Raw genomic sequence first — 112,586 nt, forward strand, 5'->3', positions numbered from 1 at the left:
CAGACGGACAGACAGACAAACACACACACACACACACACACACACCAAGGAAAACAACCAAATGGAATCTGGCACTCTCCAAAGCTAACCTCAACATAGCAAGTGGTTTACTAATAGACCTACACGCCTTAGCCCATAAAAACATGTTATTTAGCTTGCCACTACTGGCTCTTTCAAATAGTTTTGGTTTCTCCAGGTGCCAATGTATGACGCTTTTGGTAAATCCTAATCTCAGGATGCCAAAATAAATCCATCTGCTTTAAAAATCTTTGCGTAATTTGTGCCTTTAATCATCATGCTGATCTACCATGACCTTTACAGAGCAACATATCAGAAGAATGCGATTGAGTTGTAGCGGCGTCCCAGCCAGTCAACAAGGTGAAAAGTCTTACTCAAATACACCGTTTATTCATTTTAGAGACAAAAAAAAGCATTTCCTCAAGTTCATCATTCAATACATCTAAAATGTAGGTGTTATCCAAAAATATGTGTCAGCCAAGGATTTAAGTTACGATAGTTAATACCAGAGTTGGGACAGTGGAAAGAAGATTTTCCCAATTGGATCAATAAAGAATCGCATTATTATTATAATTTCAGAATTTTGGAAGTCCTCTACACACCGCAGGCCACTAAAGCTGCTGACAGTTGGTTCCTGTCTTCGCTGACACCTCTGTGACCTTTGACCCTGCCTACAGAGCATCAGTCTTCATAACCTCCTCTCCTCTCCTTTATCCATCACACACTTCCCTCCATGAGCTTCCCCCCCACCCCCCTCCCTTTCATTTATCTCACACACACACACACACACACACACACACACACACACACACAGCTCCATAAGGATCCATAAGGCTTGTGTCAGCAACACCTATCAGCTGCTGAGAAGGATGTGCGGCACTGAAAGAGTATTTTAAGTGAGAGGGAGTCTCTGTGTGTGTGTGTGTGTGTGTGTGTGTGTGTGTTTGTGTGTGTGTGTGTGTGTGCATGTGTGTTAATGTGTGTGCATCTATGTGACTGGAGTGTGTGTGTCTGTGTGTGTGCGTACTCATGTATGCATGTATGTGTTCATATGTGTTTTCATGTACATGTATGCGCTTGTACATGTGCCTGTGTGTGTTTGTGTGTGTGTGTGTGTGTGTGTGTGTGGGATTCACGTGTGTGTGCAGCCGGGAGTGAAGCGGTGAAATCCGCTCTTACATAAAGCGGGGTAGCAGCCGCTCCTGGAGAGACTCCCCACCTTGTAGAGCTGAGTTTTATGGCTGGACTTACATTGCTTCTTCCTGCAGTCATTAAACTAAAACCCTCGTCTCGGGGGAACAATGAACGGTGAGGGGAACGCGCAGAAAAAGACACGGTGACGGACGCGTAGTGCCGACACGGAGCCGTCTGAAATTACACTCGCGTCCGTCGGGGGGGTTTTTAAGGCTCTGCTGACATTTGTGTTTTACAGAGCCGGGAAGTGTAAAGATTGCCCGCTCCGATCTCCCGCGCTGAGCTCATTCCAGTGCCTCATTTTTAAAGAGAGGGGGAAAAAAATAATTACGCAGAGGGTAATTGCGACTTCAGAGTTGCAAGTAGCAAGTGAATAATTTCTTTTGGGCCTGGGCTGAAGACTAAGTGGAGTGTGGTAATTTCCCCTTTGGCAAAGGGGGATGAAGTTTTTCTTTTTAAGTAACTGATGTATCCGAGGTCTGATGCATTTAACAGGGGAAAAGGGGAGAACAAGAAAGGGGAATACCTCCCCAAAAAGGAACATTTCTCTGAAACATCGCTATGAAATTAAAGTACTGTACATACGATCTGTCCGAGTTTTCTTTCACTTTCACTCTCTCTGTCTCCCCTCTCTCTTTCTGTCTCACTTTCTCCTCTTTCTCAAATTCAAATGGACTTTACTGGCATGAAATACAAAGGTACGTATTGCCAAAGCAATAAATACAAATGAAAATGATAATGACAGTACTAACAATGAAAGTGAAATCAGAATCAAATTTCTCTCTGCACACATTCATTCATGGTGTGAAAGATGTCAGAGTGAAAATTGATAAGCGTCCACAAGCACAAAGCCACTGTCAATTCCACAGAGAAGCAATTGGCTGAATGATTGGCCCGGTGACAGCTTCTGGGTTCTGGGTGTGTTTTCCATCTCCCAGCACACAAATACACTCTTGTTTCCACTGGATTCACTCGCATACACAGAAGCATGCGCGTGCACAAACACACACACACACACACACACATGCAGACAAAAGCACACACACTAAAAAAAATTAAGTTTGATATTAAGTTTTGTATTCTTTGCACACATGTACATGCACACCTGCACACACACACACAGTACATATGTAAATGAATGCATATGCACACACTTGCTTGGGCACACACACACACACACACACTCTCTCTCACTCTCACTGTTGTTTCCATTAACTGCTGTCACATACACAGATGAACAGACACACACACACACACACACACACACACACCGTTGTTTCCACTGGCCCCAATCACCTCATTTTCATTCTCTAATTCTCTCTAGCTGGAGCCGCTGGTTCTGGCAGGAGGAGAGCCCAGTTATTCTGACCGCAGCGGCTTTAGCTTAGCCAGGGGCCAAATGGGACACACTCAACAGCATCCAGCATCCAAACCAACACATACTGTATACACTGACGTCCCCACGAAAAATGCTGCAGCACACCCTGGGGCCTTGGATAGATATCTGCCTAAATGCCTGCAAAATTAGGCGTGACACAGAATGAAAGGCAGAAAGAAATGATAGAGAAACAGGCTGACTGGCAGAACAGCTTGGATCGAGAAAAGCAGATTCAGACTGAGTGTGACTCATATGGCAGGCTAAACGTGTAGAAGACAGTGACTACGAACCTGTTAGAAACACCCAATAGTTTATCGGCAATAAGTGCGGTAATATAAGCCCTCTCGGCAAAGTCTAGACATGTAATAACGGGATCGAGGAGAATCTAATATTGGGCTGCTTTCACTTTACGATCCAAAACAGACAGAGAATAAAACTCCTCACTCTGTCTCTGTCCCCCATCCACACACACACACACACACACACACACACATTTCAGATCATCTCCATCCACTTCACATCCATTCAAAGCCATCAGCAGCTGCCAGTCCTTCAGGATCTATCCGACACGCATCAGTCAGAACAGCTTTGTCTCGCCAAGCGTATTTCAACACGTTGTAACGCAGCCCAATGAGTGTGTGTGTGGGTGTGTGTGTGAGCAAATGTGCTCACACACACACCCACACACACACACACACCACCCCGGGACACAGATTGAATGGGTATAATATGAAAAATGAGGAGACACAGTGTGAAACCTAATCGGACTGCGTCGTTTTCCGAGTCTAGCGCTGTAGCAAATCAACACCGGGGCTTTTCTTGGCATCGTGACAGATGTGAAGCCTGAGCCCGGCTTTTCCTAAGTTTGTGTTGGACTCCGTTTTTTACGTCTCATGCCTCATAAGGGGGTCTGGAAGCGGTGTGGGGGGGGGGTGGACTGAAGGATAGGCGATGAAAGTTGTGGCTAAAGAAGATGAGTTGAGGTCTTACACTGTAAAGCTTATGGCCGCTGTAATGAATACAGATCGGACCAGGGAGCTTGGAGAGTTGTTGGAGGAAACCAATGTCCTTGGATGGGGCTACAAAGGAGTCTCTGTCTGCCGCTGTCAGATTGAAGAGTTTTGTTTCAAATGAGATATCCACCATTTGGAAAAACCCTTTCAAAATGGCTGAGAGCAAAAAATGAAAACTAACTACTAAACTATGGTTCTAGTACTTTGTTGACTTCAGTTCTTGTTTGACAAAATGCAAACACATTCACAGATGGGATCATCAATATTTTACAAATATTGAGTGATGCACTTCAGGCATTTTTTTCAGAATAGATATATAGCGTTTTGGAAAATAGTTTTTCAGTTGCTCCAGTGATAAATAGGCTGTGTCTAACTAAAAAGATGAGAGGGATAGGAGAATGTGGCATGCTGAGATCCATTTCCCCCAACTGCTGGGACTATTTCAAAGAGATCTTTGTGAACGTACAATGCCCAGCTTTTTGACAGGTTGCGCATATTTGGGCCGCCTTCAGACTCCCATGGGCCTTTCTGCACTATAGTTTGCTGCAGATGCAGCCGCTGCCGTGACCGCTGAACTCAGCCGACCTCTCAGCGAGCGTATCTCTGCCCTACCTGACCGCCTGTCAACACCTCTCCACAGATACGTCAATAGATCGTCAGGGAATTCAAAGGGCCCAAGGTTATCAATACATGGTGACAGCTGCTAGAGAATAGAGAGATCAGTGTAAAGATATCCATGTGTTCAGCCATAAGGGCGCTCGTTTAAATAGATTAAAAAAAACATATTCTAGATGCCATTGTACAAGAATTTCAAAGAATCTGATGAAAAACAAGTCAAAAATGTATTTATATAGCATTCATACTGATTGAAATTAATTCATGCCTTCCGTATGCGACAACTGGAAAGAAACAATCTAACCTGCTGTTGTAGTATTGAGATTATTTTTTCATAAATCACAGCTTTGGCTTGGATTTGGTTGTAAACTCAACATTTGTGCAGAAGAAGATTTTATAAATGACGCTCAGGGGCTTATAACCTTTTCATAATTTCCTCTTTTTGTCACTCTACCTTTCTTTCTCACTCTGTCATACTCATCTCACTTTCTCTTACACTGATTCTATCTTTCCTTTCTCCTCCACTGTTCTTACCCTTTTTCTCTTTATCCCTCTTTGCTCTCCCAGTTTCTTAAAGTTTAATTGTGGTTCTCAATGCGCTTCCTCATGAGCATGAGCATGCTACGCTCTGTGTGTGCATTTGTATGAGAGAGAGAGTGTGTGTGTATGAGTGTCTGCATGTGTGTGTGCATGCGCGCGCGTGTGTGTGGGTGTGTGTGCGCACGTGTGTGTGAGATGACGGTGAATGAGGAGGCCTCAGGGTCCTGCTAGCCGTTCAGAGGTCGGAAAGTAGGCCCCTGTTTCTGGAAAATATTCGGTATCCATTTCAGAAAGGAGGGCAGGGGTGAGCAGAGTGAGAGGAGAGAAGGAACAGGAGTGCACAAGTGCCACTGTTAAGTACCAAAGGCCAATATTATATATATAGTAACATATCTTGTACAGTATACATAGTAAAAGTATTATATACATACTATAATATATAATATTACACTGATAGTTACTCTAGAAGCCCCCCCTTCATGCATTCATCCTGCATTAGTACTGCAGATATTTGTCTTAAATGTAATGGGAGTAAAATCAAATTAGAATATTATAAAACAAAATGTCTCTCAACCAGCGAGTTAGCATGACATTCCTTCTAACAGTCCTGTGACAGCTGGAATGAGAGCATGATTTGATTTTGAGCAATTCTTCTTGGGGATGGAGCCAACATGCAGCAGCAGTTCAGCAAGCATGAAGTACAAGGCAAGACTTTCACATTTAATTCATCTGTAATAGCTAAAAAAAAAATGCTAAGGAAACAATGACTGGAGGACTGGAGAGAAGGAAGGGGGAATGAAAGATGGAAGAGTCATCCCAAATCCAACTGCAAACAAAAACAAGCTATGAAGAAAATAATTTATTTGAGCTGCTAAGTGATGGAAGTGATTTGGGAAAATTAAATGTTCACATTCCTGGAGCAAAGCTCATTCACACAAATTCTGAAAAGCTCTCTGCCCTAAAAAGCCACAGAGAAGTTCCTGCAAAGTATCGTCTGCACAACAGAAGTACTGTTGGTAAGCCCTGACCTTTGACCTTTACAACACAGAAAGTTACGGCTGTTGCCCGTAACTTTCTGCAGAGCAGCTCTGTTAGGCCCAATTCACCATTTAAATACTTTGATCCGCATGTCCAAAAGTCCAAGGTTTGGAAAAGGACCGTTTCTAATGTGATACTCCATCGATCCTCCTAGGGAACTTCTCTTTTTGCTCGCCCCCCCTCCAGAAAGGTCAGAGGTCAGGCTCAGCTACAGAACAGCTAGTAGGGATTCAGTGTCTTGCTCAAGGACACTTCAGCAGGGCGGATGAAGGGCTGAACACAGGTCCTCCAGTTAAAAGTCTCCCTACTCATTACTCCAGGTAGGTCCGTCTGCTTTTTAAGACACGAAAGCTGAAATATTTGTTCTACTGATTCCTCCAACTGAGTCAATGCATTCTTGGGGAGAGAAACGCTCCAGTGGGCCTCGGTGAAGCTTATTTAGGCCAGTGAACAAAGCTACAATATAAATCCTTTAGAAAGAGGAGAGTGGAGAATATTTGTGTGAGAATGACTCACTATCAAGAGCCCGGGTGCTTCTTAGGAGGCCCAGAGGCCCAGAACCTGAGACTAATGCATCTCTTCCTCTGAACCCCTAGACACACACACACACACACACACACACAGTCATGTTGAGTCTATCGTGTCAATCACCATGACAGTGCCTGAATAAGTTTCCAACTACGCCCTGAGCTAAGTCATGCAAACGCCAGGAAAAAACTGTATATGCGTATGTGTGTGTGTGTGTGTGTGTGTCCTCATAGGCTATATGAGTCACCTGGTCTCCAGAGGGCGAGGAACAGAGAACAATTCACAAAAGGAGTGAACTTGTAGATGCGCTGCAGTGGTGAGCGTGAGTTAAATTCAAAGATGAGATGTGACCATTTTGAAAAAACTGACCTCTGCTGTTACAAAATGATTGCTGGCATGAAAGTAAAGCACGTTATGGGGTCACTGACTGTTGAAGTTAGGAGTGATCTTGAGACATTTGCTCACAAAATAGTTCTGTTTAAGTTATAATTATCTATGTTGTGTGTACAGTGGAACTTCTGTATCATTGCAAAATTAAGCAAAGAAAATGGAGATTATTCGAGGAATTCTATTCCAAAACGCTAGATATCCATTTCGGAAAAAAATCCTTAACTAACTAACTTACTGTAACTTCAAGTTCATTATTCAATAGCTTTAAAACATAGAAGAGCACTGTCTGTTTGTCAATCAAGGACTCAAGTTACATACAATCTTTTAAAATTTACCAATATTTGTTTTAATTTTGTACCATTCTTTTCTAAGAGTAGATGTCTTTTTTTTTTTAGCTGACTTCATCACATCACAAGTCCCCCAGATAACCTATGCAGGCTACCATCTGAGGTGCTATATGCAGTAACTTTACAGTCTACGTCCCACTGCAGACTGCAGAATATTCAAATCTATCCCAAAGTCTGGTGTCTCTCTGCATTCCTGCCTGGCCCCGGTCTTATCAGGACTTTCTGGCCAGTAGGTGAGGCAGCCTGTCTGCTCCATCCATCTGCCTCATCAGAGACCCTCTGATACTGGGGAGGAGAGGGGGAGGAGGGGAGGAATTGAGGGGAGAAGGAGACGGACAGAGGGAGGAGGGAAATGATTAAGGGCGAGATGGAGGGAAGTGGCAGTCACACAGACAGGAAACAGAGTCTTTTCTTATCGTCTTATCAAGGCCGGGTCCAGCCTTGGGGACTGGATCAAAGAGATGCACCTTGCTTTCATTCGTTACATTGGTCCCTGCTTTGCCTCGGCTCTTTCATTGAAACTAGTCATTAGCTTTTTCCTTAGTTCTCCTTCCTCTCTCCCAAGGAAGGAGCAGCAATCTTACCCTTGCTTCCTCTTTTAAGGAGGTCTGATGAGGATTGAGTTTATCCTCTTGGTGCAGCTCCCCTGTCCTGCACATTAACCCACCTCAGTGTCACTTCAATCCTTCTTGCCAATAGAATAAATACAATACAATTTCCAACATTCAGGTAATCGATGGTGTTAATTTCTACACCCGGGCCTGCATGCAAATGTGTCAGACAGCCCAAGAAAGCACAGGATCCCTAGATCTCCATAGGCCAAACATCAGCGACTTACACAAGCCTCCCCTACTTGCTCCCTGACCTGTGACCTCTCCAATAGACCATGTTTTGAAAAACAATACCACATATTTTGGCTGTAATGCGTCAAAGCCCGATGACAGTGTCCTTCCCCTGCCTGACTCTGCTGGGGAGGTCAGTGGTTCTGGGAAGAAAAATCTAGCTGGGAGTGTGGATGGTGGACGGGGGGTAGAAAGGGGGGAACGTGGGGAAATAGGGGCTGACAGAGTTTTGGACACACACACACACACACACACACACACACACAGACGTAGGCCTTTGCATGCAAGTGCATACATTCGCGTGTATATCCAAACACATGCATACACCTTGTTCTGACTTATAACAACGCACAAGAAATGAGTCTATACAGTAACATGACCCATCTGACTTCTGCATGATGAGAGCCATGTAAGGACATGCAGCTGGTCTATACGCTGTGTATGTGTGAATTTGTGTGTGTGTGGTTGCGTGTGTGTGAATGTTTATATGTGTGTCTCTCTCATGCACATGGATGTGTGAGCACGCAAAGAGGTGGTCACATTAGGATTTACTGGAACTTTTCACAGAAGAGGCAGGGGAAAATGAGCCACCTGCTAGTCCAATTTACACAGACTTCAGTCCCAAATACACAGTGCCTGGCTGAGCAGAAAGCAGCCTTTATTAAGTGGCTAACGCCAGTAAACTACTCAAGTGTCTGTTTTGACCCAGATTGAGGCAGAGCAGCGCGCCGCTCACTGACAGTCAGGTAAAAACATTACTGCTGCGAAAAACCACCAGTCGGCATTCTTTCTCTCACTTCCTCGTCCCTGGCTTTCTCTCTTTTTCTTCTCCATTCTTTCCCTCATTATCCCATCTTTCTCCCTCTCACTTCTCTCTCTCCTCATCTCTCTTTCGCACACTCCCCATCTGTCTGTCTCTTATGCAACTGTGAGGGCAGGCTGACACAGTGAGGTTGCCAAGTCCAGTTTAGCGCTTAGTGTTTCTCTGCCAAAGCCGGGCCTGCCTGCAGAGAGCGAGAGAGGGGGTTTTATCTGCCAACACATGGCAACCCTGAGGCGAATCTTCAGGATGGAGTCAAAAGCGATGAGACAAAAAAGAGGCAGGAGGGATGCCAGGGGTTTTTAACTGGTTATTACAAATGCATTCAGTTCTCTCCTTGTACTTACATTTCGACATTTCGGGCATTTTGCTGACGCTCTTATCCAGAGCTACAATGAGTCCTGCAGTGAAATAAGCTTTAATTCCTAGATCGACAAACTTACAAGCAACCAATGGTGTGAAGTGAAAGGGTTTGAGCCATAGTGCCCTGAAGATATTCCTGTAACCGGAGAACGATCACGTAAGAGATAAATGCAAGGACAAGAAATAAAATAAACTAAGGAGAGCAGCAGAAGTGATGGATTTTTTTTAGAGCAATTAGAGCGAGTAGAGAAGAGGGAATATGACTCAGTGGGGAGAAGGTGAACTACTTCTGTCTCAGGTAGATATATCTCAAGAGGGCGTGAAAGAGGTTACTCATTAATCAGCTCCTTTGAAAGCAATGGAAAAGTAAATGACGATTGATATGCCATCGGCTACCAGGTTATCAAGTCTGACTCCAGCTTGAGAAGAGGCAGATCCTGACCTGAAGAACTTGAGTCATCGTGATAAAGAGCTGCATTCTTAATAAACTCATAGTATATGACATTTACCCCCATCTACATTAATTCACACACACACACACACAAACTTGTATCATGATAAAGCGCCGTGGCCTTAAAAGTCGTATGTTATATGGCGTTTACCCTAATGCACATTAATTTACACCCACATACACAGAATGGTGTCATAAGAGTGATATTTTTCAGAGAATGAGAGAGAGACAAGCGACTAATTACATGGCTAAAATCAAATGGCGCCTTACTAGACTCACTATACAGTATGTGTTCTGTATCTGTATCTGTATTTGTTGAATACTGAACACAATGTTTGGCTATTGTGTTTGCCTAAAACACAGAAGAATAAATCTTTAAACCTCTAATGTATTGGGTGAAAGGAGAAAGCGCTAGACAGGCAGACAGACAGACAGACAGACAGACAGACAGACAGACAGAGACGAAGAGTGCTGGAGGAGCGCCCTGTCTCTACATGCACGGCTGGTGGAAAAATGTCTCTCTTAATGGATCCCAGCTTTCTACAGCACTTAGAACAGCCAAGACCAGCCAAGGGAATAAAATATGGCATCATTATTATACTGCAATTATCAATTATGCTCTCTCTCTCTCTCTCTCTCACTGTCTCTCTCTTTCTCTCTCACTCACACACACACACACACACACACACACACACACACAAGTGAGCACACATGCACACACACAGATGCATGCACGTACGCACACAATCTCATACACACACACACACACAATTCTCTCTCAAACCCCTACATGCATATATACATGCACAAGCACGGAAGATTACTAATTACACACACACACACACACACACACACACACACACACACACACACACACACACACACACACACTGACGACAGGCGGATATGGGCCTTGTAGATTAGTGTTAGCAGCCCCATCCTTTATGTCACTAATGGAAAGAGACGCCAAACGCTCCCTTTTTCTCTTTCCAATGAGATTCAGCCGGACGATAAAAAAACCCCAGACAAAGACAGGGATAAGGCGATAAATCACAGACGGTCTGTTTTTTTAACATCTCTTCCCCCGGTCATGCAAAGGCACACAGTGAACGTCAGATTGAATCTATCAGGTGTGGGGTGCTTTCTGGAGGAAAAGGCCGCCGGTCGATCTGCTGCGTCTCGCTCCGTATCTGCTAGGCTCATCTATCTTTCCAAACATCTCCGCTCTATGTAGGCTGCACGTAGCTTTCCCATTACTCACATGTCAGCCTACGGCCTCTCGCTATGTAAATCCCATACTGGAAAAAATATGGAAAATGGAAATCTTTATTGTATACCTATATGTGTTCAGGTATTGCATATTGAGCACAGTTTTAGCCAATTTTAAGTGAATAACAGGTGACAAAACAACAAGAGCAATAATCTATATTGAAGATATCTGTAAATCGGTATTGAATATTGAATGCGCTGTTGGCCTGTAATAAGTGAATAACAAAGTAAAACAAATTTAATTGAATCTATAACCAATATTTCAATCAGTAACAACAATGTCTATCAGCCAAATCAAATGAGAGTCAAGACAAGAGCTGGAGCAAGAAGTCCTGCATCTTTTTAAAAAACACAGCCAGCTTTGGACCATTTAGACTACTGCTTCACTTGATAAATCACCCAAAACAACCCGAGCTTTTGTGAATAACGATAAGGCACTAAAGTTCCCCCCGAAAGGCCTTTTCTTGGTATTGTTGCAGTCTTTAGCAGCTGGGACGCAGCCAGCCATCTTCTTATCAGCACTTAACTGAGGAGGGCGAGCTGAAAACCTGTCCTGAGGGCCAAGCTTTCAGCGCTAAGCCGCAGGCTGCGGTCCAAAGCTATTAGCTTAGCGCTGCACTTTAAACAGGGATGTAATGGAGGGAAAACCCACCTGAACTCAGCTTACCCACCTTTTTATTTGCAAAATTCAATTTACCCACCTTTTCAGGCTGACATGAGCCTTAACGGTCTAAATTCATAGAGGGTAAGTAGCATCAAACTGGAGATATGGTCTTTTAAGATGAAAAAGCGACTGGATCAGCGACTGGATCTAGTCATTGTCACCCTCATATTTGACCTATCTTTTCATTTACCGCCTCATCACTGACTTTAAGCAAATTATGGTGCCCCAGCTTTCCATAATAGCTTAGTATGCTAAGCCTATTATCGCCATAGACTAGCTAAGCTCACTACTTGCTATTAGCTCTGTTTCATGTGACTGTATTTGCGTCAATGAGTCTCCATAATGTAATTCAAGATTCTTTGATTCTTTTGAAACACACTGAATTTGCCTTGTGTATGAATTTGCCTTGTGTATGAATTTGCCTTGTGTATGAAATGTGCTATATAAATAAAGTTTGCCTTGCCTTGCCTTGATTCTGCGATTCTGCTTTCTGTGTGAGTTGAGGCTCAAGGCTTATACACTCATAGATTCCCATCCAAACAGTATAATTTGAGATCTTCAGTGCACCAAATCTCAACATCTAGGCTATTTTGTATTTTTGCTAGCCTGCCATGTGCCATGTGTCCTTTGACCTATTTGGTTGCCCCCGCTGTCAGCAGATTGTAAAATGGTACAAATCAGCAACATTGTACTGCTAACAGGCATAAAGACAGACTAGTATCATCGTTAGCGAGTTAGCTGTACCCGACAAGTACCTGAACGTTGTCCTGTGTGAATCTGTAGTAAAGCTCAGTGAATCTGAGTTCCTGCACAAAGGGCCGATCTGTGGCGTGAGCTGAAGTGTCTGTGTTTATACAGGACCAGCCTCTGTACCACCAACACAGCTTTTACAGCTGGCCTGTGTGGACTTGACTGATGGACGGTGCCATATGTCCTGAGTGTGTGTATGTGTGTGTTTGAGTGTGTGTGCGCATGTTTTTGCATGTGTGCATATGTGTGTGCGTGTGTCAGACTGTTCAAATCAACGAACCATAAACTAGCTACCACTTTGACCCCTTGTGACCCCACATAACCCCCCACCCTCACCCCCACCCCCCAACACACACACACACACACACACACACACACACACAAATACACACACATCCAGTCTTATAACTATAATGGTTATTATCAGTACAGGCAGGAGCCAAAACTGTCATGACTAATGCAATAAAGAGTACTGGAAAACACCTTATCAGTAACATTGAAACAATTTATATTCACTTTGAAAGCTTCATCTACAGTTTACTACCCACGCATGGCATACATCAGCTACAAATTCTTCATCTTCATCTATGTGTATGTGTGTGTGTGTGTGTGTGTGTCTGTCTGTGTATGTCACCCCGCTCTCATTCTTTCTTCTCTCCTCTCCCCATATCATAACATCTAATAAGTACTTTCTCAGTGTTTTTCTTCTCAGGTAATAGTTTGGGCCTATATGCACATTACGATCTGCGTGTGTGTGTGTATGTGTGTGTGTGTGTGCCTGCCTCTCAGTCTGTCTATGTATATGTGCCTGTGCGTGCGTGTGCTCACTCTTCCTAGTATTTTTATCACTGGAAACTCCACCGTTTTTCCTGCACAATTAGCCGGCGAGCGGCTTCCCCTTCACTATCTGCTGGTGTGTAATTTAGAGGAAGCAGCAGCAGCAGCAAGGCCACGCAGGGCCTCATTAACATCAACCTCACCGAGCCACAATCACACCCTGCACACACAGCAGGCCGCAGACAAACTGGCAATCACACACACACACATACACACACACACACACACATACACACAGATACATATTCACACTCATTTCTGCACATGCATGCTCAGACTCATAACCATGGAAGGCAGGTGAGTGCACAAAATGAACATATGTATGAAAACGCACACATATTTATGCATATGGGGTACACACAAATGCATGCACATTCACGTACACACATGCCTCACTAGCATCAACTAAAGAGCTTTGTGTCGCAAAGCCAAGACGACTGAAGTAGGGCTGACAGATATTGACAAAAAAATCAAATTGTGATTATTTGACAGAAAATTGCAATTGCTATTTAAACTGCGATTCTTATCATCACATATTTTCCTTGTCATACATTTTTTAGAACTTTAAGAAAAGTGATTTTGTTAAAGGATAAGGCTGGTGTTTTTTAATGCATTTCTTACCATCAACAAATCCTATGAAAATAACAAAATCAGCAATGAATTTGTTTTGCCAACAAGTCTCGTCCGTGTAGCCGGTGCCCAATGCAGCCTCATGTCCCAGCAGCCATAGAACTCCATTGTATTAAAAAAACGATTAAAAACACGTCAAAGAGCCATGCCGTTGCTCTGGGCAACATATTTCATCATCGCGATGCACCGGGCCAGCCGACTTTTTCCTCAGACAACTTAATAAGCCGGCTGTAAACACTTTGCTATCTCAGGAAAGTAGTTCCGTAGCACCGAAAATAGTCCCCGGCGTAATGAAGAATTTGTTCCCATTTGAATTTGATTTGGTAATAACTACAACAGTCTGACTTTTCGTGGTAACAGTTAGCGATTTTTAAAATTGAAACTATGTCTTTGTGAGCTGTATTTCAAGGTTTTTAGCTTACAATTGGAGCCAATGACTTCCGGGTTGACGGCTAAAAACGGTACGTGGGAAGTCAGAAAGTAACGGGAGTAGAGCAAATGCATTGTTGATTTTGTTATTTTCATAGGATTTGTTGACAGTAAGCAATGCATTAAAAAACACCAGCCTTATCCTTTAAAAAAAAACATAGAGGTCAGTGTGCAGGATTTACTGTGTTTGAGTATGATGAAAGTATTTCTTCAATATTGTACTTGATTCATGGACCAAAGATGACCTGCAGCTTGTTTAGAAATCCATTTTGGACGCTCCTCTCTCAATTAATTGCAGCCTCTGCAATTTGGAAATTGCAGAAGTTCATATTGTAATTTAAATTTGTTTTCGATTAATTGCTCAGCTCTAGACTGAAGCACACAAACACACACACACATACACATCACTTCATCTCTCAGTGTATCGCAGCCACTCACCGCAGCCCTCTGGAAGGCTCCTTTAGTGTAGGTGCCTCCTCCTCGGTAGGTGATGGCTGGGATCTCCTGGTTGAACAGGGAACACTTGTGCTGGTGGGACTTGGGCGCCGACACATGGTCCACCCTCGTCACCACGTGGGTCTTGGACGAGAAGGTGACCAGCGCCACCCGCGTGTCCTCCGGCGCCACGGGGAAGTCGGACAGCAGCTTGCGCACGAACCTCAGCTCGCTCAGGAAGTTGTTGGCTCCCACGCTGGACGACTCGTCCACCAGGAAGACCAGGTCCAAGCGAGAGCTCTTCTCGCGGAGCTCGCGCACGTTTCGCTTAAACGCCTGGCCCAGGCGCTCCACCTTGCTCTCGGCGCTCTCCGACAGGTTGCTCGCCGAGGCTGACGAGGTGAGGGCCGCCGTTTGCCTCGACCGGAAGGACTGGGGTTGGGACTGTTGGAGAGGCGGCCAGGCTGCGGTCCATATGTTCAGGAAGCACAAGAGCAAGAGGCAAGAAGTCCATGATGGGGTCATAGAGTACCTTGGAGAAGACATACTGATCTGAGGGCAGTCTGCACAACACCGGCTCTGGGGGAGAGTTCGTAAAAAGACTGAGCAGATCTTCTTCTCAAGAGAAATTAAAATACTGATAGCGATGATAAATAAGTCCTACGCTTCTGTCAGTGTCCAGGAACATAGCAGACAGCAGCAATTCAGTGCAGAGTTCCTCAAAAGCATCGCTGGATGAAGATGGGGATTCTTCTCTTTTATCCAAATGTGTCTCTGTCCATCTGTGGATCTGCTTCTCTCTTCCCCCCCTCTCTCTCTCCACTGGACCCGTCTGGAAAAATGTTCTGGCTGAGCTCGTAAGGTGTCTGTCTGCCTGCCTTTTCCACTATCTAAATCTGTGTTTCTGGCTTTCTCCTTGTCTGTGAAAATGATTCGTTTTAGGCTCTTTCAGAGTCTGTATGTCCTCTCTCTCCTGCTGCCTACCTGTCTGTCTGTCAGTCAACCTTTCAGTCTGTGTGTCAGGTCCACAAGCTGAGGCTAAAACTCAAACCTCCTCGCTCCTCTTCAGTCCCAGTCTGCTGCCCTTCAGGCTCCTGTTTGCCTGTGTGACGCTCCTGCCTGCACCGTCAGCCAAGCTCCGAATGCCTGTTCCCCTCTTCTCCCCAAGTCATTTAAAAAAAAAAAAAAAAGGAAGAGGAGGGAGGAAAAAAGTTCTGAGTGAGAACCAGAGAGAGAGAGAGAGAGAGAGAGAGAGAGAGAGGGAAGAGGTGGAGTGGGACAGTGAGAGCGAGAGGAGAGAATGAGAGAGAGAGAGAGAGAGAGAGAGACGCTGAGGGGGAAAAAAAGGGGGCAGTCCAGTCATGTCCGTGAAGTCATTTTTTTCCCTACTTCTCTCCTCCTCCTCTCCTCTCTCTCTTCTCTATCTCACCCCCCCCCCTCTCTCTCTCTCTCTCTCCCCCCCCTCCCCCCTGTCTCTCTCTATCTCTACGTCTCTCGTCCTGAGAGTGGAGTGAGGTTCGGTGTCAGAGGAGCGCCTCGCCTGTCAACTTGTCAACATTCCCAAAGAAAACATCAGCAACAGGCGCTCTGATCAACTCCATATGTCCGTCACACACACACACACACACACACACACACATACACACGCACCATGCGCAGAACAAGATAACAGCAGAGCCATCCAACACAGAGAATGAGATAGGGGGTGAGAGAGAGCGAAAGGGGGGAGGTGGGACAGGGACAGGAGGACAAAAACAGAGAGAGGGGGCGGGGGTGAGAAAGAGACGAGACAAGGGGTTTAGATGAAAAAAACCAGGGAGGGACAGATTAAAGAAAAAGAACGGGTGTCACGATGTATAAGACAGACGCGGCGATGATGAGTACATGGCACGATGCAGAGCGGTTTGGCGTTTGAGTTAGGAGGGACTGAAATCTCCTTCTGCGCCGTCCTTCAGAGTTAGGAAGCAGTTAAGTCTGCTGTGGATACGTGCTTCGTCAAATCATCACTCTTTTAGTAGCTATCACTTCCTCTCCCTCCTCCTGCTCCCCTCTCTCTCCATGCGTCTTGTTCAGGGAATTGAAACAGGAGGGAGGCAGTGCCCTTCTTACTCTCTCTCTCTCTCTCCTGATTTCTCTATTTCTTCCTGCACCACAGGGATTCACACACTCTCTTTCACTCTGCTCCTGTTCATCTACCTCTCTCTATCTCTTCTCTCGCCTATTTCCTCCCTTCCAGTCTCTCTCTTTCTCTCTCTCTCTGTCTCTCTCTGCTGTCGTGTTTTCCTTCGGTGATTTTATCTGTAACCAAAACAAAGGCAGTCGGTGTTACAGAGGCACGCTGCGCCTATTAAAACTAAAGGCCCTAGATTTACAGCGTAGGACTGGCTTCACAAGGAGCTGGAAACGCTCATGAAGAAGAGAGAGTGCCTGTGATACAGAGAGAGAGAGAGAGAGAGAGAGAGAGAGGGAGACGAGTAAGACAGACAAGGAAGAGAAAGAGAGGGAGGAAGGGAGAGGTAGAGAGTCAGAGAGAGAGGGAGAGAAAGGGAAAGGCAAAGGGAGGTGGCGAAAGAGGAGGAAGAATTAGAAGCAGAGAGTGTCAATTCCACTGGTGCAGAAAGAAATAGAGAAATAATGAGGGAGACAGAGAGAGAGAGAGAGAGAGAGAGAGAGAGAGTGAGAGAAGAGTGACACAGAGGTACATGGGGGCCAGAATTAGCAAATAAAAGAAGTAGAGAGTGTGAATCCCAGTGATTAAAAAAGAGAGAGGGAGAGGAGAGAGAAAGAGAGAGAAGGTCAAATATTGAGAGAGCAAAAATAGAGAGAAAGCGGCAGAAATGATGAAAAAAAATCAAGTTGAGTTGAGAGAGGGTGAGTGTGCGTGTGTGTGTGTGCGGGTGTGTGTGTGTGTGTGTGCGGGTGTGTGTGTGTGCGGGTGTCGAGGAAAAGCTTTCCACCAGAGCCGTCCAGTGCAGCCAGTCTTATACTATTAGCCACAATGACACGCGGCTCAGGCACACAGAGTGTTTATTAGGCTATATAAGCCAGGCCCTCTCTCTCTCTCTCTCTCCTTCGCTCCTTCTCTCCTTCTCTCTCTCTCTCATTTAACGGCACTGGAAACTTCTGCGCCGAGAAGTGGGAATAGAAAGTAGCGTCATACTGGCCAGATAACTGGATGGGAGAGAGACTGAGACACAAACACAGACACAGAGACACAAGAGAAACACAGAGGGACGGAGTAAGACACACACACACTCACACACACACAAACAGAAACACAGAGCCACACACACAGATGCAGACGCACATACTGTACACGCCACAGAAAGGGTGATGAGCACAGCTGTGACTTCCTGCTTTTTGGCACTGGAGACCCTTCACCAGACTCTGGGGGGGTCCCAAGGGAGAGAGAGGGGGAGGAGGGAGGGGGGGTCAGGAGGGGGGAGGGGGGGGGGTATGAGTCGGTTACACGGAATATTTGCCGTGGAAAATCAGTGAAGCAGGATGGTTTGTATGTACAGCGCCGGGGCCTCCAAGACTCACAGCCACGCATACTGAACACGGGGCAAAGGATGTGTGCAAGAAAGCAGGCAGAGTCCCACATAATAGATGGACACACACATTTGAGACCACACACACACACACACACACACACACACATGCACGCATACACAAACACAAACATACAAAGAAATATTGGATAGAATTGCAGAGAGATGAATGCACGCAAACACACAGGTACATAAAAAGAAATACCAGATCGTGAATTTGGATACAAAAATCTGTGTAGGTTACATGCACTCACACACTCACACACACATTTGCAAGCACACAAATACACACACACACACACACACACACACACACACTCCCGCTAGGTCCTGAGAATAGTTTTTCTTGAGGTTAGCATTCTGAGGATGCTGATGCTATGCCTTGGCATCTTGGGGCAAACCTCTGGACACACACACACACACACACACACACACACACACTCCTGACCAAAAATACTAACTGGCCATTGGCAGAGGCTAAAATGCTTGACAGAGACACTGCAATGAAAACAGTTTAGCAACAAAAAGTCTTGACCCGCTACACACAGATGTCACTAAATGCCCAACAAGGGAATAACATTGGAAATTAACTTGTGCTGTGAACATACACAGAGCAATGGATGATGCAGCTGATGCGGTATGAATGTTATCTGTGCTTGTCCCCATCCAAATAAACCAATAAAGTGGGGAAAGTAACACAGCTTTGAGACACGAAGATAGGCACACACACACACACACACACACACACACAAGCTCTTGCAAGAACACTAGGTCACACACTGAGCCCCAGCTGGTAACACGCTCACTTCCTGTTTCTATCAACAATAAATTATTTCCTCCCTCCTGCTCTTCCTCCCTCCCTCTTCTTCTTATCTTTCTTATTCTGTGAGACCAGAAAAAAGACTTGGAGGTCTGCTACAGTATAAACAGTACAATCTCTCTCTCTCTCTCTCTCTCTCACACACACACACACACACACACACACACACACACACACACACACACACACTGTTCTCTCACCTGTCTGGTTATCTCCAGGCTGCTGCAGCAGATGCTACCTGTGACAACACATTCCTCACATTTCTGCCTAAAGGATGAAACGCACACCTCGGCTTCTCCAAAACATTCCTGCACTGCTTAGTTTAATCCAAAATCAGCTTTTTCCCCCCTTCTCCTTCTGCAAAGAAAATGCAGCAAGGCTAGAAATGTACAGAGAATATTTCAAACCTGTGACAGCATGAATTGCATTTTTCCCTAATCTGTTATCACTCTACATCTACCCCAGTTTGAATTTGATCAATTTTCTCACTTGTAATTTGAATAATAACACTCCCTTAGGCCTACATTTTATAACTATCAATTCTTAAATATCAGTCATGGTCACGAAAATGATATTATCCCTGCATATGCATGAAAGTTGACGAAAAACACTGTCAATTTTGCCAGTTCCTCAAATGAGGAGAAGCTAATCCCAACTGCTAGCAACTTTGTTAAACCGTCTTCGCTCCTTTACACGGTTAATTTCGATGGACAGTTAGGGAAATGCTTTCTAATTGTATTCAAGGCTAATGTCATCATTTGGGAGTGTGTTACAACAACAGATTAACCACCAGAGACGGAGAACAACGAAAGCTTTTAACACTTTTAACACTTTAACAAGCTCGTCAACGTTCAGTCTAATTGGTTAATTTAGCAGCGCCAAGCTAACTCGAGCCTTACAAAGCCTGTTTAATTGTCAGCAGCTGAATGAGAAACACACAGTGAGCTATGAACGAGCAACCACACCCTTCTGTTCATCTTGTCCATGTCACAAATCCGTACAAAATGACAATAAAAAGCCTACTTAACTCTTAATTCTTCCTTCTCCCTGCTAGCTTGGCCCATGTCTCTTACTGCAGTTATGTTACACCGCCCTCTACAGGCTGCTGGATGTTAATACACTTCAAATGAGCAAAGGATGCTTTGACTCGGTTTGGCCGCTAGGTGGAGCAGCAATATAGTACTGTAAGCCTGTGTGAAAATTTATATGAAGAGGATTTATGAATTGACTCCAAAGAAGTTTAAAAAAAAAAGAAAAAGAAAAACAATCACTGCTCCAGTAAAAAATAACTGAAAAGAAAATCAGGTTTCTTGATGAATTTCTTCTTCATGCTCCCTGAATAATATTTCACACAGCCTGATGTTCAGCTGAGGGAGAGGTGTGTGTGTGTGTGTGTGTGTGTGTGTGTGTGTGTGTGTGTGTGTGTGTGTGTGTGAGAGAGAGAGAGAGAGAGAGAGAGAGAGATCACGTGCACGCAATTAAGTGTGTGTCCTCTAATAGGGAAGTAAGACTGAGTGTATATGTATATAGTAAGAGGAACAGCCTCACACCAGACATCAGGTTTTTGCCCTGCTGGGTCCTTTTATACATCAAGTCAGCAGCTGTCAAAGCACTATTTTGTAAGAGTCAGTCAGATCTCTGCATGTCTGCGGCTTTGGTTCCATTTCCTGACGCATTTCTGTCCTCTAAGCAGTTGGTTATCTCGATGTGGAGGAGGTTTGCGTGCACAGATTGCAGATAGTAGGGGTGTGAATGTGTATGCGTGTACGTGTACAAGTTTCCATAAGCAGCATGCAGATGTGTATGAATTTATGTTTGTGTGTTTCTGTGTGTGTGTGTGTGTGCCAGAAAGCTGTGTGCGATGGCAATGGTAAAACGAATGCTCTTATGTGTAGCTGTGACTATTTATAGCCCAGGCTCCAGTCACGCGTACGTATGCAGCATAAATATTTTATACACCCAACCAGCCCGTAAGAAAGTGACGTCCTTGCGGTAGAAAATCCAACACACACACACACACACACACACACACACACACACACAGATATGACGTCCTTCACTGAACACAATCTCTATCTGTGTCATCACATGCCCACCAGGGTTTGGGGTTTGATCTCCACTGGGACCGCCCGTCTGTATTCATGGTGCTGTAAGGTGCTTTGGATAAAAGTGTCCAATAAATTTTACCAACTTTACACATCAGAAATAATATCAAATACACCTCTACTCCCAAGTAATAAACATACATTTCTGCTCATACTATACAAGCAGCATCATGTCACCAGAAACTATATAGAGCACTGTGCTTTAATGTAATCCAGAGAGATTCAATCAATGATCTCCATTCTCTGTAATTGCCCTTTGTCAAACAATTAATCATTCATCCATCAAGCACAAGCTAACCTGAAACCTGCTTTAACATGTAAATGTAGAGAAAATATTTGCATTAGTGATAGACGCTACACTTCAAACCTACATTTGAGCAGGAACGGTTGACTGACACACACATTCACGCCTGGGAGCTTCGTACACAGCAGTATATGAAGCATATACAGTCCTCTGCTGCTCAGTTCTTGGGCGATTGTGCGTTCACACACACACACACACACAGACACACACACACACAGATACTGACAGAGTATGATGGAGATTGAAGGGAAGCGTCATCGTGGGAAACGTCCACAAGGAAGAGCAGTGTCACATTCTACACCTTCATTGGAGCGATAGGTCATACAGCACACACACACACACACATACACAAAGGGTCAGACACACACACACAAATGCACATACACACAAATACATACTGGCAGTCAATATAGACGTATACCTATACACCTAACAATGTAATATCAACACCATTCACAGTCTGCCAACCTCTGCCTGGACTAACTGTGAAGTCTCGTCAGATGGTTCATCATACATACATGAAGACACACACACACACACACACACACACACACACACCAAAAGCAATGCTCCTCTGAATGCACAAATATGGTGCACATATAGAGTATTCACACACAATGAAGCTTCACAACTAAGTTCAAACCAGCTTCAATGCACCTCCATTTTCCTCTCTCTCTATCACTATCTTTCTTTATCTCTCTCTCTCTCTCTCTCTCCCTCTCTCTCTCTCTCTCTCTCTCATGTAAAACAATTTGCCAGTTTGCTGACACATCCTCGGGCAAATGAGTCAGTGACAGAAGACAAAGCCAGAGACAGCAGAAAAGATTAAAGGAGGGAGAGAGAGAGAGAAAGGAGATGGGAGAGAGGAAGGAATGAGGGGATCGAGTCAGTGAGGATTGAGAGATGATGAGAGGAGGCAGGAGAAAGAGAGAGAGAGAGAGAGAGAGAGGATGAAATGCAGTACGAGAGAGAGAGAGAAAAAGAGAAAGGAGAGGTAGGAGAGGTGGTAGGAAGGAAGGAATGAACAATAAGAACAGAGAGAGGTGGAGAGAGAGTAAAGGGGGAGATGGGGGAGGGAGGCAGGAGGGAAAGAGGTAGAGAGAGAGAGGGAGAGAGTAAGATGAGATGAGGTCCCGTCTCGAGGCAGTGAGAACTGGATTCAGCCAGACTTCCATGAAAACAGCCTCGTGAGGGAAGGGGAGGAGGGAAACGAACATGAGAAACACACATGTATAGACGCACACACACACACACACACACACACACTCTCTCTCTCTCTCTCTCACTCGATTCACAAACACGGTGCATATGGATACGGTGCATGGCGTGCCCCCTCATGTGAGAACACACGCATGTACACACAAACACAGGCAGGCTGGAGTTTTTGGACGGTGTATGTCTCATCACATGAAAGAGGAAGCAAGTGGTTTTAGTTCAGCGCTTCAGGTTCTGTGTTGCTCCACCACAGACACTTCCTCTGTTGTAGCAAGCCAAATAGGTTTGATCATGAATTTACCAAATGTGAATCATAAACCATTCATTGTAGTCAAGGGCTGGCTGCAGGTAGTTTGGATAGGACACAAACTATAGGCAAATCTAATCTAACTGTAGGTCAGCACAGTGTTACATTGGTGCTATAGGGCTTGAAATTCATGTGGAGTATTTCATCTTTTTTCTTTTTTCTTTTTACTAAAAAGGAATGTTTACATAGTCATTTATATGCATTATACATGATATACATGAGGATTTTGCAATGTGCGTACCCACAGTTATATCTGTTTTTTACCTGGAATATCTGGAATAAAGTTGTGTTTCTTCTTCTTTCTGTGTTATTGAACAGGTTACAGTAGGTTTTCATCTGATAGCAGCAGTATGATCTACTTTATTGCTTGTTCCATGGTGACAGATTGGCTGCCCTACTGTGATGGGGATATTGATTTTGAAAGTCAACAGTGATATTACGGATCTGGGTAAACAACGAGCCGGATGAGAAACGTGTCATGTTGACTGTGGTGCAGCTTGGAGGCGCAGCTCTGTGTCAGACCAGCAGTGATAAGAGGATCCACAGACAAGCACAGACTGGCCTACATTTTCACAGACTGACAGACAGACAGACAGGCTCAGGGAAATCAACAGATCAACATGCATAATTAAGTTCTAATATTTATTTACAGAAGCAGGTTGACTCAGAGCACGTTCTTGTTTATAGCAACAAACTTATAAATACATGTGAAGTGAATGTCCCAAGCAAGCAAACAAATAAACAAGTACACACAAAAACAACAACACTGACAACAACAACAACAACACAACAGTGAAAACAACAATAACATCATAAACAGCAACAATTACATCATCAACAACAGCGACAACACAAACAACAATGTAACCCTAAAAACCATCATCAACAACACCAATAACAGCAGTAATAACAACAATAACAACAACATAAACAATAACCCTAACCCTAAAATATAATTAACAGCAGCAATAATAACAACACCAACAACAGCAACACTAGTTGTTGATGTCAGTGGAGGAACAGAACGCACAGCAAACTCCTATGGCAACAATCTGTGACTCTTAATCCATTATGACTTAACTTCATGTCAGTGACATCATCATTTGTTTTTTTAATGGAATTTCCCAGACAGAAAAAACAGATTCTGAAAACCAAAGTCTGTACTTCTTCGCTTTATGGACATACTGTATGCATAGCTTTCCATGGCCATTTCATTTGTTTTTATGAATTATGGATGTCATCTTTGAAGCTAAGAAATGAAGAGCTTCATTCCAAAATCAGATATGTATAATTAGAAAAATAAAGACACCATTTCTTACATAATTAAAACAGATTATGGCAAATTTATTGAGATATTGAAGGATGAAGCTCAGAAGATGCTCCTTTCCCCAAAATGGATGTATTGTACAGCATTTTGGATGTGAAATCTTCAACTCTTATCTATGACCATAGCATAACTTCCCCCAAACATTTTCACCTGTTTATAGATGACAGATTCTCTCTTTTGTTTATAAAGTCAGTTACGGAGGTGGATGGGGTTTGTTTTGATCGGGATCGGACTGGTTTTTGAACACATTGTCCCCGGGACTCATATGTTTCTGGCTGCACGGTAAACACATGGCTCAAATTACCATCTCCACTCCAACGCGCCCACGCCCCTTTAACACGCCCCCTGTCTCCACTTCTAACCCCTCACTCTCTTTCTTCTTCTTCCTCTTCTTCTCATGTCTCCCCCCCCCCTCCCCCCAGCTGTAAATACACACATTGCTCTCTTTCTCGCCGGGGTCGCAAACTTCTTCACTTCTTTGCAAATATTTTTCCCCCTGACCTTTTTTTCCCACCTCTCCGCACTCCTCTCTCTTCTCACACCTCTATCTCTCTCTCTCTCTCTCTCCCCTCTCCCCTACCTCTGTTGTGCAACATACCTTCTGAGCTACCCCCTCTTATGTTCCTGTAAATAAAGTGTTTATAGATGTAGGGGTATGAATAAACAGTGCGTCACACTACTGACCCGACTGCCTCAGAGTGAACACGTGCTCTGTATCCCTCTGGGCCGTGGAAGACATGGAGACTTCTAGGAACACAATGGGCGGGAACATATTCGCATCAACATCACCTCCCTGCTCCTTATTTGGTGCTGATATATAAAGAAAATAATCCAATTCTGTCATCATTCTTGCCATCTAAAAACATGCTAAATAAAACATCATATAGCATTTTGTCTACATCATAAAACCTATATCTACACCAGGACAAATTATTCAATGCTTTTAATTATAGTGGTTGAAAAACATCTATCCAAAGCAGTGGTTCTCAACGTGGGGTCCGGGGACCACCAGGGGACCTTGAGGGGGTTCCAGGGGGTCCCCAGTAAATTGATGAATAGTTAAACTTCACCATTATTTCATTTACAAGAAGTTAACACAATTAGAGAATGTAGAAGAATGACTGCTTTGATCATAGTTTCACTGTTATCTCTACAATACAGATAGTCATGGGAATCTGGACAAAATCATATCTAACAATAAAAATATTCTCAGATTTGGGTAACCCTAACCCTAACCCTAGAGACAAAATGGCCCAAATTTGTACTAAATTAGGGGTCCTTGATATGAAAAAGTTTGAGAATCACTGATCCAAACTGTCATGCTAAAAGAAAAATAATGTTTTGAATGTTTTATTTCCTTTTTCTGTACTCACACATTTCAATCAGGATGGCTGGAGACGTTTAGCAGTTGTCAGGTCAGCACCATACAGAGAAGCTATTTGCATGCTTAGTATTAAATAACGTTTCACCGCGTTCCCTCTGATTGACGGACATGTATGGAAACATTTTTCTGGTTCAATGACGTAACGGATACGCCTCCTCTTGCTCCTCCTCCTCCTCCTCGCCACCGCCTCCTCCCCTAGACACCATGCGTGAGTCCTGAGTGGAGCTGGATTTGACCTGCACTCCTGGTTTCTCAACTAATGCTAATGCAGGGCCTGGTCCTGGAACGCCTTTGTTCGCCTGCTGTCAGTCAGATGTAATCAAATTACAGACGAGATCACCTTTCACGGTTTATCTTTGTGTGCAAACCTGCAGCTGCTTGTCCAGAAACTGAATAGACTCACACAGAACTGAATTTACTTTTACCACAACAAACCATAATCAGTGACTTGCAGGAGGCTGAGATGCACACATCCTGAGAAATGTAATGAAAAGTGAATGTAAAGAAATGTAAGAGAAGACAACACCACAGACTCAGATGTGGAAAGAGATGCAAAATCACCCTCGAAAAAACCAAGCATGCCACCCAGGCCAGAGATAGTGAACCTTATTCAGACACATCCATTAACAGTTTCACCCCTCAGCAGTCTCACCCCATTAAAACCACCACAGTCTAACAATAGCTCCGGCCCTTTCATCAGCCTAATGCTGTAATGACGGATGAGAGACACTGCATTGATGAAAGATGTGAGTACTTAACAACTGTATGCATGGACTTGTCTTGTGATCTCCAAAATGAAATCAAAGACTCCATTAATTGCCCATCGAATTCCTTTCTCACTCTTTCTGTCCTAATTCAATTCATTTTCATCAAATTGAACGCAATCAATTCTAACAGAATGGGTGAAAGACATTAGACATTCAAAACACCAATCCATACCAAGACTATCACATTAAGAATAAACAGGACTGGATGGGATATGACAGTTGATCATTTTAATTTGAAAAATTGAATACAAATTTGTTTGTATTTCAAAGGGCAGAATGCTGAGGAAGACAAATCAGCAGGCAAATGCATATCTCAGATCAGTAGAGTTAATAGCCATAGGCGATCTGTAAGCCATACACATAATACTGTGGAATATGATACATTCAGTCAGATACACTTTTAAAGCCGACGTGTCATTTTTAACACTTCAGCGTGACTAATGTGGGACAAACACTCATTTGTGTTCGAGGCAATGCACGTTAAAAGAACGCATACTGTTGTCTCACAATATGTTGTTATTAACACATGCTGACCCAAAAAGCAACACAACTAGACACACCGACACGCTGAAAATGACACGTCCCGTTTGAGAGCGTAAGCGCAGAGCAGATTAGCTTGGATTAGAGAGGCGACCTGTCCTGGTTCTGGCCCATTTCCAGGTTCGGCCTCATTTTGTAACACTCATCAATCAAGGCACGGTTTAATAAGGGGGGACGGCAGGGATATAAAGGTTTTTCCTCTCAGGTTTCTTCTAAAAGAATGCAGTGGAGTGTCATTACTGGTTCTGCAGGAGACAGATATCCTCTTTCATCTCTTTTCTAATTGGCCCCTGGCTGCATCTGACCACAGAAAGATACGGACAGCTCAGGGCCATGAAAAATGTTCTTAATCCGAGATTTCATCATATGATCATACAGATCGTACAGCTAATCTTTACACAAGCAAGAAACGCTGTCACTAAAGGAAGCTAAGTGGTTTCCTTTCAAGTCTTATTTTACTTATAACCAAGAGCAGATCTGACTATGTAAGTTGGTCTTGTGTTAGCTGTTAGTAAGTCATTTTTAAACAACAGGTACATTTCGATGTCTATAGCTAGATTGACCACAGTCTCTTAATAAGTCTGCCTTCATGCAACTGGTCCCTATAATTCTTGCCCATTTTGAAACACTCAAATGTGAATAAATGCAACTTTAGTTAGAGGCTCCTGATGGGAAATCAGCACACTTAATCTCAGCACAACTAATGCTTGCAGAGTGAATTCATTTTAGCCCAGACTTGGTTTGTTAAAAAAAATAAAATAAATAACATACTGCTTTTATTCTTACCATATTTTATCCTTACCGAGCTTTTCACTTAATATTCAGTACAGCATGAATTCTTTTTAAAACCTTTTTAAATAAAAGCATGGATAATGTTTATTCATTTAGAGCTCGGCCCGGCTCACCGCCGGAGTAAACCACCCATAGGTGTTGTGTTCTGTGGGCCGGTGTGTCTCTGTGGTCTGACTGCCTGGCACCACAGCCATTACCTCTGTGTTTGCATGTTATTGTTCCAATTTTCCAGCCACTGAGCAGCAAACAACCTGAAACAGCAGGGTTACTCATTAACAGCCCTTATCTGGAGAATCTCCTTGCCTTTCACTACCCGTTCTGTCACCTGCCAAGGAGGCTCAGTGGGAGTGTGTGTGTGTGTGTGTGTGTGTGTGCGTGGACGTATGCTTGTGTGTGTGTATGCATATGTCAGATTACTACATCAGCATGCGTGGTGTAAAGGTGAAACGTGTGTGTAAAGTGGGGATGGGGGGCTGCAGAGGTGTGTGTGTCGCCTCTGCTGTCTTGTAAGTGTGTGTTTGTGCGTTTACATATCAGGGCTGACAGAGTGGAAATGTTTGTGTAAGTGTGTGTGTGTGTAGGTGTGCTGGGGGGGGTATATGTGTGTGTATGCATACATCAGATTTTCGCATTTCGATTTTTGCATATTCCATCTGTTGTATGAAAACCTCATAACTCCAATTATGGTGATTTAAATATTTTAACCTCAGTTGAAGTATTAGATGCTCCTCTATGAGTTGAGGAAAATTCTTCGACCCTCTGGCTTATGAAACCCTTTTAAAAACACAATTGGATAAACTCAAAAATGCATTGTAGTCAAGCTAAAAACAAAACTGATTAACTTAGTTCCCAAAAAGTTGACATTATTGGAAATACAAGGTTTTCATCCAACAGTGACAATCTGTTTCTCACTTGAAGTGCAGATGGAATGTGTGTGGTAAGTGGAGATTGCTGATATCTTGCATGCACAAGTACGTATGTAAGTGTGTATCTTTGTGCATTTACATCTCAGAGTCTGTGTGTGTATGTGCATGTATGTTTATGTCTGTGCATGCATACTACACACACGCATGCGTAGGTGCATGTTCCTATCAGACTGAAGTCCCAGGCTCAGCTTTACCACAGTGATAAACTCCCAGTAACAGCTGACTCAGGACATGCCGCTGAAGTTCACACTCAGGACACTCAGTTACCGCCTTGCCACTCCTCCCAAAATCACTTCCCTGTCTTTTCTTCACCGCAGTTTTTGTTTCTCACACCGTTCTCACAACCCATCACCCTTGACTCATTACCCCTCCCATTCAAATATGTGAATTATCTTAACATTGTCTTCAGATTTGAGTCTTTTTTTTTTTAGTCTACATCCCCAGCATTCTCCTTTACCCAGTGTATCAGTAGATAGCAGAGAGGCTCCATTGGGATTCAATATTAGAATATGTGTTTGAATTTGTCACGAGTTTGAAGAATCAATAAAGAGATATTAGTTGAGTGATCTTTTGGCACTGCCTTCCCTTTCCTTCTCTCCTTGTCAGTGTCTCCAGGGTTTTAACACCCACCCACAGGCTTTATCTCTTTGCTCAAATGGTCCAGTAAGCAGATCAAACACACACACACACACACACACACATACAGAGACACACACACCTCTCAGGTAGCCACCGATCCATCTAAACCCAAGCCGCTCATTGATGGGAATACCTGTGCCCTCTGTAAATACTGGCCCTACTTTAAGCTGTTAAGTGCTTGCAGGCCACATGATGAGTAAAGCCAATGGAATATTACCGTCTACTGCCTTAATAGAAATGAGCATGAGCGAGGGAGATTTGTTAATGGGATTGAAACGTGAATATTCCCAAACACAACCAGAAGGGCAAGAGATACAGACGAGTCATCTGGGTACTTGCAGGGTAAAAGTAACTCGCAACAATTCTACTAGTTAACATCATGACAGGCTCAGAAAAATACAAAATTACTGTTTAGATTTGAATGGCAATCTTAAAAGACATGGTTTAGGGAGCTGTATTCCCCACCAGAGTGTTTTTTCCTTGTGTTTGGTTTTCTTTTTTTATCCCCAAGCCCTACTTATCCATGTTCATCTAATGGTAAAATGGTCAATTTCCCAAAGCCATTAGTCATTATTTTATCAGAGCACTTGGTCCTGTAGAGCTCAAGCTGTAGATGTGATTAGAAAGAATCTAATCAAGGGAACAATGCTAGATTAAAGCCATTTAGATTCAATCAATGAGTGAGGAAGCTGGACTCAGACGCCCCCGCCCCCCTCAGGTTTTCATCATCCGAGACCAACCAAAACTATCAACACTATCAGCACCAAAACAATAAGCGTCATTGTGTTTGATCAGTGGAACATGCTGAGAATTTCCTGACATTGCATCAAGAGAAGAACATCCATTTTCCTCGCTTCCATGATATTTTATTAAAATAAAGAAGCATTTGAGATATAACGGTTAGAAAGAAAGAGATATAACTGATAGAAAGAAGCTCCAGGGCTGCATGACATGATGTTCTGCTGTAAACAGAGGGTAGAACTGGATTGGGCAGAACGTAGTAGGGTTCAAATGATATGGGGTGATAAGGCCAATACCGATACTGATATCTTTAGATTGAAGTCAATGATGGCCCAGATTTTATGCCGATATTCCAAACCATTTTCATGCCAAAAAATGTACAAATAGTTTGTGTTTCCCACATCGTTTTATTCTTGTCAGGGTGGAAGCGTCTGAAACAGCATTTACACCATCATAGGACACTAAAACTTTCCATTGAAACCCTGACTAATGAAACTCTTAAGGCAGGGTGATTAAATGGCAGGGGAAAACTTTCGGATACATTACTGCCTTTAAATGAAGAATTAATCTCCCAATAAACATAATTGAACTATTAAACAAACAGGGAGGAATCTCCATCATATCAGCAGTCGGACCACATGACTGGCTGATATCTGATATTTAATTAAAGGCCAATATTGGCCCAATATATCACACTGAAATATTGCTCTAGTCCAAGAACCCTCTACAATGGAGTGTGTAAACATTTGACTCAATAGATATCATTGCATGCAAAGTCTCAGAACATAATTAGATGAATGAAATTATAGACCCAAACATGGCTGACATTCGCTTCGTCTTATAGGGTATAGATTGGTTCTCACTATTACCATCAATGTTAAAAATCTTTCTGTCTATAAAAAAGTGATTTAATCAAGGGTCATAAAATGCTAACCGGCTAACCAAGGCTAACAGTAATTTCTGTGCTGTTAGCATTTTGTGACCCTCGTTCAAATCACTTTTTTTATAGTCGTGCAGTTGTCTGACAACAGAAACATAAAGATATGTCAATGACAACACCTGTGTTGTGTTACACGCTATGCTGAAACACAAAATAAGTGATCACAGACAGAGGCGGAGGAGACAGAAAGTTGGCTTTTTAACATTGCTGGCAACAATGAGAACCGATCTATACCCTGCAGAAGTATGTCAGCCATGTTGGTGAAAAGGGTCTATTGAGCAGGGCACATCTTTGACACCAGTTATGAACAGAAACGGAAAGGTCACAGGTTTGATCCCTGCATCGACTAAATTCCCTGTTGAATCATCGCTGAGCAAGACACCGAACCCCTACTTGCTCACTCATTGAAAGCTGTTCTGGATAATAAGTGTGTCAGCAAAATGCCGAAAACTGTACATGCATGAACTCGGGCTGAAACTGACCCACTGACCTGTTTCCCGGTGGTCATGCATGTGCACTGTGCATGAGGCGCAGCACCACAGAGCGTTTCGCCCTTCCTGCACCACTGAGTTGGTGCACTTGGAGTCATTTTCACACAGCCGAACTAAACCTTAGTCCGCTGTGATGAATTGCACTGTATTGTTTTAGGAAGGAGTGAACAGGAGTAATCTGGGTCAGAGGCGGCGGAGGTTCGGCTCGACCCTGCAGCGCAAGAAATGTCACTTGTGTCCGGAGCCTTTGTGCAGTCAGAGTGTGATGAGGTGATTCAGGTGACCTTGTCGTTCTGTCCACTCAGCAGAGCGCGGTGCTGCCTAGCTGCTTTCACAGATTATTAGCAGAGGTTACGTAACTGCTGCCTTTTGTTCTGCGCTGGCTATCATGAGTCAACAGTTGTTCAGGAAGGGCCGGGGTCTCTTTAGTGAATCTGGTACTTCCTATAAAATCATGGGAGTAAGTAGGGCCAGGTCCCTCCTCCATGCCCGCTTGCAAGCATCTGTCCTGCCCAAGTGTCCTTGAGCAAGACACTGAATATTCCTAGTCAGATCAATAAATTATCAAGAATGGATTGGTTTGTCTACTGTACAATTTGGAACATGAACAACAAAGTTAGACTAAATATCAGTGTGCGTTCAGTGCGTCATTCCTTTGACCTTTTAAAGAGAGGCGCTCTAGTTCAGCACAATCAGTCACGTCCAGTACAGCAGAGAGTTAAAGCCTCAACACTCTGAAGCAAGCAGCCACCTGCTCCCACACACTAACACCCAGAAACTGACAGTTTTGATCGATAAACCCATGGAGATAGCACACAAGTGCATGAATACACATCTGTCTTTACAATGTTGTTGTATCAAGTGTCATTATCCTAAGTACAGTACGTCTATTTAGTGTCTGGTCCTATTGTGATAAAGTCAAAATTCATACCTATTCCTCATCTAGGAGAAGAAGAAACATTACAGCACAACAGTATTACAACTTATAGATATACAGAGTACAAATTCAGAAAATCAAGATGAATACATTACATACAGACTGCATGATATAAAAATGGATGCACCTTTTTATAATTCTGTGCCATTGTGTGTATGTTTGTAGACTCCTTCTCGTTTTGTGCGGTAATCAGGAAATAATTTACCCTCCTTCATATCTTATTATGCCATTATCAACTGGAGGGAAATACACTTTGACCCTAGTGCCAGTTAGGGAAGTCAGAAGGGTATTATTTAAATAAGCAGACCACATACACCACATACACACACTGGTGTGTGTGTGTGCGTGCAAACACACACGCACAGACACCAGGGAGATAATGAAGGATACAAGGAGCAGCCTCCACTCCTCCACACCCAACCAGCAGTGAGCAGACATTTGCATTCAGACAGTGTAGAGCAGCGGCAAGGTCATGATGCCAGATAGATAGAAGACTCTCATTCTCACATTAAACTCGCAGAAATGCCACGGCTACTGTTTTCACTTTCTGGCCAAGCAACAAAGGCAAAAATTACAATATTTTTTGAAAATGTATGATATTAAAAGTTCATTTTTTTGTGTTTCTATATAGGGTTAGGGTTAGGCATGTGCTCTTAAATGAAGTTGGTTAAGGGTTAGACAAATGCTATCCGGTGTGTTCTTGTATCTTGTATTCAGTGTGTTCAGTGTGCTATTCAGTGTCTTTTTTAAGTTGGACTTTATGACAAGCCCTGGTTTTGCAGCTTGGTAAGACAACACCAGCCAACCAGCAGCACAACTTCTGTCAACAGCATGTGTGTGTTAACATCTGAGACACCATATAGACTGGGTAGTCGACTGCAGGCAGTGAACATCACAGCTGCAGAGTGGCACTCATGCAGCAGCAGCAGCACACATTTCATTTCTGGCTGAAAGGGCTAAAATTAGACTCAGGCTGCCGCTGGCTACACCTAGAATAATAAGTGTGAACAAGTGACAGTGTGTTTCAATGTGTGTGTGTGTGTGTGTGTGTGTGAGAGAGAGAGCGAGAGAGAGAGAGACGTTAAAGGATAGAGGAAGGGGGAGAAAGAGGGAGAGACAGAGTAAACAGAAGGAGGAAGGATGGCGAGGCAGCCTGCCACAATCTGAGACATTTGAGGCTTGTTTTTCCCCATAAAAATGCCCTATTTGGAAAGAGTAAGAGGGAGGATATGTGGAAGGTGTACAGTGCAGCAGGAGGGATTTTGTGGAACAGCTGATGGCTGGAAAAAAAAAAAGGGGGGGAGGGTCTTGGAAAAGGCTGAAGGAGGAAAACAAGAGGAGAGGAGAGGAGAAGTGGGTGGGGGGTGGCAGAGAGGGGCGGTGCTACTGTACTCAAATGAAGGAGAACATATATATTTACTCAGATGCAACCTCTCCTCTCCAAGTTAAACCCAGTTCGGGTGTTTGTAAGATCTAAACGGTTTTTTTCTCAAAAGACTTGTGTTTCCCGTCTGCTGAAGCATCTTGCGGCGGAGCGCAGAGGATGCTCTTGTCTCTCCAACTCACACCTGGAACGAGGAAACAGTGAGAGCATTTTTTTTCAAAAGTCAAAAAAAGAAAAGAAAGGACAGTTATTTCCTTGTATTGACTTTGCAGTATATCTGTGGAATATGCGACTCTCGCTCGATAACTGGACTTGATCGGTCCGCGTTTTTGACAGCGACCTCTGCCACCTGTGACTCGTACAAGAGACGATTTGTTTCTCGTCTGCACTTTGTCAAATTAGACAGTTCTTGTCGGGTTCTTGTCATATTGTTACTACCTGCGACGTGGGAGACATTCATTGTTTTGATATCTTATTACAGCGTCGCAGCCGCAGACTTTGCACTGTGAAGTGAACACAGAACACTCATATTTCTTACAACGCTGAACAGGGTTGAAAGTTTACAACAGACTGCACTTTTTTTTTGTTTTTCCCATATATATATTGCGTTGTAGTTTTTGTGTCGTTTTTCTTCTTTTCAATTTTTGCATCAGTGAAACCTCCAGTGGTCGCGGGTTACTGATAACGCAAACTACAATTAACTTCTTTGTTATCAGATAACTGCAGCACGTTGGACTGAACGTGTGTGCGCTCGCCTTGAGACGCGCATTGAGACGTTTGAGGACAGACTGAGGACAGAGCCCGCGGCGAGACAAGCGGACAGCCGGCATCAGGTGCTGTGTGGGTGGCAACAAAAAAAATCAGAAAAGAAAAACACCACATCAAAAGCCGGGTAGCCCTATAGCCTATAGTCCAGCCATCAAAATGACGGACGGTCCAAGACAACGGGGCAGCGCGTCGGGCTCTGCCGGGGATGCTGCCGCCGAGTCCGGGAAGGATTCCGGAGGCGGAGTGGCGCTCAAGAAGGAGATCGGCCTCGTAAGCGCCTGCGGCATTATTGTTGGTAAGTGTCTTTTATTATCATTTATAGGAGCGCCGATACCTACCATATGGTAGATGTCTTTGAGACCTATTAACCGGTTACTCTCCCTCACCCCTCCCGCTGCTCAGTGCACCGCTAATTGCCTGTTAATGCGTGCGTGTGCGTCTTGATGTGCGTGCGCGTGTGTACCTGGTGTGCAGGGATGGGAGAGAAAGAGTGGGAAGTGTGTAGCCTATAGGTGTGTGTGTGTGTGTGTGTGTGTGTGTGTGTGTGTGTGTGTGTGAGAGAGAGAGAGAGAGAGAGAGAGAGAGAGAGAGAGAGAGAGAGAGGAGACAGTGTGTGTAGTGCCATTTACAAAAAGCACCTGTTTGCAGTGTGCAGGTTATTTTTTACACTCAGTTCCTAGCAGAATAAGAACTGCACCTGGATCAGATCCCACCATTCAGCTGCAGCAGATGGGGAATATAAAGTTTATGATGAATATGTGGGTGATCAAAGATAAGGAGTCTGTATTCTAACACACTATAATTGCTATAACCTGCAGTCATATGCCACACCAGCACACCAAACAGCAGTTAAATAGACAGCAGTTGCTCAATATGTAGCTTGTACACGCTCACGGCACACATCAATGCATCTGTGTGTCTAATTTGGGATATCACACATTAAGGGATGATAATAATAGCACATACTGACTTGCTGTGTTGAAAAGTAGGGTGGCACAAAGGTGTGTGTTGTCGCAAACTAGATAAACAGATGCAATGCAAACTAACAGGGTAGAGACTGGTTGGTTTGTAACAGTAGTCCTTAAACTGAAGCCAGCTTTTCCTCACAGCAGTCCCATGCTTTCTCCCCCTGCTGTAGTCGTTAATCAGTAAAAGCTTTCATCATGTCTTTGTAGCCGGGCCAATAATGATGATGTCGTCACACTCAAGTCATCTTTGATGCTTAAAGGATTAGCCCATTCAGAACAATTTGTAGCCTCACATGACGTAGGGTTATTGAGATGGCAACCTGGCAACACGTGGACAGTCACAACTTGGCCTGGAGCTCCTGTGGACATTTCAGTATCAGAGTCAGAAATCACTTATTTGCCAAGTCTGCTAAATGTACAGCGATAGGTCTTGGTGACTTTGATGGAGAGGTACTGTATATTATATAGGTTAGTATATAGTAGCACAGAGATAAAGGCAAGGGTAAACCAAGCTAAGCTCAATTTACCCGCCCTTTTATTGGTAGAATAACGTTTTCCTACCGTTTCAAGCCAATATAGATCCTCATTTTCTGAAGTGACAGCAAATATCATGTCAGACTAACAAATATACAAAATAGACATTTAGATTTGGTTCACTGGTGATCTAAATATGCCTCATTTAGACTGGTAATTATAAGCAAGGGATCATGACGTAGAGTTATTCAGACGGCAACCTGGAAACACATGGCACATGGCATAGTTACATTTCTAATGTTCTAATGTTGTTTTATATATTCTTACGCAATCAATGTTTTTATCTCTTTTAAATGTATATTTAACCTAGTTTAACAATATACTTTTTAAAACTTATGTAAATGCCAAGTATTTCAGATAGTCTACTCCTTCTGCAATTTGTGTATAACAACAAACAAACAACAAACATTTCAGAATCAGAACTAATTTACTTGCCAAGTCTGCTAAATGTATAAGAATAGGTCTTGTTAACTTTGATGAAGAGATATATCGACAACTGACACAGTAACACAGTATTTACTGACACACATGGCACTGGGACATCAGGACATTGCAGTCAGTGCAAGAAGACAGTGCTGGAGATACAATAAAAAGTGTAGGCTACTATTCATATCACACTACTTATATAGAAAATGCATTCTTTACACTATATTACCTATAACGTCAAATAAGAAACAATCATTTACTAACAAACTTGCAGCACTGTCACTGTTGTTCCCATGCAATTACACAAGTTTATTATTTTAATGAGGCCTAAATCATAGTCTCCATCCAAGACTAATTACAATCAGTTAACTTAAAACATGGAAATCTCACGTTGCCCTAATGAGCTTATCTGCATAATAGGGTTAAACAACTCAAATACAGTGGCAGAGGTCAGTTAAGGACACTGAGAGTGGGCTTTTCCATTTAACCCAAACGATGAGCAAATAGAGACAACACCAGAAGATGATAGATATAAAGTCTGAGCCATGTCGATCGATATACGAACACACACACACACGGGTGAAATATGGGATAGATTGTCCAGGTGGGTCCAGAGTGAATGTGTGGTCTTCGTGTTGACCTTGACAGGATGGAGGGAGGGGATGACTCACTCATATGTTTCCATGGTAACAGGAGGAAAGGAGTATGTGTGTGTGTGTGTTTTCCCAAGGGTTTTGCTACAAGAGAGAGAGAAGCTGGGAACGAGAGAGCAAGAAAGAGAGGAACAGCCTTGGCACATAAATGTTACAGAGAACTTGAAGACTTTGTTCTTTCTTCCTCTGTGGGTGAGAGTCTGAGAAAGCTGAAGACGAGAGGTTCCGTTTACAGCTTGCTCCTTAAACCCTTTTCCCTTGAGGTTGCACTGAAAAGGTCTAATTGCTGCACTGTTGCACAGTAGAAATAGAGATGTAGGCCGGGGAAAACCAACCTGACCTCAATTTACCCGCCTTTTTATTGGTAGAGTAAGAGGTAACACTTCACTTTACGATGGCCTTATTCCAGTGTATTAACCTATGGAAAAGTACACATTATTACTGGGTAGGTACTTGATGAAACTGTGTTGTTACATTGTTGTAAGTACATTACGTATTAGGGAGATTTTCATCAAGTACCTACACAGTAATACTGTGTACTTACAGTACTTTTCCATAGGTTAATACACAGGTTAATACACTGGAATAAGGCATTGTAAAGTGTTACTGAATAACGTTTTCCCACCTTTTCAAGCCAATATAAATCTTCTTGCTCTGAATTGATCACAAATATCTTGACAGACTAACAAATATAAAAATAGACGTTTAGATTTGGTTCACTGATGATATAAATATGTCTGATTTATATTAGAAACTATGAGATAGGAATCATTGTGTACCCTGCCAGCGTGTTTTCCCACGCAGCCCCATCTCTGAGTGTATCTATGCACCCACATTTCTCATTTCATTGACCCACTGCCCATGCATAGATTGCTTAGACAGCCGTTCATGCAGAAACAGGCTGCCAGTGCTAAGCCGGTCGTGCCATCTCAAGGGATCTTTATGGCCATCCAGAGTCCATGCAGCTCTGCGTGGTCTCCAGACTGTTCGTCCTTGGCCAAGTCACTCATTCACACTCGCTCAGCTCACATTGTCTCCTGTCATGTGCGGCCGAGACGTGAGGTCAGGTGACTCGACTCAGCCTGGGCCTTTGTTCTGAACATGCCCCGCCGAGTTTCCTTGAATCGGGCCCGAGCGCACGAGTACATCACAAAGTTTTATGGGCTATGGTACAGTACAGCCGGTCAGATACCATTTACACACACACACACACACACACTCTCACACACACGCACGCACACACACACATATATATATACACGTACACGTACAGCCAGGAATTGGGATTAGAAGTGAACTTTTGGCCACTTGGAAGAAGGCCCCGCCCTGATAATGCTGTTTTATTAGCTTGCCCGGCTTAGTGATGTCTGAGCTGGGCTCCGCTCCATGTCTTTTCAGATGGAATTGCTGCATAGACCGTGTGCAAATCCAAACCGCCTCCTTAATTAAGAAGGATATCAAGCTTGATTTTATTCGATTTCAGTGGCTCTATGTCATTTGAAACAGAATTACTCCATAGACTCCAAATACTTAATTGACTTGAATATTGATGAACCTGGACTCAAGTCAATATCCTGTACTTTTTTGTGCTTTCCTTGACCCCTATTTCTACATGGTCACCTGCATGGAAGCCCATAGATACACAAAGTCCAGGATTTATGCGGTATTAAGCAGTGTTGCAATAATCTGTCTTTATATCTGTTAGCATTACAACATTGTAATGCTTGTCTGTTGACAGCAGAGGCAAACAAATATCTGAATGTTTTGCTAACATCCTGACAGGCAAAAATACAACATAGATGCTTTTATTTTACATTTTTTAATTTTACCAACAATCTAAAAGTACTAGGTTTTGATTGGACTGTGTGTGTGTGTGTGTGAGAGAGAGAGAGAGAGATAGAGAGAGAGAGATAGACCAACCAAAAGAGAATGAAGGTTCTGTCTGTAGTGAATTGTTTCAGTCTGTAGTAATTACTTAGTAATTACACACACAAACGTGCATACACACACATACACGTGCACATGCACATGCACACACGCACATGCACATACAGAAGCACGCGGGCCTGTGGGTTCTGGAAGGACCTGGCTGGAGGCCAAGCAGCAGGTTGCCTCAGCTTGGAGGCTGTTTGAACAGGGATTTAACACTAGGAGGAAGTGGAAGGGCTAATCTAACCGGGCTTTATACACGATGATTACGGTTATATCATAATGCTGCACACATATACACAAACACACACATACACACTCCTGCTAATATTCTTAGTCTGCGGGTGTGTGGTGTCACTGTTTGGTTTAGAACAGTGGCCTCCAATCATGTGTCATGGAGGCCAAAGAGTAAGTCGGTTTTCATTCCAGCCAAATTCTACACCAGCTCGTTTCTCTAATTAGTTCCCTCTCTCTGGCTGAAGTTGTGCTGCTGTAGTGTTTGCATTCTCCAGGCCTCCATGGCACATGACTGGACTCCACTGGTTTAGGAGATTCAAGGCGATCGACTGGACACTGATTGGTCTGTTAGCACCTGTCTGTATGGGTTCAGTATCTCTTATAGGCATTACAAAATGTCTTTACATAGAGTGTAGTGGAACTAGGGCTGCATTGTTAACTCTGAAATGACAATCCCTATTATTTTGATAGAAATTCTGATCATACTTATTAATCACAAGTATTAGTCTTGATGATTTGAGGAACAAAATGATTTCCCTGCACTTTTGGCACCTTATATCAACATCTTTACTATTTTCAACAGCAGCAGGCGTTCTAAGTTAAATGAAATGTTTCAGTATGCCAGTGATTATTAATTGTGGCATGTAAAATCATAATACATGATTATACCCTCCAACCCTAACCCTTATTTGTGTAGCCTAAGGTGGAGCCTCAGTCCGTTGCTGTCAAACAACATCAAAGAGGAACAGAAATCTGCTCAGAGCACATGTCTGAGACCAAGCCTCTTCCTTTGTAAAACAACAATCTAGCAACAATACATGGGACATCAAAATATCCTGCTGTAGGAGGCCCAAGGCCTGCAGAGAAATGTAAAAAGAGAAACATTTCCTCCGGAAGAATGACATGAGACGTGTGGGCAGGTCTGATTTTGACTCCCGGAGCCTCTAGAGATAGTTCTGAGTTTGTATCCGCTGTTTGTCAAGGTCAGGACCAAGACTCAGCCGGTCCATCTGAACCGTAGAGAGGGAGGGAGCCAGTCGTTTGGCAACAGCAATTGTTAGAAAGGGATGTTCCCTCCTGGCCTGGCTGGAGCCAAAGGGAAGTAAAAGGACAGCAAGAACAGGAAACCTGCAGATTCCACATTACTCAGCATGTCTCACACACTCACACGCATGCATTTGTGCATTTGCTTAAGTGCCCGCTCTCAGATGCATACAAGTACAATAAAGTACAGTACAGTAAAATGAGTTATTCAAACCAGTCAAAACCAGTATGTTAGCTTTACTCACCACTGCAGTAGTACTGAACTTTTTTCTATTGCCTAAGCCACAGAGAAAAGTGCTGAATCAAAGCGTGACTTCTGTTTCATAGGTCGAAGGTCATACACCAAGGACCCCCGCCGCCATAAAGATGTCAGCAGTCAGAAAAGGAATTGTTTGTTTATCATCTTTTTACCTTTTACCCGCAATCAGAGTTACATAAGCGAGAGGTCGACCCCACCGCTCCACACATGATGCTTATGGAACATTTTACAGCTTGTGGTCGCGCAAATTTGCATGTCCCCCAAACTCCCCGTGCTTTCAAGTGAACACATGTTTCTACACGTCAAGATTTCGCATTAGAGTTTTCCTAAAGTTGACTGATCTGAGATAGGAGACATTTTTGGCACAGCAACGGTTTTCGGTACATGTTTCATCACAGGAATGCTGCAAGAGAATAGGATTGCGTATCTGTATGTGAGAATATTATTATTATATGTTGACACACTATGCAATAAGCTTCATATGTTGCTGCTCTGGCTTACATGGATTGTGGACAGAACTAGATGTAAAATAGTTGAGTGGGTTTTTATGCTCATTGCCTTTATTAGTAAAGTTATAGTAGATAAATAACTATACAGACTCCACACCTCTTTTAACTTTCAAGGCAGAATGCGACAGTATCATTCATACCTTTGACTTTTGTACTGTAAAAAGCCACTCAGCCTATCATCCAGTCAGCCCGCTGTGATTCAAAACATTCAACCTTTGACCCCGACACCTTATTGCTGGCTGGCCCGGGTTCAAGCACAGTGTCAGCACAGTGTCAGCTCAGTAGGCGGAATCTGACTGGAGGCTCCTGACCTCTGACCTCGGCTTTGTCAGAACCTCATTGGACGAGAGTGAACCTGTCATTGGAGTCAGTTCGGAGGCCCGGGCGGCTTCTTTTCATGTCAGACCTGAGCCTCATCGCCCTGTTTCTCTCTCTCTCTCTCTCTGTAAACTGCCTTACAGTCTGATGCTTATGGAGTCTGTCAGGACATTATTCACCTCCCTGCCTCTTCCTCTCATCCCTCCTCCCACTCTGCACTCTTTCACCCCGGTCTCCCTCTTGCTCCATCTCCTCATACTCTGTGCTAAGTCAGCAGATTACAGGCGGCCGTTCTGTCTGACGGGCCGGCTGCTTCATCACTGCTCAAACTACGCTCTCTCTCTCTCTCTCTCTCTCCGTGACCCCATTCATTTTCCTGTTCAGTTTGTCTTTTCCTGTTCATTTTGTCTGTCTGCCTGTAGTGTGTGTAGTGGAAGTATCTGCAGCAGTATCTACCAGTGAACACTGACAGCAGTCAGCTTATTTTTACTGTATTAACTAAAAAAAGTAGTAAGCTAGTAGTAATTACACAGTGTACCATCAGAGGTGGAAAGTAACTAAGTATATTTACTCAAGTACTCAATACTCAACACTTTACTTGAGTATTTCCATTTTGTGAGACTTTACACTTTTACTTCACTACATTTCAAAGGGAAATATTGTACTTTTTACTCCACTACATTTGTCTGACGGCTGTATTTACTGATAAGCTCATAAAATATGTTGCATTGTAAGAGTTTAAACTCCCCAAGAGTATATGGAGCAGTTAGACCAACAACATTACTTCTTACAGGGTAATGCATCAATAATTTAACACTCTGAAAAGAATGAGGACTTTTACTTTTTTACATTTTACTGCTAATACTTCTATACTTTTACTTAGACTTTTTCCCTTATGGTATTGCTATACTTTTACTTAATTAAGGGATTTGAGTACTTTTTCCACCACTGTGTACCATAGGGTTTACAGACGCCCCGAAACCCCCCAAACACTCACACACACACTTCCTACCTTTCATTACAATATTGATATCAACATTTCTCTCAGTTAATGTTGTTGCACCGGTGTCACGTTAATAACCGCTTCCCCTGAAACCTCTCCCTCCCTCCCTCCCTTTCCCCCCACCAGGTAACATCATTGGTTCGGGTATCTTCGTCAGCCCAAAGGGAGTGATGGAGAACGCCAGCTCCGTGGGTCTGGCCCTGATCGTCTGGATCATCACGGGCGTCATCACCGCCATCGGGGCGCTGTGCTACGCCGAGCTGGGCGTCACCATCCCCAAGTCAGGAGGAGACTACTCCTACGTCAAGGACATCTTCGGAGGACTGGCAGGGTAAGCGTGCAGTAGAACAGACAGAGGCTCATACTGGTGAACAAACTGTCTAGTGTCAGTTTCAGAATCACATTCAATCACCAGGTGTATTCACATGTGTTTAAATATACTATTTGCCTTGGCGATTCAGTTCATTTAACAGACACAGAGCAAAGGATATTGATATATTTAGACTTAATGTACTATGTAAGAGAGAGGAGGTTTTAAGCAACGTATACAGTAAACAGAAAAGTACAAGGCTGCATGGTTTTTGGGAGCGGGTGTTCTGTTTATGGTTGATATTTATGAGGTCTTTCAGAAAAGGTGTGCTGATCTGGGATCTGTTTTCACTGCAAAAAATGTTTAAGAAAAATATGATTTTAAGGCAAAACACAAGTTGCAAATTAGAGTTCTACTCCAAAATGCTATATATTTATTATGGGGGGGGGGGGGGGGGGGGGGGGATTATTACCTGAAGTTCATCATTCAATATTAATGCTCATATGCTATGAGTCTTTTTGTAAAAAGCAGGTATCACTTTTTTCAAATGGTGGATCTCATTTTGGAATGAAACCTAACATTTTTTGCAGTGTTGACTCTCAGTTTCAGAGAGGACTGTTAAACCCCCAGGCATCACATCTACTGTCTTTTCCATGACCCAGTTTCCCAGAGAGGGGGGCCTCCCCAACAATTAAAGTTAATTTGACATGGGTTTAGGTGAGCATACCAACATGTCTAGATTCCTCCGTTTATCCTCTTGGATGAGCCTTCCGATATAGGTCAGGCAACTTGATCCAAAGCAGGGGGTCTTTAGCTGTAGCTTGGTCAAGTGCAGAAGGCAGACTTAGGAAAACAAAATTAAGCAAATACACTCACATATGCACACGTACACGCGCGCACACACACACAAAGTGGATTTACAATCACTCAAAATGACTTATACAAATGCCATACCGAATGACACACAGCTCTGGGATTTTCTTTCTCAGCCCTATCACCCAGTTTAGACTTAACTTTCCTCGAGATATTAGCCCAAGATTTGTCTTCTCCCCTTAAATGGTAATGGTTAGGTTTAAGGGGACTGTGCTTACAATAAAGGCTTGGGAACCATCCCAGGGTATATGAATGTCCTAGCAAAACAATATCGTTTGTTAGAGTTGATTTCACACACACTGTGCTTTTGCCCAGACTGTAAACATAGATTAGACCATTGTTTTTACAACTATCATGAGGATACATATTATCAAGATATTTTGGGAGAGGAATTCAACCAGACAAAACAGCCAGTGATTGTTTTTTGTCCCTTTGTAGCTATCAATACACTTCAATGAACTTTTACCTCGAGAAGCTTTGTAGTTCATTGCCTCAGATGCTTGGTTTGAAGTGTTGGGGCCATACTGTTTCCCTGTGCCCTCTGTCTAGGATAAATAAGCTGTGTTCAAGGAGTGTTTGTTTTTGTTGTCCTGTTCTTTTGTGCATGTATGAGTGTGTTTTGTGAGTTTCAAGCACAAAGGCTCTTCATCAGGTCAAACTAATGAGGACTGTGCCACACCCGTATATACCGTATTTCCTCTAATAGTGGCCGGTAGTCAATTAAAAGCCGGGTCTCCGATAATGGCCGGTGCCGTGGTCGACACGAACAAATAAAGGCCGGCCTCAAATACAAGCCGGGGAAAAAAACAAAGGAAACAAGACTAGGTCAAAACCTAGTATATGGCTGGACCGTGTCCGTCTCCTCTCTCCGCCGCTGTCCTCTCCACCGCGCCCACGGCCCGCATTGATCCTCCCGATCCAAGCCCCGGACGCCCAGTGGCGCATCGTATACTGTATAGATTCTATTCTTAGCTTTGGTTAGCTTCAGTTAGCTTCAGCTTACATGCAAACAACGGTGGATACCGGTAAACTCCTGGTGCCTGTTTGTAACTGTAGTTTGTAGCAACGTACCGCAAAGTGCCACAAGATGGCTCGGCCGACGGAAGTCTCTGGAACATGCCGTCGTCGATTACCGTAATTATCATAATGCATTGCAGTAACAAAAAAACGGCTACCAACGTACCCCAACAGAAGCAGATCAGAAAACAAGGAGGCTTTGTACTAAAATATGAGCAAATATACTTATCAAACAGAGGGAATTAGAAATAAAGGCCTGTCTCTAATATACGCCTGCTTCCAATAAAGGCCTGGTACACTCTGCAGTTGAGGTAAATAAAGGCCTGGGCCAATATTAGAGGAATTGCAGTATATATATAAACTAGATGCCACACATCACATGGTGTAATAGCACAAAATTAGTTACAAAAACATTGTCAATAGACATCTGAAATATAGCAGTATACCATAATGCATGGATGCTTAGGAAAAAGTCATATTTACACTACTTACAATATATATTTGGGCAACATATACAAAGGAATAGAGCATATATATATAATAAATCAGTTTGTTTCAATTAGATGGTTAATAGTCCAATTAAAGGAAATGCCCAGTGGGAAAATCCACATTCATCCCTTTTGGAGATAAAGTTTATATATTCAATATGACTCCTTGTATCTATATCTTCTCCTCATACAGAGGTATTTATGTGTGTGTGTGTGTGTGTGTGTGTGTGTGTGTGTGTGTGTGTGTGTGTGTTTCTAAATACTTTGAGGTCTCAGTCGGCTTGGGCCTCCATTTGATCCTATATTTTTACGGTACTCACACACTAGCACACATTCCAGTGAGGCACAATCCCGTTAAGGCAGCGAGGTGTAACGATCCCTCCATAAGCTTAGGGAGAATTTTGTGGAAAAGCCGTACGCCTGGTCTCATGTGGCTCTACCACTGCGCTCAGCTAAACCTCTGCCCCCTTCTGTCCCGCTAAACCTCATCTGACCTCCATGCTGTCCCTCTCACACTGTATTAATCTGTTAGTGAGGGTTCAGCGACCGTCCGTGCCGCTGTTGTTATGGCTCGATTGGATACTACGACATCCAGGAGGCATCCAGTGTAGTATATGGCCATGAACCACGTACTGAGTGTGTTTGTGAGTGACTGACTGTCGTTGCCTGACTGCCTGTTTGTCTTTCTGTCAGTCCATGTTTTGTCCACGGTTTGCCAATATATCGGGCCAATATTGGGCTTTTATCATCAGATATCATATAGTAACTATCTCCAATATGACGGAAGTTCCTCCCTGACCACAGCTACATAAAAACAGTTCAATAATGTTTTCTTGTAAATAAATTCTTCTTTTAAAGGCAGTTCCCATACTGTTGAATAGGTGTGGAGGGTCACCCTGCATTAAAAAGCTGCTAAGACTAAAAAAAATTGAGTAGTGTGGGTTTCAATGGAGAGTTTTAAAAGCTGTTTGGTCTAAATGCTGTTGCAGAGGCTTTTCCGTCCTGACAAGAATACAATTCTGGGGGAAATACTGAATTCTTGTAATTCTGAGGCATAAAAAAATATAAAAGTTGTTGAATATTGGCACAAAAATCAGGTATCGACAGCTTCAAAACAAAAGTATCAGTATTGTATTGCCCTTTAAAAGCCTATTTGTCAAACATGGGCATTCATGTGCCTGTGGTGTATTTTAAAAGCTCTTTAGCAGGGTATAGCTGACTTGCTAGCTATGCTATCAGACTGTTTTCATTCCTGTTAATATTACAAAGTTAGTAGTACCTACCATTGTATGGCCTGCTGACAGGGGAATTGGCCAAATATATGAAAGTCGACATGGCTAACATCATGATAGGCCAACCATAATACAAAATTGATGATGATAAATAGGTGATTTGTGTCACCGACAATCAAAAAATACATGCTTTGAATGGGAATCTGCAAGCGGAAGGATGTATATGTAGCTCTCTAGTGTGTTTCTTCCTGTCAGGCCCTGCCTGTGTGCCACATTGCATTTGATCCTTACACTCCACTGTTTCTCCCATGCTTCTATGTTTGTAACCCCCCCCCCCTCCTCCCCCTCCACACTTGTTTTTCTCAGGTTCCTGCGTCTGTGGATCGCTGTGCTGGTGATCTACCCCACTAACCAGGCCGTGATCGCTCTGACCTTCTCCAACTACGTCCTGCAGCCCCTCTTTCCCACCTGCCTGCCGCCTGAGACCGGCCTGCGCCTGCTTGCTGCCATCTGCCTTTGTGAGTGATACAGTCTTGGCATGCTAAGTGTGTGTGCAGATGCTTACACACACACACACACACACACACACACACACACACACTTGCCGTAGCCTACAGACATTTTTCTCAAAGCAGAGCATGGCACTAATACTCTACTAATACTCTACGAACACACTAATGCTACCGTAGCTCAGTTCAAGCCCTACACAGTCAACAATGGCTGGTCAGGAGAGGGTAATTAGCTAAATACCTTTACTACCAGTTAACTTAACAAACACTACATGGAACATTAGTTAGTGTATGGTATGACTGAATTAGACTATGGATTGAATTGACTCAGAGTTCAATTGATTTGGAGAAAAAAATTACTCATACAAAGGTTTGCTGACATGAAAGTAAAGCACTTTAAGGTTTACTGTTAAACTTAGGAGTCAACTTTTGCTTAAAAAACAGTTCCGTTTTTGAAGATATAATCACCTGTGGTTTTGAAATATTCATTGCTGAATTTCAGTTTCACATTTTTTTTCCACTATGGAATAAAAGTCTTCAATTAAACTGACAAAATCTACCCGCCCACTCTTACATAGACAATATGTCTCTGTTGTGTACGTTTCCTGAATAACAGGTGGAGGGGGTGAGATGCGTGTGGCAATTGAGATTAATGAACATGAGAGAAAAAAACAACCCTTGGGATTCAGCCCGATCTTTAACGGTCACAGAAATGTGGCCCTTGACTCTGATAGAGCTTCCCCCCCTCCATGTTAATTTTCTGTCAAATCAGCAGTGTGCATTCCAACCGTATTTCCCTGGAGGGAAAACTGGTCGCCCTCTGTTGTTTTTAGCTGCAACCCCAACATGCTTTGACAGCACTCTCAACTCTGTGAAGATGTGCTCATTCATGAGAGAAAATGACAGACAAAAGAGAGAGAGAGAGAGAGAGAGAGAGAGAGACAGAGAGATTAAGGCAAATACAATTGAGGCAATATACAATTGAGGCACCAACACAGACCAGTCAACAGAACTGACACATTCAGGAAAAACGACTACTAGTTTACCCCATTTTTCTTAATCCAGATCAATATTCTCAGACCAGTTTAGAGGAAGACAAAAGGAAGAAAGTATAATTTTTCGGAAATGAAATGCACCAAATCTGTAAAATATTGCATATTACAATATGAGAGCACTTGTTCTTCCTCTGAAATGCACTTCCCTGGTGAGTCCAGGTGAAAGCTACGACCCCTTACTGCTTTCACCTATTAAATGCACTTCAGGACTGACAGGAGGGACGTGCAGATAAAAGGGAGGAAGGTTACAGAAAGACAGCAGAGGGATTAGAAGCGCTCTTTGAATGCATAAGCTCATGGTAAACATGGATGTGCTTGTTGGGACTTGTCCAAACACTGAAACATTAGCATATGCTGACCCACTTACGACTAATTTCTCGCTTCCTGTTTTTGTGAAGGCAAATCCAAGGCAATCTTTAAATAACAATGAAAGCAGAATCAGAATCACTTTAAATACACCAAGTAGAAGGAGTTTGACCTGGTGAATGGTCACAGTTGCAAGACAGTCACACAATTCAAGATGGACACACTAGTTGCGGGACAAAACATACAAGTGCAGGTAATGTGCTGAGAGTTAACTAGAGAGTTGGATGGATTTATCATGGATTGATTTGTCCATTTGCTTTCCCTCTGTATCCCAGTTTCTCTTCTCGTCTCCCGCTGTTTTCTTTCTGAAGCTCTCCTGTGACTTAACCCGCGGTCACGGGTCACCCAAGGAAGGAAGAAAATAAAAGAGGTAGCCAAACAAGAGAGTAGCAGTGTGCAGAGAATGTGTGAAGACAAATGGATAAATGTGTTGGCGTTGACATGACAGCAGTGGAGTTGAATCCCTCAGCAAACGTCACACACACTGCTCAAATACCGCAGGCAGCCCTCAGACAGTCAGAGAGACAGGCAGGGACACAAGAGAAGAGTGTGTGTGTGTATGAGTATGAGTGATTGTGCATTTCTGCGAAGCCAGCTTTGTGGAAGATAAAAAATAAGAATAACATCCGCTCTGCTGTTTACTAGCGCTGTCTGCTCTGGCTGAACCCACAGTGTAATACCCTAAACGTCCCACGGACCCAAAAATAATAACAGATCAGTGTTTCCCCCACTGCTGAATAGGCAGGCTGGGCCACGCCGCCTAGAGGAACTGCCTCCATGCCATAAAGAATTTCATCAGCGCTGGTTTCAATGGGACGTTTTAGTGTCACATACTGTGTCCCAAGAATGGCACCAAGAATGAAATTCAGCAAGAAACAGCGGTGCAGATGTTTTTTTCAGAGTCTAACTGCTTTTAAAGGTTGAGAGAGGATACAACTCTGCCCTTGCATTTTGTTCCGGCCAAAAAACAAAAGAGTGATTTTCGCATGTCCCTCCGCATGGGGGGCGCTGGTAGGGACTCAGTGTCTTGCTCAAAGACTCTTCAGCAGGGCGGTTGCTTGCCGTAATGGCGGCTCGGTCCCAGGTCCTCCAGTCGAAGGGCCTGTTGCCAACAAGCAACTTTTGCACATAAAGATTGCCTCAGATTAGTTTCCCCTAAAACCGCTCTCAGAGGTGTTTTGAGGTGACCCGCTACAGCAGGAATGCACCTGTAGCAATCTTGTGACATGCTGTTATTGTTCACTCGTACTTACTAACCCTGGTACTCCGTGTACCAAGTGATCCAGAGCTTCTCGATTCTTGCATTATTGTTTCTAATTACAAACAAACTGACCTGCATTTACCTCTGTTTCACCTCCCACTTCCAGCAGGAAGTGGGAGGCAGCATCTAAAACAAGTGAAAACACTTCATTGTGCCTAGTCCTGACAACAACTGCCAGTACAGCCACTTTCATTGCCTAACTCAGGTCTGTTTTCAGCTATACTGATTTTGCAAAAGTGTCTGATTGGCTAAGCCAGCAGTGATGTAGTTTCTCTCTGAGTCAGTTGGACAGATGTTGTCAGGCAGCTTTCAGCAAAAGACTTGTTGAGCTGTCAACAAGTTTTTTTATAGACCTTTTAGTCTTGTTTTGCTGTTTTGTGGCTGTTAAGAGGAAAAGTGGGTGAGAGGTTAGTTGTTTCCCCTCAACTCTCTCACGTCTTCGTCATCGTCTGTTTGTGGGGGCAGCATGCTTGTATTTCTCTACGTAAGTGTAATGTTTTCTCATGTTTCAATTTCATTACCTACTTACTTATGAACCCTGCCATGACCAGATTTAGCGATGCTCAAACCAGACACCGCCGGTCACCGGTTGTCCCGTCATCGCATGCTGCCGGGGGACGGTTTTCCAGGGTGTACCGTTTCAAAAACATGAGGGGGATTCTCCCTGGGGTCCGTCTCTTCCTACAGATGGTTGAAAGCCGGGGGTGGAGTGAGGGGTCGTAACTCTGTCGTGTTTTCCAGCAGTCTTGTAGTTAACTCAGCAAGTTCCATCGCACGCTCGCACACACATGCACACATAACACACACTTTGTATACTCAGCTTACAGACAGCTGAGCAGCCCCTCAGTCCCTGGGTTCGGAGAATGTGTCCCCAGGTGTTTACTTGCACAGCTACAGTCGTGATCCCCTTACTCAGCCAGACTGCTAGAGATCAACAAAGAAGAGTAGGAGGGAACACATGTTGTTGCTGTAATGCAGTACGGCGGTGAGAGATCATCTGGTCCCTGAAACAACACAGAGAGTCACTCTGAGACACTCTGTTTACTGATGAGACAGGACTGCAGTTAAGAGGTTTAAGGTGTATTTACTCTGGGGTGAATGAGGATCAGTCAGTTGAATTTTAGGTTACTGTGGGTGTGTGTGTATGTATACAGTACACACGTTAAGTCATAAGCCGACCTGCTCGTGCATAGTTTCTCATTTCCTGTTTTTGTAAAGGAGATTTGGTCTAAAGCAGCAGCAATTCTGCGACTCGCCCCCTGACTGCAACCGTTGTTCTGTCTGCTGCAGTAATTTTGTTTGTGAGAAAGCCCAGACGGCTTTAGTCCTGCCCTCGTCCCGCTCTGCCCCCTTAAACACCTACAGCAAGCTAAAAACATCATAAACTATTCTCCAACAACTGTAAACAAGCCCAACCCCTATATCCCCCACCGTGTATTTGTGGCTCTTTGTTTGTATCTGTGTGTGTGTGTGTGTGTGTGTGTGTGACATCCCCCGTCCATGCACAAATGCACAGAATGTATCCATATGCATTCGTCTACAGTATGCATGTCTATTCATGTGCATCTGCCTTTGTTTGCTGGCAGAGCAGCTCAGCTCAGAGCTATTTGAGGTGATGAATGTGATCCCACAGAGTCAAACAGGCCTATTATTTAATGGCACCCCATGGATCTGAACCCACTGCCCTATTGTACCCAGCGCTACAGATCATATCCAGTGTCTTCGCCCACGTTAGATCAGTCTCAAGCTGAAGTGAGTTGAATAGTGTTTTCAAATACCTTTTAAAGCTTGTTTACCCTTGTTTATAGGACATTACAAGACAGTACTGTACCTTTAAGTTTGGACAATCACATGATAGTATTTAAAACGGTATTAATATACTTTCCTGTGGCAACTTTAAGCCCCACCCACCTGGTACTCCGTGGAGGTTAAAACAAACGCTCATAATTATCTGTGGCACATGTCTGGTTTCATGTAAGAATAGAGGTTAGAGGTTTTAGCTACCGGTTTAACTACTGGAAGTAACAACTTGTCAAATGTAATAACAATGTCCACTAAATAAGTCAAAAAACTTTGTAAAACCTGTTAATGTAATAAATTGTAATAAATAAAAATGTAACAACATCACATTATTCACCAACAACTATTACTTCATAAAGAGTGTAATATATTTTTAACTGAAGATGTAACAGCTTGTAAGTAGTACAAGATTGTAATAACATAATATAATATTACAGCATAATATTGTTATTGCATCATCAGTTAAGAATATGTTACACCCCGTTATGAAGCAATACTCCCCTCATCTAGTAATAATTGCTGGTTAATGTAATAATGTGATGTGATCACATTAACTGGCAATTTATTACATAAACATACTACTATTTTGACCCATTTAGAGAGACATTTTACTACAGTACTTACTGGCAGTTATGACATGGAATTTTAGATTTTAGAGTAAGGGATTTTACATCTGACTGTGTGGAAATTCAGAGGGTGGACAAACTACTGGAAATACTTGACAATATATGAATATCAAGCACCTACAGCACGTCAAAAGAAAACCTAAGTAAGACATGAGGTGTAAGAAATAACGGGTGAGGTTCAATGCGATGATACAGCAGTAGAATCAAAGGTCGCTGACACATCACACGTGCCACATGTGCGGCTTTAATCTTCATTCACTCACAGACCCAGGATCAGTTATTTCACCTCAACCTAAAGTTTGAGTTGCTGGTGCGGGTGATGTCAAACTGACTGTGGATTAGTGGGAGGGAGTGACAGGTCAGTGTTGCATCACGACGCGTGACTGTCACTCCTGTTACACCAAGCTTACCTTGGAACTCCACTCACTCTGTTATCACTTGTTTCTCAATTTCTCTCATTATGCCACTGGAGTAATGTGGCTGACCTGAACGACCTGATCGTTCTTTACAACCATAAACAGTGTCTTAACTTTTCTCTTGGGCAATGATGGTAATCTTTTTTTTTTTCCTACTACAATTTATGCAGTGGCAGTTCCTTGGCAAGAGGAAGCCAATAAAGCAATGAACACATAAACCACTAATTGCATGTTAAATAGACTGGCAAGTTAGCTTTGATGGCGTTCTCTACTCTTTTTTTCCAATTCAATTCAATTCAACATTCTCTACACATTGTTTTCCAATTCAATTCAATTCAACTTTCTCTACAATTGTTTTTCCATTTTAATCCAGTTAAATTCGATTCGATTCAATTCAACATTCTCTACAATTCGTTTTCCAATTCAGTTCAATTCAATTCAGTTCAATTCAATTCAATGCAATTCAGTTCAATTCAGTTCAGTTCAGTTCAATTCAATTCAATTCAATTCAATTCAATTCATTTCAGTTCAGTTCAATACAATTTAACATTCTCTGCAATTCTTTTTCCAGTTCACTTCTGTTCAATTCAACTTCAACTTCTTCAACTGAAATCACCCTTTCACTCATACAACTAACAACTTCATAAGCACTATAGCGAGCCAATACAGCCGCAGACATGCCAGGATGTCTTTTTTTGGGGGGGGCATTTCTATGAACCAAGTGCTAACCTTGTGTCTCACTGTGTGTGTCTGTCTAGTGCTGCTGACGTGGGTGAACTGCTCCAGCGTCAGATGGGCCACCAGGGTCCAGGACATGTTCACCGCCGGCAAGCTGCTGGCCCTCGCCCTCATCATCATCATGGGCATCGTGCAGATCTGCAAGGGTAGGCTGCCCAACGCCATCTGTGCTGGTTGTGTGTGTGTGTGTGTTTGCATGCATCTTCCACTGTGTGCATCCCTGCATGCATGCGTCCATAGTACATTCCACACCATCTGTGTCTGGTGGTCTCTCTGTCCATCTGTGAGAAGAATGAAATGAGAAAGGGATAACACACACACACACACACACAGTCACTGGGGACATTTTCAGGCATTCGGTACAGTATAGAGACTCCCCATCGACGCTGTAGGGGTCAGTGAGTTTCTGGCCTGGCTCTCTGGTTAAAACTCACATTACTAATGTGGTTTTCATATCAGCGCGCCTCTGTGGGTTTGCAGTCACAACATGACTGAAGGCCAGTTATTACAGGGGCCACAGAGACTGGAGGGGGTGGGGGGGTGGGGGTGGGGGGACACAGCTTGGACAATAATCTATGTACACATCAAAAGCAAAAGGGGATTTGTGTGTGAGTGTTTGAAGATAATGAAGAGGACAAAGGATGATTTGATGGGAGACTCGGGTCGTATGAGAGGCAGAGTGTGAGAGAGAGAGAGAGAGAGAGAGCGGGTAGAGATGCTCTAATGTCTCCCGGAAGCATGCTTTATCATGGGATTTCAGGAAATAAGAAAATTTCATGACAGAGGGGAAAGAAAGAGAGAAAACAGGGTTCACACTGGTCATGGAATATCTGGAATAACATTGAACGTTGAGAGGGACGGGGAAATCTCAGAGAATTTTACAAATATGTCACTTTACAGGAATATACCAGAATGCATTTTACAGCGGGTTTTACACATTCATTGCATTAGATGGTGGTTTTCAGCTGTTTTTCTCCAACTGTAGTGGAAACTAGGCTGTTTACCCCTTCGGAAAAAACAACATTAACAGACCAGGAAGGAATAAAATGTTTAGGTCATGGAAGCACTTTTATTTAGTAATGGAAAGTCAAGGAATTTTACATCCCAGCCACAGAAAACCTTGAATAAAAGAGACAATCACGATGGTAAAATGAAGATGAACAACAAAATTAATATTGAATGGCATTACTGAGAGAAGGGAATGATATTTCTAAAAAGGGAACAAGGATAGATTTTGCTGAGACAAGCTCTATGCCAACAGTATTTACTGACTGTGTAATTGGCGTTTGCCCTTTAAGCAGCTTTTAACCATGCTCTCTCTTTCTCTCTCTCCCTCTATCGTCACATAAACACACACCTCTTCATTCATATGCCACGCATGCACGCTTCCAGTCACCTCATCAATATGTATCCCTGCAATATAACAGGGAATGCATGAAAGGAATCAAATGCAAAACATTCCCCGACTGTCATGCAAAGCATTTGTGGAGAAACTAGAAATGTCGCTACATCTTTTGCATTTTCTTCTCTCCCGTCTGTTAGGAGAGTACTATTGGTTGGAGCCGGCCAACGCCTTCGAGCCCTTCCAGGATTATGATGTGGGTTTGATAGCCTTAGCCTTCCTACAAGGCTCCTTTGCCTACGGAGGATGGAACTTCCTCAACTATGTCACGGAGGAGCTGGTGGACCCCTATGTGTAAGAAACCCGACTATCTGCCTCATACTGCTGGTCTTGTCGGGCCTGGAAACAGCATTTGAAACAGCATTTAGACTGTGCCATGTTAAAACTTTCCACTAAAGCCAATATTAATGAAATTACCCGCCTACAGCTTTGAATGGCAGGGGGAAACGCTGCTGAATGCCACAGGAAAATAGCTGTTTTGAAAGCTGCTAGTGGCTGTTTCAGGCTGATTAGCAGTGCCATACCAACTAAGCTGCCCACTTTAATCCCAGATCCAGTCCACTTTGTTAAACCGTTCTGATTTTTATTTAACTTACGTAGCATGGGAGAAATTCTCAGTAGCTAACTATCATTCCTAATGTCTCGCCACTGACCTAGAAGCATGTCTAGGTATATAAAATGATTTATTTCTTCATTTCCTCTCCCTTTTCTTAATATCTTTTTTCATATCCCCCCTAAATATAATTTCCATGTCTTTTTAATAACCTGGGTATCCATTAATACCCCTCCTCTAAGGCACCGTTTTTAATATCCTACTTTAAATCCCCCCTGTCCCCCTCTCTCTAACTCTTCCCTCGTCCTATCTCCTAAATATCTCCTTCTTCCCCCCTTCCTCATCTCCTAAATATCTCCTGTTTTGTCGTCTGCAGGAACCTTCCCCGCGCCATCTTCATCTCCATCCCCCTGGTGACCTTCGTCTACGTCTTCGCCAACATCGCCTACGTCACGGCCATGAGTCCCCAGGAGCTGCTCGCCTCAAATGCCGTTGCCGTGGTGAGTAGCTCCGCACAGACTGAGTGACGCAGGGAGGTCCCGTGACGTCACGCGAGCACACACCTCGGCAGCAGAGCGTCTCTATCGCCCTCTTGTGGTGGCAGTTGGTTAATGCCCATTATTACCTTAACATTGTTTTGATGAACTGAGCATCTAACCATCACCTGGTGTGTCTCCCTTACTCTTCTCCCCCCCACCCACCCCCCATCCTCCCCCCTTCTCTGACCTCTTCTCCTCATTCCTGCTCCCCCCTCTCTCTCATCCGACCACTAACCCTCATCCTCCCATCCATCCCTCCATCCCAGACGTTTGGTGAGAAGCTGCTGGGAGTCATGTCGTGGATCATGCCCATCTCTGTGGCTCTCTCCACCTTCGGGGGAGTCAACGGTTCCCTCTTCACCTCTTCACGGTTAGTTGGCTCGCTAACAACTTCCAGACCTGATTCAAATAGAAGCTGATAGAACTAGAACAGAACTTATTTTAGTGTTTAGTACCAGATGGGGTTTACTGCAAACAGGATAAATCTAATCCAGTGTCATTTAAATTGTCACTCAAGCGGACTAGATGAGCTTTCCTCTGGTGCTTTCTGGTGCTTGTTTTACTGGTCTATGTGGCTAACCGACCCTCTGGCTCCGAAACGAGCCAGAAAAATATTTGCAAATGCTATTTGACCTTTGACCCAGGTCTGGCAACTTCCATTCTGATCAATTTCCAATTCATTTGCGCTGTAACTTCAGCCTTTCTTCCTCCCTGCCATCCTCATCTTAACCCTGATTCTCACTCCATCTGTATCTCACTCTACAAGGCTGTTTATCCCCCAGACTTTTGTTTTTCCAAGAAAATGTAAATTCAAACATTGATTATTTCATGCTATATATGAATTTAACTGAATGTTTTAGCCACTGCATATCACTTGACATTTCATCTCTGTTTCTCAATCTCAGTTCAGTTCAGTGGGGTTTATTGGCATGATATTTAACAGGTGCTACCAAAGAAACTTAAAAAAAAAAATAACATGATCAATTAATGGTTTTCTCTCTCTCTCTCTCTCTCTCTCTCTCCCTCTGTCTCTCAGGTTGTTCTTTGCTGGAGCCAGAGAAGGCCACCTCCCCAGGATGCTGGCCATGATTCATGTGAAGCGCTGCACTCCCATCCCTGCTCTGCTCTTCACTGTGAGTCCAACCCTGCAAACAGTAGACACTAAAAAAACACTAAACCTAACTAGACCTAGACAAGAAAGCAGCATCATGACAAATATAGAATTGCAGGCAAACCACAAACTTTCCAGTTTAAATTCAGCATTGAACCAGAAACATCCAGTCTCACAGTCTCTGACCCTCCTTCCCCTCTCCTCCCGCAGTGTCTGTCCACCCTGCTGATGCTGTGCACCAGTGACATGTACACTCTCATCAACTATGTGGGCTTCATCAACTACCTCTTCTATGGAGTCACTGTCGCCGGGCAGATTGTCCTGCGCTTTAAGCAGCCTGACATGCACCGGCCAATCAAGGTGTGTTTGCATGGAGATCCTGGTACTGCACCACATGTTGACGTTGCCTTTGGCTACCATATATATATTTTGCTCTTGCATATGCATACACTTAAAATGAATGCATAATGTAATGTTATTAACTGTCAGCCTATTAGTTCTGTTCAGCAATTTGCATATTAACTGTGTTTGTGGAGAAGCAATCAACTCTGCCCCAGAAGCAAGGCTTTCTCTCAATATGTACACATCACACATGGGTCAAATAATATTTGCAAATCCTTTTTTTGTTGTAGTTTATTTAGATGCCAGATTGGAGGGATTTGCCACAGGATAACACAAACAAGTGCCAGAAAGTTTAGACAATCACAGGAAAATAGATGACAATGTGTCTGATTGACTGAGACCACATGAATTTTCTTAATGTGAGAAATTCCTCCCATCTTTCGAACAAACACTAGGAATTATTTGTAAATATTTCTTCCCCCAGGTCTAATCTTAATGTATGGGCGTATGCATACTGACCTTCTTCTCTCTTTCCCCCCTTCCCTCTCTCGCCTGTCCTCCGCTGTCGTCTCCCTTCCAGATCAGCCTGATATGGCCGGTCATTTACCTCTTGTTCTGGGCCTTCCTGCTCATCTTCTCCCTCTACTCTGAGCCTGTGGTGTGTGGCATCGGCCTGGCCATCATGCTTACTGGCGTCCCCGTCTATTTCCTGGGCGTCTACTGGGACAACAAGCCGCAGTGCTTCGATGCCTTCGTCGGTAGGTCGACTTGACTCAGGCTGTGTGGGTTTGAGACAGCAGGACGATTGTCTTTTGGACACATCGTATGTTTCTGTCAGAGGTGCATTTTTTACATTCAAAATAGAAGGACCGTGTCTAAAAGGATAGGATAAATAACAGTCACCTGCTACATTGGCTGGTAACTTTTTGAGATGATAACATAACGCTTCAAATTTCAAATTTGAATTCTTTTGCAATTTGTGATGAATATAAACTTGATCTGTTATATCTGATTAAACAAGTAACAGTAACATAGCATTAAAAATGGGTAGGATGACAATTTCTATGAAAAATGTATATTAGTTATTTTAGCTTTATTTATGATTCTTGGCAGGTAATTTTTTTGTTTACTGGCCCTTGGTAGGTGAGGCAAAAAGTTGAATTCGGACCCTGAATATAACCATAGATGCATTGTAGATGAGGAAATATATTAGAAATATATAAGATTTATATTCCAAAATGATATATATTCATGTTGAAACAAAAACATTGCCTAAAATTCATCATTCAGTGCCTCTAAATACAGTGGATCCAGTCTCCGAGAGTTAAAAGGTCAAAAAGTACCGTAATTTGTGAAACGCATGCTCTCAAATCATTTTATGAGACTTGTCACTTATCAAATGGGGGATATCTCATTTTGGAAACACGCTCCTCATATACATCATGTGTCACTTGAAGGTTCATAACCGTCCTAAAACCCCCTGTGTGTTTCTCTTCCTCCAGACAAGATGACGTACTTGGGCCAGAAGATGTGTGTGGTGGTTTACCCGGCTGAGGGCGGCGGCAGCGCCGCAGGCAGCGGGGAGGAGGGCGAGGAGATGAAGGAGGCCAGGTCCCCGCTGTCCAAGGAGGACGGAGACACGCAAAAGTCGGCGGACTGCTAAAGCACGCATCTCCATCTCCTACCTGCACCTGCCCCTGCCCCCAAATAAACAGACATATGCAGACGCACGTGTGGGCGCGCACACACACACACACACGCGTGCACACATACACTTTCCCTGTCTTAGTAGTAGATTTACTGATCAACACTCAACACCCCACACTTTTTCCTTTACTATTTTTACTTGGTTTTAGCATTGCATCAGCCATGAATTTCTATGCCAAATACAGTATGAGATATTTAGACGATAATAGAGCCCAAAACAACTTCTCATTTCTGTCATGGGTCTGTCAAAAGATGCAATGGAGAATGGTTAGTATGCCAAACGTTTACTGCTCCTCCTCCATACGCACGTCTTTCCAATTACTCTTCATCCTCCACTATTCATCATCATCATCATCATCATCCTGCTCCTCCTCCTCCCTCTCTCCCTCCACACACTCCCTGCACACTCCTACTGTAAGAGCGGCATTTTAGTATTTTTTTTTGTATCAGAAGACTCTTACTGTGCCGTGATGGATACACAAACATGTTTTTTTTGTTTTGTTTTGTTTGTTGTTGTTTTGTTTGCCACATTGTAAAATTAGCTTTGTCATGCATTCAACACCAAATACACCAAAGCTGTTTTTTGATTCTCTAAACAGAAAATCAGATTCAGATCAAGTCATTTCATGTTGTCAAGTACACTAAATACTCTGTTGTTTTTAAAGCTGACTGTGATTCCGATTTTTTTTTTTTCTTTTGTAATTGTGATAATTGTTTATATCATTTGCCTTTATTATTATTTTAGTTTTAATGTTAATTTTAGTTTTGTTGACTTTTTTCTATTCAGCATCAATTACATTTGGGTCTATTTTTTACTCTTGCAGCTGCGGAGGTGTACACCTTAAAGCTGATGTGCGATCTGGTTATGCACCTGTCAGATACTTTGTATTGGTAAATATATTGGTAAATGGTGCACAATCAGTTCTTCTTAATTGCCTTAATTAGGATATATTCTGTACTTAGGTGTCATCAGAGCATTGTTATCACTGGTGTTGAGAAATGATTCATCCTGATACTTTGGAATAGATTTTAATTTCAAAGGAAACAACAAGCAAGTGTCCATTTTTTGAAATCCCTCCTGGACTCTGGACGCTTTTAAAATGGACACTGCAGAGATAAAAAAAACCCGTTGTAACAGACAACCCAACGTGGGCATGGACTGCTAGGACGAGTAGATAGGCTAGACACGATAGTTTTAACCAACACATTTGCATTGTTACTGTTGTGCACCTCACTTCAGCAAATACCTACACCGACACGTGAATGCCTGTGGGGAAAAAAATTGTTGAAGACGGGGTTTGATTGTCTTTCATTTTGAAATCAAGTCTGTGGAGTCAGTGTTTATGGAGTCGTCTCGGTAAATCAGTCTGTCAGTAAAAGTATTTTTGTAGCTCATCTATCTGATCTGTGTTTAAATATTACAGTTGACTCTGGTTGTGCTTTATTTAGGGGTCTAGAAATACATATTTTTGATTCAAACCAATCACTAGAAGAGATTTTAGTGCAATATTACTACTAGAAACAGAAAAAACTGAGCTTGAACCCCTGAATAAACCCATTCCATCTATGTTGTCTGGTCATAGTATTGTAGCTACAGATATATAGTATTGATATTGGAGTGGCCTATTATAGTAACAGTTCTCCTGCACACACAAACACTCATTACTCCTCTGTCTTCAAGTTTTCTGTATACTTTAACCTAACTATGAGCTTCTCAGGGCGTTCCCACTGCCTTCTCCTTACACACACTGCCAAAAACCTCCAGACCATGTGAACTCAGATTGCTCCTCGGCAATCCAGTCTGTTAGTGCTAATATGTTTTACTGGTGCTTTTAGAAATCCATTCCTCAGGAGATAGTCTTAATCTTACATGTGATCCCCCCCCCCAAAAAAAAAAATCAGCACCTGCAGAGAATGACAGACAGTATAATTATCGAGAATGTACCAATAGAGTTGGGCCAGTATTGTATAGGTTGCTCTAGTTAAAGTGTAAGGGGAACAGGGTGTCTTGGATGTCTCTACAAGTACAATGATGTGTTTTGTGCCTGTACGGTTCATGTATATATACACAGATATCATGAGAGTCTGTACATTGTGTCTTAGTAAATAAAAACCACTGACAAATGTATCTCTGCATTTATAATATAGGGCCTCACTTGTGGAATTCATATCTTCACTAATGATTGGAATTAGTTTTAACTTTTGATAAACAACAGAAACTGCAATGCACTGATTTTGGTTTCAAGATCAGTTTTACCACTTTAGCTTGCATTTGGTCTGGAACACATTTGTGTGTAAGAGCCTTGTGTAAACGAGGCCCGAAATCTTTCTCACCTCAGAAATCAAATGCTGCAACTTTGTGTCATATTGCAATGTAAATTGTACATACAGAAACCTGGGGGCTTCGTCACAAGTTCAGTAGAAGTCAAATGCTGCATGACGTATGGATTACTCACCATAAACTTTGGAGAGATCGAGTCTAGTCAGTGAGATTAGCAGTGTTGATATTTTTTTACTGTGCCCTGCTTTCTTGCTGCCGCAGGTTTCCTGATACGCTGCAACCTCCAGTTCTTGCTTTGATACGAACCAAAACAAGCCCTCAGTGTCAGTGGAAATACGCTCTGCAGCATCGGTGTCGCTGAAACTCTCTTACATGAACACTATGTTGTAGCAGTCATCATGTATAACGATAAACAATCTCAGCGTTTCTACTCTTAGCAACATATTACCACACTAGGACAAACTGCCAGATATGAATGTTACTTTGAAAACATTTTTCTGTACACATTTGTCTCTGATTTTAAGTTGCCTTTTGCTGTTTGCAGTCTGTTGCTGTAGGTGCAGCACTTACAGACTGAGAGCCGTTCTGACTAACATATCTGTCCAAGTCAAGTCTATTTTTGTGTTCAAAATGTTAATGTACATATTGGTGATGAGTGTATGACAAGAATAAAAATACAGTTAAGTGAATTAGACTTTTCGTCGCTGCCTTTGTACAGCTTGTGTTGAAAACGATTGTCATTTTACACAAAAAAGCATTAATTTTGAGTGAATACACGGTAGCTGTGACATATTTTTGAGCATTTTAACATAACTTTATTCTACTGACAAACTAATCCACAGCATTAATCAATTTCAAAGAATTTCACATACTTTTGTACACACTGTAAACTTAACATCTCCTTCAAATTGGTGCTCTGGGAGGGAGAGGGAGAGGACACGGGTGCTGACATGACAGTATTTTCCAGATGCTAAAATTAAAGATTGCTTCTCTCAAAATGAAATTAAAAAAAAAAAAAAATCTCTTAACACTATCCATGTAAACTGACGCCATTTTCTGGGCTCATTCCTTGTCATCATGCAACAGTGAAGTTTGCAGACAGCACACAGCAGCTGAGATTCCCCAATCACTGCCTACAACTCCAGCAAATTGGGATTCATATAAAACGATGCAACACATTATCTTATAAGCTCAGCACTTATCCAGCTTTTAAATGAAACATGGAACACGCCCATTCCACTTGTGAAGCAGGTGTAAAGCAAACTATATGGTACATGATTTGAAATGAGTGTCAGGAAGTTTCCCCTGACACTTAGCAAAGCATTTGTCCTTTACTTATGTGGGTATTTTTTTTTTTCATAGATATATGTTCCCTTACATGTGCCCTTACCCATCCTTCGCAAATCTGGTTGAGCTACATGGGTGCGTGACGAGAAAAAACGACTGCTGACACACTGATATAGCCAGCAGCCAAAGATAATTAGGTAAAAAGAAGCAAACAGGCACAGAGAGAGAACAACAGAATAAAACACAGGCCTGGTCTCAAGATGTAGAGCCGGAACAGCAAAACTGAAGCTAAATCTGTGTCAAAAGGCATGGACTGTACTCCAAGGATGGGTTTACCTAAAGCATCTTGATGCTACGATTATCTCTGCTCCATTATGAGTCAATAGAGCAGAGATAATCTGTGTGATTAGATGCTTTGGGAAACCGTGGAAACACAGGGATTGAACATTATACCGCAGCTTTCAGTGAGAGCCACATTAGAGCTGGATTGCTGCTCCAAGGCTATTGTTTTGTTTATTATTTTGCAAGTAACTTTGTCTTTTCTGCCAGCCCAAACTTAGAATGTGGAGTGTCTCACCATGGCAATGCTATAGGGGGAAGTGTTACACATTTGCAGCCAACACTTTTTTGGCTATTAGGGGAGAGGCAACAACATGGCCGCCACAAGTAGAACCTGATCTAACTCTTTCTATCAATGGCTCTGTGCTGCTTACGATGCAGCCAGGTGACTCAGCAACCGGTGGCTGTGTGTCTTCAGTGTCTCCAATCGATGCAGGCATTGCAAATGCTAAGGCAGGTTTGGTAGCGATGGGCTACAACGCAGGCTTGGAGCAGAGGCTTCTGGGACAGCGGAGGACCAGTCCTCCTCCTCGGAGAGCAAGGACCAGATGGAGAACGGAGCCGCCCTGGATCTTATAGTCTGCTGCTGTTTTCTCATCATTCCTGATAACAGAGTGGAAGGGGATACAGACTGGATGAGTTTTTTTTAATATATGAATTAACTGTACTGTGAGACAATAAAGCTGTATTCTATTCCATATGCACAGACGGCAGAAATTCCTGTATTAAGAAATTAATTTTACAATTTCATGTCAGTTTCATTTTGCTGACCTAACCTAAAATGGGATGCCACAATGACAAATAAGAAGCCGGGTCACACAATAGCATTAAAAAAAAAGTATCAAATCCATTTTCCTTCAACAGTATCAAACACCCTATAGCCTAGGAGAGATACAAATGTAAACCACTTTATTAAACTTATATCTATAGGAATGGTATCTCAGTCTTACATCTGTTTTCCACTGTAGATCAGCCTCTGCTGCTGGGGAGGGATCCCCTCTTTCTCCTCCACCCTTTCTTTGATCCGCTCCACCTGGATGGAAATACATGCAAAATATCACATTCACACACACTGGCCGAGAGGTTATCATCAGGATTTTAATCAGACTGGTTTGTCCAGTGGGGAAAAAAGAAACATACCTTATCTGTGGGCTCTATGTCAATCTCTATCTCCTTTCCAGTGAGAGTCTGAGAATGGAGAGACAAAATGTAGGTTCTTATTTAACAAATTATTTACGAAATAATGCCACTGTACACCGATTATTGAAGTAAAGTATGAATAACAGCTCTGAATTGTGGTTGGGTTGTTCAAATGGTTAGCTAAACGCTGTTGGCTTTGCCTTACCTTCACTTTAATCAGCATTTTGACTTCTTCTGTGTTTACAACAGTCACTAAAGTTACACCGCTATAATGATGTGTTTACTGAATATATGTTGTAGATGAAAAATAATAGTATAATGTCCTAATTTGGCGAGGAAATTTGATATTCCTTCCTTTCCAAAAAAATTCAACGGCTGTTCCTGTGTCTCACCAGCACTCCCACCCTCTCCCTGCCTGTATCTCAACGGTTCCGCACCTCGATTTCGGAACTACGGTTTGGTGCTTTTGCCTTCAAAAATAAAATAGCACATTTGGCCGAAATCTTTATTAAATTGATCCAGATATCGCCTCCGCCACAAGCAAAGAAGAATGCGTTTGTTTAATAGTAAAACTATCTTCACGACATCAGCGTAAAGTGACGTAAAGCGAGTCTTGTGTTTGTAGTTTTTGTTAGCCTATCATCGACGGGCAAAGGCCCTTTAAAAACTACAAGGCGGTTGTCAGTTGGTGTGTCCGCCCTCGTAAAACTTCCCGCTCACACTGGCAGAGGAAGCAGCACTGTAGATCAAAGCTACATACATTCCTAAAGGTAAATTCTTTCTTTTGCCAAATATATAAGATAACTACATTGTTTACAGTTAGTATGCTAAGCTAAACAGGTTGCAGTACAACCTGACGGTAGCTTCAATGCTGACACTTTCGGCTGGTGTTTCATAACCTTGAATTTTGACAGGGCATGCTTGCTAGCGGGCAGGCTGTATAGAGCTGACAGATGAGCTAAAGTAACGATTTTATAATCTAATGTATGTGGTATGGTTACAATAAGTGTGAGTAGTATTAGCAATAAGCAGCTGTATAAGCAGCTGTTTCAATAAGTAATTTTGGTGAGTTGGTGTTATTACAGTTGGACAAAATGGTAATTACATTCTGACTGATTTTAAATCATTTGATTGCGAGAATCAGAATTGATGGGAAATTGTCCCTCCAAGCCATGAACAGGCCTTTATTCCATGCATACTTTTAATGACATGTGAAAAAATGTATGAGACTGCATGTATTGATGAAGGAAAGTGTGTGTGTGTGTGTGTGTGTGTGTGTGTGTGTGTGTGTGTGTGTGTGGATGGGGAGGGGGAGGGGATAGGCAGAGAGAAAGAGCTGAAAGCACCATTCTGACCTCTGACTTCCTGTCTTTCACAGATTCACATACCAGAATAAACACATTTCACCTTTTTACATTAGTGGTACAACCTGTTGCCAGAATGCCCCGCATTGAGAATGACATCAAGCTGGACTTTAAGGATGTACTCCTCCGTCCGAAGCGGAGCACACTCAAGTCTCGGAGCGAGGTATACAGTCATGTTCTTATTCCACATTACTGACTTGATTATAGCATTAGTAAAGTGTAACTGTCACATTATTGCATAATCACATCACCTACCTGTCTGCATCAGCCTATGTCCCACCAAGGAGTGTTTTCATTTTCTTAAGCTTTTGTTTATTTATTCATGGGAAGGTTTGCTGAGCACACATGCTCTTTTTCAGCAACACCCTACAGTGACACACATTCACACCTGTTTATAAACACAGTTTTCTTCTCTTGGCCACTGAGCAGCTCCAATGGGAGTTTTGGGAGTTTGCCTCGCTCAAGAACACCTTGATGGTAGTTGCTGAGGTAGGGGAGTGTTACTGATTCACTCGCCCCGCCCAGATTTTCCCAGCTGGTCCAAAGTTTCAAGTACTGACCCGTAGTTTCAAGCTTGACTCTCTAAAATGTAGGTTCCTGCTGCCCTGTGACTATGGAATATAACGCATCATGAGTAGACATTCAAACTGATGCGGTTTCCCATTCAGCTGCACAAATCCATAAAACCACCAAGGTATCCCAAGCTTCTATTTTTCCAACTTAAATCACCCTGCAATGCTTTTCTCCCCTCTCCCAGGTAGACCTGATGAGGAGCTACACCTTCAGGAACTCCAAGGGCAGCTACAGAGGAATCCCCATCATCGGTGCCAACATGGACACTGTGGGCACCTTCGAGATGGCCCTGGCTTTGCACCAGGTAAGATATTTGATCCACTGGATGTGTCTAAACCGCTGATTATTTCATAGAGAGCTGGAAAATCAATTTTAAAATTTGGAAGCTGATATATCTTTTTTCACACTTTCTCTTGTAAAACAGGCTGTCAGGTATATGTTTTGCTGAAAGGAACAGTGATTTAGGTGGTCTACAATTGATTAAACTACAAACAAAACTAGGTCTACTGAATTTAATCTAAGACCATGAACACTATAATGCCTAATAATGCCTATATTACATGGCAGGCTGATAAAAGATGACAAACCAGTCAAGTCCCTTTTGGCTTTTCCAAAATCCAGATTAAAAACAAGAGGCGGTAAAGCCTTTCCCATAAGGGCTCCTAGACACAAGAGCTGGCCAAATCTGTAGCATCTTTTAAATATCTTCTTAAAACTAATTTTTGTAGACCTACTTTTAGGTAATGATCTAGAGTTATTATATACATCTAACTCTAGCAATGCAACCAGTCTCTATTTATTTCTGCTGCTATTTAAAAGTTAGTAATAATTTTACAGTGTGCTGAGAGTAGAGGCAGGGCTAATAGTCCCCAAGCTTGAGGGGGCCCTTCAAAGAGGAGAGGTAATACGGTGCAAAATTAGATGCATCGGGCTTTGGGTCCCATTATCACATCTTGTCAAGGGGGCCCAGAGTTTCTGGCAGCGCCCCCGGACTCCGGTAAGAAGTTTATAACAACAATCTCTGCACAAACAGTCTATTCAGTCTGCTGTTTTCTTGTTTCTTCCTCTAGTTCACTCTGTTCACCACTATCCACAAGCATTACTCTGTGGATGACTGGAAGGAGTTTGCAGCAAAGCATCCGGAATGCATAGAGGTATTTCAAGTGTAAATTCTTCACATTATCCCATGTTTCACAAGTTTACTAGTGGTGGAATTTGTGGTAACTGGACATTCTCTCTTTCTTTCTCTCTCTCTCTCTCTCTCTCTCTCTCTATTTATCTCTCAGAGTGTAGCAGTCAGCACAGGGACCGGTGACGGGGACTTTGACAAGATTTCGGCCGTCTTGACTGCGGTGCCCCAGATACAGTACATCTGTGTAGACGTGGCTAACGGCTACTCCGAGCACTTTGTCCACTTTGTCAAAGACGTCAGGCAGAAGTTCCCGTCACACACTATAATGGTCAGTGGCTGTCTGGTTTATGCAAGTTTTCTCTTGTTCCCACAATGTATGAAACTGTATGAGTGTGAAGCTGGGCGGTGGTGAAAAAGGGCATGCATGTTCAGTTGACCTTTCCTGGATAAATAAAGGATTAAAACATTTTTTGTTTTCTTTTTTTGCTCAGGCAGGAAATGTGGTGACAGGAGAGATGGTGGAGGAGCTGATCCTGGCTGGCGCTGACATCATCAAAGTAGGCATCGGACCAGGTGATCACAGCATAACACTCACTAACACGTTGCTACTCGGCTTGGCTTGCGTACAGTCTGCAAAAAGCATTACCTCACCCTCACCTCATGCAGACGTCCACAATACTCTGTCACTACAGCTTGACATTTAATAATACGCATACTTCAGGGAGCCTCCTTGACTTGGAGTTGGCCATGACATTCAAATCCTGTTAATTGTGTTTTGGCTTCAGCTGTTCAAATCCTGTTTGTCCACAGGTGTGTAAAGCAGTCTTACTAATCATCTCTTCCTTGTGTCTTTCTCAATAGGCTCTGTATGCACCACTCGCAAGAAGACCGGGGTGGGATACCCCCAGCTGAGTGCTGTGATAGAGTGTGCAGACGCAGCCCATGGCTTGGGCGGCCACATCATCTCTGTGAGTGTCTTTGTTCTATAAAATAACCTTTCATCTAATCAGGATTTTCTGCACTCTAGCTGAAAACTCAAATTTAGTGAAAGCCTTCCTGACCCTTCCCATCCTCCTCTACTTGCACTTGATCTTCTATCTTCACACTGTGTATGTAGACTATTCAGACTGTAAAATATTGTATTTATAGTTGCATTTGTTTTGTTTATTTTATAGTTATGCAAGTACTGATGGTTGATAGCCTGTCCTGCATTACTTGCCATAATTCCATCTGTCCATTACTGTTCCCAAGGTCATTGTGATTTGTTTGCCAGAAGTGTATTTCATCCTGAGAATGTGCAGCCTTATGTTATTCTTTCCGGGCTGCACAGATGCCATTCTTCTACAAATGGGTTGCGTTATATATACAGTATATATCCTAAACTAAGTACAAGCAAAACATAGAGGTGCACTCACAGCATGGTCTTCTTCTCCATTGTTCTTCACCTTTTTTTTTATCCTGTCTCTTTCATGCAGGATGGAGGATGTACTTGTCCAGGAGATGTGTCAAAGGCATTTGGTAGGTTTTATTGTTTTCCAATTCCACTCTAATTCAAAACATAACACACATTCTTCCACACATAAAATGCAGCGTGTTCCTTAGAGAAGTTTCTTGAAACATCCGTGGCTTCACACCATTTGATTGGCTGTTTCTGTGTGACTCTCAGGTGCGGGAGCGGACTTTGTGATGCTGGGTGGTATGCTGGCAGGCCACTCAGAGAGCGGGGGTGAGGTCATCGAGAAGAACGGCAAGAAATACAAGCTGTTCTATGGCATGAGCTCCGACACGGCGATGAAGAAACACGCTGGGGGCGTGGCTGAGTACAGGTCAGAGGGATACAATGTTGCTGAGCTATTTTGTTAAAGGTTTACTTTGACATTTTGAATTTCACCTGGTTATTTTCCTTCGCCAGACACGCATGAGCTTGCAGCTAGCTGTGCCCTATGGTTTCAATGATGAATGCTAACAAAGCTAACAAGCCATTTTTGGTCCTGGGGCTCCAGACCTCCAAGGCACTGAGAGCCCTGGGTTTGGCTGTAGTTTCACTGTAAATTTGCCCTCCATTACAAACTTACATAATATTTTGGCTTTCTTCAATAGCTGCACATTGAGAAATGTTTAGTATTGCTTGCCTAACCTATCTGATGGGGTGGACACCTGCCTGGGTAAGATACTTGAAGGAGCAGATAACCAAAGTACAGGTTCCAGTGTTGGGAGGCACATTGAACATGCTTGCTCTGTGGCTCCCAGCAGGATAATCCTGGTATCTCCTCCTCTCTCTCTCTCTCGCCCTGCAGAGCGTCCGAGGGGAAGACAGTGGAAGTTCTTTACAAAGGCCCAGTGGAGGTGACAATACGAGACATCCTGGGCGGGGTTCGCTCCACCTGCACCTACGTGGGGGCAGCCAAGCTGAAGGAGCTGAGCCGCAGGACGACCTTCATCAGGGTCACCCAGCAGCTCAACACCGTCTTCGGCAATGACAGCTAAGTCCCTGGCCGGTTCTGGGGCCTGCCTGGTTCAAATGGAAGGATGTGTCTGCGATGTTTTTTGTGTTTTGAACATGTATACAACACAGGTGGACAAACACATACACACAGGCGGACAAACACATACACTCATACACACATACTTCCTTATCCTTACTTTTACATATAAGTGACATAAATTGGTGTTAGGTTATTTGACTATCATGTTCAATGCAATATTGTTATACGTTTTTAGCCACAAAGTGTTTCCAGGGTCAGCGTCTCCTGACAGTAAGAGAGCTATAGCAGTAATTTTCCAGCTCTTGGCATGTCTGCCATGTCTTATCATTCCGAAGTGAGCACTTCCTTTATAACTTCATCTTTTCTTTACATGTATGCAAATCATCTGCTGTTTTAATTTTCCAGGCATCTCACCGCCAAGCTGTAAAGCCACAAGCCATAAACAGTATATACAATATGTCTGTGCTCTGTGCCGTGATCACAAGCCTTTGTCACCAAAAACCCAAATTATAACAAATGTCTTAAATTATTTAAAGACTAAATGTTTATGCAACTGTAGTGGCCAATTAAGAATTGAAATGTTTTTATACTTTCAATCATTCACTGGTAAGTTTTGCACTTTAATGATTTGTAAGTTGAGTTATATTTAGCTTCCCTAATTGTCTCATGGAAATGTTGAACTGACAAAATCTAATTAGCAACACCGTGTTTGAGACTATGGGGTCATACACTGTTTCCATCTCGCTATGTATCTTACATAATGCAATGTTTTAATTAGTAGGTAGGCCATTTTTACCTATCTAGATCGACTTGGGAGAATTTATATATGGACCAGTGCATGTTGAAACTTACCTCTAGTACAGTACCAGAGTACCTCAGTAATGAACTGCCCTATTCACAGTAGAGACGTTTTTAAACACAACGATATTTACAGCTTCTCTGTTCTCTGGTAGTAGCTGCTCCTGATGGATACCAAAGTTTGTGCAGTTTTGTTCATCAGTATTTGGTATGGTTTCACTTCACTCAGTGTGTCTTTGTAGTTATTCCATTTTAAACTGTTACTTTTCTGTATTGTTTTATATTGTAACATTGATGTGATAATGACGGTAATTTTTATGACATCAGAACTTATAGTCAAATGTTATATGCAGTTTTTGTGTCACTTTTTGGTCACATCAGTCAATAAAAGACATTCCATATACAGTATGTTACAGTCTTACTGACTTCTTTATTCTCGATTGGATCATCCACAATATATGTACAATACAACAGACACATATTTTCTTGTTGCCATTCTGACTTAATTCTGACCGTTAAAGATTAGATCATCTGTAGATATATATATATAGATATCGATATTTAACAAAATATGTGTTATCAATGGAGCATTCATGGCCAGTAGGTGGAGACAAAGACATTGAACTGGTAGATAGAAGGAGAAACATTCCTGAAACTCCTGAAAGAACCATGTGACTCAATTGTGTACAGGCAAAACATCATAAACAAAAATCATTATAAGTTCATCTTACTAGAATGAAAAGATATTTAATTGACCACATTCCACTGTCTATGATGGTGTTTAATGTGTATTATTGTTTAATGTGTATTGTGTAGATGCAAAATAATCTCAAAAGCATAATATTTGAGATCTATGCATGGACAGAGCTAAATATTCATAAGACAATACTATGCAATGATGGTAGTGATTCTTAGCTTTGTATAATAATAAGCAATGAGTAAAAGCAAATTGGGAGATACAGGCTAAGTGCTTGAGCATAGACAACAGCCTGCCTGTCCATTACAGAAGTTCACAAACAACCTCTGTGATGCACGGGTCACCAATAACTCTTCCACCAATAACTCTTCCACAGGAACAAATGGCCTGGGGAGACTTGGAGTAATAGCATCCTCCATAACTGTATCCGCTGCCGGTCTCAATGTAAACCTTCCCACATGAGCACATCCATTGCTGCTGGGGCTGTTGGAGCGACATTCCAAAACCACCAAAGAAAACAGGAACATTGGCCACTCCAGGGGGCTGATTCGAACTCTTTTGGGCCTGTTCCTTTTCAAGGTTAACAAAGGCGAAAAAGTCACTGCTGTCAAAGCTCATCTTCATCGTGAGTATTTCTGTCCTCTGGTGCTGGCCGGTCCTGCTGAAGAAGGATAATGAGGAAGCAGCAATGTTCCTGAACACTTCCACTTTTTGGGGTCGGGGGGTTATGTCACCTCCACTTTCACCTGGACATTTGATCAACTGAGATGAAACCCTGCGCTTTTTCTCTGTTTTGGGGATCTCCACTTTCTGCAGCCCAAAAGATGAATCTTCTAAATTCCTTGATGCATCAGTAAAATCATAATAGTCTGTCGTGAGAGAGCTGAGCTGGTTACCTTGGCAGCGCAGTCCATAGACATGTCCATCCTTCAGGTTCTCTGCAGATTCTTTGTCACATAAACCTATGGTCCAGTCACAATCTTCTGAAAGGCTGACCATCCATCGCTGAAAATTAGAAGTAGAATGGACACTCCGGATCCGAAGAGTGTGGGCAGACAACTGCCCCAACCAACTATTATAGAAAACTTTCCTGTGGTCCTTGGACAGCGACATGCCAATTCCCAAACTCTGCGGGTCAAAGGTCAGGTCTGAGCTGGTAGTAAAGACTTCCTGGTGGTTCTCGGGGTCAACCAAAATCAACAAGGAACCCCATAACTGGACTGCTTGTGCCACCATCTCTTCACCACCTTGCCTTAACTCCTGAACCAATTTGTCACGGTCGCTGCCAGGCTCCAACCCCTTTCTCAGATCCACAGCCTTGGCCTTCTCAAAATCCTGATGCACCTGAGAAAACATCTGCAGGAAGCGGAAGGTGTCCTTCTCGTTCTGTGCCACTTGCATGCTGCTCTTGCTGGTTTTGATGGACACCATACGGGCAGAGACAGAAGTCTGGACACTGGTCAAGGCGATGTCACGCAATTTGGACACAGCCTCGATGAGACGCACGCTGGAAGAACCCAACTTCTCTCTTTCGCCATTCTCCCACTTTTCCAGACTCACATTCTCATCCTTCGCCAAGGCCTGCTGCTCAGCATTGAGCTTTTCCATGAGCTCTTTGTGGGCCGTGGAGAAGGTCTTCATATTGTGTAGGCGGTGCTGGTCCTCAATGGCGCAGGAAACACACACACAGGTCAGATCATCCAAGCAGTAGTACTCCAGCAGCTTGCCATGTTGGGGGCATTTAGTGGTCCCAGCAGCCCCTGAGGCCATGGGCTCAGTCAGAGGATGAGTTTGTAACAACACAGGAGTGGTCACGTGGGCCTGGAGGTGGTGGACGCACATGGAAATCTCGCACTTCATGCAGGTCTTCCGTGCCGGTTTCCTGTCCTCCTCTGTACACATGTCGCAAAGAACAGCTTGCTGCTGGTCCTCTTGTAGATTGTCAGACATGTTTTCAAATGCTGGGAGGTCCTAAGATTGCTCGATTTGATTTGTCTTGAGTCTTGTTTAGTGTTGAATAAAGTCCTCAGGTTGCCCTGTGTGTGTGTCTCTGGTTCTTTTTAGACAGAAGAGCTGGTCTCAAAAAAATATTTTGAAATTGCTTGATTTAGTTGTTCACTTGTCTCTGGTCTCTCAGTTTCCGGGTCTGACAGAGATAATATGGGCGTTGCTCTTTTATAACAGCGCAAGAAAGACAGTGTAACTTGGTAAATAAAAAGGCAGTCAAACTATCAAAGCGTGTACTTTCGTATCAATCGTTTTACTCATTTAAATGCAATAAATAAAAAAACGATTTTACTGCCGTTTTGCTTTTGCATTTGAGTTGACACCACAGAAAAGGAAAGAGCGATGTGTATTTTCCTTTAAGCTTTTAGTTTATCAGTCCAGAAAAGAAGTACTGCGGAGGCGTGAACAGGACAGGTTGTGACTTCCGCACAGGACGGAGCTCCATTTCACAGTAAAAGCCTTACTTTTACCGGTCTTAACTTTCTTAACTTGTCTGGCCGTAGGTTTGAATAAACTACGTTAAGCTTCACAACGTGCTTTCTAACGTAAAGTAGCCCTAGCTAATGTTAGCCTAGACAGGTAACAAGCTAGTTGTCGGTAGATTACGATCAGACGTCAAGGAGCAAGCCAAGCACAACAAACTGGAATAGGTTTATAGGAGACAACGATGGCTTTGATTCACATCATTTTTAACCAACATTGAATTGAAGCTCCATGATCAGTGATGTCTTCAATTGTAAGACATTGAAGATTAATTCCATTGTGTTGATGATAGGATCTGTAAAAATAATATTTTGCCTATCTCATTTTCACTTTTCTGGAGGATGACATGAGGATGATTTTTAAACTTGATTGTATTCTTGAAACAATTTACAGTTTACTAGCACACAAGCTGACCTTGACTCATGACTACACATTCCTTTTATTTAGGCCCACATGGCTCTACTGTTGACTTTAATTACCATAAATAATATGGCCCTATTTAATAATTCCACAACTTTAAGAATGACATTGCTTTGCCTGTATACTGGGTGCTGTATGGCCACTAGGGCTCAATCCAGTCTACTGGAAACAGGAACTGAATAAAAAAGAATATTTGAAATTCAAGTAGCCTAAAGATTTCACGTCATAACAGTGCTAGCACTTTTTTTAATACCAAAGGGGGGGGGATTAGATTGTCATCATGGCCCAACACAATACACAAAGAAAAAAGTAACAAAATCCTAACAAATAATAATGCAAAATAAATCAACCATTCAACAAAAAATCGGTTGCTTTCTGTTTTCTCTCTCAGCAGGTTGCTTTCTTTTTTCTCTCTCAGCAGTTACAGCTGACTAGGGAAGCAGCATTAGAAAAATTCAGCCTGTTCCTGTTTATCTCTGTAATCAGAAGTGTAAAAAGTGAATGAATGGGAATAGAACAGTTTGTTGAGGCTCTAGGTCACTACTCATCTGAACCGAACTGATTCAGTCTGACATACTGGTTAGATAACTAATAAACTGGAGGGGACAAATCAAAGTGCACATGATTATGTGCCAGTTGCGAGGCTGAATTGGTTTCAGAGCACTGGAGAAAAAAATAAATAAAAAAAATGTTTAAACGAAGAAAAAAAAAAAACGTTAGGCTATTCTGATTCAACCGTGGTCTCTCGAGTACGCTACATTTTACATTTACGTTAAAAAGCAAGCTGTGAAGCTAAAAAAAAACACACTTTAAAGCATAGCTTTGCCGTTACTTTACCGTTACAGATTAAATTGCCTCCCTCGTCTCTGCCATGCTCTGTTTGGACAGGAAGAAAGATGATAACTACCGTTTAACAACTTGGTTCAAACGGACAAACACTAAGGCTTTTACTCTGAAATGGAGGTCCGTCCTGTCTGGAAGTCAGATTGGTCCTGTGTATTGACATTGACAAACAAAGCAAAAAGGAAAAATGAACATTGCTCTTTCCTTTTCCGTGATGTCAACTCAAATGCAAAAAGCAAAAAACAGTAAAATCGCTTTTTTATCTGTTGCACTTAAATGCTCTCCTTAAATTTGTAAAATAATTGATAGGTAGGCCTACACGCATTTAACAACCTAGGCTACCACAAATATAATATTTTCTTTTGCCATGTAGTGTTGTGATAATCAGCTAATGGGGCATGGAAGAAATTATTAACTTTCGGTGAAAATCCGACATGTGGAACTGGCATATATTGACAATTGCATAGCGTTGGCGGAGGTATGCGGTCTACTGGGTGCCATGCAGTTCTAGTTTTGTTCCATATAGAAACAAGACTAACAGTCTAACAGCCCCGCAACGTTGAATTTTGTGGAAGCGTCCCTGCTGGGAATCGAGCTCTGGTCTCCCAATTGAGAGTCTGCAATCTAACTCCCTCCAGCACACTTTGCCCCATGTGAACATAAAGTGGCGAACCGACCCACCGACAATGCGATCCATAGAACCCCTGCTGTTGCAGGGCTAAAAATAAGTTTACTTCAGTGCACTTAGTGTATTCTACTTATTTTTAAACTAAAAAAAAAATAGCAAGTATACTTTTATTTGACTTCCTACTTGCGACACTTGAGAATAGTATAGCCTAATTGTACTTTTAGACTTGTTGAATACTTCAACAACTTAACACAAAGCAATGAAATGTATGTTCATCCAAAGAAAGCAAGGGGAAAAAATTAATCCTGGTAGTGATTCTTAGCTTTGTATAATAATTAGCAATGAGTAAAAGCAAATGGGGAGATCCAGGCCAAGTGCTTGAGCATAAACAACAGCCTGCCTGTCCATTACAGAAGTTCACAAAGAACTTCTGTGATGCACGGGGCACCAATAACTCTTCCACCAATAACTCCTCCACAGGAACAAGTGGCCTGGGGAGACTTGGAGTAATGGCGTCCTCCATAACTGTATCCGCTGCTGGTCTCAATGTAAACCTTCCCACATGAGCACTTCCATTGCTGTTGGGGCGGTTGCTGCATTCCAGAACCAAAAGAGACACCAAACTTGGTCCAATCTTGGTCGCGACGGTCCCCTGCAATGGCCATTGCAGGGGACCGACGTGACCAAGATTGGGCCTGTTCCTCTCCAAGATTAACAAAGGGGGATAGGTCCCAGGTGTTGAAGCTCATCTTTATCGTGAGTATTTCTACCCTCTGGTGCTGGCTTCTCCTGCTGAAGAAGGATAATGAGGAAGTAGCAATGTTCCAGAACACTTCCACTTTTTGCGGTCGGGGTGTTATCTCACCTCCATTTTCACCTGGACATGTGATCAACTGAGATGAAACCGCACGTTTTTTTCCTGTTTTGTAGATCCTCCGTGGCCCTTTTAATGGCCTTGATCCATCAATAAACTCATAATAGTCTGTCGTGAGAGAGCTCAACTGGTTACCTTGGCAGTGCAGTCCATAGACATGTCCATCCTTCAGGTTCTTTGCAGATTCTTTGTCACATAAACCTATGGTCCAGTCACAATCCTTGGAAAGGCTGACCATCCATCGCTGAAAATTAGAAGCAGAATGGACACTCCGGATCCGAAGAGTGTGGGCAGAAAATGGCCCCAACCAACTACTGTAGAAAACTTTCCTGTGGTCCTTGGACAGCGACATGCCAGTTCCCAAAGACTGTGGGTCAAAGATCAGGTCTGAGCTGGTAGTGGTTCTCTGGGTCAACTAAAATCAACAAGGAACCCCATAACTGGACTGCTTGTGCCACCATCTTTTCACCACCTTGCCTTAACTCCTGAACCAGTTTGTCACGGTCGCTTCCAGGCTCCAACCCCTTTCTCAGATCCACAGCCTTGGCCTTCTCCAAATCCTGATGCACCTGAGAAAACATCTGCAGGAAGCGGAAGGTGTCCTTCTCGTTCTGTGCCACTTGCATGCTGCTCTTGCTGGTTTTGATGGACACCATACGGGCAGAGACAGAACTCTGGACAGTGGTCAAGGCGATGTCACGCAAGTTTGACACAGCCTTGATGAGACGCACGCTGGAAGAACCCAACTTCTCCCTTTCATTTTTCTCCCACTTTTCCAGACTCGCATTTTCATCCTCTGTTTTCCTCAAGGCCTGGTGTTCAGCGTTGAGCTTTTCCATGAGCTCTTTGTGGGCCGTGGACAGGGTCTTCATATTGTGTAGGCGGTGCTGGTCCTCAATGGCGCAGGAAACACACACACCAGTCAGATCATCCAAGCAGTAGTACTCCAGGAGCTTGCCATGTTGGGGGCATTTAGTGGTCCCACCTAAGCCAGCAGCCCCTGAGGCCATGGGCTCAGTCAGAGGATGAGTTTGTAGCAACACAGGAGTGGTCAGGTGGGCCTGGAGGTGGTAGACGCACATGGAGATCTCACACTTCATGCAGGTCTTCCGTGCCGGTTTCCTGTCCTCCTCTGTACACATGTCGCAAAGAACAGCTTGCTGCTGGTCCTCTTGTAGATTGTCAGACATGTTTTCAAATGCTGGGAGGTCCTAAGATTGCTCGATTTGATTTATCTTCAGTTTTGTTCAGTGTTGAATAAAGTCCTCAGGATGCCCCTTGCGTGTCTCAGGTTCTTTTTAGACACCAGATCTGGTCTCAATAAACTATTTTGAAATTGTTTGATTTAATTGCTCATCTGTCTCTGGTCTCTCAGTCTCTGGTCTGATAGCTTGTGATCTGCCACCGTGGCACTCCATAGAAGTTTGTTACTGGGAAATGAAACGTACTTTGTACACAATGTGGGTGTTGGTCTTTCATAACAAGGATAAGGAGGTGCAAAGGGTGCAAAACTATGAACTTTGGGTAGCGATCAGCCTATGACAATCTACCACAAATAATAATTTATATGTTGATCATGTTTTCTTTTCTTGAAAATATATGATTTTGAAATAATGAACTTGTATTTTACATTTATATCATAAATATTTATATCAACTTACAGGTATGAGCAATTCCTCCTGTCTCACATAAAAAGACTATAGTGAGGTTACAACAGTGTTTCCTCTGTAATTGTATGCAGCTGTGCTTGGGGGGACAGCTATCATATAATTTATCAATACACAGGATGTGATTTTACCATCCCTAATCCAAGGTGAGCATTCATAGAAGCCCAATTCAGAGTTTAACAGAATGATATACTACCATGCAAATGAATACCATAGAGACCATCAGGCTATACACCATCATAAATCTACAGCACCACAAGAGGCACCACAGGCAGCAACATTCATCAGCTATATTCTAACTTTCAGGGTGAGTGAGTGTAAATAAAGCATGAGTGTGTAAAATCATTACTTTTAAAATATTTGGACTATACCTATTTTAGTTTTAAAAGCTAGTAAGACAAAATTCTTACTGTAATTTAAAACTAAAATAGGTATCCACTAAATAGTTCAGAGTTTTACTGCCAGTCATCCACAGAGTATACTTTGTGTGACTTTGTGATGAAAGTTAAGGACAAATGTAGACACTTTATATCCTACTACAATTTAAAATGTTGAAGTATCCCCTTTAAGGAATTACAGATTACAGTCTATATGGGTTACCAGATAGTGAGAGGTGGCAGTTAGTTTGTGTGTTAGTAGTGTTATTATGTGAGAGGTCACTGTCGGTAATTAGGCATTCAAGGAAACATGAGTTCCAGGTCATACAGGCCCTTTTGTTCTGTTACATTTAGTCATTGTTTCACAACCTCCATACCTAGTTTGCCGACTGTGCATGCAGGACACATGAACTGGGGCTCCAGACCACCAAGGCCTGGGTTTGGCTGTAATTTATTTTTTTATTTTTGGTAAATTTGCCCTCCATTACAAACTTGCATAATATTTTGGCTTAGCTATACATTGAGAAATGTTTGATGAATGTTAGATGTGAATTATTTGATATTAGCCACAAAGTGTTTCCAGGGTCAGCGTCTCCTGACAGTAAGAGAGCTATAGCAGTAATTTTCCAGCTCTTGGCATGTCTGCCATGTCTTATCGTTCCAACATGAGCTCTTCCTAACTTCATCTTTTCTTTACATGTATGCAAATCTGCTGTTTTAATTTTCCAGGCATCTCACCGCCAAGCTGTAAAGCCACAAGCCATAAACAGTATATGCAATATGTCTGTGTGCTCTGTGCCGAGATCACAAGCCTTTGTCACCAAAAACCCAAATTATAACAAATGTCTTAAATTATTTAGAAAGACTAAATATTTATGCAACTGTAGTGGTCAATTAAGAATTGAAATGTTTTTATACTTTCAATCATTCACTGGTAAGTTTTGCACTTTAATGATTTGTAAGTTGAATTTTATTTAGCTTCCCTAATTGTCTCATGGAAATGTTGAACTGTATGAAAATATGATATAGACCTGACAAAATCTAACTAGCAACACGGTGTTGGAGACTTTGGTGTCATGCATTGTTTCCAACACGCTATGTATCTTACATAAAGCAATGTTTTAATTAGTAGGTAGGCCATTTTTACCTATCCAGATCGACTTTGGAGAATTTATAGAAGGACCAGTGCATGTTGAAACTTACCTAGAGTACACTACTAGAGTACCTCTACAGTAATGAACTGCCCTATTCACAGTAGAGACGTTTTTAAACACAAAGATATTTACAGCTTTTCTGTTCTCTGGTACTAGCTGCTCCTGATGGATACCAAAGTTTGTGTGTGTTTGTCTTAGGGATGAACACAATCGATTAATATTGATTCATCATATACAGTATGTGATTATACCTCTGACTTACCTGTATTAGTCATTGAAGAGATTTTGTACCATCAGTATTTGGTATGATTTCACTTTGTAGTTATTCCATTTCAATCTGTTACTGATGTGATAATGATGGTAATTTTTATGTTGGCAAAATGTATAGTCAAATGTTATGTGCAGTATTTGTGTCACTTTTTGGTCACTTTCTTCACACTTTCAATCTTATCCAGTCAATAAAAGACATCCCATATATGTTAGTCTTACTGACTTCGTTATTCTTGATTGGATCATCCACAATATCTGTACAACACAGACACAAATTTCCTTGTTGCCAGTCTGACATCTGTAGACATATCAAAATATGTGTTGTCAATGGAGCATTCATGACCAGTAGGTGGAGACAAACACCTTGAACTGGTAGAAAGAAGGAGCAACAACATTACAACTCCTGAATGAAAGCCCTATTACTTATGTACATTCAAAACATTACCATTAACAAAAAATAAACAAAAAAGAAACAACTTAATCTCATCATCAAGACAATATATTCAAGTGACCACATTCCACTGTCTATGGTGATGTTTAATGTGTATTATTGTGTACACTCAAAATAGTCAAATCTTTGAGATCTGGTCATGGACAGGCTAAATATTCATAAGAAAACTTAACACCAAGCTTAAAATACATAACATAATAAACATACATAAACTAAATTCATGTTCATCCAATGAAAGCAAGGAAAAAAATTTAATCCTGGTAGTGATTCTTAGCTTTGTATAATAATAAGCAATGAGTAAAAGCAAATGGGGAGATACAGGCTAAGTGCTTGAGCATAGACAACAGCCTGCCTGTCCATTACAGAAGTTCACAAAGAACCTCTGTGATGCACGGGTCACCAATAACTCCTCTACAGGAACAAGTGGCCTGGGGAGACTTACAGTAATGGCGTCCTCCATAACTGTATCCGCTGCTGGTCTCAATGTAAACCTTCCCACATGAGCACTTCCATTGCTGTTGGGGCTGTTGCTGCATTCCAGAATGATTCGAACTCTTTTGGGCCTTTTTCTCTTCAATGTTAACAAAGGGGAATAGGTCACTGCTGTCGAAGCTCATATTTATTGTGAGTATTTCTACCCTCTGGTGCTGGCTTCTCCTGCTGAAGAAGGATAATGAGGAAGCAGTCAGGTTCCTGAACACTTCCACTTTTTGGGGACGGGGTGTTCGCCAACCTCCATTTTCACCTGGACATTTGATCAACTGAGATGAAACCCTGTGTTTTTTTCCCGTTTTGGGCAACTCGGTTTTCTGCAGCCCAAAAGATGAATCTTCTAAATTCCCTGATGCATCAATAAAATCATAATAGTCTGTCGTGAGAGAGCTGAGCTGGTTACCTTGGCAGCGCAGTCCATAGACATGTCCATCCTTCAGGTTCTTTGCAGATTCTTTGTCACATAAACCTATGGTCCAGTCACAATCTTCCGAAAGGCTGAGCATCCATTGAGACTGTAGCGGAAAACCAGAATCAGAATAGGCACTGCGGATCCTAAGAGTGTGGGCAGACAATGGCCCCAACCAACTACTGTAGAAAACTTTCCTGTGGTCCTTGGACAGCGACATGCCAATTCCCAAAATCTGTGGGTCAAAGATCAGGTCTGAGCTGGTAGTAACGACTTCTTGGTGGTTCTCTGGGTCAACCAGAGTCAACAAGGAACCCCATAACTGGACTGCTTGTGCCACCATCTCTTCACCACCTTGCCTTAACTCCTGAACCAATTTGTCACGGTCGCTGCCAGGCTCCAACCCCTTTCTCAGATCCACAGCCTTGGCCTTCTCCAAATCCTGATGCACCTGAGAAAACATCTGCAGAAAACGGAAGGTGTCCTTCTCGTTCTGTGCCACTTGCATGCTGCTCTTGCTGGTTTTGATGGACACCATACGGGCAGAGACAGAAGTCTGGACACTGGTCAAGGCGATGTCACGCAATTTGGACACAGCCTCGATGAGACGCACGCTGGAAGAACCCAACTTCTCTCTTTCACCTTTCTCCCACTTTTCCAGACTCACATTCTCATCATTCGCCAAGGCCTGCTGCTCAGCATTGAGCTTTTCCATGAGCTCTTTGTGGGCTGTGGACAGGGTCTTCATATTGTGTAGGCGGTGCTGGTCCTCAATGGCGCAGGAAACACACACACAGGTCAGATCATCCAAGCAGTAGTACTCCAGCATCTTGCCATGTTGGGGGCATTTAGTGGTCCCACCTAAGCCAGCAGCCCCTGAGGCCATGGGCTCAGTCAGAGGATGAGTTTGTAGCAACACAGGAGTGGTCAGGTGGGCCTGGAGGTGGTGGACGCACATGGAGATCTCACACTTCATGCAGGTCTTCCGTGCCGGTTTCCTGTCCTTCTCTGTACACATGTCGCAAAGAACAGCTTGCTGCTGGTCCTCTTGTGGAATATTCCAAATATTCCACAATATATATATATATATATATATAAATATTCAAATGCTGGGAGATCCTAAGATTGCTCGATTTGATTTGTCTTGAGTCTCGTTTAGTGTTGAATAAAGTCCTCAGGTTGCCCCTTGTGTGTCTCTGGTTCTTTTTAGACAGAAGATCTGGTCTCAATAAACTATTCTGAAATTGCTTGATTTAGTTGTTCACCTGTCTCTGGTCTCTCAGTCTTTGGTCTGATAGCTTGTGATCCTCCAGTTTCATTTACTGGGAAATAAAACTTCCCTTTGCACACAATATGGGTATTGTTCTTTTATAATGGTGCAATAAATACAGTGTGACATGGTAAATAAAAAGGCAGTAAAACTATGAACTTCAGGCAGTGATCAGCCTATGACAATCTACCACAAATATATATTTTCTTTCCTAATTTATATTTTGATCATGTTTTCTTTTCTTGAAAATATCAGATTTTTAAATAATGTACTTGTATTTTACATTTATATCATAAAACTATATCAACTTAGAGTTTAACAGAATGATATACTACCATGCAAATGAGTACCATAGAAACCATCAGGCTATACACCATCATAAATCTACAGGATGACAAGACAGGCAGCAACATTCACCAGTTAGGCCTACCCACACTGAGGTGAGTGTACAAAATCATTATTTCTAAAACATTTGGACTACACCCATTTTAGTTTTAGATGACAGTAAGACTAAATTACCATGACTACATTCATTTCTCTAGTAGTGGTAATTTCCTTTCTGTGGTGGCGCACCACTGCTAAATTAGTACAGAGGAAACACAATCATAGACTGTAAAAAAACAGGATTATTCCACTGAATTCCTGAATATGACTGTATCTGGATCAGAAATAACACTGTTCCATTACTGTAAGTTACTGACCAAGTAAATTTAATTATGTAAGGTCAGCATTCATTTTCATTCACGCCACTAGAGGCGCTTTTGCAGTAACAAATGAAACCCGAGCACGCAGAAAATCCTGTCAATCACTATGGCTTGACCGACTAGCAACGGTAGGAACCTAGAACCAGTTTTTCAACTTAGTGAACATTTCTATGTCAACTCAATACTAGCCATGTGGAAAAGATTCATTATTTGCGAGTTAACGTTAACTGACTTTACGTTTCTATGCAGTGAGATATCACTGGTCCGGTCGCTAGCTAGGTGCCCGAAGAACTCAGAAACAACGTTAGCTGATGCTAGCAAGTCGACTACGGTTCATTTTAGGTTCATTGTGAATATATGTCTTTTACAATTGGCTTACATTGGAATGCCACCCCGTACCTGTAGAGTACGCTACTTGTACTGTAGACTCCGGTTTGCCATTTTAAACAAATCTGTCATATTCAGACAGAAGAGCGGTGCGGAGTCGGACTTCTCTCTCCGGACACAGCTCTGCTGGTTTTCATCGTAGCCTAGGAACTGATTTACACCTGGGATGCCAGGTGAATACAATTATAACTACCTGTGGTAGGATAGAAAATCAGCAGTACTCTGAGGATCAGAGAACCACTGCCGTACTATTACCAGAGGGTGCGCTGACTGTAAATTGAATTTTCCCGCCCAGATCTCCACCACACACACACACACACACACACACACACACACACACACAGAGAGAGAGAGAGACACACACACACAAACCAAATCTCTCCCTCCACATGCTGAAATTGAACCTCCACAAAGTGTATGCGCTCATGATTGCTTTACTTGTTCTTTGTCAACATTGACTATGTAATGCCCAGTCCTCTCTACATATATCTTGCAGTCACCAATTGTAATAATTATTTTCATTATTACAGGGCCCCCTGCTGATTTGGGCCAATGTTATGAATATGAATAGTTTCACTCCAACATAAGATCAGCCATTTGAAAACAGTGACATGTTTACAAAATGATTGATAGAACAAAATTAAACAACTACTTTTAAAAGGAGATTGGCCAATTTATGTCCTGGGTAGAATAAATTATAACACAGACTGGATTCTTTTTTATAGATTATGGATATTTTTTAGAGATATTGAATGATGAAGTTCAGGTAATGATGCTCTTCTCTTGTCTGCTCTTTACAGCATTCATTACCACAGATGAGGGTGAGGCAGACAGTCAACAGAGGGCCTCCCAGGCTCAGGCAGAAGACTGAGGAATCAGCCTCAACTCAGAGACCCAGACCCCCTAACCTCCAACCTCACCCAGGCTCCATTCCCGCTCAGAAACCCCTCTCTCTGTCGCCATGTCCTCCAGTCGCCAGTGGAAAGACTCGGGCGTCGTCCGAGAGTGGCCTCGCCCCAGCAGCTTTCATCCTCAACCAGAATAAGGCAGTGTGTCTTCCCCTGGTCTCTGAGAATCAGAAACTTGTATGGGTGCTCTCAAACCACATCAGCCTGCAGCTGCACGGTGTAGCGGAGCTCGACGAGGCCTTCGACGCGTTCCCATACTCAACGCAGAGGGAGATGGCTGCACTGGCGCGCCGCTGCTCGCTGCACCCGGACCAGGTGAAGGTATGGTTCATGGTTCAGAGGCTCCGCTACGGCATCAGCTGGGACTGTGAAGACATCTGCGAGGTTCGAAAGCAGCACTGCAGCTCAAGTCAGGCTCAGGGAGAGGAAGAGCAGAGACATGGGATGAGAGAAGAGGTGAGAGAGGAGAGAAGGGAGGAGAAGACAAGGGAGGGAGAGTTAAAGAAGAAAGAGAGGGAGAGGGCAGAGGAGGAAAAGGTGAGGAAGGAGAAGCGGAAGGAGGGAGGGAACAGTGAGGAAAAGGTGTGGGGTCATGAGCAAAGTGGGAGAGAGATGAAGAGGGAGGAAGGGATGACCGAGGCAGGAATGAAGATAGCGAAGAAGGACAGGAAAGCAGAGGCAGTGGAGAAAGAGGAAAGGAATAATCAAAAAAAGGGGGAAAAGTTGATGGTGACTGACGGGATGAGGAAGAGGAAAAAGAAGAAGAGGGAAGAGGATGGTGTGAAGGAAGCAGGAGTGGAAGTAAGGAGGGAGAGGGAACAAGCGACACAGACAACACCTCCTGTCAGGAAGAGTCAGAGGGTAATAAGGTTACCTGTCAGACGCAGAACTCAAATCCACCAGTCAACATCCCGTCAGCAAGTTCCACACAAGCAGATTAGGTCGCTCATAGCCACATCAGGAGCGCCCATGTTGCCCAAAGAGGTCAGTCCCATCCTCCCATACCCGTCCAGACCCCATAACACTCCGGACCCCAAGGTGTCACACCCAGACAGGCTGCAGTGGGCCCAGTCTATGCTGTGGAACAACTTCCAGTGTGACGAGAAGCTTTCTCAGATGGAGCTGCTCCAGCTAAGGAACGAAACTGGTTTCAGCACCAAGTCCATCCCGGAGTGGCATTCTAACAGGAGCCATGCGGTGCTTAATGAGAAGCAGGATGGTTGTGCTAGTCCTGCTCTCATCCTCCAGCTTCAAAATCAAGCATGTGATGCACCGCCACTGCCTCACAACCAAGTCGCATCAGTGAAGAGAGTTAACGCCATCCTCACCTCCACCTCCGAGTTAAGTGTCATGCCACCGATCAATGGCTTTGAGGGGAAAACCGAACTGGAGCCCAAGCAAGAGCCAGAACTGCATGCAGAGTCGACCAACCACAATGCTGTCATCGCCGACGCTGGCAAACTGAAGGGGGAAAAGGAGGCAGTGATAGTCGAGAACAATCCTCCCGTCATAGATGTTCCACCCAGAGGACCCATCTTGACCCCTTGGCATGAAAAGCCAGGCACCCTCACAGAAACGGCACTCAGAGGACCCACTCAACACTCCTTCCAAGAACAATGTGATTCCCCTATGGGGGCCCTGCGCAGAGTTCCCACTCAGACCCGCTCCTATGCAAAATCTAAGACCAGGGCTCACCTGGAGCTGCTGAGGCAGAGTTTCCTGACCTGCCAGTTTCCCAAAAGGGGGGACTATGACCGACTGGTGTTGCAGACCGGCCTCCCGCGCCACTCGCTAGTCCAGTGGTTCGGCGACATGCGCTACTACATCAAGACCGGAAAGCCGCGCTGGCTGAATCAGGAGGAGCACAGCCTGATGTTGGCCACGATCAAGCACCGGCAACAAATGAATGCACTGGCAATTTCACAAGCCAGTAAGGGTAAACGAAACCTGACCTGGAAGGTGAAGCTTGAGCGGGGAGAAATGGTCACTGAGGGTGAAAGCGCCCCATTACCTCCAGAGTAGAAATGATGCCTCAACCAAAGCTTTTGTGCTTAATATCCCATTCAGAAGAATTTAGCTGAATCATCTCCTGCCATTTACCAAGAACTTCAAAATGTATTAGTATCAGTTTTATCTGTTTTGCTGTGTTGTAAAATTAGGCTCATGCAATGCAAAATTTTTCAATAATATTTTGATAAATGGTTGCCAAGTTAGACAAATCCTTGTGAATTTGTCTGTTGTCTGTTTGACATTGATTCTATTGTGGTTGGTTTGTTGTTATTTGTATCACTTTTCAATTGTTTGTGTGAATCTACAGTATTTTCTGAAAATATACCAACAGGAAATCTATTCTAAAGATTTTATATGAAAAGACTTGGATGTTATATGTTTGTCCTAACTATGTGTTTTTTACATAGATGGTTCCTTCTGTGCTGAGCAGAATTTTTCATTCCCATTCAAATAAAACATTTTTATTGCATGTTCAAATAGGGCTCTTCTTATTTTCGGTTTAGAGATCACAACTGTATTATCATAAACCACAGAATGAATAATGTACCCCTGACAATTAGATTTTCTCAGTATGTGAATAGAATATTATTTTATTTTTTCAAAATAACAATCACCACATGATTTTATTGGATCATCACTTGTGTCAGACACATTGGAGCTTACTATCTCCCAATTGATAGAAAGAAGCAGGTGTTCATGTCACCTGCCATCCCATAATCCACTCAAAATGAACAAAAATATAGTAAAAATCAGTCATATATAGAATACATTGTATAGAAAATGAAGAAAAATTAAAAAAAAAAAAAAAATCTATAATAGATATGGGAGTCAATCTCATGTTACCCAGCACCGCACTAGGCTACCTGGTTTGTTACTAACTATCGTAGACACATACTCATTAAAAAGCATTTGTGTGTGTTTCTTTTTTGTCTTTCATATTTTTCAGCTGATATAAGATGTTTGAGGGCAGAATATGGTGCTACACATTCATATAGTCACCACTTATAAGACAATATCACTGTTTACATGTCCAGTTACCTTAATAGATGTACATGTCATATTTAATTCGATTTTTCATTAAGTGATTTCTCTTCCTGCTTGTCAGGAGGCAAACTGCAGAACAATGGAGCAACTTTTAAGAAAGAAAAGATTTTTGTGAATACACTCAAATCTTATTGAAGTAGTCTGAGACACTAGCTCCTATTAAGGCAAGAATGATACCAGACCTGGATGTTAAAAACAGCGGTGTTGCACTGTAAGTTATAATTATATAGGTCTCTCAGTTCCAGCTGGCGGTGTACTCTCCCCTCTGTGGCTGCCACAGCTCAGTTCCTTCGATGATGCGACGGATCATGGAGGCGGAGGTGATGAGCAGGTGTCCAGCTGCCTGGAGGAGGCTGGAGGCTAAACGCAGGGCTTCTCTGAGGAAGGGGGCAGAGACAGAGAGTCATCAATATCATTTGTACTGTTACTATGCTGTACAATAGCCCACCAAAGGCATGATTAATGTTCAATTTTATGATTGTTATTGCTTTTTTCTGGCTTGTTCGCACTGGCGTTGAGTGCAAGTTACTCTGACTTTTTCTGTAATAAAGTGTGTCTCATCTCAACTTCTGAGTGAGATGCTATAGGGTTGAGTAAATGTGTGAACTATGTACTAGCAAACTACTTATGACAACAATGCATACCTGAATGATGGACATAAATGAACTTTACACATCAGCCGAGGCTTATTTCTCTGTTCATGTAGCTTCTCTATTGTCTTTTCTGTGATGTATACAGCTCACATCTCTTCCCCTTGGCTTACCTGAGGACTTTCTTGGGCCCCAGACACTGGAAGTCAGCACTCACAGAGTACAGGCCTTGGAAGGTGGCCATCACACTCAGGGAGCCAAACACATCCCTGGGGTTCAACCTGTAAAGGTCAAAGGTGACTCGGGCTATGTCTTTTCCAGTCCGGGGCTTGTTGCGGTCTTGAGATTTGGACACAAGTGCACCCTGGGGGTTCAGAGACAAATGGCTTAGCTCAAACATTCATGATTTGTGAAATAGAGACTACAGTCAAAAATTAAATGTTTGTGTTGTGCCAACATATCGCTGGTGAAAACTCGTAACTCCACTTGAACAATTATATGGTAAACCCTTTAAAAACCCCATTGAATAACCAGTAATAACCTCATCATGGTTGTCATCAAGCTAAAAACAAGCTTCTTTTTCTTAGATCCTGAAAAGTTTACATTTTGAGATATGAGGTTTTCACCCGACAGTAACGATATGTTAAGCACACCAGAAGAAAAGATCAAACTACTTTTACGATACATCATGCAACGATAATGGGCATGCTGCAAACCCAAAGTAGCTCTAAAGCCTGTTAAAAAGGAACCTATGTAAAAAGGAACCTGTGTAATGTATAACCATGATAATTAACTTCTCTGGTCGAACGTACCGGTTGTGCTCTCCATGTCTGTCCAGGCTCCAGGGCCATGAGGATGGTGTTGTCAGGCAGCGTCATGAGGAACTCGTCAGAGTCGACCTCTGTGCCGTCTTCCTCACACACCAGAGACAGAGACACAGCGGACAGGGACAGCAGCAAAGCCTGGCACACCTGCAGCACACATAAAAATCATTTGCACACCTTACAATTCTCTGTATGCAGATGCACTGGAGGAGAAAGGGCTTGATGTCTTACTGCTTGTAATTTTATCTGCAGTATGTCTATTATATCTACCATAAAACAAGAGAAAGAATGAGATGCTCAGAAAATATGTCAATGTGTGAATGAATACGCATAAATTCTGCTGATCAGGAATGAGAGCAGGGATTCTATATAATATTGACTTGACTTTGGAAGGAAAAACAATACCTTCATCTAATCTTAGACTACTCTAACTCTTTCTATTACTGTATCACTGCATTACCTAGCTTGCTCAGAATGCAGCAGCTAGGATTTTAACTGCTGCCAAAAGAAGAGACTGTACTATATCTCCAAATTTAGTGTCTTTACACTGGTTACCAGCTAAAAATATAATTGATCTTCAGATTTTACTGATTATGCTTAAAGCACACCTAGGATAGGTTAGGTGTGGCCCTTAGCTACATTGAAGACCTCTTAGTTATATGAGTCCTAGAGTAGCCTGAAAAACCTTGGGCTCCTTGGACTGTGCATTTGCCATCAGGGCTGCCAAACTATCAAACAACTTTCCCGAGGATCTTAGGCTGGATAATTACATGTTATCTTTTAAATCACTTCTTAAAACACACTGTAAGCAGTTGTACCCTCATCAGAAACTGTGCTCTTTTTGAACTGGATTTCTCTGCATGTTCTTTTGTTTTGCCGTCACCCTCACCCTCTCTCTCAGCTCTTCCAGGGTCCCCGCTGTGACGCCCTTCCTGGTCTCCCTGTTGTGAGAACACACTCTGAACGGGCGTTGAGGTGGGGACCACACCCGCCTGGTTACTGATCTGAGGAGAGACAAGACAGACAAATAAAGAAAAGATGCTGTCAGGTATCGTGAACTCAGTATAAGAGTGGAAGACAATTCAAACCTCTACCAAAATGATGAAATAACATGCAACATATTGATTAATCTGACCCAGGTTAGCAGCAGATAGTTGGAGGTGTTGAAGGTTTATAAAACAGTCAAAACAAGTGATGGTGTGGGGCAAAAAAAGTTCAAAATCCTTTCAGTCTGGTTTCACCGTCATAAATGAAGCCTAAGTCTATGCTAAATGATTTTCCCCAAAACTGGATTTGTGAACCCCCCCTCTACAGCCTTAACTAAATGAAATGCTAAAGCTGTGGCTCATCACAGATGGCGGATGGCAGATTATGCTACTATCAGAAAATGTCTGTTATCTTCTTATAATGCTGAGGTGTTGTGTAATATTTATTGGTGAGGTGTGCAATGAAAGGCACCCAGGAAGAAGGTGGTGAGAGGCTGAAGAGGCAGAGAGACAGAAGAGCACTTAGATGTCTTGACTTCATCAGTTGAAGATATAGAAATATATGACAACAAAGGGGGTGGGGGGTCGGGTTGGGGGGTTGGGGTGGGGTAACTGGATCACTAGGTTTTCCCCATTTTCCCCAACTCTTATCGTCTAGAGGAGCCCTTGTCTTTGACACACACCATTGATTCTCACTTTGTCACTTCTGCTTCCACTCTAAGCCTGTAAAATTCTCACACTAAATCAGTTTTTATATATTGTATTTACCTTTGTGATGTAATGACAGCTCTTGTTCTACATTTTCCACCATGTTGTTCTGTCTTTATTTAGATTGTTATGCAATTCAGCTGTGTCATATTGATTTTTAGTTTTTTCTTTTGTTTGTTTTGAGGTAAAAATGTTTTATAAGCTCATCACTTCACTCAGACTGTAGCCCTATGCTCTACCCATTATATTAGGCTATCCTTTGAAACTCTGTTATTTTCAGAATATTAATTAGATCAAAATTAGGTGGCAAATCATTAAGTAAGTTACCTAAAAGTCCATTAGAATAGCTCACTCTCTCAAGACATGCCCATATCTTTTTTAGGAATCCGTCAGCTGCACTGTGTTGTTTGGGTTGTTGTTGTTGATCCAGGAGAGAGATCCTAAAGCAAATCAATAGAATACCAATAGCCCACAACAAACTCCACTTACTTTAGAAATGAAGACGTGGTATCCATGCTCCTCAGTGTCTCGCTCTCTCTTCTCACAGTCTTATTTTTTCTAGGGTGTTTTAGTGTCACGGATTGTAATAGTGTTGCTGTACTGGAATCCCTCTGCTTGTGTTTGACCCAGCAATCCCACTGGGGTGGACTTTACCCCGAGCCAGGTGATGATTCAGATACAGAGCAACACAAGGCAAAGTTCTTCTCGCCTCTGTGTGTGTGTGTGTGTGTGTGTGTGTGTGTGTGTGTGATACATCCTTCCCTTACATATCTGACAGGTATAACATTTACCTCCTCCTACTATAATCATTTTAGAAGGATAGGCTACAATACAAATATCACAGCAACTATGAACTATGAATTGACTATGACTATGAACTATTTAGAATATCTTATAGGAACAATATTGTTGTCATAATGATGATAGGCCTACCTGTCAAAATTGGGGTTATGTTTCCTAATTTTACATAACAGGTTTTGCTCTCTAGGCCATTGCAGTCGACCAGTAGGCTACAGGACAAAATAAATTAGAAGGATAGTGACTTTTTTTTTTTGATATGCTAATTTATATGCATCTTAAAATAGTCTGTCATTTTGTAGACCATTCTGCCTTGCTTCCCTTAACGTCTCTAAATGTTTTTGTTTCTGTTTCTGCTCTTATTTGTTGATAAAAACACATGTACACAACAGAATAACAACAGGATGTTAACTTTCAGCTGTAGCGCTCTCTGAAAGCAACGAATGGCACGTCATATCCTGGGAGCATCATTCGGTGCGCTTGTTTTGTATTCACAGGCAGCGTGCGTGGACGGAGTTTCTTCTTTGAGCCGATGCGACTTACTTCGAATGGTGAAACACCGCCCATTCGGAATACCTTGTGTTGGAAGTTGAACGCTTGATATCGTTTTACTGAACGCGGGAGGATGAGAAGCAGAACTTTTGATATGATTGTTGCAAGCTAGGTCGTCAGCAGGCGAACGAAAATATTTATATTGAAGTGTAAGGTTAGATAACATCGGACCCACCTGAGTTAGTAAACGTTATCTCAGGAGCATCTCTTACATTAACTTTGTTTGTCTGAGTAAGCGGTTAAAAAAAACTGTTAACTTCGCGTTAGCTTAGTAACTTGGCAAGGAACCTGTAAAAGCTACTAAGCTAACGTTAAATTTCAGCGTCAACATTAGGTCAGCGAGATTTCAGCGGAATGGCAACGAAGAAACCCGCAGAAAATGGTATGTTTGAATAGCTAGGCTAACATTAATTAAATTTTTCGACTTTGAGAAGCTGAAACCTTTTATTAGTCAGATGACATCGTTTAGTGAGAAAGCGTGATAGCTTGACCTAGCATTTTTATCAGCTTCACAACTTGACAGGTGTGATAGTAGCGTCCTACATCCTCACCCAGCAGTGAAATGTAAACATTGTGTCCTTATGCTGACAGAGAAAGACAGGTCCATATCTTTGAACCCTATTGATTTCATTATATATATATACACGTTTGTATAGATTAAGTCCAGTTGCTATGATTTGCACTGAGCAGCCACTGTTTTTCTGCCCTCTTTCCCCCTCACAGACACCACCCTTCCTTTCGCCGCACTCCAGCTGCTGGCCCCGCCCGTGCGTCTGGTGTCTGCTGCCCTCTGGAAAGTGATGAAGCAGAGGGATGTGATGCAGTATGGCACTGTGGAGCAGTTTGTGAAATCGGCCTGTGAGACTGTCCCCGGGTTGCTCACCTTTAGACACCAGAGCAAGCTCACGCTGGGGCTGAGAGGACGGGTGAGTGTTGGAGGAGAGAAATCAGATGTGACGAGATAGGAATCAGTCAAGAATAGATTGTAAGAGCTTTTGAATGATCCTCAATGTCTGACTCCCATGATGTCAATGTCTTGTTCTTCTCTCCTCTCCCAGTAGCAGAGTTCACTACCTCCCTTTGGATAAATACATTATTCTTCTATAGATACATTATTCATATGCATTCTGTGGAGTCCGTCATCCAATTTATGTTTTTTACAGTTAATATTGGAGCTTTGCTCTGGTCAGGATCAACCTGATCCAACAGTGATCAAGCAACACCTGGAAAGGATCTGTGCTCCTGCCCCCTCCTCTTCCTCCTCAGCACATAAGGTGGTAGGTCAGATCAGATGCTCAAACACTCAGATCAACAGCTCACGTCCCAGTATTTGTCATTGTGAGGACCTCACCTGCAAGCATTATACCCATGCACTTATTATAACCACTGAGAGTTTCAATATGCTGTTCTCAAAAGTATGTTTTTGTGTGGATTCCAAGGGAACTCCTGATTCATTTTGATTTTTAAAGTTAGGCTCATGTAAGATATAAGGTATAAGATAAGGTATGAAATGTAATTTTTGCCCTTCTATCTCTCAGAGGAAGGATATCAAAATTGAGAAAACGGTCAACAACTTCCAGGCATTGGTTCAGATGCTGCTTAGGGACCCTGATGAGAGAGAACGCTTCTTTAAGGTCAGTCCACTTAAACACACACACACCCTTGTCGTTTATATATTTTTGGTCGACAGGGTGGGCAAGTGGTAAGAGAGTCTGTAGCTGATCCTATGACTTCCCAGGAGAGGGTGCAAGCAAAAAAGAAAATTTCCTCTAAGGGGATCAGTATAACTTGTGTTTTTACAATCACGTTTTCTTGACAATTCATCCTAACATCAGCTAATTACTTTCCTCGTTTTTCACAATCTCCCAGTAGGTGTACTCAGGGATATGATGGCATACCATTCTTATTCTTTCGTCCAATAGGAGGAGTTTCCTGCGGATTACGGTCCTCAGTTTGACCAGGAATTGGAGAAGCTGCTGTGGGAGTTTCTGATTCGACTGGACCAATTGCTCCCAGTCCCTAACCTAGCTCAGGTATACATAGCCGGTGCTTTCGAGAACAGATTCCCTTTGTTTCTGACCATGGACATCTTGTTTTTTGCTCTCTTCACATCTATTTTTCAACCAGGTTACTTCCAGAAAGAACTTATTCTGTCCATGCTACATTTAACACTGCTATTGTTAATGTTTATATGAAGAGCTACAGTATATTCCAAAGTGAGACATCCACCCTTTGAAAAAAAAAAAGATCCTCACACTTGCAAAATAATTGCTGTTATGAAAGTAAAGCATATTATGGGTTACTACTAAAGTTAGGAGTCATAAAAAGATGTCCAGCAAAATGGTACTGTTTTGGAGGATAGAATCATAGGGGGTTTCTAAATACTGACTGAATTTCCAGCAGCAAATTTGATCCAAAATGGATATATAGTTTTTTAAATGAAACTCTTCATATGTTTATTTATAACAATATTTTGATTCCTGTCCATCTTTGCAATTCCAGACTGTGTCGTGGCTCAGCGCTGCCCCCCCTGTCCTGGAGGAGTGTGCGCGGGCGGCCACCCAGCCTCAGCTCCTGAAGATTCTGCTTCAGCATCAAACCTGTCTGGGCCATCTAGAGACAGCAGGTAGGACAAGATAACTTGTTAGCCTAATGCGGCCACTGGTCTTAGTGGCTAGTTAATCCCAAAATTCACCGGCCACTTGCAGCCAACTAGATTTTTGGAATAGAATAGGCTTGGTTATCTGCAAAAATGGCCGGAAGAGTAGACAAATTTACCAGCCATTGTCAAAATTTACCAGCAGTGTAGGGGTGAAACGGTTCCCGAAAAAAATCCGAACCGTTCGGATCGCGCATGCGTGCCACGGTTCATTCGGTTCTGTGTCCCCCCCACTCCCCACGTGGGTCCGATCTCCCTGGAGAGTATCTGTCCAATCAGTTGTCAGAATTACATGTCAATCTACGATGACATCACAGCTGGAGCGAGTATAGAGCAAATTGTGGAATTTTAATTTTCACTTTCAGGCTCTTGTCAAATTGGCTACAATGCTGCTGCTCTGCTGGTCAGTGAATCGCCAAAGGCGGTGCGTCGCAGAAGAGCCCGACGTCACTCTGCAGTCACACTGGCAGCAGCAGGAGAGGAGGAGGAGAGCTGGTAGGACTAAAACAACTTGCTCTTCCCCCAGCTTTTAAGCGATCTGTCAGTGCGAGTTCAGACCAAAACCTTGGGGGTAGTGATGCGCAGGTCAGGTATTTTCAACCTGCGACCGCCCGATCCAACAACCTAGCCTATCCAAATCCGCCCGTTCGTTCTCAATATTATCTTCAATCGACCCTAACCCACCCCACCTGCAGATAAACCTGCGGGATCCGCGGGTTCGGATTGACTTACACAGCACTACTTGGGGGTGTTTATAGCGAAAGATTTGTAGCCCTATTCAGTGGAAGATTTCATTATATGATTTAAGTTGCATTTTATGTTGCACTGTTGATGTTGGCCTACGTAACATACAATGCAGGGATATTTTATGTTTTAATCACAAAGAGGAGTACTTACAGTACTTTTTGAAAGAAAGTCTGTTGATTTTGTTATACTGGACTTTTATTTTCAGTAAAAAACGTTTTCATTCAGGCAAACTTAAGATTTTTTAAATAAATACATTGTGTACATTGGAATTTGCAATTGTATTTCCCCTCCCCAGTGAACCAGATATACTGTATATACCAAACCGAAACTGTGACCCCACAACCATGATATGAACCGAACCGTGAGTTTTCTGAACCGTTACACCCCTACAGCAGTGGGATAGTGGCTGTTGTGAATTTCCTGCCCTGCTCATGTATTGAGGGCATAATATAATCCAGACCCGTAATTTTAAGTATATGATACATTTTTCCATAGAATTTCCACACATTCAAAAATTGATAATGGGTATTACAAAATAAAATTTGAAAATATGTGAATGATATTTTTCAGTAGTTTCAGCTTGACATGTGTGACAGCGAGATCTTTGGTGTGGTTTTATCTGGATCCCAAATAATGCCCATTATCCACATTAATTGTTTCAGTGATCTCTGTGTGCTTTTCACAGCTTCCCTCCCTCCACACATGGGGGACTCCATCCTGACTTCACTTTCTCTCCCGCCCTCTGGAAGAGTTCCTTCAAATAAACCAACAGGATCCACAAACTCCTCTGCGGGCCAATCCACCACCTCTGGTCCAGTGCCAGAGACTGATTCAACAGGAAAAAGGGACAAAACACCATTCTTAACACCTGTAATTGGACTGATATCAAACGAAGATGTACCAGTCATGATCTCGGCCAATAAGAGAAAATCGAGAGGTGACCAGGCGGCCAGTTCACAAGATGCAACAAATGAAGAAAAGGAATTGGAACCAAAGGGGAACTTGAAATTCACTGTGGCTAAACAGAGGCAAAAGTCTAAAGATGAGGGAGTGAGAGAGGGTGAAGAGCAAGTGGAGGAGAAGGAGAGGAGTGCGCCAAAAAGAAGCAATGGAATGAAACGCAAACAACCTGACAAAATAGAAACTGAATCTGAGGAGGAGGAGGAGGAGGAAGAGGAAGTGAGCGTCACCAGAAATGGGAAGAAGAGGATAAGTAGGAGTATGAGAAGCAGAGTGAGCAGGCTCGGTCAGTGTGAAAGAGACCAGAGAACAAATGAGAGTGGAGAAGAAAACATTGGAAGAGATGAGTCTGACAGGGCGGCCTTGTCATCCTCTATGGCCCAGTTGGGTTTCAAAACGCTGAAGCTGCCTGGAGATCCGTCCCTCTGCTCCATTTTCACTTCTTGTCTGCATAGCCCGCCCAAAGTCCTCATCACCAGACTCAAAATGACCTCAGCCGGCACCAACGGGAGGGGTAGAGAAGGAAGATTCTCATATGTGCAGCTGCAGGATGAAAGGAGGAAGTCACCTGTCGTGGCTCATGTGCAGAACACGAGTAACCGTCCTCAAGGGCTTGAGTTTGATTTTCCTGGCTTGGATGATAAAGAGTAAGAGACATGGGAATACACGTGGTGCAAAAGGCTTATCGGTATATCCAGTTCATATTAATACAGCAAGAACACATCTATATTGCAGAGGCTGCAATATGAGCATCTCTTGAAATTATATTTTGACACAAGTTGTCAGTGAGTAAAGAAGTGAAGTGTCTCTGTGTGAGCCATCAGTAACACTGGCTATTCCACAATGGGTGATTTTACTAGCTAGTATTCATATTTTGTCCATACAGCTCAACAGTTGCATGCTACTAGCTAAATTACGTGCTTTGTTTGCAGCTATATATGATGGGGCATTTTGGATTTTGTTAATTAGCTTTTCCTCATCCATGTCTTGGTTTCCTGTAGCCTGCTACTTTGATTTAAACATGCATCATGTCCCTTTGGCTGGAAACAGTCATTGTAGTTCCTCACAATACAAAAGCTGTTTTGTCCTCTGATATTTTAAAAATCAAAACAAGTCAGAAGCAGACATATTAAGGTGGTTTGGCATGCCACTAGACCTTCTTAGGCCACATTGCCCCATTGAAAAGTGCATACCAGTGCATTTCTTAGTTAGTCAGTAGTGGGACGTTCAATGGGAGACACTCTGCCCTTCCATTGTAGACCTACAATGTTTCAAACCATACAAATGTCCTCTTCTAATAAACACAACTGTGATGTAGTTCTATTTTTCTGTTTCGTTTGGGTTTTCTGTTTATCCCTGTGGTATAGTATTAGTGGATTTAATACTTCAAAGTGGACTTGTACAGTGAGTCCTGTAGCAACTTGTGAAAACAATCACAATAAGATATTTTGTCTATTGTGGCTGTAGTGCTAACAATGTTACCTGGTAGTTTCTAGACCAGAATCATAAGGCCCCTAGCCTTGGCAAGTAAGTAAGCTGACAATTAGTTTATGACTTGGCTATCTTTTTAATCATTATTTATTAATTACTGTTTTAATTATATTATGTTGTCTCTGTTTGACAGAAATCATCCTGTATTACCTGGTAAAAGCAGTTCTCCCTCTCTCCAAAGGAGGAACACAGGTGATTTAGCCAAAACTAAAATACATTGTAGGCAGGGAATTTTTTTCTTTTTCTTTTTTTTTTTTATAAGCAACAATGAGTAATCACCTAGCCACTTAGCCAAATTTTAACAACTTATATGTGTTTACTTGTATGTTTAGAGACCTGTCCCCCTCCAGGAGACAGTGAAGACTTCATAGGTGATTCTGAGGATGAGGCGACCAGGAACTTCAGAGGCAGGGTATGTATGCTCAAAGCACAAGAAAAGTATGGCTGGTACACTGAATATTGCTCCCGGTACACTTGTGCAACATATTCAGTTTTGGTATTTAGCAGGCAATGCATATAAAACAATACAATATATGCCATCTGCCGAATTCTCTTACCAACACGCCACAAACTACAGTATATTTTTACTGCTGATGGTTTTGTACCTTGCTTCTCCTCAGTGTTTGTCTGCTAACTGACTCTGTCTCCCCCAGCTGTTCCTGAAGCGCTACTACAAGACCAAGCATGGCACATACGTTCCCACTCTGAGGGAGTTCTGGAAACCCAGGAAGGCCAGGCGGGACTTGCTGTCTCCTGGCAATGGACACAGATGATGAGACACCTGTTCACTGCCTAGAGTGGTGCAGATATGTACAGGTGGGGAAATTAACACCAGACAAATGATAAAAAAAATGTTTGGCTGCAGCTTTTGAGTTGGTTTTCTCTGCCAGCTACTCTTGATGCGAGATGCACCAGCCGCTGTGCCTGATGGACATTTAAGTTGCTGCCTTGGATTTATACCTGGAATTATGTTCTCAATGTAAAGAGTGGGTTTCAGCTGGACCAGAGATTTTGTTCATTTGAGTACATTTGAGAATATGTCATCATGGAATAGCTATTTGCATGCTATGTTTTTTTTTTTCCAGATCAGTCACTGACTAGATCACATGTTACAGTAGGCTATATATATTTTCCAGACTGTAAAATAGAACAGAGCATTCGGATGGCGTTGTGATTGAGTAATAAGAGCATTATCATGTAGATGTGGGGCAGCTAGTTCATACAACTAGACAAAGCTTTGTGTTATTTAACGTATTTGTTACTGTAAATTATGTCCACACAGCACTAACTATATTTCTGTTGGAAATGATTAACATTACAATATATTTTAAACCTGAAAACTGCTATATGCTGAGTTAATAATAAAGGATTGTTAAAGTATTATTACTGTGCAGCAATAATATGATGATATGGGTGAAGTCTGTTATATGCTTATACACTGTGCAAGAAGTCATTGATGCATCATGTTTGATTCCCAATTATTGGCAAAATGCTATCTCAAACTTTCAAATATAGGTATGCTCTTGAACCCCTCCCGGCATCAGACTAATGCAATATATATATATATATATATATTTACAATATATACGTTTCAAAAACTTTGTAAATCTAGTTTTGTTTTTATAGTTTTCATACCAAAGCAACACAATAGAAATAGTGAAATGCATTTAACTAATTTTGCTTTAACATCGTGACTTAATCTACTATAGTGTTATTTTTCAACTAAACCATGATTTTATACCATACATTGTTTAAAAAGCCTCTGTTAGCGTAAACCAATTATATGAAACAACAACAGCAGGGGTATTACAGCAAGTTGTAGCCTGCATTGACATTTGGATCACCTTATTTGACATAACATGAAAAATGAACTGATCAATCTACAATGTTCTGTACCGGCTGTTTAAAATAAAGGGAGCAAATCACAGTAATTGGATCAAATGTAAGTGACACTATGAGTGCATATCCTCTTAATTCTGTTTAATCCTCCATGTTAGATCAGTTACAGTGTTTACATGCACAGTGTTTTATCTGATAGTTCATGTCCAGATAATGTCTTCAATGGGACGAAGCCCCTGTGTCGGCAAGCATCCGCCCTGCCAAAGTGTCCTTGAGCAAGACACTGAATCCCTACCAGCTCCGGGAGTCACTTTTCTGGAGCTGATGCTGACCTTTGACCTCCACCAGCAGTACTTCCCCTATGCTTGGTTTAGGCAATTTGTTGAGTAACGGAGGGACATTTACGGTAAACTGGCCGACTTGGATGCTATTCAGATAACTCAGTTTCCACTTGATTTAAACCGAAACGATAAATCACTAACATTTCAAGCATTTTCCTGTAGGGACTTGGTTTCTGTAGGTTTTTTTGTTGCCACGAATCACAGCTTTTGTTTCATCTGTTGCTTTTTATTCTGACTGGACTAATGTGATGGATTCATGTGACGTCGTCACAGAACTGAGATTCTCGATTTATTGCTAGGAGCATTTTATGAATTTAAAATTGGTTACAAAAAAATCTGAAGTGGCAGCAAACAGCTCTCGGGATAAGTGTTGAGCTATCTTGAAATACCTCGACAGACATCTAGCTAGGTTTGTGTTTTGGGCCTTTCTGAAACCTCGGAGACTGCAGCAGCAGGAGGAGGAGGCATGTCGGAGCACGAGGAAGTGAAAGTTATTTATATTTCGGAGGAGCTGCGGCGGGCCAGCCTCCTGTCTGCAGACAGCGACCAGGACCTCACCGCCCTGCCAGCACCGACCAAGGCATCCAGCCACAAGTAAACCCTGCTGCTTCCTTACGTAAAATACATTTTTTAGCAGGACAGGGGAACCCGGAGAGTAAGACACCCCCTTAAGAGTAACCGTTAACTAGCTAATGCCCATTTTCTGTTAAAAGAAATATAGTTAGGCAAATTTGAATATCAATATATGTACCTAGTGGTAACGTTAGCCTACACAAGAAGCACGTTTAAGTAAACACATTTAGGTTAACGTTAGCTAGGTTAGCTAAATCATAACAGTCTACAACTCTGTTATTATAGGACTAATACAAAATATGAACTTTTGAGAAGGGACTTTTATGTTACACAAAAGCTATTTGTTTTGTGATTCCCCCATTAACTATTATTAATGGAACGTTAACTAATGTTACTATTAAAAACACTGATTTCTTAATGTAAAAAAAGGTATATTTTGGAATACCGCCCACTGAAATGACTTGGATGCTATTCAAAGATTAGCAGGACTGTTAACTACCATTTAAGAAATCATGCAAAATTAATTGCCCTGGGTTACCCCATATATACAAACATTATATAGCAAAATTATAAGCTATAACCTATAGTAATACCATAAGAGATAAAGTAGACTTAACGTTACCAGTCAGGTCACTATAAACTCACAATTGAACACCATACACACCATTGGTCCTTATAAGAGTATGGTAGGAATATCATAGTCTACAATGGGAGATTAAAAAACCATAGGATTTGAATTGATAGAACGGTTATTCTCATTCAATTCTACACTCTTGAATTGCCATTTGGCAAACATGGAGTGTTTGATAATGTTGTCACGCAAATCAGTGTTGATTTGGTGCATGAGACTCAGAAAGCTGATGTGTTGCCATGGCAACAACATCATTTGGATGACCATTCCAGTGACAGTTGTGATGAGCATTCTAACTCTGAAGTCTCATGTTCTGTCCACATATGAAACAATAAATCATTTTCACATGATGGGCTAGGAAGTGTCCTTTCTATCCATTCAAGATCTGTGCTATAAACTCACTATTGAGTACCACAGACACACTTTAGATCTCATGAATGTCACATGAATATTACAGTGATTTTTCACTACATTGCTAACTTGAATTTTACCATAACAACTTATTCAGCATTATACATCCATCACCACTTCCCTTCAGTCTCCCCTTGTCTCTAACAGTGTATTTTTCCATGGGTTTTCAGAGCACACGGACACATGCATTTGCCTTTGGGGCTCAGACGCTCTTTCGCCTCCACAGATCTCCTGCACCACCCGCACACCGCGTCCTCACTCAGCAGCTGCTCCTTGGACAGACTGGAGGCGGCGCTGCATCCCTACCCTGGTGAGATGAGATGGAATTATTGATTGATTATTGATCCCTGTGGGGAAATTAGGTTGTTACGACAGCAAAATCAATAGGATTCAACAGGGGAAAGAAAACAGGATAGAAGCACACAACTAGAATATGAAAATTAGCAATAAAAGCAATAAAACAGAATATAAACAATTGAGGGATTATGTGAACATGTGTTGCCAACAAATTTTAAGTAGGAGGTATGGGAAAGAAATGCATTCCCAACATTTATGGATTTACTTACAGTTGATACTTACAGATGTTCCTGACAATCTCTATTGCTTACTTAAATATGGATTACCAAATACAACAATATGCTGTATATGTAGGTAGGGCTATAAGTTGATATAAGTATGTATAAATATAAGTATGTAAGTAGCCAGCAACCCAACATCAGTCATTATTATGAAGCTGTTTATTTGTATTAAACTGTGTAAGCACAGGAAAAAATCTAGGTCTTCTTTCCAAGGCGCTACACATCCATTTTGAGTTTTGTTGTTATTTGTATTTATGTCACCTTGTCATATATCTCTGTAAAAGTCTGGTGACTTTCTTTTTCTAAGCTAATGAACATCAGACATGTATCATTTTTCTGGATAAGAGTGTCAGCTTAATGCCTAAAATGTAAATATGATCCTGGACAAAAGAGTTGAGACTTTAGTTTCAACCAAGCTCCAACAAACCTGACTTGCCCCCCTGACCCCCCTTTCCCCGTGGCCATCTTCACCTCCAGATCCTTTTTTTGGGGTCTGAACTTGAGCAAAAGTCTACCAAACAGACTGCAGTTGTCAGGAATAGGCACAGGTTTGATTTGGCACCAGAAAACAAACCTCTCTCTCTGTCTTCTTCCGTTTCTCATGTCAGACTCCAGCGACTGGCGGCATCCGTTGGGTGTGATGCGATGCGTCAAGCTGTACCCGCAGATCAGCCGCAGCAGCCACAGCTCCCTGGAGGACGCGCTGCTGCCCGCTGCGGGGGGGGACGTCCAGGAAGCCAAGGTGTTGTCTGAGACACCGGGGGTGGAGGAGAAGTGGAGCGATGCTGTGGATCACGTGGTTCAGGCCCGGTCCGAGGATGAAAACGCAGAGTCGTCCCAATCCAGCGAGGAAGAGGAGGGAGAGGAGGCGGACCGGAAGCAAGATGGGGTTAAGATCACCTTTGTTGCTACCTTGCTTATTTTATCGATATAAATCTTTACATATTTTTAAGATAGATAAGGGAGAATAAGGTGACATCATACGCTGATATACATAAAATAATAGGGTAATAAGAAAAGTTTTGTTTTGTGGCTACATGTTTGTGTTTATGGGGCATTTTACAATGGTTTTGAACTCAGCCAATCAGAACAGCACTATCTTTTTAACAACTCCCATAACTCAGCTGAAGGAAGCTCAGAGCGACAGCAGCTTGGAGTCCGAGAATACTCTGCACACTCCCTACTGTGCCTCCTCCGACTCCACGCCACGGACCCGGGCCCCGACCGCCGCCACGTCCTTGTCCTCTGACTTGGATATCAGCCTGGTCTGCCACCCGCCCTCTTCTCCTGGATGCTGCACCCACCATCGCTGCCTGGCACACTGCGCCATCACCCGGCACGTGTGTACGGCCACCCAGACCGGCCACTGCTGCTACCGTCGGGTGCCAGGCCCTTATGGCAGCGTGCCCAGCTGTGCCCAGAACAGGAAGGAGTTGACAGCGGTTGTCAACGCCCTCAGGTACGTACATTGTGGATGCAGCAAAGCAGTTTTGGCATTTTGATAGTCTGGAAGATTCACTTTGCTTTTAAATTTAGTCAAAAATAAGGAGTGATCACTTAAAACTAACCAAGGGAGGGATGCGGTCACAATTTATTGGAAAGATCAGAAAAATCAAACATACTCAAAAGGTGTGTACCCCATTTGGAGGTGCAAAGTTTTTTCAGAACGTACGTGACCAAACGCCACAAACAATAAAGGCTCATTTAACTTTACAGGGGATCCATTTTTAATCACAGAAGGTTTGATCAAAGCGCACTCTTTTGATTCAATAATGAATAATTCCAACAAAATCATTTATTGACCCCTAGTATTATGTAATATACTATTTTAAAGGTCTGAATGCAAAGAACCAGAATCTATGGAAAAACACAAAAACATCTCCCACAATGTGCCTGTTTTTTTTTATGTTGGGTCACATACACAGAATGTACAAAATATTGGGGACACTTAGTCTCTTCATGAAGTACACTGATGAGCTGAATCCAGGCCAATCCAGCCATTATCCCTTATTGATTCCCCTTATTAAATCCATACTGATCACACAGGAGAAGATGTAGAAGCAGACGAGTTACAGAAGGATTTTTAAGATTTGAGACAATTGAGATGTGGATTGTGCAAAAGGGGCTGCAGCTCAGTATCAGGAAGATGTTTCTAATATTTTGTACATTCAGTGTATGACAGAAGACTGACGCAGCTGTAGCATTTTTGACGCTCGCGCCCTTTGACCTCCCGCAGGGTGGAGGTAGAGCAGCTGCGGCTGAGCCAGGAGGACAACCATCGCAACATCCAGAGCGAGATGAGGGCCCTGGCCGCCCAGTGGCAGAGGGACCGGGAGGAGAGCCAGGGGTCGCACTCCATTTCCACCCAGCTTGACAGCATTCAGTGTGAGATGAGAAGTATCACCCAACTGTGAGTGAACATGAGGGGTCTGGGGCATAGATGGAGGGGGAGACAGGGAAGCCTAGTTGTCAGAGATATCATCCCTTCTCCTGTGTGTATCAACAGTCATGTGTCTTGCCAAAGTGTCCTGGAACAAGATGCTAAGCCCTTTACTTTCTCACTCTGGATTGGAGAGGGTCAGCCAAATGTCGAAAATGCAATTTAAAACGAGGGAAGGAAGGACAGGATTGGGTGGGCAGATTGATACTGCAGATGGCGAGGAGAGGGCTAGGATGGGGCATTGTGAGACAGTGATTACAGGAGAGAATGAGGTTATTTTAGAGACAGTAAGTCAATTAGAAAAAGGGGAGACGGTGCACATTGTGAAAAGAGGGAAAGGGGATATAAGGCAGATGGTTGCAGAGCTTTAGCAGGTGAAAGTGAGGAAAAGAGACTAAACATCAAGTCATTGGTTGGGAGAAAAATAACATGGCTTGCTCCATTCAACTGTTACTTTTTTCCTTTTACGAAGTGAGTTGTCTACAAGATGTGTAAATTGGGCTTTCACATGTAATTTTGGTTGTTTGTTCCATGGGAAATTGGTGTAATTCACAAATAGAATAACTGTTCATCCCCCTAGCCTGGTACAATCATGTTGCAGAAGAAGTGTGGTAACACTGGTGTAGAGACATCTCACAACAACTCAACAACAACAAAGAACAAAGGAAGAAATAGCTCGCTCAACTCCAAACTTTTCTTGTTGTCTTTAGGGTGCAGACTCTTGTGCATATAGATTTTTAAAAAAGGGATGTCCGCACAACCAATTACAAAAGTTTTTTATATGCACAGCATCGTTTCTCAGCTTGCTGCTGTGCGTATGGTAGTAAACTTTTGTAATTCATTTGGTTGTGCGGACATCCCTTTTTTTTTTTTTAACAACAACAACAACAACTCACAGAGTTTCACACTACATATTGACACACATAGCACTGTGACTGCAGGACCTCACATACAGTCAGGGTTGGAAATTAAGACCAGCAACCTGCCAAATGCAGACCGCACATTTTTGCTGTAGCTGTAACCAGTAACTTTGGCAGGTAACCACCCGTCATTTGGAGATCCCGTTCTATTCTAAAAACTAAGTTGGCTGGGGAAACGGTGAAAGTCGCTGCTGAATCTTGGGATGTGCTAGACACTTTGGCTGGTGGGCAAAAAAGTTAGTTTTCTATCCTGTATACAATTCAAAGGGAAAGTGCAAGACATACTGTAGAATGTACACTGCAACATACTATAACTGCATGGAAGCACCGTGGCATACAGTATGGTTGCAGCTGTAGAGGGAAGTGTATTGAGTGACTAATAGTCCATTGGTCCAGTGTAACATAGGGAGATTATAATAAGTATAATTAGATGAATAAGACAAAACCACTTTCCTCTTAAGTTTCAATTTGCTGTGAGACAGCAAAGTACTTACTTACTTGTACTAAGAAAGGTATAAAGAAGGGTGGATGTGATAATGGGGGAGAGGACGGTGGAGGAAGGTGAGAAGGTCGAGTTCAAGTTGAAACTTTATTTGTCCCAATAGTTCATTGGTTTCACAGCAAATAATACAAATTATTTTAAGACTGACAGGCACAACAATGCAGAATGTCAATTTCAGGCAAGAAGCATAAGACAAATCATCATCATCACAACCACCACTATCACCACCAATATCACTGACATCATGACCGACAGTCACTTGTGGATTTCCTCCTCTCTCCACCAACATGGCAATAGGGAAAAAAGAAAGAAGACGAGAAATGGGTCATGAGTTTAGCACAAGCTATTTAATTTTCTGTCTGAGTGTTACCTGTTCATCGTCTGATAGTGTTGACGCAAAGAAAACCACAGATAAACAACCGGTAGTAGATTGTGCTTAATAGCAGACAAGATTACAAGTTATAGGTACATGTACTCAGTGAATTCAGTCTTATGACTGGTGTGTGTGTGTGTGTGTGTGTCTGCGTGCGCCTAGGACTCTACAATCTTTCTATGAGGTGGGGCGACAACTGGAGGAACTGGGAGCTGTATTAGCTCAGTCTCCACCCAACGCATCCAGTGGCAAATGATGAGTAAGTGTGTGATGGCCACATGTGTGACCATTTCATTTATATGTCTCGTAATATATGGGAATGACGATGATACGGCAAAATCTGAGGCGCAGCTGGGAGTGAAAGTAACTAAAAAAACACAGGAAAGCAAGAAAGATGCTGCTTTGCCAGAATTCAGTCTGCCTGAAATTACCTGTTGTACTGTACAAGTCAATATAAGTATGTGTACTTTACTGTGTGTGTGTGTGTGTGTGTGTGTGTGTGTGTGTGTGTGTCTAGACTCCTACCTGGCTAGCAGTGCAGTACTGAGGTGGAGAACAGCTGTAGCCACTGTAGCTTGCCAGATGACTAGAAACCATATTTCCTGAGTCAATAAAATTCAACTCTGCACAGCACTACTGGAGTCTCTCACAATATTTCCATGAAATAAGTTAAGTGTTCACATACAAACGGTAAGCTTATTTCTGAAATTGAGCCACAGCATTATTCATTAATTGAATTGTCCTCGTTTAAACTTCAAGGCATGTTTGGGTTGAAAAAAAAATTGTTTACTGTGTGATCAATATTGCAGTTTTTCTGATGGTGTCACAAGGCTTAACAAAGTTAGGGATTACAAACATGCAAAGTGACTCTTATGGAGGACACAACATGAAGGATGTAACCCAGATTTGAATACAAACTGTAGATTTGTCAGCTGTACTTCAGTCTTACAAACCTGTCAGTGGAAACCAGCTTAAATTTCAACGAATGTGAACAAGCTCAGCCATTATGTTATGGGCACACTCAATAGCATCACTGCCATTATAATACCTAGTTGAGAAAGAGACTGAGGAAAGAAAGCTAGTTGTTTCAACACGCCTCTGTCCGGACATACAAACCCGATCTGCTGCACATGTGGAACGGGATGCGGACAGCACTGCCAAAATATCTCATATGATGAAACTGAGATTTTTGTCCTCTGGCCTGCAGTATAAATGCCATCACTCATCAGGAGTGTGTCTCATTGATTGAAAACTACTATAAAAAATGGAAAAAGTTACATTTAGAGAAAAAAGGATGAGGGACTGTAAATTGTGACGCAGACCTAAATGTGGTTTTCCCAAAACTGCTCAATTGACAGCTGTGAAAATTATTTTATTTCATCAGATAATCATCTGAGAGACAAATCGTCTAAGGGTTATTGTTCCTGGTGTGTGTGTTTGTTGCGTTACATTTATTCAGGATAAGCTTTTTATGCGCATTTTCATATCTCGATTACAAATATCTGTGTACATAAATTTACAGAATAATAAGTATTACAATGGAAAGAGAGCTTACACAGTAATCAATAACCTATACTAATTGGTTTAAGGCGTTGACATGCCTCAGTATCCTGGCTAATATTGCCACATATTGAGGTTTCTAAAAATCAGGGTATAGGCTTATCTTGGCTATGGCGTGCCAACTGCCAACTCTTAGATGGAATACTTGAGTAGCCAAAATAATATCAAAACATTAATCTGCATAGAAATACACTCAATTAAGTGCAAATGCTATTTGTTTTGATGCCACTGGAGTTTCAGAGTCTGCAGCTTATCCCTCCAGTGACTGTGATGGTCTCTCCGGTGATGTAGGAAGCCTCCTGGGAGCACAAGAAAGCAACGACCCCACCGATTTCCTCCGGCTCTCCAATTCTGAATGGAAAGAAAAAGGTGACATTTATTAATTTATCATGACTAATAAAACCAGACCAGACTGACATAGTGTTATGCTGCGTTACTGTATAGTATTTGTCCGTCGTAAAGCACAAATGAGTGGATTTAGTCAAAATCATGAAACTGAACTGTACCTTTTGATGCTGAGCTGCCTCTTGAACTCCTCCACAATATCTTCATTCTGCCATAACTGAGAAAAACAAAGTACTGTCTTATAAATTGAAATGGGAGAATACAACATTCATAGAAAAAAAGAGAACGTGACTGAAGTGAAATGAGACAATTTGGATGACAAAATATATTGGAGATCCTCAACTCCTTTGGTAATGACAGGATTTCAGCGTATGATACAAAGAGGAGGTGTGTGTGTGTGTGTGTGTGTGTCTCTCCTCACCGCACTGCTGAAGCGGGTCTTGATAACTCCGGGCGCCACACAGTTGACTCTTATGTTACTTTGAGCCAGTTCAGGGGCCAGCGCCCGCGTCAGCCCCAGCAAGGCCGTCTTACTCACACTGTAAGGACCCAAGGCCTGGGAAGCACAATATGTCCAGATAAAAATGTTAAAGACACAGACACTTACACGACCACCATGTATAGTGATTTGGTTGCAACTGCTATAGAGTGTAACAGACTAGATGACAACAAGACTGCCACTCTGGTACTAAAAACTCAGTGCTAGACTTTTAAACAATCAAATCTTAATTGTCCCACAGGGGAAATCTGCTGTGCAAACAGTATTTAAAATTATAGGAAAATTCACCACATCTTATACCGCACAAACAAACACAAAGAATGTGCCAGTTGACGAGATCAGAGAGGGAGTCAACAGGTCAATACAGTGAAAGAAAAGACATGAGCAATGGTAAAAGAGGCTTCATCTTTTCAGGTGCAAACTAGAAGGAAGAGTGCAAACCTCCGCCAACGCTGAACAATTCTCCAACTACCTGTTCAAAAGACATCAATCCTATCACTTAAATCTTAAGTTAAATTGATTGATTTTTTTCTCTAAACATACCCTTAGGATTTGGAATTAAAGTCTCTATCTCTGTTAGTTTTCATAGTAATTTTTTTTTCTCTCTCAGTGAATTCAGTGGAAATTGGTGACTCTGTGTCCATCATCCACTCACTAACCTGCATTGGTTGGTACCCAGCCACAGACGACACAAACACTACACTTCCCCCTCTGAAAGAAAATACAAAAATATCTCCATTTAAAATCTGTAAAGCACTTGCAGTCAAAAACACCATGGACAGTTTTATAGTGACATCAATTTGATCTCATTCCAAATATGCTTTAATATCATTTTCTCTGTTTTCACTCACCCTCTTTTCGTCATGTGCGGCACCACCAGCTTGGTCAGGAGGAAGGCAGATTTCACATTTACATCCAGGATCTGGAGGGAAATGTAGGAGTGAAGACAATTACACTTGGTCTTTTTACATATTAGATTTATCCTATTGACACATTAACATCAATGCAGGGAGGAAGAAGGGATGCACATTGTCAGAGCATTTCAACAGTTGCCAGCATTCACACTTTAGATAATGAAAGAAAATTCAGGGGGGAAGAAACGATGCAATGTGCTGATTTTGGCATGAAGATCAACTTTTCAGAAATCCCAATTTTGGCTTAGATTTGCCTTGAAATTAATGAGACCCCAGGACTCTGTAGTTTGTACCTTGTCCCAGACGGCCTCAGTGGAGTCCATGATGTTTCCAAAGAACGGGTTGACTGCTGCGTTGGACACCAGGATATCGACACCCCCACACTGGTCCAGAGTCTGTTCTCAACACAGACGAGGGGTCCTAAGCATTTTTAACTGAGATATCTGTAACTCTACATTTTGAATGGTATATTTCTACTGAGACATGGGGAAACAACAATAGGAGGAGCGGAATATCCATTTCCATTTCCTCATTACTTAATTTAAGTCATATTGAGAAATTAAAGGAATAGTTCACCCTAAAATGAAAATTCAGTCATTATCTATTCACCTCCATGTCAGTCAAAACTCCATTGAAGCTTGTAGAACCATCAAACACACAAGTTAGCCCCTCGTAGTTTCATCTCAGCCTTCTCCCAAATTATAATCCAAGTATAAAATGACAACGCTCTGCAGGAAGACTCTTCTTGTTACTGTGGGGTGCACATGTGTCCAGAGCATTGTCAGTGAGGAAAATATGGGAGATAATGAGGTAAATACTGGACTTTTGGACCCAAAGGTGCAATTGTTTGGCTACAAAACACTTGGATTATTCTGTTTTATTCTGTTTGGAGAAATCTGATGACCCTTGGTCTAACAATAAAGTTGTTATATATACTACAAGTGTTGCTGGAGTTTTGACCTTTTTGGAGAAATCTGATGGACATTTTATGCTTTTTTTGGAGCTGTAAAAAGTTCAGTAGTTTGGAGGAAAGCTGCTGAAAATGGAACCACGATGGCTAACTCGCTGTGTGTTTGGGAATCACCCGAGCATGAGACTCACCATTTGCACCAGTTTTTCTCTGTCGTCGCTCTTGCCGACATTACAGGTGGTCCCGGTCACTTGTATGCTCTGGCTCTGCAGCAGCGCTACAGCTTTGTCCACGTTGTCCTGCCGCCGGCTGCTCACCACCACATGGGCTCCTCTCTGGCCGAGGGCCTGGGCTGCAGCCAGGCCGATGCTGAGGAGGAGGGGAGAGCGCCGTGATGAGTGTGGGATCAAGCCCATAGAATCTGAATTCAATATTTTCTATCAGAGGTGGAGACTCGAGTCAGACTCAAATCACAATTTCAATTGCTTGAGACTTGATGCATGAAGAGAAGACTTGAGACTTGACCTTAACTTGGGTTCTGGTGACTTGACGACTTTGACGACTTGAAAAGGTTTCTAAAGTCTCGACAAAAGATCTTGTGTTTGTGTAAATTACTTCAATTGAAAGTGATGAGATCTGTTCCACCAGATACCTGAATTTAAATTCAGTTTTCTGAATTTGTATGGAACGACTGAATTTATTGACGTTGAAACTGATTATAGAAATCAAACTCATGATGCTTGTACCAAGTTTTTATCGTATTAAAACCATATTGCATTGAAAAGTCCTAGATATTTTGTTTTCTTTGAAGATATTAAATTGATACTGGACTCTTGATTTGTTCTGATTGGGCTTGGTGTTCTACATTTAGACTTGAGACCGACTTGGGACTCGAGCAAAGTTGACCTTGATCACACCTCTGTTTCCTATCAATGATTAGTATTAATAGGAATGCATTGAAGCTATTTTACATGATGTAGGCTATAGTGTAAGGGACCTCATTACAAGTGTTTGAGATCCTTCCCAGTGAGATCCGTAAAACCTGGATCCCACTTGGGAAGCGTCCCACTATACTGCCCTACAAAGACAAACAGCAACTCATTTATGTCTATTTTAAACGTAAAAGGTCATGACTAGGGTTTAGATTACATGCCAACAAAAATTATACCAGGAAATGCTTTGGTCACACTTATTTGAATAGTCCAATGCTAATACTCAACTTACTATCAAGTGACTATCATGTGTCACTAAAAGGTCTGTCTGGGTTAGGGTTACATGGTTGAGATGCAGCAAATAGGCAAGTGACACTTTGTTGAACATCTACTTTTTGTCACCCAAATAGTGAGTTGAGTATCAATATTGGACTAATCCAAATAAAGTGTTACCAGTGCTTTAATGTGACAAAGTGTGTGTTAATCTGTTATTCTTACCCATCTGTGGAGGCAGTGACTATGGCTACCTTCCCAGCAAGGCTACTTTGAGACATGCTCCTTTGCCCAGCGACAGGTTTGGTCACAAGGCACCTGAAAACACTCCTCAACATCACCTGTGAACACAGAATGGTGACATGCAAATTTATGAGGACATTAGGAAACTAGGGCAAAGGTCACTTTGGACACTGGCACGAGTGTTGCACTGGTTAAAAGCTGACTGTAGTTTATTGATCTATGATTATATACTAAAATAATTTGTCCGGAGCACAAGCAATATGCCTGTTAGGCTGCACAGTATAGTAAAGGCAGGATCCGATTCCAACGTGAAAATGTGAAACAGCATAACACTAGTAACGTTTATGCTTTTACGCTGTAGGCTACGTGATATGCTTTGATCAATGCATATGTGATTGAGAGCATGATCTCACCCTGCTGGTCATGCAAAATTGCAAATGCAGTTGTCCAGTGAGAGAATTTGAAAAAGGATCTTCAAAGTCGGTATTTCTCAGACCTTTGACAAGCAAGAACACTCGGCTAGCTACAGTGTTTTCCGGGTACAGGGTTCATGCTTTCAAAATAAAAGTCCCCAGCAAGCAGTCACAAGCATGTACCCTCTGTTTCTTTCATTTGGACAACCCAGAAAATCAAAATAATAATGTAATCTGTTTAAAGACATTCGACATTTTGCTGTACCGAGCGATGGCGGTAATAGCGTGGAGAATCCGTTTTGTTTTTTATGTTTTGTACAGATTTATTTTCTGACTTTTGGCCAAAGTTGGACGTCCCTAAACGC

At 42.5% G+C, this 112,586-nt stretch overlaps 9 protein-coding genes and 1 pseudogene across 10 annotated transcripts in view; 3 read left to right on the forward strand and 7 right to left on the reverse strand.

The window, feature by feature from the left end:
- svep1 (sushi, von Willebrand factor type A, EGF and pentraxin domain containing 1) overlaps positions 1–15,713 on the reverse strand; it is a 101,702-nt gene extending 85,989 nt beyond the window's left edge. Inside the window, exon 1 of the mRNA XM_078291801.1 lies at positions 14,555–15,713. Within this exon, the coding sequence (XP_078147927.1) occupies positions 14,555–15,097 (543 nt within the window). The 5' untranslated portion in view covers positions 15,098–15,713. The remainder of the gene's footprint in view (positions 1–14,554) is intronic.
- An 18,111-nt stretch (positions 15,714–33,824) lies between these two features.
- Positions 33,825–60,842, forward strand: slc7a8a (solute carrier family 7 member 8a). The gene is made up of 11 exons (XM_071909090.2): positions 33,825–34,784; positions 42,496–42,700; positions 46,656–46,807; positions 53,081–53,206; positions 54,603–54,756; positions 55,392–55,515; positions 55,821–55,924; positions 56,591–56,687; positions 56,876–57,025; positions 57,588–57,765; positions 58,510–60,842. The coding sequence occupies exons 1-11, from the start codon at positions 34,646–34,648 to the stop codon at positions 58,668–58,670; spliced, it is 1,590 nt and encodes a 529-aa protein (XP_071765191.1). The 5' UTR covers positions 33,825–34,645; the 3' UTR covers positions 58,671–60,842.
- Positions 60,843–61,718: 876 nt separating this feature from the next.
- On the reverse strand, positions 61,719–64,248 carry nedd8 (NEDD8 ubiquitin like modifier). The gene is made up of 4 exons (XM_071909100.2): positions 63,967–64,248; positions 63,762–63,809; positions 63,572–63,654; positions 61,719–63,224 (listed from the first exon to the last, which is right to left on the reverse strand). Exons 1-4 carry the CDS (start codon positions 63,982–63,984, stop codon positions 63,095–63,097), a joined length of 279 nt encoding a protein of 92 aa, XP_071765201.1. The 5' UTR covers positions 63,985–64,248; the 3' UTR covers positions 61,719–63,094.
- Positions 64,249–64,463: 215 nt separating this feature from the next.
- gmpr2 (guanosine monophosphate reductase 2) lies at positions 64,464–70,484 on the forward strand. Its single transcript, XM_071909103.2, has 10 exons — positions 64,464–64,531; positions 65,140–65,288; positions 65,883–66,002; positions 66,769–66,852; positions 66,985–67,158; positions 67,322–67,403; positions 67,692–67,798; positions 68,306–68,348; positions 68,497–68,656; positions 69,128–70,484. The coding sequence occupies exons 2-10, from the start codon at positions 65,202–65,204 to the stop codon at positions 69,315–69,317; spliced, it is 1,047 nt and encodes a 348-aa protein (XP_071765204.1). The 5' UTR covers positions 64,464–64,531; positions 65,140–65,201; the 3' UTR covers positions 69,318–70,484.
- Positions 70,485–71,024: 540 nt separating this feature from the next.
- LOC139919388 (uncharacterized) lies at positions 71,025–72,761 on the reverse strand. Its single transcript, XM_071909123.2, has 2 exons — positions 71,346–72,761; positions 71,025–71,294 (listed from the first exon to the last, which is right to left on the reverse strand). The coding sequence occupies exons 1-2, from the start codon at positions 72,759–72,761 to the stop codon at positions 71,115–71,117; spliced, it is 1,596 nt and encodes a 531-aa protein (XP_071765224.1). The 3' UTR covers positions 71,025–71,114.
- A 2,838-nt stretch (positions 72,762–75,599) lies between these two features.
- LOC139919389 (uncharacterized) lies at positions 75,600–77,256 on the reverse strand (annotated as a pseudogene).
- Positions 77,257–80,245: 2,989 nt separating this feature from the next.
- Positions 80,246–82,205, reverse strand: LOC139919390 (uncharacterized). Its single transcript, XM_071909124.2, has 2 exons — positions 82,152–82,205; positions 80,246–81,922 (listed from the first exon to the last, which is right to left on the reverse strand). Exons 1-2 carry the CDS (start codon positions 82,203–82,205, stop codon positions 80,345–80,347), a joined length of 1,632 nt encoding a protein of 543 aa, XP_071765225.2. The 3' UTR covers positions 80,246–80,344.
- Positions 82,206–87,444: 5,239 nt separating this feature from the next.
- On the reverse strand, positions 87,445–90,832 carry cideb (cell death inducing DFFA like effector b). Its single transcript, XM_071909136.2, has 5 exons — positions 90,807–90,832; positions 89,513–89,627; positions 88,612–88,770; positions 87,973–88,163; positions 87,445–87,586 (listed from the first exon to the last, which is right to left on the reverse strand). The coding sequence occupies exons 1-5, from the start codon at positions 90,830–90,832 to the stop codon at positions 87,445–87,447; spliced, it is 633 nt and encodes a 210-aa protein (XP_071765237.1).
- Positions 90,833–91,780: 948 nt separating this feature from the next.
- tinf2 (TERF1 (TRF1)-interacting nuclear factor 2) lies at positions 91,781–98,907 on the forward strand. Of its 2 annotated transcripts, XM_071909132.2 has the most exons (10): positions 91,781–92,049; positions 92,391–92,593; positions 92,831–92,944; positions 93,206–93,301; positions 93,590–93,700; positions 94,170–94,293; positions 95,759–96,680; positions 97,658–97,716; positions 97,857–97,936; positions 98,178–98,907. In XM_071909132.2, the coding sequence occupies exons 1-10, from the start codon at positions 92,022–92,024 to the stop codon at positions 98,295–98,297; spliced, it is 1,857 nt and encodes a 618-aa protein (XP_071765233.1). In that variant the 5' UTR covers positions 91,781–92,021; the 3' UTR covers positions 98,298–98,907. The 2 variants fall into 2 exon arrangements, 1 of the variants encoding a protein (XP_071765233.1); XR_011784996.2 differs by lacking the exon at positions 97,658–97,716 and having other exon boundaries at positions 98,178–98,308.
- Positions 98,908–107,397: 8,490 nt separating this feature from the next.
- dhrs4 (dehydrogenase/reductase (SDR family) member 4) lies at positions 107,398–112,341 on the reverse strand. The gene is made up of 9 exons (XM_071909113.2): positions 112,222–112,341; positions 111,791–111,906; positions 110,552–110,729; positions 109,744–109,845; positions 109,388–109,458; positions 109,196–109,247; positions 108,459–108,593; positions 108,199–108,254; positions 107,398–108,043 (listed from the first exon to the last, which is right to left on the reverse strand). Exons 1-9 carry the CDS (start codon positions 112,231–112,233, stop codon positions 107,929–107,931), a joined length of 837 nt encoding a protein of 278 aa, XP_071765214.1. The 5' UTR covers positions 112,234–112,341; the 3' UTR covers positions 107,398–107,928.
- Between the last annotated feature and the right edge of the window lie 245 nt (positions 112,342–112,586).

Source organism: Centroberyx gerrardi, chromosome 23 (assembly GCF_048128805.1).
Source record: "Centroberyx gerrardi isolate f3 chromosome 23, fCenGer3.hap1.cur.20231027, whole genome shotgun sequence".
NCBI classification, from domain to species: Eukaryota; Metazoa; Chordata; class Actinopteri; order Beryciformes; family Berycidae; genus Centroberyx; species Centroberyx gerrardi.

Excerpts from the sequence above, each read along its gene's own strand:
- slc7a8a (XM_071909090.2), top strand. The coding sequence starts at position 34,646 with ATGACGGACGGTCCAAGACAACGGGGCAGCGCGTCGGGCTCTGCCGGG. Across the intron at positions 57,026-57,587 it reads ACATGCACCGGCCAATCAAG|ATCAGCCTGATATGGCCGGT; the intron begins GTGTGTTTGCAT and ends TCTCCCTTCCAG. Across the intron at positions 57,766-58,509 it reads GTGCTTCGATGCCTTCGTCG|ACAAGATGACGTACTTGGGC; the intron begins GTAGGTCGACTT and ends CTCTTCCTCCAG.
- nedd8 (XM_071909100.2), bottom strand. Across the intron at positions 63,655-63,761 it reads ACATAGAGCCCACAGATAAG|GTGGAGCGGATCAAAGAAAG; the intron begins GTATGTTTCTTT and ends ATTTCCATCCAG. Across the intron at positions 63,225-63,571 it reads ATCTACAGTGGAAAACAGAT|GAATGATGAGAAAACAGCAG; the intron begins GTAAGACTGAGA and ends CTCTGTTATCAG.
- gmpr2 (XM_071909103.2), top strand. The coding sequence starts at position 65,202 with ATGCCCCGCATTGAGAATGACATCAAGCTGGACTTTAAGGATGTACTC. Across the intron at positions 65,289-65,882 it reads CACTCAAGTCTCGGAGCGAG|GTAGACCTGATGAGGAGCTA; the intron begins GTATACAGTCAT and ends CCCCTCTCCCAG. Across the intron at positions 66,003-66,768 it reads TGGCCCTGGCTTTGCACCAG|TTCACTCTGTTCACCACTAT; the intron begins GTAAGATATTTG and ends TTCTTCCTCTAG.
- LOC139919388 (XM_071909123.2), bottom strand. The coding sequence starts at position 72,761 with ATGTCTGACAATCTACAAGAGGACCAGCAGCAAGCTGTTCTTTGCGAC. Across the intron at positions 71,295-71,345 it reads GTTCGAATCAGCCCCCTGGA|CCCCAGCAGCAATGGATGTG; the intron begins GTGGCCAATGTT and ends TCGCTCCAACAG.
- LOC139919390 (XM_071909124.2), bottom strand. The coding sequence starts at position 82,205 with ATGAAACTGGAGGATCACAAGCTATCAGACCAAAGACTGAGAGACCAG. Across the intron at positions 81,923-82,151 it reads GACTGAGAGACCAGAGACAG|CAAGCTGTTCTTTGCGACAT; the intron begins GTGAACAACTAA and ends GAGGACCAGCAG.
- cideb (XM_071909136.2), bottom strand. The coding sequence starts at position 90,832 with ATGGATACCACGTCTTCATTTCTAAA. Across the intron at positions 88,771-89,512 it reads TGGAAGAGCTGAGAGAGAGG|GTGTGCCAGGCTTTGCTGCT; the intron begins GTGAGGGTGACG and ends TGTGTGCTGCAG. Across the intron at positions 88,164-88,611 it reads AGACATGGAGAGCACAACCG|GGTGCACTTGTGTCCAAATC; the intron begins GTACGTTCGACC and ends CTGAACCCCCAG.
- tinf2 (XM_071909132.2), top strand. The coding sequence starts at position 92,022 with ATGGCAACGAAGAAACCCGCAGAAAATG. Across the intron at positions 92,050-92,390 it reads GAAGAAACCCGCAGAAAATG|ACACCACCCTTCCTTTCGCC; the intron begins GTATGTTTGAAT and ends TCCCCCTCACAG. Across the intron at positions 93,302-93,589 it reads AGAGAGAACGCTTCTTTAAG|GAGGAGTTTCCTGCGGATTA; the intron begins GTCAGTCCACTT and ends TTCGTCCAATAG.
- dhrs4 (XM_071909113.2), bottom strand. Across the intron at positions 109,248-109,387 it reads CCGCACATGACGAAAAGAGG|AGGGGGAAGTGTAGTGTTTG; the intron begins GTGAGTGAAAAC and ends ATTTTCTTTCAG. Across the intron at positions 108,255-108,458 it reads AGACCCGCTTCAGCAGTGCG|TTATGGCAGAATGAAGATAT; the intron begins GTGAGGAGAGAC and ends TGTTTTTCTCAG.